General features: G+C 40.0%; 1 protein-coding gene across 4 annotated transcripts; it reads right to left on the bottom strand.

Annotated features, from left to right (window-relative positions):
- Positions 1 to 340: 340 nt before the first annotated feature.
- col16a1 (collagen, type XVI, alpha 1) lies at positions 341 to 111,411 on the bottom strand. Of its 4 annotated transcripts, none has more exons than XM_072675940.1 (71): positions 111,266 to 111,411; positions 104,735 to 104,829; positions 94,548 to 94,616; positions 92,157 to 92,274; positions 80,050 to 80,173; positions 79,390 to 79,671; positions 77,933 to 78,013; positions 74,880 to 74,954; positions 61,300 to 61,332; positions 58,483 to 58,518; positions 56,254 to 56,310; positions 55,803 to 55,838; positions 55,618 to 55,662; positions 55,446 to 55,484; positions 53,711 to 53,773; positions 52,976 to 53,020; positions 52,779 to 52,874; positions 51,264 to 51,302; positions 51,054 to 51,098; positions 50,758 to 50,793; positions 48,998 to 49,120; positions 48,008 to 48,043; positions 45,966 to 46,001; positions 44,433 to 44,552; positions 44,088 to 44,132; positions 43,045 to 43,080; positions 42,903 to 42,956; positions 41,812 to 41,838; positions 40,086 to 40,214; positions 39,675 to 39,710; positions 39,475 to 39,582; positions 36,347 to 36,469; positions 36,086 to 36,139; positions 35,244 to 35,285; positions 34,718 to 34,753; positions 34,491 to 34,544; positions 34,327 to 34,395; positions 34,146 to 34,199; positions 33,165 to 33,191; positions 29,956 to 30,006; positions 29,568 to 29,609; positions 27,362 to 27,433; positions 25,875 to 25,928; positions 23,967 to 24,011; positions 21,910 to 22,023; positions 21,553 to 21,594; positions 21,331 to 21,408; positions 19,489 to 19,533; positions 18,829 to 18,873; positions 16,308 to 16,361; positions 15,213 to 15,266; positions 14,692 to 14,745; positions 13,610 to 13,654; positions 13,414 to 13,467; positions 13,289 to 13,324; positions 13,126 to 13,188; positions 11,888 to 11,959; positions 11,562 to 11,615; positions 11,013 to 11,057; positions 10,814 to 10,858; positions 10,582 to 10,635; positions 9,343 to 9,396; positions 9,206 to 9,256; positions 9,008 to 9,097; positions 8,858 to 8,893; positions 8,691 to 8,735; positions 4,852 to 5,046; positions 4,652 to 4,715; positions 3,596 to 3,772; positions 3,429 to 3,506; positions 341 to 3,142 (listed from the first exon to the last, which is right to left on the bottom strand). In XM_072675940.1, the coding sequence occupies exons 2-71, from the start codon at positions 104,808 to 104,810 to the stop codon at positions 2,946 to 2,948; spliced, it is 4,809 nt and encodes a 1,602-aa protein (XP_072532041.1). In that variant the 5' UTR covers positions 104,811 to 104,829; positions 111,266 to 111,411; the 3' UTR covers positions 341 to 2,945. The 4 variants fall into 4 exon arrangements, with proteins under 4 accessions (XP_072532041.1, XP_072532040.1, XP_072532042.1 ...); XM_072675939.1 differs by having other exon boundaries at positions 104,735 to 104,833; XM_072675941.1 differs by lacking the exon at positions 58,483 to 58,518 and having other exon boundaries at positions 104,735 to 104,833.
- Positions 111,412 to 120,435: the final 9,024 nt, after the last annotated feature.

Raw genomic sequence — 120,435 nt, forward strand, 5'->3', positions numbered from 1 at the left:
CAAATTACAAATGATGCAGTGTCAGTGATGATGTCCCACTGAAAATAATTTAAAATATATTAATTCAATATAGATCCAATCAACTGTTGGAGAGTCAGTGAGCCAGTGTTTTCCTTGCTTTATTATATCCAATTAAAATCAGCCATCTCACCTCCGATACCTTGAGAATAGGAGATTCAGAGCAGAGGAAACACTGTGCGGTTCAGCGGGCCTGCAATCCAAAGCCGTAGTCAGTAGTCAGTAATATGTGCAGTATGATGTCAGAAAAGTAAAGAACGCGAGGGATCGGTGCTTTGTGGATACTGTTCGTTGGTGTTCCATTGAATGAATCCATACCAGCCTGCTTTAAAAACTTTATTGCTTTTCTTATTTTTCATTAAAAAAATGATTTGCACACAAGTGGCTACAACATGAACAACACAATGGATCCATAAGTAATGGTGGCTTCCCCCCCTTTTTTAAGCATGAGGTTTGTTACAGCATTGCAACATGAAGAGACAAACAGCAAGTCATTCTAGATCAGTTTGAGGTTCTGAGTCATTTTTATGTACGTTTGGGTAACCCTTGGTAGCTGAAAGCACTGTAAAGATTTTCTTTAAGGTGCATTATGTAGGATCTTCTAAGCTGAAACTGTACAAATTAGGGGTGGGCAATATGGCAGATATTCTGTATCACAATACTGACATACATTTCCATAATACACTTTGGGTTGGTTTTCCAGACAGGGATTAAGCCAAGTCCGGGACTATAAAGCACTCTAAATGGAAATCCAAATTTCCTTTGAAAGAAAAATACAGTCCTGAACTAGGCTTAATCCCTGTCTGGGAAACCGGCCCAATATGTATCACAATATTCTGACTCTGCATTCAATTTAAAAGGGGAAATTATGCTCTCTGTAAAGAAGCATGGAGTTGGTCAGTCGTCTTTAAGTTCTGACTATATCCATGATATGCTTATACATGTCAGGATAACAAAATGGATCTCAATAATGATACAATATCATCATTTTGCCACAATTCACTACAAATTAGTAGGCAGTACTAATTACTAATTCCATTTTACGGACTAGGGATGCACAGTGAGAACAAAATCATATCAATATAAGCAGATAATTGTTAAAGAAAACATTAATTGGTATCTGAAGGATATTGGATATTGGCATTGGATTTTTAGATTTGACCAAAAATTCATTACCATTCAGGTGTTAGTAGGTAGACATGGCACTGACAGATATGTGTATGAAAAGTGTATTGAATATAGGCATCAGCAAAATATTCCCATCCCTAAAAGAGACTCTTTAAAAAAGTCTGATTAGATTTCTAATATTACCATGCAGGTTAAATTGGTTCAAATGGCTTAAATACGCTGATGGACCTTCATTCCTACATAGTGCACCTTTAAATGACTCCAACTCCTAAAGCCTGAAGAAGGTGAAGAAGCCTGCTCCTCTCCCACAAGCACACATGCTTTAAAATCCCGAAACAGACACAGCCTAGAAGAAGTGGTTTGGCTCTTTTGTTTTAAAAATCAAAGGCATCATACACACACCAGACACACACACACACACACACACACATACACATAGAGTTCTAAACGTCTGACAGAGAGAGGATAAAGTGCTGACTGTAAATGCATCAGGTTGGCATCTGGCTGGCACACAGCAGCGTGGTGAATGGTGTGAAATCAGGACAGCTTTCAGACTATGGGATGAAGACTAGAATACAGCTGATGGGAAAGCTGATGCCCTTTTCAGAATGAATATGAAAACACAGCAAAGAAAATCTGTGTGGAAGCACTTGGTTCACCTGAAAATGGTACAGTATATCAAACAAAGGAGTTCAAGTCTAAAAGGCATGAGAGTGGAGGTTTGAAAGGTTAATGGTACGAGGCCATGGATGGAAGTGACACTAAAAATTGCTCACAATATCTTTCTATATGATTCTATAGCACAAAATTTCCCACTCAGAAAAAAGTCATTAACTTCAACATTTTTACAAAATATTGCCTTGTTTAGTGCTTTCTAAAAATCCCACAACAGATCTGAGATGACACGGGCAAATATAATGACTCTCATGCTGATGCCAATCTATTACAAATGTATAAAAAGCCGTTACATATAAATACAAATATGTACAACATAACCTCCAGGGAAATAGGCATCATTATATCTCGTTTGTACCTTTACAAGAGGATTAGGACAGAACCTTTTATATTAGGGAGCAATATCTGGCCCAAAATGAGATGGAAGGGACTTTCCTTTAGGGCGTCTTGATGAGGTTAATGTAAAAGGGAAAATATTCCAAAACGGACAGTGTGAAATATTTCTCAGCAAAGCAGTAAATCAGCAAAATGCAGCAGCTGCCAGGAAGACCCAAAACTGGAGGACTATTTGCAGCAAAAGCATTCCAGCACTAAAAAACACGGTGCAAATAGGGAGCGTTGGCAGGGAATAAAACCGGTTCATAGTCGAGCTTCTCACTGATGACACCATCGAAGCCAATAAATCAGTGTGTTGAAGGTAGTGAAGTTCTTTTTTTTTTGGTCAGGGCCCTCAATCTGGGAGTCTTCAGTCAAGCTTTAGTAAACAGAAACTCCAAATCAGAAAGTAGAGAACTCTAAATTAAAGAGAGGCATGACGGGTGATAATCCAGGTATTCCAAGAGAGTTTGTAGCTGTAATTGCAGGGAATCGATATCCTTTAGGCACTGGTTCTCCTTTAACAGATAGCTTATAGAACTCCTTTGGTGGTACGCCAGCACCCTGGCGCAGTAGCATTTGCCTTTGTATGGTGACACCAATGGCCATTAATTCCACTAGTTTTTCCAGGGATCTTCTAAGGTGCGTTAGCTGGCAGATTCAATATCATGATGAGAATGCTGATGTTTCAGTCTCATCCTTTTTCTTTCCCTCTCTCTTGTCCCCTCATACTCTCTCATGTTCTCCCTTTAGTACATGGGGCCTTTGATTTGTGGGCCTTTAGGGTTGTACTCCACAGGCCCACTCATACAGTCAGAGGGGTGACAACGGCCATCTTTGCCCTTCTGTCCAGGGGCCCCTGGAGGTCCAGGAATACCGGGGATACCCTGTTGACCAGAGGGGCCTGGTGGTCCCATCTTACCATAGCCAGGTGCTCCAGGAATACCTGAGGGAAAGAAGGGGGGGGGGGGGGGGGTGAGGATATAAATAACTAACAAAAAATGTGGTACTTGACTTAACCTTGGTCGGCTATTATTAGTTAAAGCTGTCTGTAATTCTAAATTATTTGATGTTAGCTATTTAAATTATGTATTGTATGTAAAACTGTAGATATAGGTTATTTGAATGACTGTGACATAACAAAATGTTGCAAAAGAAAGGTCAAACAACTCGAGCATGGACATACTCTCTGTATTCTGACCCATTCCACCACCACTTATCTAAGCTCTCACCTGGAGCGCCTGGGGGTCCGGAATCTCCCATCTCTCCCACACCCTTATCTCCTTTCTCTCCTTTTACACCAGGTGGGCCTGCAGACACATTCCAGTTTTGAGTACAATATTGAGCCCAAGGCATACAGTGTTTATTCTTGTCAAAATCAGGACAGCGCTGCTCTTACCATGTGGGCCCATAGGTCCCTGTCTGCCCTCACGCCCGATCTGTCCAGGACGGCCCGGCAGCCCTGGGGACCCCTGGATTCCTGGGTTTCCATCTTTTCCTGGGGGTCCAGGTCGTCCAGGCGATGCTACCATCTCTACTGGCATCTGAATGCGTGACATGTAGTAGGCCATTCGCTCTGCGGCAAGAAGTAAATATCAAAGATGAATTGAAGATGGAACCTAAGACTTACAAACATGATGATAACTGGATTATTCATAGATTAGTCATAAATATTTTCCAGTGGAGCTTAGTTTGTCTACTTATGTAGGTACAAAAACAAGGTAACCTTTTAAACTCTAGGTTAATTTTCAATCCTAATGCAGAAATAATGTAAATAACTTAGTAATCGTCAGCATACTTTGTGAAGTTCCACAGGGTTCAATTTTAGGGCCTTTGAAACTGACATTAATTATGACAGCAATGTAGTTATGAGGGTGAAGAATATGGGCCAAGAAGTGTGGGCCAATGTGAGTTATTGATCACAAGGTTGAGGGTTCAATACCCCTCTTCACTAAGCTATACCTGTTTAGCCCTTGAGAAAGGCACTTCAACCCTTTCTACTTCAGGGGTGCTGTAGCATGACTGACTCTGGGCTCTGCCCCTTACCTTTCTAAGCTGGGATATGTAAAAAAAAGAAAAAGGTACTAAATTAAAATGTGCTACTGTTAAAGTATATAAGTGTCATTAATGTCATTAATTCCAATTAATTTGAACCACACGAAATAATGCAATCAATCATAATTAAATTTTTTAATCATTTAATAGTCCCAGCTGTTTGTCATATGCACCTTTATAATGAAATTCTCTTGTATTATGCATATGTATTATGATTAGGTACTGTAATGTGAAAGTAATTTATGTGTTCTGCCTCTACTCACAGAGACAAGCTGGCACTGTTTGGGGATGTTTGGGGTTATTTTAGTAACAGTTTCAGCTTTTCCTGGAAGAAATGTGTCTGTACTTTATATTCGAGGACAATTATATGAAAGCCAAGTGACAGCAGAGGTTCTCTCACCATCAAATATCTTTATGACCTGCTGTCTGATAAAAGACCTGATGTCCTCATAGTTGACAACAGCCTGAAAGAAGGGAAAGAATAGCACATTAAAACTGTTGTCCTACTGCCAGACAGTCTATTTTTAAACATGCTACTTTTGCAAAGTTGTTGTTCATGCAGCTGCAGTGTGGTTCAGATAAACTGGTGTTCAGCCTTACATCATTTCCTGGGATTCCTGGTGGTCCAGGGGAGCCAGACTGTCCAGGGGTTCCAGGGCTACCTCTCTCTCCACGTGGCCCTGTTGGTCCCATTAGTCCTCCAGAGTCTTTAGAGGAGAAAGGTCCTCCTCCTGGTGGTCCTGGACGTCCACGCTCTCCTGGTGGACCCCTCAGTCCTGGTGATCCTGCCTCACCCTGAGGAGCGAACATACAAGGCTATAAACTCAGGCAAGTGGTTAAAGGCTAATTTTTACTCCTTTTATGTACAGAAATGAACATGTCCTTTCAAATGACGTAACCGTTACTTCCCACCTTTATGCTGTCATGGACGTTCACTGGACATGGATCATCCACTAGAGGGCAGTTCAGCGTCAAACGTTTTTGACAACAACAAACATGGTGATGGCAGAGAAGGTCGTGATAATGTCTTTACTACATAAAAGAGGCATGAAAGAGGCAGCAGTGCAAACGGCTGTAAACTGTTGCTCTTCATCATGTCCATATGGCAGTGGTCATATCTCACTCGAACTATTGTCTACTGCCCCCACAATTTAAGACAAGACAACCATTTTCACCATTCACCTGTTAAGACACAGATGAAATTGGGCCTCTAGTTGGGCCATTAGTGATCAAATACACACAGTGACAATGGGCCCATGTGTCTGGGCAGTAGGCAGCTGAGCAGGGAGGGTAATGGGTCTTGCTCAAGGGCCCAACAGTGGCAGCTTGGTGAGCTCGGGTATTAAACCCACAACCCTTTCAGAAATAACACAGCGCTCTATCCGCTGAGCCACCACTGCTCCTCAATTTGCAATGGTACTGCTACTTTCTATCCATGTCCGTAAGCTTTCGCAGAATGTCCACAAATGCAGACTAAATAAACGCAGAGTATAGCACTGAGCATAAATAAGCCTTAGGGGTAAATGAGCCTATAGTATCTGAGCAAAACCCGAAAGTAGTGCTCGTTTGCTCAGAAAACCACTACTATTAAACTAATGCAAATAACATCATTATTAAGAAAGTAGTGTAGTGATGCCAGTGTATGCCAATGTGTTCATTTAACCATTTCCAAATATTTCCCCGAGCCCAATTTGAACTGTAGCTATCATCCAATACCTGACTTGGCTAATCAGTGCTTCATTAGGTTAAATCAAGCGTGCTGGTGGTGGAATTAAACAAATAATTGGAGAGGCTGGAGCTGTGATGAGGTGAAAGCTGGAAACAAACATCTACATTCACATTTATGGAACTTCGCTGATGCTTTCTTTTACTGAATTAATGAATGGGGTTTTTAAAAGTTTTGTTCAGGTGGAATATTTTGTTTAAAAATGTTCATAATTAGCTTAGATTAAACGTGATATCTTTGATATTTTATAATACACTACATGGGCAAAAATATCCCCGTAATGAAGCTGTGTTAACCCTCACCCTTTTTAAGCAATTATCTGCTGATCCAGATATGATCTCTAATGTTCAATTGGAATTGCATTTGGCGACGTAAACTCCTATTAACACTTTTTTTTTGCTGCCAGACTTTGTACTGTTTTTTACAGGACTTTTTAATTGTTGGATTTGATTCTCAAAGCTGAAGTTGTTAACACTGTGAATCTCAAAAGATTAGATATGCCTACAGAAGGTGCAGTTTAATCAGTACCTTCAAACTACACTATGATTTTATTAAGTTTTACAGGCCCAGTACAGAGAACATAATCTTCTGCAATATTCACTGTATTTTTTGTTTAACATTAAATAAATATAAAGTATTATAGTAAGTAATATCTGAATAAGTGATAAACTACACATTCACTAAATACACTATTCAAGCAAAGAAGTCCTTGTGGGATGGGTTCCTGATAATATCGCTCTTTAGGCACTGTGATCTCCATGACAAGTCTCTAATCTCCATGGCATAGCAGATGAACAAGAACACCCTCGAAACCAACAGCATCAGTAGCATTAGCGAGTGTAAGTCAGCTGAGTGCCTGTATGATGACAACCTCCTGCTGTGGGTTTGAGAGAAGAAGAAGCTGCTTGTCTACTCAACATCCATGCACAAGCATGTAAAGCCACACAGTTATACTGTATGGCTGAAAGGTGTTGTAGGTGGTTGGCTTTGGAGAGGGCGGAAGTTAACACGGACAGGGTGAGGTGTATGACCTTAACAAAGGAACCGGCTGATAGGTGAACAGGAGTGGGAGGAGAAAAAGGAATCAAGCTGGTTAACATTATTGGAGTCATTGGAGCATGACTACTTCACAACGCCTCAAGAGGGCGCTAAATAAATTGCGATGAGGGCAGAGGGAGCAAAAGTTAGTCAACTTGTTGGGAAGAGAAAACTGCTATCAAAAATGGAAGATAATCAGAAGGTTCTTAAAAGTCTTTGGGTTTTTAAAACATGATGAGGCAAATTTGCCATCTGGAAGAAGGATCTCATCATGTCTGTCAACTTTTTGTTTTTGGTCCATGCAGAGTACTACAATGACACACCCACATTTTGTGGTTCCTAAAGGACAACAATTTATGACTGATTCAACAGATATTATGAAACACTGGGACACTGACCAGAAGGATTACCAGACCTCAAAACCAAGTCTTACTTTGAAACAGCTGGTGAAATGCTGCTTTAATGACGACACTAAAGCACAAGGATGTGCAACCAAGTATAAGAAATTACACTATATGGACAAACGTATTGGGACACCTACTCATTCATTGTTTCTTCTGAAATCAAGGGTATTAATACAAAGCTTTACCTGCTTTGTTTGGAGTAACTGAGTAGACATACTGTGCATGGAAGGCTTTCTACTAGATTTTGGAGCACTGCTGTGCTGATTTGATAGCATTCAGCGACAAGTGTGTTAGTGAGGTCAGGAAGTTGGTTGATCATTGTCCCACCTCCTCCCCAACTCTCCAACTCATCTCAAACATATTGGCGCACCATTATTCTAGAGAACACAGTTCCACTGCTCCACAGCGCAACGCTGTGGAGGGGGGGCTTTATATTCCTCTAGCCCACACCTGTCATTAGGCATTGTGCTGTTGGGTTCATGTTTATCTGCTATTCTATTGACAATACCTCTCTACTGAGAATAGACAATCTGTGACAGAAATGGGTGGCTGAATGCATTCATTAGAAAGGGTGTTCATAAACATTGAACATCCATGAACATATAGTGTAAATGACTGCCTAGCAAGCATATCTTGTAAGCATATCTTATGGGAATCACAGAGTTAACAACTTCAGCTTTGAGCATCAAATCGAACAATTAAAAAACAAAGTCTGGCAGCAAAAGTTGCCAACAAAAATGCTAAATAGGAGTTTACTTCTCCAAATACTGAGAATTAGGGATCATATCTGGATCAGCAGATAATTGCTTAAAAGGGGTGCAGGTTAACATGGCTGCAGCATTTCTGGGATTCAAACTCATGACATCCTGGCAGTGGAGTGAACTCTTAGACAAGTGTGCTCTTCTGAAGCTGTTAATCCTGACAAATTCACATATTAATGTACTGTAATGTAGTTCACTGCATCGCTATGTGATTTATCCATTGAAAGCACAGGAACATGTGAACAAGCAGCCTACAAAATGTGTAGGAGCAATAATAGCATAATAGCTAACATTCTTCTAAAGTCTGTCTTAAACTTATGTTAAATTTGTGCTTAATGGATTTTCTGTCATCTGTAAAATTGATGAATGAAAACAAAAGACTATTTGCAATTTTTACTCGTAATATTTGAGTCTTGTTGGGCTATTTTTTGGACTATGCATGCATGTCTTATATGTATATACAGCATTTTTTAATAAAGCGCCAAAACAACAGAAAAAAAACAGACAAACCTTCTGTCCATGTTGACCAGCCTCTCCTGGCAGGCCAGGTGTTCCCTAAAAAGCAGATTAGGAAAGTCAGCTGAAACAAAGAATCATCAAATTCGACTGAACTATCGAGTGTAGTGACCTCACCGGGTCATGGCTTTAGGGCCTGATCAATCAGAAACGTGACTTACATCTTTACCCACTGTACCATCACTGCCTGGCTCTCCCTGAGTACAGACAAATGTAAAAACTTGATCAACTGTTATTCCAAAGTATTAAGACTGAAACACAAAGGTTACAGCATGAGGCTCACAAATTTGTAATAAACTGCAAGTACAGACCATCTGTCCTGGATGCCCAGGGGCCCCTGGAGGCCCAGGCATTCCTGGCAGCCCTCTCTCTCCTCCTTCGCCCTTGTCACCTTTAATGCCCTACAGATTGACAGAAGGCCAGAGTCAGTTGAATAAGACAGGAAACCAGCCTAGAGTGGGATATCATTAAGCACATTATATAGGCTTGTTTGACTTTTGCTCACTCACCAAGCCAGAAGCTCCAGCTGGTCCTGGTTGACCTGGGGGACCTGCAGCACCCTGTTCAGCGAATTACAAACTATTAATACCACATATTATTAGTATATAGTGGACTATCATAGAAGCACACATTCTTTTAGGCTTACCAGATGTCCTGGTGCTCCTGGTGGTCCTTGTGGTCCTGGTGGTCCAGGATCACCCTAAAATCAATAGTGAAAGTGAGCGAAGTGAAAATTAAGATTTGTTTGGTGTCCAGATTTCGCTTCTTTAGTTTTATATTGGAGCTAAGAGGCTACCATTGCTAGAGAACACTAGATGGTAACCAGTCACCCAAATATTTTTAAATATAAATCTGCATTCATGTGTCTCTCAATCCATTCAAACATCCAGGTTATTAATATTAAAAAATGTTAACACACATTTGTGGATTTCTGGTTGGATACAGTATGACTTACTGTGAACTAGGGGTGGGCAATATGACAATATGATACACAATATGCTTTTATGAATATATTGTTGATATCTGCAGTACTTTCAAAACACAGACTAACTGCACATTTCATTAGAGGGAGTGTAATTAGTCCTGTTTATTTGGATGGAGTAGGAAGGAGTATTTGGGTCTGGATTTGTCTGCATGACACAAAATATTGTTTAATTTGTTTTTTAATTTTATTTGTTTAAATAGTGATTAATATTGTGTATCGTGAAAATGTCTTTAAATATTAAGTTTTTTTTTTTTTACCATATTGCCCAGCCCTACTGTGAGCTATACAAAATTCATGGGGTAGGCTAAAACCTGGCACAGTGTTATAATGTCCCCATAGTCTGATTTCCTGTTTCCTGTGTCCTGCAATGTTTCTTATTTTTATTCATGAACATATTTCTTCAGATTGGAGATTAACAGTTATCAATAACAGCTATAAGTAGAAAAAGAGTCTTGACAGTTGTATGTGGCCTGCATATGCCTGCATGAGGAATTCCCCATAATGCCTGTTGTCTAAAAGGGCTGTCCCAAGCGTTCAGTAACACTGAGGTTTTCTTCGTTTTTGAGCTAAATTTTATCCAATTTAAACTTGGATAAGATGTGAGAGATGTAATGTGAGCCTTGTATTTACAGAAAAGAGATGGGTGAATATTGACTGACAACATTTAGGACACCACAATGCACCAAACCCATCTCTACTATCTGGGTACATTTGGGCAAAGTTTTTTTATTTTATTTTAAAGAATCACTGGGCTCTTGCTTTTAAATGTGTTAGTTCACAGTGCGACTTTCTGAACTTATTTCAGCAGAGAACCAAGGTTTTTGAACTCATTTCAACCGTATACCAAATATTTCCTTTCTAGGGTGCGAAGCCTTAGGGGGCAGATATGATAGTGCTCACCTCAAGCCCTGGTCTTCCTGCTGCCCCAGTTGGGCCCTGTGGTCCAATATCTCCCTGAAGTGCAAAAAAGAGAGAATAAAAATTAAAAAAGCAGAGACAGAGAGAGAGATGAAGCAGCAAAGAAATCAAATACTACAATGAAACCAAAAGGTGCAAAAGATACCGGTTTAATGAGATAACATAAGTAATGAAATAGATACCAAAAACAAGCAAACAAAAAAAATCTCCCTACTTTTAGTCCTGGGAAGCCTGTATGACCCTTTATGCCCTTGAAACCCTGCCATGGAAAATAGCATCATCAGTCATATGCAACACACACACACACAGAGCAAGTCTAGTTTAATTCTGAATGTTTGATAGGGGAATGTCTGAACTGTAATATTTATAAAAAAAATATTAAAAATGTCAAGCTTTGTGTTCATTGTGCATACTGGTATTCCCCTGAGTCCGGCAGGCCCAGCTGGACCTGGATCACCCTGAAAGACGATAGAAAAGATTTAAGAATTACATCATTTAAAAAAGGGATACTCCCCCCCTTCTGATGGCATACACTATATTGACAAAAGTAATTGGACAAAATAAAGTATTCTTCCACAATCAAAGGTATTATAATCTTGTGTTTGTTGAAGTAACTGTCTGTACAGTCCAGGGAAGGCTTTGATCTCCAACTACCCAACACATCCTAAAAGTATTGGATTTCAGAGAGAAAAATATTTATTGCTGGGGGCTTTATACCCCTTTAGCCCACACCTGGAATTAGCCAATAGGTTCATGTTTATCTGTATCAGAAAGTCCTATTCTATTGGCAATATATTAAAGCAGTCAAGCTACAAAATATATGTTGAGCTGTATCCTAAAATTGCTGATGGAGGGTTCCTGACAAGTGTGCTAGAAGTATGGATCCATAAACCCGTAAAGTAATATTACTGTGACAGTAATGAAGAAGCTATGAACTTATAATATTTTAAATATCCTCTCACCCGCAGTCCTGGTTTTCCGTCCTTCCCATCGTGACCTTCAATCCCAGGAGGGCCCTACAGACAGACAGACAAGGAAATCACACCTATGTATGTATAAACGATTGTAGAGAAGCAGCAAAACACTGATGGCTGCAGCGGTCTTGCGGGTAGAGACATTGTGCCGTGTACATCGTCACTAAATGCTTTTCTTGGACTCAGTGCCAGGGCAGGGCTATTCTCTTGGGGATGCAGAGCTGGCCTTGCTCCCAGCCTCCCACACAGGCACAGATGCTAAATTAGCTTTAAAGATGCCACAGTTCCATAGCTTCCTGGGTCTGGCCCCTCACCTGTATGCCTGGGCGTCCTGCAGATCCAGGAGGGCCTGGGGGTCCTTGTGGACCTTGGGCTCCAGGGCTGCCCTAGAGAAGAGAAATAGAAAGAATTTAAAGAGCTAGGCTCACCACAAATCCAGTCAAGCATTGTTAGAGATTCAGTTAACAGATTTTTTGGAATTAGATTAATAACAATATGTAGGTGTCATGAGTTGTCCTGAGGCTGCCAATAGGGTCAAAATACTAGTATTCCATGCGTTTGAAATTTTGGTCTGTGAAAATATTCCATAGAAAAAATGATAAAAAAAAAAAAACATTTTTTTTTTCAGTTGAATGACAATGAATTACAAAATTTGAATAACATATTAAATATTAAAGATTGTACAGATCATAACATCTATATAATATTTAAATAGATCATAACTTATTTCATAAAATAGCATAACAACAGCAGCAGAAAGTTACTGTGAGCAGGCCAGTGCCTGTTTTCACTGGTTTTGATGAAAATGTTTCTCAAGAAACAAAGCCAAACATGTAAGTATAACTAAATTAAATTTCATGTAATCCTGTCCATGTTCATTTTTTTTTAAATAAAAATTTAAAGTGGTCATGATTATTTTTAGTTATTCATTATGACTAAAACACTGTGGCCACACAGTACCACTCACTAGTATTTTTGTGTTTGTGTGCTATGACTGTCTTCTACAAATCCACCCAAGAATTTTCTAAGGGGTTCAAGTCAGGCAACCGTGACGATCACTCCAGAATCTTCCAGGACTTTTTCTGAAACCAAACCTTGGTGGACTTATACATACTGGAGGTATGCTTGGGATCATTGTCCTGTTGAAAGGTCCAATGCAGCCAAAACTTCAGCTTCCTGACAGAAGACATGACGTGTTCCCCTAGATTGGTTTATATCACTGATTTGGCCATATAATATGATATACCCATAATATTTGCTTTAGGATGTATGATCTGTATGGCTCCAACTCACAATTTACATACCTTAAAGGACCTGCTATAACATTTTGGTGCTAGATACCACAAAATACATTTAGAGGTCCTGTAGAGTGATCTGTTTTGGCAACAACAGCATACTAAGCAGGTGGTCATTTTGGCTTAAAGGTTTGGCTTAAAGGTATAACACATTGATATTGATAATCATTATAATAACTCTGCATGGTCACAGCATACAGTACAATATCACGTCAACAATCACTTTGAATAGATACATTAACAATATTGTTACTTGCCGGTTCTGCCTTTGGCCCTGGTGGTCCAGTAGGACCAGCTTTTCCTGGAAATCCTGGTGGTCCCTGAAAAGATAGCAGCAGTTAGACCTTCAGTTAGACTGTGCAAGTTACACAGTCAAGCAATACATTGATCGGAAATAATTGATTGTTAATTATGTTCTACCTGCTGTCCTGGGAATCCTGGTGGTCCTGGGAAACCCTACATAAAAAACAACACCAGGAACAATTCTTACTGGGGATTCTGCAACACTACAACTACAACACCTTTCTGTGTAGTTCTTGTCATACCTGATCTCCCTTTGATCCTAAGGGTCCTGCCGCTCCTGCTTCCCCTTTGGGACCCTATAAGCATACAGGCATGTTTACATCCAAGCTAATAAGAATATACTACAGACAGAGCTTAGACCTGTAACTTCACTGTAAGCACATTTGAAATCTTTATACACAAAATGTCTAACTGTAGGAAGGGTGATGGTGTTCTTACAGCTGGGCCTTGTTGTCCTTGAAAACCTGGAGATCCTGGTGGGCCCTGTACAAGCGAACAAAAATGTTTTTTTTTCGTTAGTCTGTTTTCACTCCTTGTTCGATTAACTGAAGCCTGCTCCAGAGGTTTGGGTTTTTGTGGCGCTGCTTCTTGTTTATTTGTTTCGGTCGGTTTCACACTGCAACAGCTAAAGTGCACCACATTTCACATGTGGGTGTTCAGGGACTGTTCAGGCATTTGGCGTGGATACAAGTGCTATGTTACCCATACTTTTACTGATGCCAAAAAAAGACCTTTAACTTCTTCTAGCTTATGAAATTCATATCTGCCCCTCGCATATACTCTTGATACAAATGTATTATCATATCATATCGTACTAAACTGCTCAAAACCACAGCAGCTTCTACATTCATTACAGTCATAACAATAAAACCAAACCTTACATGATCTTTCCTCAGATGATCCAAAGCCAAATGCACTGCTGTTCTAATATTGTATTGCGTTATGTGTACAGTGGAGCGGATGGATGCGCTCCCGTGTCTGCGTTACCTTCTGGCTCTGGAGTCGTTAGCCATACTGTTTATAACGTTGACATTTTCTGTACTCCATTAATCCTCTTTACCTTCATAGAGTTAATGACTTCCCACCTGTCTGGCCTGGAAGACTGACCGTGGAGCTTACCTACTTCCCGCGTCAGACCAGCTGCCCACCCTCCATCCACTGCTATATGCCCCCCTCTATTCCTGACTATGCAGACATTTACATGGACTCGCATGCTACGATTATCATTACCACTATTAATCATCATCGTTTCTTTTATTTTTTTTTAACATTATAACTTTATTATCTTAATTATATTATATTCAATTCTGATTATATCAACACACCGGACCAAACAGTTTTATGAGGAGGATGGGTCCCTCTTGTGAGTCTTGGTTCCTCAAAAGGTTTCTTCTTCCAGCTCACTGGTGCTTTTATGTCACTTTCTTTAAAGAGACACACTTCTGCTCATTTTAATATCAAATTAGCTTTAATATACTGAATTTAACAGATTGGAATATTGCAAAGAAAAGGGTCCTTACTGATTCTCCTTTTTGTCCCACAACTCCTGGGCTGCCTCTCTCTCCTTTTAGCCCCTAAAGTAGCAAACAAACAGTAAGAATGGATCAGAGATTAAGCCACACAATTCACACTAAACCCACTAAACCTGTATGAACAGCAACCAGTATGTACTAGGGTTAATTCATATAGACATCTTTTATTAAGACTTATAATTGCAACACACCCTAAAATATGCTATTTGATTTTTCTGGAATTTCACAAATTTCACATTTCATCATTACCTTGATTCATCCCCAAAAAACAACAGAATCAGTCAGCTAGAGCTGTGATTGGTTGAGATGGTCTCAGTAAAAAAAGTACACAGTAAGCAAACATTTAGTTAGAAGGCTCAATTGCCAATGTATGCAATTTTATGTACTAGAGGTATTGCAAAGACCAATAGCATGATGATGTTTAACAACCGATGTCATATATTTCTAACGTTTGCCAATATTTACAAAAATGGACAGTAGTGAGAACACAAGACATAAATGTGACATACAGGAAGTCCAGGCGGTCCCATAGTTCCTGGGTATCCAGGAATTCCAGGTGGACCCTGTTAAAAATAGAATAGAGAGGAATCACTTATAGAATAATAGAAAAATGCTAATAGATCTATAATAGATGTCAAATATTTGTTACTATATGTCCAAAAGTATTCAGACACTGTTCTTTAAATTCAACTTTTGCACATAGGTGTTCATTGTATATTTTTTACAGATATGCATTGGCAATACAATGGGATGTTCTGAAACAGTCCTCTTGAGCCCAAGGTCACCATGCCCAATGCCAAGCATCAGCTAGAGGTGTATAAAGCCCACCAGCATTGAGCTGTGGAGCAGTGGAACTGTGCTCTCTGGAGTGATGGAGCTCCATCTAATACCTTTCAGATGACTTGAAGTGAGGTTTATGATCCAGAACTGATCATCCAACATCAGCTCTCACTAATGTGCTTGGCTGAATGCAATCAAATGCTCAGATGCCAACATTTGTGGAGTGTAATGTAAAGGGTTCACAGAGAAGCACAGGCCGTTACTGCAGCAATTCCCCAATAATATTCCTGATTTCAGAAGAATCATTGCATGAGCTTGTGTCTATAAAATTATGGACAGTGTCAACTTCAAAATCATAACCATAACAAAAACAACAAATATACACTGACCTGCCATAACATTAACACTGAGTATGTGCCATCACAGCAGATCTGAGCATTTAAAGCATGGACTCTACAAGACCTCGTAAGGCATTCTGTAGTATCTGGCACCAAATCTTTGGCAGCAGATACTTTAAGTCCTGCAATTTGCGAGGTGGGACCTCCATGGATTGCATCAATGAGCCTTAAGTGTCCAAGAGCCTTTCACCAGGAGATTATTCTGACCCAGTCTAGCCATCATAATTTGACCCTTTAAAGTGGATTAGATCCTTAAACTGCTCATTAATCAATGGGTGGGATGTATGCCAATATATCCCATCCCTTGACAGATGAAACTCTAGATAAGGATAACCAATGCTGGTCATGGCTGATCAGTGTGCATTCACTTCAAACTTCTTTGACCTAAAATGTGTCCAAGAAGACAACGCATATAAACAGACGTACCTGTTCCCCTTTGTGTCCAGGAAGCCCATGTGATCCTCTCTCACCTTGCTGACCCTAAGATACAAACGATAGCAAACAGAGGCTACTGAGAGAAAGTATGACAAAATGATGGACTGTTCACGAATATTAACGTGTGCCCATGTCATGAGATGCACTGCCGCAGTAATTTGACCATCAAGCACAGTTTTAAAGTGGCTGTTTACAGCTCTCTCAGATAGCCTATGTTCTGCATCATGATTTGAGGGGATTATAATGGTGCCTGCAGTCTTGCCTTGCAGTTCAAATCTCATTTCTGCGAGCTCGGCGCTAATGTGCTACGCTGGATCCTGACACCATCTCATTATTTACTTCCATAGCGAGGCCTGGTAATGGGGTGAATGAATTATTGATCTCTCCTCTCTTGTCATCTGTATTCCATGTAAACAAACAAATGATGCAGAGATATTACCTTTATTATCGCGGGACAAAATGTGCCCATCGGCTATTGGAGATGCATAATGAAAGATATGTGCACCTGCGCTGAATCACAGATAAGATTATCCATTAAAAGTCACCATGCTTGTATATGTCACTAACATCGCTTAGCGTACTCTCTGTGATCACTTCTGCAAAGAATTCAGCATGAAAATCCTAAGCAGGGCGTAGCAGGTACTGAAATAAGGCAGTATTTGTTTCAAGCCAAGGCGGTTTCCTAAAAACAAGCTCATGAAATGAAAAAGGCTGCATCAAAATGATTTGGCACAGACAGGGCATTTGGGCATCAACAGGTCAGTCTTTGGGTCAGTCTCAATGCTCAGAACAATTCACAATGGAAGCAGGGATGGCAGGGTATGAGGATTTCCTATCATGACATCCTTGAATAAAATGAAACTATATCTTTCAGGATTATTGCTGCATTGTTTAAAGGTGTCCTAGAATGAACATTTCGGCATAACTGGCGAATTATATAGTCTTGGCTTATTTTATTTACGCCCCCAAAATTTACATACACCCAGGCCACTAGCAGAATATGATATTGCTGATAACTATAACACTGGAGAGTAGCACATTACTTCCAAACTCTGCTAGTTATGGGAATATGGGTTACTATGTTGACTAGGCCAGCTGGGGATGCAGACAGGAATCCATGCTAAGTTAAAAGCTCATGCTACCCAAGTGGCTTTTACCGTCTCGTCTCTCCAACATCCGCTCCCTCAGAAACAAACTGGACTACCTTAGCCGACTACCAAACTGGAGCTAACCACAAATCGGAAGTGAAAACAAATGTGCTATGCTATGCTACGCTATGCTATATGGCTTTTGTGGGCAGTCGCAGGTGACATAAACCAGCCAACATAAGCAGAGCTCTTCATTATTATCAGGAGCCACCATAAAAGGACAATCAGCATGTTTGATTCTGAGGCAAAATAACAGGGTTGTAAATAGTCTTGTAAAACCATATCTGGGCATTTTTGACCCCAACTAAATTCACATACTTCCCAATACTTAACAACTTCAAATACTTATTTTTATATGACACCTAAATTAGTGATGCACCAATATGGGAATTCTAGTTTTAATACCATTTAATTCATTTTTAAATGTTGTTATTCCTATACATATCTACTGCGATATCTGTTTTGAAGGATGGCCGATTTCTGTTCTTAATGCGTTAAAACTGCACTGATAATCCACCTCAACAAAACAATGAGGTAAAGACAGCCCTCATTCATCACAGCACACAGACTCAAGCCAAAATCAGCTGAGGAGAAATTAACCTATGAGAACAGAGGGTAGTAGAAGTAGACTTCCACAGTATGCTAATTAAACACACTTAAAACACATTACACATGGTATAATTATCACTAGGATTTATCTCACGATGTATCATTAAAGCGACCCCATCCACAGGAGAAGGCTAAACGAATCAACAGCTCTGTGTTTCTGGCAGCTTCTTTGTGGTCCTAAAAGCTTGCTGACTACACACACCACCTAGGGGTTCGGTAACACATTTAGTCAATCTGCAGATCAATGCTATATAAAATTTCAATTCAGGAAACAAGAATCCACAGCACAGGCTTACTGTTCTGCTTTTCCGCGCTAATAGGAAAAGCACAAACAATGAGAGGAAAGATCAACAATCGTCAGGCCAGCAGTTTTAAAAGATTCGGAAGGAGACTGAGGGAAATTAGAGGATGCGGATAGTGCACACCAGGCATTAAGCTGGGCCACACGGATAATAGAATCCATGCTGAACTCATCACTGAACCCGGATCAAAACAGTGCAGAGGGAAATAGCCTGTCAGCAACGTACCCTTGCTGTTCAGCCTTACAGATTTTCAGTAATAGAACAAGCGTGAAAACAGAAGAGATTCCCTTTGTCTTTTTGACATCACTTTGATTGAGTATACAAGATATGAAACTTCTGATCAGGACCACAGGCCTGGCAGGCAGTAAGGTAGGCAGTAAGATAGGCTTTTTGTATGTTTGTGTAAAATATTTTAATATACTGATGCATTCATTTAAGGTGCAGTGCACTTACAGGTAGACCAGCAGGACCTTGAGGACCAGGGAAACCAATATTACCCTAAAAAAGAGACAGGACAGAGTAATATTTACTAATACTGTGTAGTATTGTGTGGAATTGAGACATAGTAAATTATAAATTAATAAAAAAAAAATACATATAGAATGTGGCATTTGATGAGATGTGGCCTAACTAGCACATCCCATGCCTTATCTTTTATTTAGTCCTTATCTCCATCTGCAAATCATGTTAATCAAATGGCTCATCACTGAGGGCGTTGCAGTGTTAAAGCCCAACACTAGAGGGCTCTGTGACCTCGCTGTAAAAAAAGCCAAGGGCGTTTTCTCTTTTTTGATCTTTCCTAATTGAAAACACTGAACCTGAAACAAAGTAGCCCCTGTAAACAAGCAGGGAGCTCCTGGATGAAATGTTAATGGCCAAATCAGAGCATGAGGAGCGTTTCAGCCTCTGCTCCTCTTCTAAAAACAGGGGCACTTCCCCTCCGTAATGCTCATGTTTGCACCGGAGACCTTCGGTCAGGGGAAACCATGGCGAAGAGAAAAACACAATAAATAATCTTCCTTTCCTACTGAACACCAGAGAATGAGGATAGATCTCCAGTGGTGATAATCAGGCAATGCCGAAAAAAACCACAGAAGCACTGAACAGACTTACCGGGCTTCCAGGAAGGCCAGGAGGACCTCTTTCACCCCTGTCGCCCTAAAAGAAATAAATAAATAGAGAGCATGGTGACAAAGTATTACAGAACACGCAGTAACACTGCATAAAACATACAGTATACAGTGTTTCCCACACTTTGGTCATACTTGGGTACCCTGCCTCACCCCCAAGCATTTCGATAGTCGCTCAAATGTATTTTGACCCTTTTCGCCCACAGAGAAAACATGTTATAATGTAGTAAACAAACAAGGGTATACAGTGTCACTGATGCAAAACACTGCTCTTTTTCCCTGGAGTCATCTCCATGACCTAAACCTTGACTTTCCAAAAAATCCATGAGTTGCATCTTAAAACACGAAAGGCTTAACATTCATTTATGCATTGCCTTATAGGAACACCCCAATAAGTAAACAAATGCTGTGATGAATTTGGATGTCCATATATTTAAATAGCCTCTGCAACCCCTGTGGTGCTGCACTAAGGTTTGTGACCTTTAGGAAATATTCCGGACATGCTGTACAGCAAAGCATGCAATCATTTCAGTATGGCAGGTCTTTAACAAAAAAGCAATCTGTATATTATACAAAGAAGATAACATACTGTAAAGCAACATATGCACACAACATACAGCCATGTAAAAATAGGTAATTTCATGAAAATCTTTGTCTTTTTTTTTACATCTGGACATTTGATCTTGATCTGAACAATACTGAAAGACGGGGCAATATAACTGAACATATACAACTTTTTAAATGCATGTGAGGAAAACAGCAGGACAGCAGGATAATTACATTTTGGGAGATGGACCATGCCTCAACTTCTTCCCCTCAGCCCTATATACACCCTACATCCTCACTTCTCCTTCATGTTGTGTCAATACTAGCAAATTACTACTTAAAATACCTACAATTAGAATCAGGTGCAGCACATCAGCTGTTGATGATTAGAACATGGGTATAGAGGACTTTGGAGGAGTCTGTCTTATTTAAACCGCAGACATTTAGTTTGGTTTGCTCTTGATTGGGAAAGTGAGTGTTATTACCATGGTGAGATCCAATGAGCTCTCTTGAGGAGATGTGTATGAGTCTGGGAGGAATTTAAAGGATCTCAGAACAATTAGAGATCAGCCGTTCCACTGTCTGCTAAATAATTTACAAGTGAAACAACTGCCAACATGGCCAGTTCAGGCCGTCCTAGCAAGTTCAGTCCAACTGCAGACCACACAAAGCATGAAAAAGTCTAAAGTTGAGTTGATCTAAAAGTACGGCATGTACCATTAGGCAAGACTAAATCTGGCAGAGAACATCTAGACAAAACAAACTTTTAAAGCAATGTGCTTTGGCCACCAAGAGTTTCCTCCTTGCACATCTCACATGAAAATCAAACTTGTGCCATCTCTTTCTTTCCTAATAGATATTTCTTCTGTTTTGTGGTTGTATTACCTCCATCTTTCATCTCCATCCAAGATTAAATGATTAGGATATTAAAAAAGACAAAGGTTTTCATGGGGTGTCCTATTTTTTCAAAAGACTGTACAGTACAGCACATTACATGGATATGGGCAACATACTACAGTACACAGTAAGAGTATGTGAATAACATAGAACAGTACACAGTGAGAGTATGTGAATAACATAGAACAGTACACAGTGAGAGTATGTGAATAACATGCTGCATAGCAATACCAAGGTGCAGAAAGACAGCAAGGACCACTGCCCTTGCAGCAAATCACATGCTGAAATCCTAAAATGCACACAGTACAAATATACTGATAATGAATAAGCCTCTGTCGTGACAGGGCAAAATTGGCAAGTCCTGCCGAGCATTCGCTCTCACCGGATCTCCTTTGATGCCCGGTTGCCCTGGGATACCAGGCGTCCCTGGCACACCTGTGCAAGCATTGTTGTTGCTAGCCTAGGAGAGATTAAACAGGCACATGGGCACTACATTACAAACATCCTGGGTTGACTTAAGGACATGCTGAGGCAATGGCTGCCTCGCAGGATGAAAGAACACTGTGGTTAAAGATAGCTTCCGGATAGCTTTGCGTACACTCACAGGCCCTCTAGGTGGTTCCTCTCTCTGCAGCCTCTCGAGACACTGTGGAAACAACCAGAGATTGTATTACAAGCTCATTCATATGCAACTGCAAAACGAGCTGAACCTGCGCAACGGTATATCAAGAGAGAAGTGTGACCAGGAGCTAATTTAAATGTTTATTGGGCGGCCGGCTGCAAAATAACACGCTTTGCATCAGTGCTTGCATCATCTACGTCTGGATAATGCAGGATTTTGCAGCTTTCAAGTATAATATCAAAAAGAAAGTTAAAACAGCCAAGTCAACAGAACCCCAAAACCACCCTCTGATAAAAAAAAAAAAAAAAAAAAAAAACAGGCACTAAAAAGCCCCCTCACCCGCTCACAGCCATCTACGGAAATGACGCCAGGCTTGCCCTGATCTGACTTCTCAACCTTGTCAACCACGCCGGGCACGCCTGGCAGGCCTTGGGAGCAGTCTTCACATACCACCTACAGCAGAGCACATTAAAAGTTACACACATAGGAGCCCCCCTTTAAAATACAATTGCATTAATTAAAATGCATTGAATTGCCTCAAATGTGTATAAACATTCCACATATATAATATATTACATACAGACACAGTCACTGCAGAAAGCAACTAAATTTAAAGACACAAATGTTGAAGTCTTTCAATTTAGTTGAACCAAAAATTGTACACAATTGAATCAAGAAAAATTCAATGTATCCTGTGTTAGAAGTTATTTAGGAAACTGAGCTGTTATAAGAACCCCTGTATATGATAATGATAATAACGAAAGCAACAATAATTAAGATAACTATGCAACTTTCTTGTGACACGCAAAATTGCAAAATATGGCACACGTGGCACCTTGGTCAACATCTGTTACTTTTTAAATAGTTAAAAAAGTAAAAGACAACCTGATTTCCAAATATGTATAAAGACATATTTTCACCAAGATTATCTTTATATTTCCATAATAAAAAAGATGAGGGCCATGTTAAAAACTTCAGCTCGCACCTGCTACCCTGTCGTAGTACATTGTGGATTATGAAGTGTCATATTTGTGCAGGTGCACCAGCTTTCCAGAGTCTACTACATCTTCCTGAAGGTCAGGAGGCTTTCAGAAAGCTTTCTTGGTCTTCGAGACCTCCACTTGACCTCCACCATCCCAGTTTAACTGCCATGTCCTAATTACATTACAAACTAAGGAAAGGGCTACCTGGAAACAGGCAGTTTAGAGGAGCCCATGACTGTTTAGTTATTTAAATTAGTCCTTGATTGAGTCTAAGACTGCTGAATTTTAGGACAAGGTTGGAAGAGTCTAAGAGCTGATATTTCTCGGGGTGCCCAAGCGTGTACATGGTGCTTGTATCCTTTTTTCACTCTAAAATTGGACAAAACAAAAACACACTAGTCTTGACTAGAGGTTCTTAAACCTTTGCACATCACTGTGTCTATGGGACAAGTGTGTACAAGTGCATGTAGAAGGGGGTCAAATAAACCCCAGACCTCATCAACATGACCCATGCTACAGGCCCCAGTGTAGTACATAACACTGTTATGAGAGTTATGAGAATGTGGAATTCCTAACGTCCCCTTGGGTGTTGATGCACCCTACAACAAATCTTTTCCTTTGCTCTATAGGCGTTTTCACACCTACGTTCATTTGCTCTGGACTGAATCAGTTAACAGGTTTGTAAACTTGAAGCGTTTTCACCTTGGTTTGGTTTGTTTTCACACAGGGACAAATTCAAGTGCACCAAAATGCATCACAACCATGTGAGAAAGTTCTCTCTGTCTATTGGCCAGCTCTGTCTGGGGCGGGAGGAAGAAAGTAAATACAGGAAGAATACAGGTCCTGTGTTCTGGACTAGTGCAGATTTCTGTGCAATTTAACATGGAGCAATGGCAGAAATAGCATTTGCTCATGGCTGTAGTAGCTAGTTATCTGGGCAATATACCAGGTTAACACCTGGCTATGGAAGCGGTTTAGCTCAGACTGATTTTCTCACTTCCGAGTTGGGTTGGAAATGTCAGATCACGTTTTTACTTCAAACAAACCGCTCCAGAGTTCGTTTGGGACTGGGCCAAGACCACCTGCTCCCAAGGTTGTTTTTGGTCTGCATCCAGAAGCACCCTAACAGTCAGCTGACCTCTCTAAAATGTTCTTTCGTAAGCTCTAGGTTACTACACAACTGCCGAGTGTCCATTTCTTTGGGCACTCTGAGTTTTATCATGGTGTGAAAATAAACAGACTGTGCAGAAGATTGAAAAGTATGGGCCTTTAACACAACATGCAGAGGGCTGGCACATTCTGCCTGGCAGATGACTGACAGACTGATGCGCTGAACCAAGGTTAACTGGTAGGACATATCCGAGCAAAGGCAATTGTTTACAAACATGTAACGAGTCTTGTGTTGTTACTAACCTTTACGTTGATGGGAGTCTCATCGTTTGGAGAAGGAAAGGGGATCTACAGAACGGAGTCAAGACAGAGAGAGGTAAGTAATGGTGACAATACATGCCTATATGTATTGTTTAAGCTGTATTACTGCTCAGAATTAAAAAAAAGTTCAACATAGCACACACTGTTTACATGGTAAATGTTATTGTGTTGAAACATCAAGTTTGAAATTTTTATGAAGATGAAAATTAAAATAAGAGAATATACATATATTTATATACATATTTCAATATGAAGAATAGGCCTATTTAGTACTGTAGCATGTGTTTTAATTAGCAGCAAAAACAATGCCTCCGGTTTTTATTTTACGAGATAATGAGAAAGCTCTGCTTGTTCTCCGGCAAATGACTATTATTTATCACATGGTTTAGCGGTTCTGTTTTTACCACTACAGTTTGGAAAACAAGTGTTTCACATCACACAGCAGTTCAGGAGGTCATACAACTCACATCCGCCTGCTAACTCTTCCATAAACACCATATTCAAATAACTAAAAACACCACAGGGTAGCCACACATGTCTTCAGCAAGCCCACGCATAGCACACAGGCCCATGTGTGTCAGTACAAGCAGGTGTGCGCAGTCACTGGGCGGATAGGAAGTATTTCTCCTGTCACTTCTGGGTGGTCGGAAGCACATACCTGTATGACTCCACAGTTAAGAGCTGTGGTTTGTGGTTTCACAGTAGGACCTTTTGTCAAGGAGAACATCTGCAAATTACACTCTGCCTGCTGCACTATCTATCTAGTAGCTAGCTTGTTTGGCCTGAACTGCTGTAATCAGCAAGGGTTGTAATTTGTGCTTAGTAATGAAATGATCTGCTGTGCCTTCGATTAAATGTATGTGCAATTACAGAATCTCCTGAAGTGACAAATCTTCGTAACTGCATGTCAAGGTGGAACTAAAAAAGCAATGCTAATCTACCTCTGTTTCTTTGACCTATATTTGAAGGTTCTGCGTCAGCGCATATGCATTTTTATGAGCTACACTACATGTCCAAAAGTATTCAGACTCCAGCTGTGGAAATGTGCAACTGTGTTCTCTGAGGCGATGTGTTCCCAACAAATACTGTACCTTTGGGATGAGCTGGACTGGGGCAACATTAGTACTTGTGACCGAATCATCAAAGACACTGGATATGCAAGTGTCTACATACTTTTGGACATATAGTGTAGCTTAGCGATTAGACTCTGCTGTGACAACTGAATTACTGGTGTATTTCTCTCAGAGGCCGGATGCTACGTTGACAAAACAGATGTAGTTTGGCTGTGAGAAGAACTGGTTGTTGGACTCTGGTGATGTTAGAAGTGGAGCAGTACTTGGGGGTGGGATTCTGAAGCCTGGCCAAATTTCCATGGTGAACTAGAGTCCAGCGTGGGCCTTTGGCCAGCGGAGAAAACGAGCCTGCCAAAGCGCTACTCTCAAATGGAGATCTAATGGCTCTTACTGTACTGCACATCAGGCACCCTTAATAGTCGTCCTTCCTGTAACTCAACACTATGACAGTGTTTACTATTCCAAAAAGCCTAGTAGACAGAGTTAACACTGAGAGGGCAATGAGATCATTGGCGTCCATAAAGTGCATGGAGCAATGGAGACAATTCACAATGTGCTGAGTTAAGATACTTACAAATGTTTACCGGTTCCTTTCAGAACCATAAAAAACAGATGGTATATTGCTATTGTTCTCAAGACGCTGCTATACTGAGCTCAGTCTCTTCACGCCATTAATTCCACTAACAGCTCCCATAAAGCCCAGCCTGCTCCAGTTCCACACCAGATGTCAACCAACCAGGTTCTTCAAGTTTTCCTCCAACCAATTACAAAGCTACAGCACTCCACTAACTCCTCCTCCTCCTATCTGGTTACTCACTGCTTGGCCGGGCAGACCCGGTTGCCCTGGTAAGCCATCATTGCCAGGGAGACCCTGTAAGAAGGAACTGAGGTTGAATTGGTTTAGCCTTCGGCCACACTCCGGTCACCTTCTTCGGCGGGAGGTAAAGGGAAAAGTAGCCAAAGCTCTGGGCCCTCTCCTGGTTTGTGTTCCAGCTTGTAGTTTACATTTACATTTAGCTTGAGTTTAATCTTGATTTTAGTTTAAGTTCTTCTCATTCAGGCTTGGGAAATCAACACAAGACCAGGTTAAAGACCAAGCAGCGCCCACGGTGAAGCTTCAGTGAGGGCCTAGTGTTACTTTATGAGCTTTGGAAAGCCATAACATAACATTATTAACAATATTGCTCTGAGTGGAGATTGAACTTGTGGTTTTAACAAGCTAACAAGCTCACACTTAATGAGTATGGGCTAAGGATATTAGATTCTAGAAATTCTGGCATCTACTCCAATTCTGATTCCAAATAATAGGAACTTATAAAGTTGCCTTCAAGAGTGGATTTCACAGCATTATGTTCCCAAATTCAAAAATCAACTTTGACTTTGTCCAGTCAAACTACTGATGTGTTTAAGTATGTATTTTTTAAACAGTGACAGTGGAATATATTATACTACATGAGTTCAGGGGTATGGAAAAACACAGAATGTCTCTAAGCATAATCAGATCCTAAGATTTTCGATTCACTAAATGTCTGAAATTGGAGAGTCCACTCCTTTGGATCGATTCCCAGGTGTTGTATGGGCAGTAAAAGGGCACCTCACTAAGCAAAAGATCCCATAACTTCACAGTGAGCTCTGCACGGTTTTTAAAAGAGAAAACAGAATATTTCCATCTACATACATTACATTACATTACTTTTACCAAAATTACTTTTAAACTTTACTTTTATTCAAACATTTAATTTATAAAAAAAAACATTAAGTAAATCTGCTGTGATTTACCTCTATATGAGCTGTATATATTTTTAAATCACAGCCAGTTTGACACACCCATGCCCCATTACAAGCGTTAGTGCAACTTAAACAAGCAGCGAGTTTAACAGGACTCCCAACGTCTGGATTGAATCAGCAACATTACCAAAAGCAGCTACATTAAAAGCTACATTACAAAATAAGCTACTTTAAACTGTTTTTGCAAATATTTAAAGTATTTACTTTAAGAACTTTTACATTTCAATTTACTTTATAGCTTATATTTAATTATTGCATATAATAATAGTTTAACGACATGATTTGCAGAAATATTACAGATAATGCCATTTACTTTTTAACTTTAGCAAAAGCCCACAGCTACCCATGCAGCCTCCCACCCTGACAACACAAAAGCCACATACTATGACTGCAATACACATAGAGGCAGTAGCAGAACACAGGGAGGCTCACAAATGCTCACGGTCCACTCCCATGCCTATGTGAACATGGGAGGTCCACGGCCATGTGAGCCAACCAGCCCAACACCGCACTAACCTGTGGGCCTGGGAGGCCTCCGAAACCTTGGGGGCCTGGAGGCCCTGGGGGGCCTGGAGGTCCTGGAGGCCCCTAAAGCACATGAAGCACAAGAGCATCATTATCATTCAACATCATTAAAGGCTTGTTACATGAGGCCAGATCAAAACCAAAAACGTGCTGTAGAACTAGATAGACTAGTGTTGATGTACTACATTCTATTCATGTGGAAATGGCGTGAAGTTCTCCAAATATCACTTTTTAACGTAATATACATCCATTGGAACATACATTGAGGCAAGCTAGACACAACGGAGGACAGGGAGTTTAATATATGTATCAATCATCTCAGAGTGCTGATTTGGGGTCTGTTCTAGCCATTGAAGGAAAAACAGCTCAGTCAAACATATCCTAAACACAGTCAAACAGTCCAAATGTGGTTGGTGTTAATAATCCAAGCCTCTAACAGTGTATGTTAGATTAGAAACAGTCAAACAAAGTCAGAAACCACATTATCAAGCATATCTGAGACTACTTATCAACACAATGCCCCTAAATTCAAGTATGTGCCAATCTAGATGCTAACTGCAAATGCTTCCATTATTTGTTAGCTACAAGAGTTATGTAGCAAACCAGTAGCAACAAAAATGTGGTCAAAAGTGTGGTCAAAGCTAATCTCACATAAGAATTATCTATTATTTATCAAAGGAAACATCTGAGTCAACATTTGAGTCACATCAATTGTAAAAATGATATATATGATTATTAAACAAATTAAGGATGCTTTCAATCCAGAGCCCTCAAAAGGACATGAGGGGGGAAAATGACATGGGGTTTTCTATAATGGGTAAAATAAACACCCTGCTGTGACATCATCTTTTTTTTCATTATCTTAAGATTTGTTTTAATTTTTTTATTTTATCCGATTTTTCACCCATTTTTTTTCACCCATCTGGACTGCCAATTACCCAACCCATATGTACCCCCCCATTGCACACAATGCCCCCGACACTAGCGAGGGCGGACCAACATGCCCCCTGCGTATGCAGCCAAGCCTCTCTTTTTTCAAACTGCCACCGATGTAACATTACCGGGAAACCAACACGACTGGAGGGACGCATCGCATACCCGGCTTTGACGCACCTGCCCGCAGACACCAGTGATGGCCAGCACCGCAGCGAAGCAATGTGGGGAGAGAGCGCTATCTACCCACCATAGAGAGAGCCTCAGCCACTGATGGCTAGCAACATGACTGGGATTTGAACCAGCGATCCCCGGATCATAGTGACAGCACCTTAGTTCGCCGGACCACTCGGGCCCCTTATAGATTTTTTAAAATTAAAATTAATTCTCACATAATAGTTTTTTCCAATCATTTTCTCAGGATAATTATCTCAACATCATTGTTTGGTAACGTCAGTCTCAATCCTGTGATGGACTGGTGTTCCGTCAAAGGAGTTTTCCTGCCTTTTGGCCAGTGATAAGCCAATGAGAGGATAATTAAAACTTTCTGTTTTTTACCAATTATATTTACCTCATGTCTTTTGGATGGCTCTGTATGTGCAAGCAGAGCACGGAATTCTATGTCTTGCTTTTCTTTGTTTGGGTATTAGGAAAGAGTCTGCAGAAAGACAAGGCAATTTCAACCAAATAAAAAAGGGGGCTGTATTTTGGGTTTTTATAATGTATTATAATGTATTCCCCACAGAGATCTGTTAACTTCTTTTATTTAGAGAGCTGTTCTAAGTGTCCTGTGACTGCTCAGTTTGTTGCTGTCCCATGGTGACAATTCCTCAGGTTATACAGTGTACATTTACTGACTATGTTTTTAGTCGTATTAAGCTCTCATGATTCTGAGTGGTTCTGCTGTTTGAGTGTTTCTACTGGAACAAAATATCGACTTCATACGTGTCAGTCTTGGCTGGCAGGCTGTGGGCTCTGCAGTTGTTTTACTGGTTGCTTTCTAAAATTGACTCTTGCCTATATTCAAACTAAGCTGGATCTGACTTCTGCTTTCATCAAGCGCCATGTTGGACTATAAAGTTGAGTTTATCAGCTTACATATATATATATATATATATATATATATATATATATATATATATCAAACTTTGACATCTAAACAACTTTGACTGTTGATATACACTCTGGAGATGTCTGATACATAGGAGCCTATTAAATGCTAATTAGATAAGCTGAAAGCTGAGGAGGGGTCAAACAGTCAGACCTGAGGACCAGCCTGCCACGAGTTCCCAACACCATGGACACCCTGCAAGACAAAAAAAGTCAGATACAGAGCAAAAATCAATCCATGCACAGTTCTTTCACCAACAGTAAAGAAATCACTGCCCTTTAACCCAAATGTAGTCCATCAGCAAAGATATAGGACCATTATCTGGACCATTGACTTCCATTGCTTGTTAGCTGATTAGTGTTGCAGCTCCAGTCTAGCATACTACACACATCTTGGTGTAAATGTGTGCAGGCTAGATTTCCCAGTCAACTATTCAACTATTCAACTATTCCTTTAAGCATCTTCAAGCTAAGACACACTAAAGCAGAATGCTGGGTGTACAGGATCATGATGAAGTGTCTCAGTGTGTGAAAGTACTCACAGGTACTCCGGGTAATGGATTATACAGGCAGTTGCAGTCTCCTGGTTCACCCTACGAAAACAGGGAACACATCATACAGTCTCTGCTCTCCTGCTCAGTGTTTCACTGCAGCTCAGTAACTGTGTGAAGCTCACAGCTCTCGCCAACTTTCATGAGGAAAGGGGGCAACACACTGCAAAAAAGGATATCTTAGCAAGTGAATTATAGTCCAAATACACTATATGTCCAAATGTTTGTGGACATTGCTTCTAATGAATGCATTAAGCTCCTTTAAGAAGCAGCCGTTGCACAAATAAACAGCTTGTCTAGTCCCAGCAAAGGAGTACTGCTAATAGGATCGGACTCTGTGGAGCCTGAACCGATTGGTACTATGCTTAATGCCAGGCATGGGCTGGAGGGGTATAAAGTGGTGGTCCATCCAATACTTGGGATGAGCTAGGGAGTAAGAGATGAGGTGGGGTGGTGATCATCCAACATCCTGAATGCAATCAAGTCCTCACAGCAATGCTCCAAAATCTAGTAGAAAGTCTTCCCTGGAGAGTAGAGAGTAGAGTTACTCCAACAAAAGCATGCTATGTGGACAAAAGTACTGGGACACCTGCTTATTCAAGGGTATAAAAAGGGTGTTTATCCTGGTTTTGCTGGAGTAACTGTCTCTACTGTCCAGGGAAGACTTCCTACTGGATTTTCAAGCATTGCTGTGAGGATTAAAATTATTATTAGTAAGTCATAATTTGAATAATCTTATAATATATATAAAAATGAAAAACATGAGACAATTGAATAAGATTTGTCAGGATGTCACTTGCTAAGACATAATTTTTTGAGTGCAGAAGTGGTCCAAGACCTACCTAGAGTAAAACACTGTTACACTAGGCCGCATTTCCTCCTAAAAGCTTCCATCATGGAAATCCAAGTTTGTTTTGTTTAGTTTTTTAATGACAGTGACAATGTACTCCCCTCCAGACGAGTGCAGTGTTGGGGGTTATCAGCAGAACGACTGAGTATCAACACAACATTCAGACAGAAATACAAAAGACTGTGTGGTAGAACTTCATCTTGGCACTCAGCAGCAGTGACGGAGCACTCGATCACACTTAAAGCGGGAATATGCATCATTAGCTATCAGACACAGCTTTTCTGTCTGTTTAGACCAAGCAGCCTCAGACATAATGGAGGACATTAGAGGATGAAGTATCTTAGCATCGACTTTCTCTCTTCCTCTCTCACGCCTTCTGTCCTATTGTTCCTCTTTCACACCACTCCCACTCTCTCTTTCTAGCTGTGCTCCTCTCTCAATCTTTCCATATCTCTTCTGCTCCTCACTCACTCTAGTCTCTCTTTCTCACTCTCTCTCTCGCTCTGTTTCTGTCTGGCCCCTTACTCCTTCGTTTTTCTTAATCCCTCCGTCCTTCTCACTCCTTTCTCCCCTGCTTTTAGACTCTTGCTCTTTCTCTCTCTTTCTCTCTCTGCAAGTCTCAATCTCTCTCGCTCTCTCACTGTCTTTTTCTCTCCATCTCTCACTCCTTTCCTTCTCACCTGTCTCTTACCTGTCCCAGTCTCTTTTTCTTCTGCTCCCTGGTTGTTTCTCTCCTCTCTCTCTCTGTTTCTGCTCCGTCACTATTATTCATCTCTCACACCTTCTCTCTCACCCCCTCTTTTGTCCTGCTCCCTCAAACTTTCCATTTGTCACTTGTTCCTCTCTTACACTAGTGTCTTTGTCTCACTCTCTCTCACACTATTTCTCCTACCTCTCTCGTTCCTATCTGGCCCCACTCCTTTTTTCCCTGTCTCACCTCAGTCCTATGCCTTTCTCTTTTTGTCCTCCTCTCTCTCTCTTTCTCTCTCTCTCTCATTTTCTCCTTCTATTTCTTTCCCTATCTGACCCAATCTCTCTGTTTTAGCCGCTCCATTTCTTCATTTTCTCTCTCCCTCATAACAGTCTCCCCCCCCCCCATCCTCTCAGTTTCTCTCTCCTGTCTCTTCTTCTTTCTTCTCTTCCTTTGTGTCTCTTTTGTATTGAAAAAAAAAATGTGATTCCATCCACTACAGTCATGCAAAGAAGCCGTAATTAGGACGAGCAGTAAAATAGGCAAAGTCTAGAGATATAACTCAAGTCTTTTGCTTTTAGCAGATTTGTCTTTGCAGCTATTTACAGTCTTTTATAGCTGTGTTTAATAGCTTTTAAAAGCTGTGTTGGCAATTCAGAGATGCTGAATAAGAGCTGGATCTCCGTGCCCCCCGTGCCCCCCCTGTTATTTCTGTAAGCGCAAATCCACCAGTTCTGGGAGAGCTGTGCGAAGCCATTATTCAGACCAGCCTTGGATTCCACATTACAAAATGTGGAAAGCACCCTTTAAAAAAAAAAAAAAACGGTTTCATGATCTGACTATCTGTAGGACCAGTCGTTTCTCCAGTCACCGGCCACCTGCTGCAGGTGTGGGATCTATCTGTTCCAGGGGCTGTGATATTTGTTCATTTTGTCACATGACTGCTTTGATTTACAGCCTGCATGGATAAACACCTCCTCCTAAGAAGACGGCTTCTTGTTTGCCGGTGTTCCTGCATGGGTAAAGTGCTGTTCTTCTGGTGGTATTCACAGAAAATCATAAAAATAAACCTAGGTATGAACCTAGGCTTTACCATTTAGCAAAAATGTGTGCAGAAAAGTGATGTTGTGCAGTACATCCATGGTTCGCATTGGATTTTTTTTTGTGGAGAAATCAAGCCTTCAATAATGAGCCCCTCCCACAAGCCCAGAATCGGCCCAGGGTTCGGACTCATGTATTCAGGACAACTGACGCTTACTTCTTCTTTCACTTTCTTTCTGTTTCTCTCTTCTGTTCTTCTCCTCAACCTTTCTGTCACGTTTTCCCTCCCTCTTCTTCTCTTTCCCACTTTCTTTGTCTCTCTCCATCAGTAGATTGCAGCTGACAGTTAATTAATAGCCTGGTTCTTGCTCTTAAGGGTTCTTAACTTCTTCCAGTTTACTCAAAGTCTTTTGTCATTCTCTCTTTCTAGCTCCATGTGTGTCTCCAGGGTGGACACATCACTGTCCACACAACCAATCCCCTCTAGACAGCTCCTCCATCTCTTTATGCACATTCACACACACGCGTGCACACACACACACATACACACACAAGCTGCTTTTGCTTTAGAGGATCTCCTCTAAATCGCCTCCTCAGCCCACTGAGTCAGAGACTTACCTTGTCACCCTTAGGTCCACTGGCTCCCTGAAAGACAGAAAACACACACACACACACACACACACACACGATGGCTTAGTTTAACTCTGTTATTGTGTATAAAGCTCCTGGGCCTGTGAGATGAGTGCAGATCAGGGAGGAGAGGCGACAGCTGATGAGATGAAAGCAGACAACGTGTTGTTGTTATGGATCCAGGCAGAGTTAGAGTCGACCCTGCCTGTCTCTGCCTCTACTCCTGCATCCCCCCGTGATAAAGCCCCTGGTAATTAACATCTGATGCAGTGAAAACAGACGGCACCGCCTTTGTTTCCTTAATGAGAGGAGCCTCGTCGAAATAATAAATTCCCACTTCCTTTGTCTCCGCTGCGGTCGAAAATGCATCCCATGCGAAGAGTAGGCAGGAAATTCTGAGTAATTGTAGGATTTATGAGTTATGTGATAAGTCTAGGTTCACACACTCTTAAAAATGATGGTGACAAAAAGGGATTCTGTGGAGAGATACCATAAATGAATCCCTTTTTAAAGAACTTCCAAATAATATCAATGTTTACATTTTCTTTGGTCCAACTGTTTGCAAGTCCAAAGACATTGATGAAATCAATCAAACTATGTGGATATGTGAGTTTTTATAACTTATTTTATTAAATCTTAAATATGAAGTCGTTTGGGACTGCTTGAGATTCACATGAGGATTCTGTTTTTGAATAAAAGTATTTATCAGTAACTTTAATAGCTTTATGTGTAATCACAAAATTCTAATATAGACATAAAGTGTAACTAAACATTCAACCAATTGGAACAAGTTCTACATGATGATTCTTCCTCATAATAGCTTCAGCTTCAGTTTCTAAATCCCCCAAAAAACTAGAAAAAATAATTATTCAGGTCTTAAATGGGTTTGAGTGTGTGCAGGAATGCTAGAGAGAGGAGAGAGAGAGAGAGAGAGAGAGAGAGAGAAGAAAGAACTGAAGTTTTACTTACAGGTCTGCCATCCTCCCCAGGGATTCCCATTTGACCCTGAAGACCATTCTTTCCCTGAAACATCAAACATACAAATGAGACAGTGACACACCACCACTCACACTCTCACATTATATAAATAAATAAATAAATATGTAATTTTGGCACAGTACTGCATCTGCAAAATTTTCTGTGCACTTACCGGGGGTCCAACTGCACCGACCCCCATTGGCCCCTGAGGCCCTGGTAGCCCTATGTCACCCTTCAGGCCCTGTGGAGGAGGTCACACAAAGTTAGCCAAGAATACAGACAGCTGTAGGGCCTGGTTGGCTAAAAAAGTGCAGAGTCATCATGCCGGTCACCTACCTTCTGTCCAGCCGGTCCCATCAGCCCGGGGGGTCCCTGAGGCCCTACAGGACCCTGCGGCACACAGTTACACAAGTCTACATTTAGTATACACACAGAATGGAAATGCAGGAGGGCTTGGAGCAAGCAGAGAGGTAATGGTTATAATTAGGTTGCAAACGTATCGCTGTGGGCACAGACACAGTAGCTTAAAAATGCAAGACTTGGACCATTTTTAATGCACTTACAGCAACTCCAGAGAGACCTCTCGGCCCTTGTTCACCCTAAATAGAAAGAGCGAAGGTGTGGATTAGCAAAATAATGTGCATAGAGTGTGTTAAGTAAAGGATAAGATGACATTTGGAAAGAACAGCTTCTGCTGGCGCAGTAACAAATCAGTAGGATGCAGAGCAGGTGCACCTGCAGATTTCGTATTTAGTGCAATAGCTTATAACTGTGATAGCTTCAAAAATCAGTTTAGTGAAACGTGTGTGTTCAAACAGCACAACATGTAGTAAATGAGATTTTCTTTTTATATGACCTTATCGGATTTGTGTGTTCAGGCAAACCGCTAGAATGTGAAATGACTTTTAGCCAAATCGGAGATGAGAATACATCAATGGATGATGTGGAAGAGGTAAATGTGTATCACATTCTATATATATATATATATATATATATATATATATATATATATATATATATATATGTATACACACACGTTTAAGTACTTGACTAAATTGAACACCTTACAGTTCTTCTATTTCAACATACCTGCTGTCCTGGAAGGCCAATTCCTGCAGGTCCAGGATCACCCTAAAGAGGAAAGCATGCAGAGACAAAAGTATTGGGACACCTACTCATTCATTGTTTTTTCTGTCATCTCTTAAAAGATGCTCCTGCTAATGCATTCTATGAAAGGCTTTCTAGAATTCTGAGCATTCTGAGCATTACTGTGAGGATTTGATTGCATTCAGCGATAAGAGCGTTAGTTAGTCAGGATGTTAACTTGGCACTAAGATATTAGCTTGTGCTTAGAGCTTTAGTTTCGGACATTGCAAATGCAATAGAAACATTAGCATATTAACATACAGCACATTCTCAGCCATTCCTGTTTGAGTGACTGATTGCATTGGGACACCACTGTGTCATATTTAAGATAATACTTTATTAGACCCACAGTGGAGAAATTCATAGCAGCAAAGGAATAGCAAGATATTCAGTTGCAAAAAGTAATAAATAGTATAATTAATAATGATATAATAAGAAGAATAAGAATAATAGAAGTCAAAAACTCAATAGTAAAAATAGTAAATAAAAAACAATAGTATTTACAGATTATTTACAGATAGTTGCACATTGACCCTTAATTGCACATATTTAATAGAGTAATACCTTTCATAAATTCTTACAGCTTACTTAATACACATTGAAATCCCTTTACCACAGGTATTACTGTATATGTAAAAAATAATGTAAGAAGCTTTTATAGCAAGTTATTTTGGAGCATTTCTATTGATCTACCGAACATTAATTTTGAGAGAATATAGAGAACAACTGGCAGATTCAAACCATGCCAAAAGGTTTATTTTCACACATGCTGAGCATTACTTTACCTGACTTCCTTTAGGTCCTGCAGGCCCCTGGCTACCAGGCAAACCTGGCATACCCTACAGAGCAAAGACAGACAGTAAAGTCAGCATCCATTCCAAACAACGTCAGGCATTAACATGTTTGTTTTGCTATCAAAGGCTCAAATGTGTGCCGAATTAAGTCTAATCCATCTGCAGAGAGATTGAGAGTGATTTTATCTGTTTACATTTAAAGTGAAAGAAGCTCGCAACCCTGCGGAGCTGAACGCAAACTCAAGCACTCACATTTTTTCCTGCCCTTCCCTCGCCAGGTGGACCTGGCTCTCCCCTCTCTCCCTTGGGTCCAGGTAAGCCCATCACTTCGCCAGTGCCCTCAGGGAGCGATGGACAGCTGTCACACGCGTCGCCCTAGCAACAGAGTAAAAAGACAAGAGGACTCATGGGTTCTGCTCTCAGGGTAAATGACTCAGTCCACATTTCAGAGACTTTGATATGTTCCACTTTGGTAGATCAGCAGAGCTGAAGTCATTTAGTTTCATCACTGCCACACTGTTTGTTTATTTTTTCCCAAGCAAATCTGTCGCAATCACCTCTGTTTACACTTCTGAAAGCATTATCTGTCAGCATTCCCTGTTCAGCACAGACTAGCCTTCAATATTTCATGAGTATTTTTACATTTCATGTCACGCTTAGCATATTCGCAACTCGGCTGCGAGACGAAGCAGCAAACAGACTGCATTGTACATCTTCCCACGTCTGCCCCATGTTTAGGCACCTCTCTTATTTGTCAATATGATGTATATTTGTCCACATGGTTTTAAACACTTATAAGGTTGCTTTATATGCATTTAATACTAAACAGTATATGACGCTGTGGTCAGAAATTTCCATTTACTCATCATGAACATGAAGGATACGGTATTACTAAGCTTTCAATTGTTAATGTAATTGAGCAAAGACAAGAATTTGGTGCATTCATTCCTGGGCTTTGAAAGCAACACAGGATCAACAATTTACTTTAATTTAAGGACATCTAATATTTGGTTAAATGTCTCTTATTAAGTGGCACCTAATCCTATTGCTTTTGGCAGCAACCAGTGAGCTTCTGGAAGAATTCTGGTTGGACATTTCCCCATTTTTCTGGGCTAAACTGGTTGAGTTTCATTAAATTTGTTGGTTTCCAACATGGATCCCTATATTTCCTATAGGACTTGAGGTCAGGACTAGAAAAGGCCAAAAATACTGAAAAGCCCAATTTGGCAACAACACTATTGGACATGATGAATGTATGGCAAATTCTGGGGAAAACGTATGTTTCTATTGAGGCACAGAGCTGTTAATATCTTGTTGCTTTACATAAAGTACATTTTTAGCTTTGGGGTGTTTTAGTAATTACTGTGTTATAATTAAAACAGCACTGAGCAAGTTTTAGACAGATATGAAACATGCCTAACGCTATTAATCTTAGCAGTAAATGTGTTGTGCCTGCCAAAACAAAATACACCTTTAGAATAAATATAAATAAACATGTATTAAACATAATATGTTTTCAATAACATTATTTATATGCTGGCTTTACAGAATGATCACTTCTCAAATAAACTCTGGGTATAAATACTGTGGGTCAGAGATCTGGAATAATTAGCCAATTAATATACTGGTAGGTATCTAAAAAGAAGCCTATTGGTGGGTATGAGTAACATTATGACCATTTTTGTTAAACTCCAACTGTTCTTCATATTGTGTTGATACCAATAGAAATACAAATAAAAAAAGAAAATATAAAATGTAAAAATAAATATAAAATTCATTTTTTTTATTTCATTGCACATGAATTGCTCTATAAAGTACAAAGTTTGCTAGTATTTATGTTTATGCAGTATTTATTACACATTAAGCTCAGTAAAATCTTTTTTGGTTGAATTCCTTATGTATGTTTGGGGTCTGGGTTACAAATAAAAAATAAATAAATAAATAAATAAAAAAAAACCTCTAGACTGTACACTATATTCTACATTTAAAATGGCAGTGAATCTCTTGCATTTCAGCATATCATTTCGGCACAGTACAGACACTACAGAGACTGACGTGTTTGTGTGGTGTCTATACTGATTGCCCTAACATAACAGATGTCAGAGTAGGAGCCAACTGTCTCATTTAAAAGCTTTTGGTGGAATAAGCTCTACTAATAAATGTGAAACGAGCAAGCTGGTACACTTGCTGAAACCAGGAAAAAGTCCTGGCCCATGGTCTGTCCAAGCAGGGGGAGTTTCGAAGGACTGAAGGAGCTTTTCACTCTCAGTTTGCGACCTGACCTTTAAGAGATCAATCTGTTGTCATTTTTTCAGGAGGAGGTCCAAGTGTGATCATTATCTACTAGTTGGGTTTGTCACCTGTTCCTCATTAACCAAGTACATAAGAATATTTTATTGGAGAAAATAGTAACTTTGAGTAGGAAAATATCTGTATTATATGACTGTCTTAAAGTAATTAAGTAAAGAAACTGAACATGAACAATGTAAAGCTTCAAATTGTGCCAAAAAGTAAAAAAAAATAAAGATAAGAGAAAATAAAAGCAAGAATAAGAATCTAAGCCAATTTGACAAGCCAAATTGTGATGGCTAGACGACTGGGTCAGAACATCTCCAAATAGAAGGTCTTGTGGAGTGTTCCCAGTATGCAGTAGTCAGTACCTACCAAATATGAGTAAGAACACACAATAAGTGAACCAGTGAAACAGTCATGGGTGCCCAAGGCTCAATGGCCCCACCTTAGAAAGTAGAGGTGCTAAAGTCTTGGTGCCAAATACCACAGAACACCTTCCAGAGGTCTTGTGGAGTCCATGTCTCGATGGGTAAAAGTCAAGTCAAGTCAAGTTAAATTTATTTGTATAGCGCTTTTTACAACTGTTGTCGTCACAAAGCAGCTTTACATAATTAGTACTTAATAAAGGACAGAGACAGAGAAGAAAGAAGAAATAACATGAAGGATCAAAGACCCCCGTGAGCAAGCCAACGGCGACAGTGGCAAGGAAAAACTCCCTCAGAGCTGGAGGAAGAAACCTTGGGAGGAACCAAGACTCACAAGGGGAACCCATCCTCCTCTGGCCAGACTATTTAAACAGCTGTTTTAGTGACACCAGGGGACTTACACAATTTAGGCAGGTGGTTTTTAATGTTATGGCTGATCTGTGCTTTTGGTGTTGGACTGAGTGTTTTAGTTGTTATCGTAGTTGTGTTTATTGTTTAATATCTGTTCGCCTTTAGTCCAGTCTGCTCATGACTCATGTTTAATAAACCTACGCCTGACTCCAAACCATCTTTGTGGTGAACTTTGTGACATACGAGGTTCTTTAATGACTGCAACTGTATGCAATTCGCATTGCTGGCTCACCTTAAATACTGACAGCTTACCTTCTCTCCTTTCAGTCCGTTAAGGCCATCTCTACCTGACTCTCCGGGCAGTCCTGGGGTTCCTGGTGCCCCAGCAAGTCCTGGGTCACCCTGTAAGCCCTGATTACCCTTTAGATAAGGATGGGTTGCCAGAACGTGTCAGTATATTTATTATATGAATCATGCATTCATGTCAGCCTTGTCTTATAACTAGAACTTACTTTTTCTCCTTGTAGTCCTTGAAGGCCTGGAGGACCCTGTTGAGACAGGTTGAAAAATCTGATTAATGCAAGAGTAGCTTACTTATTGATTAGTCTGGATTACAGCTGCCATGATGTCTACAGTGATGACTGGACAAGACGCAGTTTGATTGTGGAATTTAGATGGAAACCACACAAATAAATTAAAAGCCGTTCAATCTTAGTGCTGGGCAGTAGGGCTGCTCAATTATATTTTTAATGATCGATTATGTTTTATTAATCAGAGAAGCTGATCTCTGATTAATAAAACATAATCGATTGTGATATTAGATATTGTTTTTATCAATAATGAACAAAACTTTCATTTAAGCAATTATGTGTAGCCCTACTGCTTATGATATAAATCATACACATTGAATATTGTAGACTCACCTGCTTGCCCTCTATTGCCTCTCCCGGAGGCCCTGGGGGGCCCTGAATGCCGGGTTCTCCTGGTACTTTAACAATGGTTGGGCCTCCTTTCGCCTCAGAGGTAGTGTGGCATGCACCACACGAGTCTCCCTGAGATACGCAATCCAGTTAGAACATGACACTGAAGCACACTTGTGGAATAGACTTATACATGCTCCGCCCACAAATGTGTTGCATCCTGGGCACCGTTGGCAGGTGGGACAAGCTCACAGAACACTGGGAAAATTTTCATTCAACCTAATAAGAAACTGGGGCATGCTTTGCGTAGGGGGAAGGTCATACAAAATACAAAAAAATCCATGTGTTCTGGATGTTATCTAGATGCACCAGTTTATTAGTTTTGAGTTTTATAGTTCCTTCAGCAGTGATTCTCTTTTTTTTGTGTACAATTAACATTGCCTGCATATGGATGACACAAAATTAAAATGACTATGGGCGTTAATAATAAAATAAAAAAATAAACAGATAAAAGGGATCTCTACATGCCAACAAGCAAAGAAGCAGGCAATATATAAAAGTATTCAGAGAATGCAAAAAAATGATGATTACATATTGATCACATAGTCTTAACATATTTAATAGCGTTGGTTCAAAAGCAAATCTTGCTGCATTAGCAGTTTAGATCCTGGCAGTTGCACACTACAGTCCCGAAAATATTCTTACCACAACTGTGAAACAAAAGATTAGGTTCAAATCAGCCTTTCAGGGTTAATTTCTTGGCTGCAGGTAAAACTGCCATCATAACCTCCTTGATGTTTACTGAGCATCAAATGTGAAGGCAAGGGGACATTGCAGGGGACAGATTTACAGTATAGAGAAAGGTTTGTTCTGGAATAATATTCTAAAATGATTTGGTAACTAACTAACTTTGTATTTTTCTGGTTTCATTGAGTCCATTTTGCTTGGTACAGGACTTCCAGCCTCCATTCCAGCATGCTGTTTATCGACACAGCTTTCTGATTTGGCACAATACGGCTCACAACACTCAGATTAATTGGTTACAAATGACTCAAATCTAATCAGAAAATTTTACAGCACACAAACTCGCATCCTGTAGTTGCCCATAAAGCCCACAGATCATGAATGACAGAATACTGGCATAGAAGATATGACAATTTCAAAGTTCACTACCATTCTGAACCCTGCTTACGCCCATCACTTGTTTTATTGTGCACCAGCAAAGCTCAAAAACCAGAACAAAAAAAGCTAGATATGACGACTTCTCATCACAACGGATGGATGGATTGTAGGTTTATTTATTTAAATCATATGAGGTGCCTAGAGATCTCAAATAAGTACTTACAAGGGCTCAAATGTAAAACACACTCATAAAAATAAAGGTGCCTCACATGGGTCTTTGAGCAATGAGAAGGACATTTCATAGATTTAATGAAAATTGATGTATTACTACAAACATGATTTTTTTATGTTTGTATTAAAGGTGGTTCTTCTGTAGCACTGCTCAAAGAACCACCTAAAGCACTTTAAGAGAATAAGGATTTTAAAATGCTGTGCTATTAAGCTGGATTACATTGTGATAGCTAATCAAAACAAAGGCAAGCAACAATGAATCTGCAGCAATTTCACATTAGGCCAAACAAGAGGTTTCTTTTTGTGAAGCCTATTCAACCTCACAACAAATCATGAGCATGCTCACAAAGATATTTAGACACTGTCTCACACTCACCTTTTCACCTTTGAGACCAAGATCCCCCTGCATAAAACACAATTAGTCTGAATTAGGGTACGGTGGTTATGAATTAATATACTGGCATACACTGCAATGCGAGTGTATTATATAATACAAATTAAAAATAAACTTTAGTAAAACTGTCATAGTATGAAAACACAGCATCATATGCATTAATATATTTAATATCCTTATTAAATAAATAAATAAAAAGATTACTCTTTATCCAATTAAAAAATGGGATCTGAGGACCCCAGTCTGGGTTTAAACGCAATACAAAATGAACCAATCAATCCGGTATTGCAGAACATCATCAGAATGAGATTCAATACAGCATTGCAGAACATCATATCACAATACTTTGATATATCAATATTTTCATACTCCTAATCTGACTATAAACATCGATTTACATTTTTCCCTCTATTTTCTTTGCAGCATTTGTGCACTGACCATTGGAAGCCACTGTTTAGCAACTAATATGAGCTCACACAAGACTAAACTTCAGCATTTGAGCAAAATAACTGTTCTTCTGGTTGTTCCACCTGGAACTCATACGCTCAGTCACACTGCACCCACAAAGACTTCTCTCATACTACACTTGTATTCACTTTTGTAAATAGTAATGTAAACATTTCAGATTATATAAAACCTGTACATTTCAATTGCTTTAAACCAGTGCAATATTGTATATAGAGAGTGTGTATATAGTGGGTAAATATTCAGTATTTCTATTATGTAAATATCTGTGGTCATTTTTACTACCGTGAGGCATAATGCAACTTTTTTTTTACCCACTTTTACACCTGTGTAATGTGACGTGTGAAAAAACGTGATTTGATTTGACAAAGCACAGTCAAGGTAAAGCTACCCTGTGGAACTCTGACTAGCATTACTAGTTAGAGTGGTCCATTACATGTTCATTCAATGACATGGATTTGTTGATCTTCTGCTGAGCTGAAGCTTCGATTCTGTTTTGGAGGAGATTTCTACTCTAAGCCCACCTCTGGAATGCACTTTTAAAAAATCAACAGGAAAGATCCTGTAACACTGAGCATACAATTCTATAATCCAGTAGGATTCATCACCTTTAATCCTTTCTGTCCATCCTTGCCACTGGGACCTCTTGGACCAGGTTTGCCCTGAAAAATATTGTCCCTCAAGTAAGTCAAAAGTGCCTTGGTTGTTCCTCAAAATCCAAAGCACAAAGTGTAATAAGGGCATACTTACTGTTTTTCCTTCACTGCCTTTGCTGCCTGCATTACCCTACAACCACAGCAGGATGTCAGCCATTAAGCAGACAGGGGAATTCAGTCCTCAACAACTAAGCCTGGCAATTCTTTGTGTGCAATATAACATATAACATATAACATATCTGGACAACGCTTCCTTACCCTCTTAGTGTCAGAAGTATTACTGCTGCTAGGGGGGAGCTATGTGGGAACTGGTGAGTTAATTTGCAGTACCAAATTGAGAGAAAAAGGGAAGAATTTGATAAATAAATACTTAAAAAAGATGACGGTTCTAAATCTTTTAGCTTGTCCAGAAAAGCATGTGTAAAGTGTGTCCTTTAATGGTGTCTCAAGGTACAAATTATACTTCCTATACTTCCTAGGAGGAAGAAAGTCCAATTCTTTAAGTGAATACTGTTAAGTGCTGTTAAGTGAAGCACTTTTGTAAGTCGCTCTGGATAAGAGTGTCTGCTAAATGCCTTAAATGTAAATGTAATGTAAATGTAAGTTCATTTATGTTTGTTTGTGTAGTTTTTAACAGCGTGAATAACCTTTAGTTATTGGCTGGGCTCAGGGCTCCTTCGGTAACAGTAGTCTTGACCTGACCTTACAGTGAAGGTATAATGAAGGACATTTTCCTTCTTCCTGAGTGTGTTCTGTGTTCTGTATGTAATCAGTAAGTATAACAAGCATAATAAGTGGGTAACACCGCTGCCCTCCATGGTGCAGACTGGGGTTTGACTTCCTGTCAGGACAAGCACCACACCACACCAATTAGAGTCCTAATAATAGATTTGCCTACTCCTGTAACATGAATACATCGCAAGTTGCTCTGGATAAGAGCGTCTGCCAAACATCATAAATGTAAATGTAATTATGGCATGCTTTGACATTTAAATCTAAGCAATCTGTGGAAAATACACACACACACTTTAAGATGTAGAAATTGGCTAATCAAATCCCACAGATTACATTACCATGAGCATTCTCTGCTAAAACAAATCTATCCACAGTGTTTACTGAACAATGTGTAGGGCCAACCTTTTCCCCTTTAAGTCCAGGCAGACCACTGAGTCCTGGCTCGCCCTGAGAAAGCAAAAGGCCATTAGACAGCAAGAGAGAAAGAGAAAGAAGGTGGGGGAAAAAAAGAAAAATGAGCATGATTAGAAAAGGAAAAGGAGCATATAAGAAATGCTGAGTACAATAACGAATGATGAGAACAACACAGCAACATTTACATGCACAGGTAAATGAAAGCCATTTGTGGCTGATTAGGCCTACTCACCCTATTCATTTTTTAACAGCATGCTGTATTTATGCCAAATTGTTCCTACTCAGCTACTAAAATAAACAATATATCCAACTCCACTCTATAAAGTGACTCACCTGCTCTCCTTTCGGCCCAGCTCCTCTCTCTCCTTTCTCCCCCTTCTGACTCAGAGTCAGTGGGGCTAAGGGAGCTATAGGGATTTCACCAAGAGTAGGGCATACAGCACAGGGCTCACCCTGAGGAGGACATAAACATGCAAAAGTAAGTAATAATCCTCCACTGATATAAAATCATAATAGCCAAGAATAACAGCTATTATACAATGTAACGTTATATACAACATATATGGTCACAAATTAAACTGACCACAATACATTCAACTAAGGTGCTTTACAGACTGATATGAGTGGAAACACACCTGCACACCTGAGCAGGGTGGGCATTATCAGGTAGATGTGTCAGATATTTTGCATGACGTCACAGTATATTTTGCTTACATGCTGCAAAACACAGTTCTGTCAAATTTCTTCAAAACTACTTCAAATACAATAGAATATTCATAGATATTAATTACATAAATATATATTAGGACAGTGTGGTCCACCATTCATACCAGGTTTTAATTCTTTTAATCATCTGTTATGTTCTATTTTTTCACAGTTCTGCCCATAATTCTTTTTTTATGTTTATGTTATCCAGAGAAAGGTTATATTTGGGGGCAATGTTCTTAATAAATCACAGTGTTCAATTTTATTTAGATTTTGTCTTTACTTTTCTCTTAAGATCAAAAGTAGTGAAAAATAGTCTCAAATATTTTCTTAAGCATTTGTTAAAAATGATCAGTTTAAATAGCAATATATTTGTTAGAATTATGTCTAATTTAAGTTTAAGATTAAAAGTGGAGATTGTTCTTGAGGATGGCTTGTGTCTATATGAGGAAAATAACAGCTTTACAATGTATCATTTTTTTCCTGTAGGGTATTTCCTCCAACGTTCCTCCTCTAGCTCTTGTTTACTACAATTTCTTCCATGCTTAGTTTTATTCTGTTTTTTTTTTTTGCTCAATTCTGCACAGATTTACCTTAATGATGGATATTAAAAATGTGTCTTGCATTGCTAAGAATAAACTGTAAAATGCATATAAATACATAAAAGGCTACACAAAGAGTGTCCTAAGAAAATCTTAGGGAAATATTTAAGACTTGAGATATGAGAATAACTGAGAACATCTTTTGGAGGACTGCATTTAAGAACAATGGGTCTTGTTTAGCAATCGTTCCTTCAAAAATCAAAAAGACCTTTTCTCAAGAATAAATTTAAGGACATTTTTAGGAAGATATTGGTAAATTAGGCCCATTCTTCTGAACTGTTTAACATGTGGTGCAGTTGAGGCTCAGCAGTTAGAGTACCGGGCTATTGATGACAGAGTTGTAGGTTCGATACCCAGACTAAGCAAGCTGTCACTGTTGGGCACTTGAGCAAGGCCCTTAACCCTCTCTACTCCCTAAGCACTGCAGTGATGGCTGCCCACCGCTCTGATCATGTTTGCTCACTTGTGCATTTGCTGCACAGATGGGTTAAAGGCAGAGTCTAAAGACTAAACTAAAGATTGATGCTTCAACTCTTCTTCTACAAAAGTCCAAACTCACCTTTTCCCCTTTGGTCCCCTCTGACCCAGGCTCTCCCTACGAAACATTCACAACATCACAAATGAGAGACAAGCCCGAAACATTCAGCTGCCCAACATTTCACAGCTTAAATCAGCAGAAACGAGTGAGGTGTGAAAGACACACTGGACACGGCACTGTCAGCACTGGGGCTGTCACAGCTCAATCTTCCTGAAGACATAGGTGTCAAATTTACTGCAGTCAAATCTTGATAGAGCCTTGGGGATCTGTTTAAGGTATCCAAAGCTTTTAAGCATATATAAGGAGGGCTGCTTTATGATCGTTGGGTAAATATGAATAATTAAAGAAAAAATCACATTATGCCAAACTCCAGTCCCAGAGAGGTGCTGCACTGCAGTTTAGTATTCATTCCTTTAACCTCTGCAGGTCTAGACTCATTGCTATTTATTCGTTTTAGATCACTTGAGTGCTTTTGTGTCATTACATAATTATTTCATTTACAATCTTTAATTCCACATGCAATTCTCTATTGACAAGTCTAAACTTACAACATTTTGTCATGTCAGTCATAATAGCATGTATAAAGGGTTGTTATACAAGCATTTCAGTTATAACCTTACTATCGCCTAAAAATAAAATACATAACTTCACAGAAAATACATCAAGTAACCTAAATAATATCAATATAACACAAAACAAAAACCTGAAAATGTGTATACATATATATTAATTATGTATATGTACAGGCGTATCTATAAGCATATGTAAAAGTTGAAGTTAATGTCCATTTAACTAAAGATGCCCTGTTTTCCTTTGTTTCAATGAGCTAAACATACATGAACATATTTGAACAACTCTTCAACTCTTCAAGACTGTTACTTAGAGGCCATACACAACTTGGATGTGTCTCAAATAGATGTGCTTTTCTACATAAATCACAGTCTACATAAATCTGGCTAGTGGGGAACCCTCTGGGCATTCTTGGCCTTTCAGTAATTGGAATAAAAAAATGACATCTGTAAGTCTGCAAGTATTACAGGACTAATCTTATTGCATTCTAAATATTAAGGAAAATTGTGTAATTACATTTTTACAGGTGGATCCAACTAACCGAGTTCTCGTACTTACTGGTTGAGACTTACTCCTACTGGTATAACCGAAGGCCTAATGCCTTGCGTTAACCACCGACACAATTAGAAGGAATTTGTTAATTTCATTGTAGGTAATAGAGTAATACCTATCTCTATCTGACTGTGAATAGCAGTGGTAGCATAATCAAAACTCAGACAAAATGTTCTAGTGCTTTGCTGTTAGCAGAAAGATAACACATTACTCACAGTACAGCTAACATAAATTCGCATTATCTTACAAGTGGACTTTTCCTCTTTTTGACCAGGCTTTGACATTGTAGCCTGAACTGAAGACATTGGTCCAATAATGTTCTTACAGTCTTGTTTCGTTGTTGACAAGTAGCATAAACACCATGGCAGACTGTCACACCAACGGTTGCAAATGGAAGATGGTATGTAGATGTGTACCTCACATTAGACTTAAACTCAACTAAATATGGGTTAAATTCACTGCAACTTTCCACAACCCTAATCCTTATCCTAATATTAACCTTTGCTTTGCCTAAACCTAACCCTGCTTCTAAATAAAATAGCACAAACACTGATCCCAGGTCTAACACTGTTGATAGTAAACAGAATTTCAAATTCGGTAATAATCTCAACATGTTTTTGGATGTGGGACCAAAGTCTTCAGTCAAATATCTCATTTACAAAAAAAGAAAGCAGTGTTTAAAGATACATCATTTGAAGAGGACTTTAGGGCACCCTCTTCAATGACATCTTAACAAGGACTTTTTATTAAACTTCATTGGGCTTAACCGATGATCAAGGTTCTCTGCCTTCAGGACTCAAGTTTGACTAACCTGCTATTACATGACATTCCTATCACAAAGCTGTTCTGGCCCATTAATGCACATGTGCTAAAGAGGACAAAAATGAATGGCTGTGTTGATGGGTGACAGACAAAACCACAAAACCATGAAAATCACAAACCTTTTCACCCGTCTTGCCATCTGTTCCTGGAGAGCCCTAGAATAGAGAAAAAACATCAAAAGGGGAGATCAGTCTGAGGCCATGACATCAAAGCCCTCCTAGCTTACTGCTACTGTATCACTTTACACATTGCACCTTTTCATTCCCTGACTTTCTCCAAAGGCCCATATCTGGGTGTGTCAGTGACTCTGATGTTATTGGAAATCGCTACGAAGAAATGCACACGAGCGCTTTAAGGTGCACAACATAGTCCTATTCTGCAGACTTTATCCGTCTCGACTGGGTGGAGAGACAGTAGAAGTAAATGGATAAAAAGATGGAAGAGCTAAAAGCACATATTACGATGTAATATTTCATCTACCACTTCGTGAATGCGAATAAAATGAAGAAGCAGGAAAAAAATGCTGCTATTGACGGAGGAAAATGGGCCTTGCTTAGAGGAAACTTAACAGGCCACAGAGATGAGCTATATCAGCAGGCCCGGCAGCTATAATTATAGAAGGCAGAATATGATTCTGTGGCTTGCTTGGTGGGGAGTGGGATAAGGACATCATCACTCATTCAATATAACGCCAGCAGGGTTGAAGAGCGCCGCCTGAATGCTGCCGTGTTCCCGCGGTTCAGGTAAAAGAAATGTACTGCACCTTCTGAGGTGAGTATTGCCTCTCGCAGGGGAACCTCAAACTAAAAAAATGAGGCAGGATTTTCCCCTCACAAAGCAGTGATAGAGGGCTGTGCACACAAAAGACACTATATTGACTCTTCAGGGTCCATATAAAATACTGGTTTGGTCCAGGACTTATAGGGGCAATATTGATCATTGCTGCTCATGAAAACATCCCATGAAATCCAGGACACAGGCAGCAGGGGAGTGATGTGTTATTGGGCTCTGCAGGAAAAGAAACGTTAGGTAGGTCTTACAGTGTTCTGAGGCTTCAGGCTTTATGCTGGGGAGTGTCAACGAAGTATTTATTATTAAAGTGAGCTTACGGTCAGACCCTTCTGTCCTATTCCTGGCTTCCCAGGTTCTCCTTTGGGCCCGGGTTTCCCCTGAAGAGTGACTGTGTTCTCTGAGCCAGTTGGCAGCCCAGGACACACTTCGCATGGATCACCCTGACAGAAAACACAAGAGTGAACTCTTAAAAAATATATAGTTTCATTTCTGAAATCTGAGAGGTTCAGCTACATGTTACTAAAAGACAGGTAATCATTACATCCCAATCTACTATTACACTGCAGGTTTCCAGTGCCAGAGGAAGCAAAGCAGCCCCAGACCATCACCATGCTTCTACAATGCTTTACTGTAGGCAGGGTGCTCTTTTCAGCATATGCTTCATTCTTCCTCCTCCACACATACCCCTGATCTACAGCCCCAAAAAGTTCCAGTTTTGATTCAGTTGTTGCTCATTTTCATTGCGGTATAGAATCTGAAAACGTCTGTAGAGCGAATCAACAAATCTCTTCGGGCTTATGGATTAGCGACATGTCTGGAGGAAGAAGAATGAAGCCTATGCTAAAAAGAACCCCCTGCCTACAGTGAAGCATGGCCGTGTCTTGGTGATGCTCTGGGGCTGCTATGCATTACGTTTGCAGCAGATAAGAACATCATGCTCTACTAAGTACTAAAGACACTTGCCATGAAGGGGTTGAATAATTCTGAGACTGCAGTCGTAGTGGAATTTTGTGTTGAATGTGGAGAAAGCACACTCAATTATTATTATTATTATTATTATCATTATTATTATTATTATTATTATTATTATTATTATTATTAAATAAACATTGCACTTACAAAACACCCTGCTGAAATGTACTTTTGTATCCATATTAAAACTATTCTTACAATATCAACCACAACAACTACTACAATTTAAAATAAGAATAAAATATACATATATAAGATAGACACACGCATATTTAATATTTAACATTTAATCCGTCATACAAGATGAAAGAGCAAACATATACATAATTACAGCCTTCAGATGCGTCAAGTCCTGAAGCTATTGGGTTTTGCATTTATTCAATATTGACAATTGATAGTTTCCTCTGTCCTTGACAAGTTCCATCAAGCATAACACATCCACCTTGCAACACAAAATAAACAGAGAAAACTGCTTTTTTATTCATTGTTTGCAATATTCACACAAACATCAGTTCAACCAGATTTATCCCACTCTATCACACTCTCCTCCATAACTGCTCAGCATTATTTGGCGCAAAAATAAAATGTAGTTACTACTTGATGGAACAGCTAAAAGCACATGGTGTTTTCTTTCTTTTTTTTTTTATAAACATAATATCTGAAATATCTGGAACTGTGTAGGACAAAACTGTTCAATTGCTTGATATTGAAAATGTTGAAAATAGTATATCCATGTAACTCCTGTGGCTTGTGGAGTGGCTCAGATAGATTCTGTCATACTGGATTTGTCACTCTTGCACAATACGCAACTCGAGGCAATGCAATAAAGTGATTTCACCATGGTGTAATCACTTTTAACACCCTTTAACTGTGGTTAAATCACCGTTACACACGCACAGCCTTCTTGCTTAATCAGCAAATACACACTAAAACACAGCTGGACGTCAGCATATCAGTGGTACAGTAGTAGGAGCATTTGCCATATTGAAGCTCTTACTACCTAGGCTGAACAGATAGAAGTAAAACAAAGGACAGTAATGAACCAGAGAAAAGAACAGAAACAGAAGAGAAAGGGGGTTGAGTCTCCACAGCCAGATTGACTAACCTTTTCACCTTTGGAACCTCCTGGTCCTCTTGGACCCTGTAAGCAGAGCAAAAACACTGAAGTGTTTACTGCCTCATCAAGAGCTTACCAGCATTCCCATTCAGCCACTTCATCTACTTGTAACTGGTAATTATGGTGATGATGCTGATGCTGGTAATAGTGGCAGTGATATTAATTACTGTTCACACATTAACTCACATCCACATTCCCAAAATAATGGAAGGCCTGAAAGGACGTTTTCAGGTCATGCCACTGTTTTCCATTTTCACGGCTAATGAAAGGAGAAGTGCACTTACAGGATCGCCTGGACTGCCATCTTTTCCAGGTGTCCCTGCATCCCCCTGGGAAGAGCAGGATACAGATATTACTTTCACTGTTCATAAGATACAGGTCTTTGAAATATACCATAAAACCATTTATAAAAGTACACATAATGGGCTCTACCAAAAAGAAACTATTGTACTTATTAATACTTATTAGAATTAGTCAAATTTCACACCACTCACTTTGTCTCCTTTTGATCCAGGAGGTCCACCTGGGGTCCCCTGGGTAAAAAGAACAAGAAGAAAGAGAACTGTTTTAGCAGCAGGACTTCCATTAACAACGCTGATACACTGCAAGCTATTTCCCAAATCATGTTCAATTTCTTTTTTAAGTCAATTTATGGAACATTTCTTTTTTTATGAGCCATCGTTCATCCCTTCACATTTTAATGTGCTTTAAACTACTGATTTAGTTGCATTTCTTATACTGAAATGTAATGCAACTGTGTTTCATTTCCACATGAATTCAATGACAAACATATGGGGCCAGATTCATTAAAATGCACAGCCAGATTTGCTCTAACATCAGTGTTAGAGCAAATAGTGCTGCAGAAACACATTAGGTCATTCGTAAATGAGAACTACCAGCATGTGTTATATGTGGCACAACCACTGGTTTGATGTAATGACCCAACACTGTCTGAAAGAAAATACTTGCAGAACAATTCCATAAATAAAAATCTAATATATTTATAAATGTATACATTAATTAAATACTGAAATAAACTGGAATACATTTGATTTCGGGAAGCTAAATTACTATTTCTATAACATTTTTCAAAAATGTTTGGTCATACCTCACTCATTATATACTCATATATATATATAATGGCTCATTTGCAATCTGGCATCAGAAATACTGCACCTGCACTGAAGTAAATTGAGAATGAGGTTTTAAGTTTTTTTATGTTTTTGAAATATGTGACTTCATGCAGATTCAGTTCACAATTGTTTTCCACTTTCTTTTACCAATTAGTACTCACGCTTCTCTTTTTTTAGAATCTACAGCTCAGATATTTGATTTTGCCCTAGCCGAAACTTCAGAAAAAAACATTTCAAAATAAACGGGGTAATTGCTGTGAACGTATTTACTTTATTGATTATTACCAAGATTATTTAAGTCATTGAAGTTCTTTCAAAAAATCTATTTTGAGACTTAATAATTAATATCAATAAGGCAGTCCAGAAACATTGCCCCCATAACAACTTATTTGACTCCATAACAACACAGTGATTGGACCCTGATGATTGCTTCTTACAATGTAACTGTAAGATAAATGATCTACTCCCATAACAGTTATGATAGTCACTAGAAGTTATTCTATACCATTTTCTGGTGAAAACTAATATTGGTCTTGGCTGCTAGCAATGATAATTTACACAAACTAGCTTTTTGAGCACTGTTAGAAACCTGTTTTTTTAAAGTATAAAATCTGAATATAAGAAAATGAAAACAAATTTAATGCTCATGAAAAATGACTTTTTTCAGTAAACTGACTGACCAGTAAAGATGAATAACTATATCTATGGGTTGGGCCAATATTGACACAAGCCTGCTGCTGTGTTGTGTTTGGAGGGGATGTGAGATTATCCTGGAGACACATTTGTATATCTGAATTTTCTAGTCCATTGTCTATTGGTTGTAATTGTGCTGATGTAAGATGCTTTATTCATGTGGAAAATAGATTTCAATCTTACTGGTTGTCCTGGTTTGCCAATCCCAGGTAGTCCAGGAAGTCCTGGTGAGCCTGGTTCTCCTGCAAGACCTTCTGGACCAACAGATCCTGGAGTTCCCTGTCAAATCAATTCCAGAGGTTGAGGGATGGCACAGTAAGGTTTAATGTGTAAACTGTAAAATCAGTAAGTGTCAACAGCAAAGGACTGGTCAGTTTTACCTTCTGCCCTTTAGGACCCACTACACAAATAGAACCGGCCCGACCCTGTAAGGAATCAGACCATTATCTTAGAAATCCACAGGATGAGCATGCATTAAAGCTGACACTGACACTGATAGTAATACCACACACAAACACGGAAAACAAACCAGAAATTCAGAGCTACAAGGCCATCACTGAAGGATGGCTTAAACCAGATAAACAGTTAAAAACTAAAATTCTAAACATGCATTGAGAGCTAAGCTGTTTCCCCATCCCGTTAGCATAGTTGTATACTGAAAGAAAAAGATTAGGGTGTTTAAATCTTGGTTAATACGCTCCGACTACCCATTTAAAAGAATCAATGAGGCTGCATTGATTTACCGGCCTTTGTTGGTCTAACGTAATCTATGTGGCATTAAGAAGATTTAACTTCTAAAGGGATATCTCAGGAGGAGAATAGGCGCAAGTGAGTAGCTCAGGGGGAGTCTAATTCTTCATAATGCTTTTAAAAGCTTCTATCGGCAGTGTGCTATGCATGTGTGAAGCCATTTCAAACACCCAAGCAAAGAGTCGCTTGCTTGAGCACGCTTAAGGAGAAACATAAAATATGTGATGCATATTGATGAGACAGTTACTACAGAGGATACTACCTCATTTTTATACAATAACCCCTTAAGAACTGTAAAATATGAAAGGGAGTCTGGAATGGAGATGTGCAGAAATGTACAAACAAGCAGGAGATTCTTTACATACGTCTTTGCCCGGACTTCCAGTTAGGCCCTGGGATCCGACCTCACCCTTCTGTCCTTTATCTCCCTGACAGTGAGAGAAGAGTGTGAATTGATTGTGAGTGACTGGGAGAAAAGAAGAGAGTGAGGGCTGAATTCTTGACTTCTGCATCGGACGAATGAAAATGATTAAACACGTTTGAGCCTTTTAGGGCTTAAATAAGATCTTACGATAAAATGAAAGCTATAGTTCCTGTTATCCCAATCGCAGCCAAGACAAGCACAGTGTGCAAGAGGATTAGTGAGGCCAAGAAGTTAGATGATCACATTCCACCTCATTTCAGATTTATAGAATGGAGCACCATCATTCCAGAGAACACACCTCCACTACTTCACAACTTCACATGCTTCACATGCTTTATACCCCTCAAGCCTCAAGGCAATACTTCCCTACAGGGACTAGAGAAGCTGTGTGTTTGTGCATTTGCACATCTGTATCAGCACAACTTAAAGTAGCTGAACACATTCGTTAGATGGGGTATCTGCAAACATTTAACCATATAGTGTAAGTTGCGTAGCTGAAAACAGTAGTAGCAGAATTTTCTCTGTCCGTTTTTATAGATAACAATAAGTCATACTGTCATTACAGTCCTACTACTGTAAGAGCGCTACATACCACTGGTCTAGAATGTAAAAACAGTACAAACTAGAAGGACCTTTTTCCTGTGGGACAGTAGATTGCATCTACAAGTGGTGATTATGACAGATCATTTTAATGCCTTGTTAATAGAAATATTGGATCTCTACCGATGGATCAATATTTTGATAGCAACTATCTGCAAGAGTTTGGTGTAGAAATATACAGTAAACCCTGCATGGAGATCAGATGATAGAAATGGTTTAAGGGGACTGCAACATGAAAAGAAATACATTTGAAGACATTTAACCCCTTAAAAAGCCTATAGCCCATTGACCAACCAAAACTGTTACAGCAAACTTCTATTATCAAAGAATAGCCCTGTAGTTACAGAGTGATACAGCTTAGTGTGTAAAAAGCCAACACAACAACAAAACCTGTAGTTTTCATATTGGAAAGTAAATGGACAGTACATTAGAACTACAGGAAAACACATCTCTTTGTTGAGGTATTTTCTCCTCAGCTGATGACGTTCTAGCATATTAGTTTGTCAGAGAAATATATTTTTAGTGTTTCTGAATTGGGATAACATTAGCTAGATATAGTATGTTATCCTAGTTAGAAGCTCTACCTTCTTTTCCATCATTAAGTTAACACTGAAGGCTAGGTCATGCATCCTTGGCAACGTATACATACTTTCTCACAAATACAAGCAAAACTGGGACATCTTGCCATCTTTAACCTCTCAAACCCCAATTTAATTATTCTTTTATTAATAAGAATGCAGAAACTACTACAAATTATGGTGTAACAGTTAAGTATATTTTGTGGAATCCCACAAGGGTCTATTTTAGGGTCTATGAGACTCTAAATAAATTGCAGTTTTAAGGGTAAAGCACTGAAGTGTGGGCCTTTGTACAGGGTTTACAGAGTTAATGCAGCATTTTACTATAAGCCTGTATAGCTTCTCTCTTCTCTCTTCCCGTGATGGACTGTAACAAATACTCAAACAGGGATTTCAGTATTTGAACACTGGCATCTCAAATGGTTCACCGAGTACCAGAGCATCTGTACACATCCCCAATCAGCTTCGATCCAGACCGTTATTATTATTTTTTATTACCTTAAGACTAAGAGCTCCTCCCCAATTTCCAGACAGGGCCTGAAATATAGGCAAATAAGAAAAAGTTGAATCAATGGGCAGAAACAGGAACAAGATATCCCCTGGGCTTCAGCAGAGCCTGTTAAACAATCCATTGATCGCAGCCCTCACAAGCACTGTAGCACACACTCACCAGCTCTCCCTTCTCTCCTTTCTCGCCCTTAGCTCCTTCCGAGCACTGCAACACACACATACACACAAGCAAGAGAGAGTGAGCACACAGAATCAACTGTCTGTGTGTTTTCCTACAGTTATACAACAATCAAGGTTCCAGCAAAAAAGGTTCTAAAAGAGTTTTACTGAAAAAGAAGAACTTACTCGACCAGGAACGCCAGACCCAGTGCAGTCCAGACCCTGCAGACACATTCAAATCATTACTGCACACTGGACAGAGGACTGTCCTCTATAAAAACACGCACACACAAGCAAGCAAACAGTTCATACCTAGAGGACTGCCCATCAACTTTAATGTCCTCTGATGATCACCATTAGGGAGATATTTTGGTGGGTTTCATTAGTGTTAATAATGTTTCAGTAGACAGTGCCAAAAAAGAATGAAAGCTTAGACAAGTCAGCCAATCAAAAGGAAGCTTTGGCAATGGGGCCGGGCTCTAATGAGGCACTGGCAAATGTTGCCAAAACAAATGCAGCTTCCCGTGACCCTTCCGACTCAATCCTTTAATCTTAGCAGGTCTGAGATGAGAATGTGCTTCCTTTGTGTTAAGATGAACGCTTTGGAGCGCTAGTGAGGAAACTGTCTGGTTCTTACCGGGTCTCCTTTCTCTCCTTTAAGGCCAGGCTGACCTGTCTGTCCTTCCTGGACAAGCTGCAACACAACCAAGAAGGAGTTATAAAGAAGGGAGGGAGCGAGTTCATAAATACTACATAAAACATACACAAAGTCACAGCAGTGTGTATACGGAGCGTGCTCACGCAAGCCAATGTGTTGACATCATGCATGCTTTTGTCCATAATGTGTAGTTTCATGTTTCCATTTTCTGTATTCAACATTAAAAGTACAATATTTGAAACCAAATCTATGCTATTTAGTGTCCCAGCATAAGCTGTATTCCATTTCACAGGCCCTTCTATTCCCTATACATTGAGCTCTGGTGTGGGTGAGTGGGTGAAGGGAACCACAGTTGATTAACTACTCTGCAACATCATCATTAAACATGAAGCAACACAAGCTCTTCAACAGACATGCAGTGACTGATGGGTAAACTTTCCTGAAGCCTCCTGTGATGTTATTAACTGTTGTTTTCTACCCCTGCCACAGAACTGCATGCTTTCACTCCCTATGGTTTGAAACCACACTTTAAATGGCAGAATACCCTGTGAACTACTGCAGGGAACTACTAGGGCAATCGGAATGCACTTTAAAGTGCTAACTATATACTAATTTATAGACTAGCCCATAGCTAACACACCTGTTACATGGTAGGTATGATGCTATGACACAATATGATAAATTCAGTTCATTATTATGCTGCTGATACACTACATACTAGTCATTTTGTACCTGTGGTGAGATACTATATGGTTAATAAAAGGAGGCTAACTTTTGACACCAAATGTATCATGGCTTACTGACTATATTTGTGGTTAAAAAACCTCCACTACTTTGATTGATTTCTATTCTTTGATTATTCATTACTCCATTCAGTCTTTTCCTGACAGCACATAAGAAACATCCCAAAAAGCGTAACACTGGCAAAAAAAAGATTTGGCAAAACATTTAACTAAAAATAATAATCTTCCCGTTACCTCTAATGTAATCGATTATTCAGGATATGTTTGATGTCTGAAGTTTACTTCGTTAGTTTGGCAGTGGATCTACAAGGCTAATTAAGCTAACAAGTAATTAGAGCCATTTTAATCAGTATCATGCAAACTGTATCATTATACACTCTTAAAAACAACTACAGAACATTGCATTCCTAATTAGTCTCAGATTAGACTTCCTTGATATACTGACATTCTGTACAAATTGACAAAAGTGCACTCTATGGAACAATTTGTGAGTATTCAATAAGTATTGGGACACCTGCTCATTTATTGGGACTTTTTCAATATTTATTTAAATATTTTACAATTTATTTTTTCTTGTGAAATCCTACTTTTTCAGAGTAACTGTCTCTACTGTCCATGGAAGACTATCTAATAGATATCAAAGCACTTCTGTATATATATATTTTTTATTTTTTACTGCATTTAGTAACAAGATGTTAGTGCGATTAGGATGTTGGATGATTACCACCCCAGCTCATCCCCAACTCCCCAGCCCACCCCAAAAGAACTGGATGGAGCTCATTCAGCTCAATGCTGGGGGTTTATACCCCTCTGGCCCATGTCTGTCATAAGGCCTGTGAATAGGTTCATGTTTCTTTGCTCCAGAGAACACTGTTCTATTGGCAATATAATTCTCTACAGGGACTAGGCAAGCTGTGTATGTGCATTTGCACATATGTGTCAGCATTTGGGTGCAATTTAAAGTAGCTGAATGCATTCATTAGAAGGGGTGTCCACAAAAAATGTTGACATATAGTGTCCAAAATGAGCAAAATTCAGGCTTGAAAGATGATTTTGGCTCTTTGAGTGATACCACTGATGAACCACTGTGCCAAACCTTTAAAAAAGTACATTAAAAAGTACATTCTTGAAGGTTCTTTAAACCTTAAAATGGTTTTCACCATAATCTCACAATAATCTCTTACAAACATGGTTCTTCATGGAACTACTTAAAGTGGTCCTTCTAGGACATCACTCCAAAAACTCTTCGTAGCACCTTTATTTTTAGGAGTGCACTTGCACGGTCACACTAAAAGCAGTAGCAGAAGCCATCTTCAAGCCTGAATTGCATCTGTACTGCTCCCAGGGGAAGCAAATGGTTGGCTGCAGCCTTAAGGTGTGATGCTCTCACATGCATATTCATGCATATGCTGAATAACACCCTACACAGCCATGACACATGCTCCAACAGTATGGGAATACCCACATTCTGTTCCTCACTGACCAATACACAGCCAGCACACTAGGAGAGAAAGCACATCAAAACACATCATTGGGTGATATAGGTTAGAATTGTGCCGTTTGCTTCATGTGTAAAGAACTTTTTTTCATTAACTAAAACTGATGAATAAAGAAGATGATGACTGTTACTATTGATTATTACTATAATTACTATAATTATTATTTTCATGATAAGACCAAATTGTGGTGGTTCTGCCTGAGAAGAGTAGAGAACTTCAAGGGTCGGTCTATGGGTGGCAGTAATACACTACATAAGCAGCTGAGCGGAGGAATGCAGACTGAAGGAGGCGGTGGATCGGGGGGTTGGGAGGGCTGCACTGGTGCGTCTCTTTAGCGCACCCCATCTCTCTCAGGGGAGACAAAGATCAATAGGAACAGAAGGATCCCTACGCCAACGCCGGCCCGCGCCAGCTGCACAGCTACACGGGAGGGGCGCATGCGATCTAAAACAACTCATAAATAGCTGGAGCTTTTAGTGGAAGGGCGTAATTAAAACAAAATCTACCACCCGTCGTGCCGCTAAAGTCCCGCTCAGACATCACGCTGACGACGTATACTGATGTGGTGAGCTCACGGAAAGGAGAGAGAGAGAGAGAGAGAGAGAGAGAGAGCTAGAGGAGGAAAAAAAAAAGAAGGCCGCTCTGCTGCTTTGCTGTGGGAACGACTGCAGTGAACACTGCACTTACTCATGCTTTCCAATAGAGTAGAGGAGGAGGGGGGAATGTGGCTTCTACACATTTATTGTACACGTCAATTCTTACTCACGGCTCAGCTTTACTCTTTCTTCTCTTTCAGCACATTTATGCACCCCTCCGTGACAGTAAAACGGTCATCCTTTCTAGGCGGTTCAAATATTTCATTCTTTCCAGCATGGAGGGGGGTAAAATGTGGCCTTCACGATTGCACACGTCAACTCTCATTCAATGCCAAGCTTTAATATTTCTGCCAGTGATTAGTCTTCTTTCACTCTCAGTGAATTGCTCCCAGTGGAGGAGAGAGGGGGAGTAAAGGGGTGGCCTATATGACTGTGACACCTCAGTAAACCTTACTCTTTTCCGACTCTGAGTACAGTTTGAGCTCCTCTATGATGGTTCGAAGTGGCCTAAACATTTCACTCTTTTCTTTTCATAAGCTACTTTTAACTATTTTGTCACACAGTGTAGGTTTCTATATACAGCAAATCAAGTAAAATGGCCCAAAAAGAAAGAAACGGTCAAGAATATAATGTAAGTATCTGTTTAGAAACAACACTGCCTCTAGATTTAATCACCACTTTTAACACATAACAAATTTAAAATACATTTTTCTGATACCAATTCTCCATGCTACTTTGCCATCAGCGGCCGGAGTCTGAGAGAGCACAATTTCACCTCAGCACTCTTAAAAGCAATGTTGGCCGGTACAGTCCTGTGGATCTGGGGACCTGGAGCTTTCCTCCGACTGTTTCAGCTACCCGGAGTTTGAAATGAGGCGATTGCTGACTTGGCATGTATTGTAGGAGAAATGTACTAAGTCCCTATCCTCCTAGTGTTGGGAGCATTGCTAGTGCCAAGTAGTACTAAACTGATACTAATTTTGTAGTCACCTGCAGCCATGTTCAGCATTCTGAATGCATCAAATCTGATCGATTTATTAATTACTACGTAGCATAAGAATAGTATATTACAATCATTTTGTACATTTATCTGCAACTTAACCTCTTAACACAGCAAAGCTTATTACACACTAAGGTGTATTATTCAGCAACTACACTGACTGCATTTACATGCACCTAATATTCTGATAACTGCAGAGAATCAGACTATGTCAGTGGTCTGATCAATGTGTTTACATGCACTTGGATAATCAGATAATGGGAAAACTTTAGGCAGTTATCTGATTCCTACTTTGCAACCAGCCAGTAATCTGATGGATGTGAACATGGTCCAACTTTACCAGTAAATATGGATCTTTTCGAAGAAAACAAAAAACATTTTATCTGAGAGCTTTTAAAAAATGTATCCATTCCAATGTTTCCCACCATCCTGGACATGAAGAATGTTCACATTCCTAATTTCCTCGAGCGTGTACTGCATTTTAGAGTCTCCTCTGCATTTAATTCTGCTAGCCGCTTCCGGGACAGCTATCTGGTTATGTTTGTGTGCATGCGCAGACTGAGAAAACCGAAAGCTCATTGCTCACTGATTTTGAGCTTTTAACCAAAATGTACATTACCATGTGCCTACTAGTCCACTCTGTTATGCATTAAAGTGTACATCCAAATGAGATTTTCATGAAAAAATTTTCATTTTAATAAAGTGCATTAAAGCAAACAAATTCATTACCAGCACGTGCACCTATTGAAAGGTTTCATTCTGAAAACAGGTAAAAACACTCCAGTGTGCCACACGAGATTCTGGGTACTACACAGAGGAATGGGATGAGAGACTGATAGGAGTTGTTTTGCATGCTAATCTGGAGCACTATTCAGTTATTATACAAGTGTGACAAAATTAGCAGGCAATACACAAGTCCCTAAAGATCTGTGCCGTATAATAACATACAAATCGCTCTCCTGTCAGAATATTAGCCCAGCTTTCTATCTTCTGTTTCCACTGAAGCTCCATATTCAGCCATTTGCTTAACATTTCAACTGAATTACGCATTTAAACTTAATCCTGATAAAAGTTTTTTTTTTCTCTAAGTGAGCTCTAGCTAATGTAGCACATGTGGCAGATTCTTTTCCTCTCTTGTGCAGACAGGATCAACTAATGTTTCTACTGGTTCAGTTCATGAGACTTACTTTTTCAGCCAATTCTTTTGATCCGAGGATTGCCTGAAAAAAAAAGGAACAGTACACAAAAATGGTCAGATAGCTGATATTTCCCATGATACAGTAAATCCTTTATACTGTAGGGATGCACCAATTTGAATTTGTGGGCTGACATCTGATGCTGATGCTAAAGCAAATATATGAACACAAATATGTGGAAAGTGGGATTTGATCTACCTGGATAAACATTACAACAGAAATAAAATGTGTCACTATAATAATGCATATATATTATAGACTTCTATGTCACTGCAGTTATGACAGCAAATTTCAGTTTGATACACTATATGTCTAAATGTTTGTTTTAGAAGACAGCCCTTCTAAAAATGTATTCAACTACTTACTTAAAGTTGCACCTACTGACAAAGATGTGCAAATACACACACACACACACACACACACACACACACACATTTTGTCTAGTCCCTGTGGAGAAGCACTGCCAATAGAATAAGACTGATAAGCTGATGAAAATAAACCAATTGACACCATGCGTAATGTCAGGATTTTACTAGAGGGTATAAAGCCCCCCAGTATTGAGCAGTGGAGCAGTGGAACTGTGTTGTCTGAAATGGTGGCGCTCCATCCACTTTTTGGGGGGGGATCAGTTGAGGAACTGGGTATGTAGTGGGGCGGTGATCATCTAACATCCTGACCTTACCAATGCTCCTGTCACTGAATGCAAATCCTCAAATCCTCACAGAAATGCTCCAAAACCTAGTAGAAAGACTTTCCTGGACAGTAGAAACTGTTTTTAAAAATCCTTGATTTCAGAAGAAACAATGAATGAGCAGATGTCCCAATATTTTTGTCCATATGGTGTATATGTGTGTCAAATCTAAACATCTGTCCAGTGCCAATAATCTGCTAATAGTGATTTTATTATGATTTCGACATTATCATGTACTACTACAGGGCTCTTAATCATTGCATATCTCTGCTGCATATTCAAAAAATTATACATTTTAAAACCGACCACAACCTGAGCACCAGTCAGAGCCCAGTTTCCCCAAGTCAGTTAATGGTGGGATTATCTTCACTGGTACAAAGAGTATTCAGTTTAATGCTCTCTTGGACATTTAAAAATGATTTTTTTGTTCGAAAACCCAGTCTAGTGCAACTGGCCAATAAATGCTTCGCCTACAAATGGCGAAATTTGTAGAGGCTGATGCAAAACTTGATAAGCTTTCACAGAATGCAGGCAAAAATCCCAAAAATCCCATTCAACCTAATGAGAAACTGTAGTGCATAACTCTATACACGGGTTAGTGTAAAAATCTAGAACCTTATAGGCTGTTATTCATTTCCAATGATATTTATTGTGTATATATACAAAAGAACACACTGTCAGGGATTGAGCATAGCCTTCAGGTCTTATAATCAAGCTAACATTGGAGGCCAATTTGTTGTCAGTTCTCAAAAGCTTGCATTAGCATTTACGGGTTTAGAAGGGATAGGCCAATTTCATTTGAATCTGAGCTGGACTGATCTCTCTTTCTAATAAGTATTTCTGTCATCCTTATCACACTGGCTTTTCTCAAGCAGTGCCGTTTGTTATTTACCCCACATGTACACCCATGTTACATGGACAGACTTATTGCCATGGGTTGCATCACTATGATAAACAGCCGAAACACAAGGAGTGCTCTTCAAGCCTAAAAACTGGGGGAAGAAATAAAAGGAGAGGAAGAGAATAGGAGCAGTAAACTAGACCAGAAGACACAGAGGAAGGATGTGATAAAGAGAGCGAAAATAAAAGTGTGTGCTGCTGAAAGATGAAGTGATGTAATGCTTGGTTGACAGGAGTTCTTGATTAACCTTAGGTTTATTAATCAGTCATTAATTCTTATGCAGGAACTATTATAAAAATTATGTGGAAATGGTTTGTTTTAACATAACTGTTGTGGAGTTCCACAAGGTTCTATTTTAGGGCCTTAGGGATTTTATGTTTATAATGATAATGCAGTTATAAGAGTCAAGTGTGGGCCTACACACATCGTCTCAGGCAGGAGTGGTAATGAGGGACAGAGTCCAGTACAGTTAGCTGATTTCCCTGCTCTTAAAGAACCTTCTAAACCTGGCCATTAAGTAGTGGGTTGGATCAGGTGTACTTGGGCAGGAAAAGCCCAAAATGTGCAGGAATCCGGCCCTCCAAGACTAGAATTGCCCATGTCTTGTCTAAGGACTTAATTGTTGATTAAACTTGATTTCCTCTTCTTCTCATTAAAACAGCAATGGTTACATGGTTATTTGCATGATGTTAATGCAGATTCATTTGCTGGTCTCTCTTCCAGAGAGAAAGAGAGAAGGTCTCCTGAAAGCTGTCTTTTTATTACATTTATTATTGTATGGCTAAGACTAATCTACTGTTTGACCATTTAGTACATCTCTGATGGCTTGATCAAATTAGCAAAATAATCAACAGATAACTCTTAGTATCTGATTGCAACTATAATTCATAGTAACAGGTTGTAAATGCAAAGTAGACAAAATACACCAAAGTATAAATCCAGACATCTTACAGGTAGGTACCCATTGCTGAAACAGATATTTAATTGCCATGCATACATCTTGTATAATCTCTATAGAAAGGCTTTGCCAATAGAATGGGATGCTCTGGAGCAGCCAAACATGAGCCTAAGGTCATGCCAAGGCAACTGGCTAGAGGGGTATTAAGCCCCTGGGCACTGGGCTGTAGAGCAATAGAACTGCATTCTCTAGGGGTTGGAGCTCCATACAATACTTCTGAGATTAGCTGGAGTGGTGTTGGTGATCCAGAACTAATCATCCAGCATCAGTACTTGACTCTACTAGTGTTCTTGTAGCTGAATGCAATGAACCCCTCTCAGCAATGCTCCAACATCTTTTCCTGAGAAGAGTAGAGTTTGTTACTGCAGCATAGAGGGGACAAACCTGGTAGTAGTACCATTTATTTTAGAAGAAACATTGCAGGCGGCCAGCAGGAAATCACAAACTTTAGCACATAAGCACATAGCACATAAAAAACAGTCATAGTTTATACGTCCTATGATGTATAAAGTAGTGTTTTACTGATCGAAACACAGATTTTCTGTGAAGAAATAAAGTATCATCAGTGTTTCATATTGTTTATATTCATTCTGTTCATTTTGTTCATCTGTAAATAAATAAAATGCTTTTCTGCTAAGGTAGAGGTCAAGCCGACTGCCTATTAGTCCTCTCACACAATGATAAGATGCATTTAGTGGTCCTAAAAAGGATCTGTCAATCTGCCAATAAGGATCTTTATACTTAAACACTTAGGCCCAGGCTTGATATGCAAGAAAGCAACCAGGTAAGACACACTCTGCACTACTGCACCAAAAAAAGCTCAATCCCTAATCTCCAGTCATGCCTGCAGGACCAAGTACCACATTAATGGGCCAAGTAAAGCAACACACCCACACACACACACACACACAGACAAACTCTGCAGCAGACAGAGACAAAGCACACAGCAGGCAAGTTGTCCACACAGCTCCAGGCATGCACAAGACGGAAGAAAATTACAGTGACCTGTTCCAAATGCAGCAGCGTGGAATGCAGGCATTAATAATGCAGCCGGCTTTGTTTAGGCTTTGTTTAGGCCGGTTGTGCTGCTCACTGATGATGTCAGTCCTGCCGCCGTGGCAATGTGAAGCTCCACTGTATGAGTCGAGGAGGTTAATGCAGCAGCACCCGGTTTATATCAGCCAAAACACACTCCTGGAACTCATTAACCACCCCCCCCACATACACACACACACCATGTGCCATACAACAGTGAGTGCTATCCTACAATATAGCCAATACAGGGTCAAAGAAAGTGAACATGTGCGTGTTCTCCAAGTCAAACCACAGACATACGGCACAGATGCGGCTGCAGAGTGTTTTTACTTCTGAATTACCAGCACGTAACCTTCCCTTAACCCCCAATCCTTTACAGTAGTAGCTAGAACTTGCTAAGACTACAGCATTAACAGAAGCAGAAGCTCTCCTATTCTTTACAACTAGAAAAGTGCATTTCTTTAGGGAGCAGGATGGTGGCACAGCTACAGTGGTTCCTATGTGTGGGAAGTTTCTAGGCTGTTGCTATGTAGTCCCTGGGGTAAAAATGTTTTTGCAAAGTGGTTGCTATGACATTTCAAATGGTGTTGCCGGGTGGTTACTGTGGCGTTGCTATGTTAAATGCTATGCTAAAGTGTTGCTAGGCCATTGCTATGGTATTCCAGACAGTGTCTATGGGTTGCTAGGTTGTTGCTAAGCAGTTGCTGGATGGCTACTGTGGTATCATAGGTGTTGCAACATGGTCACTAGGTTGAATCTGTTCTTGCTAAGTATGCTATGATTTCCTGGGTGGTTACTATCGTATTGCTAAGTGGCTGCTAAAGTGTTGCTAGGCAGTTGTTATGGTTGCTCAGTGGTTGCAATGGTGTTGCCAGGCAGTTGCTTTGGTATCCTAGACAGTTTCTATCGTATTGCTAAGTGGCTGCTAGATGGGTGTTATGGTGTTGCTAAGTGCTTTGCTATGATATTTCAACTGGGTTACAGTGATGCTGTTTAGTGACGTCTAGGCAGTGGCTATGGTGTGTCATGTGGTGGCTCAGGTGCTTCCAAGTGGTTGCTGTGGGACCCCATGAGGTTGGTTGGGTGTTACAAGTGTATCTATATCATGCTGACAAAGGGAGCATCACGGTGGATCAGGCGAGGCGGTGCTGGTGTTGCTGGACAGTTGTTGGACATTTTACTGCCTAATTAGCACACCACAGAATGTCAGCCAATTCGACACTCAGTGGAACATAATGAATGGAAAAATCAAGGTAAGTGCAAGGTAAAAACAAGGTAACTTTTTGGTGCTTTTTCATGTTCTACTGCACTCGTACTGAACCATGTGGTGGTCCAAACTGTGGCGAGAACCGACTGTACCATTACACCCCTTGCAAATCTTTATTTATTCTGGCTTTATATAGCAGACAGTTTCCCAAACAAGCACAAACACGCACATCCAAAGCTATGAATATGCATGAGCACATCCTCACACACCTCCTTACTCTGCTCTTTGGGACTTTCTAACTAAACTATGCTCTCCAATTGATTGCTCTCTGCTGTAGGCCAGCATCAAGAGGCAGTTTCTCCCAAAAGAAACACAGAGAAAAAAAACATAATTAATGTAGATGCGGGAATAGATTGAACGCATATAAATCCTGAAAGGAAGGCCGGGGGAATATACATTTTGGTGGTAATGGAAGTGTTTTTATTGCGGGCGGGTCTTGTTGCAATCTGAGGATGGCGTATAAATTTGCAGAATTGCTGGGTTCAGTTGGTGGGGTCAAACATTAATCACCATGCTGTTGACGTTTTATCAGCGGGACGGTAAAATTAGCAATTATCTGAACAAGGAGAGCCATGAAAGCACATGCTGAAGCGTGCCCTCGCCATGCTTGAGCGCGCCCACCACCTCTCCTCACAGCGCATTACAGATTAAGAGAAGAAACAGTAGCCATGTATACACACACAGACACACACACTAGAAGAAGTAAAAGCTTTGGAGCAGCACACAAGCACTACGCGTCTGAACTACTACTGCCAGCCTGACTCACAAAGAGTACAGAGTAAGACCTCTCGCAGTGATTAGGCTCTGAGTGCTTCTGTGTGTGTGTGTGTATGTGTGTGTGTGTGTGTGTTTGTGTGTGTGTGTGTGAGAGAGAGAGAGAGAGAGAGAGAGAGAGAGAGAGATCTGAACGGCCTGCTGTGTAATGGATACTGCATGAGCTACAGCTGAGAGAGAGAGCGAGAGAGAGAGAGAGAGAGAGAGAGAGAGAGAGAGAGAGAGAGAGGCTGAGAGATAGACAGAAAAGGAGAGACTGGTAAAGTAAAATGACGAGAGAGACTGAAAGAGACAGAAAACAAAAAGAGAGAGAGGCTGAGGCGGCTGAGGAGAAAGAGAGAGAGAGAGAGAGAGAGAGAGAGAGAGAGAGAGAGAGAGAGAGAGAGAGAGAGAGTGGGCAAAAGAGAGAGGCTGAGAAGAGGGTAGGAGAAAGAGAGACAGAGACAGGAAGACAGGAAGAGAGACTGAAGACAGTGAAAGTATAAAAAAGAGATATGGTAAAAAAAAGACTGAGGAGACTGAAAGAAAGAGAGAAAGAGAGAGAGAGAGCCTGACGAGAGAGAGAGAGGACCACTGAGGAAAAAAGGAGAGAGAGAGAGAGAGAGAGAGACTGGAAAGACAGAGAGGGAGAAAGAGCGCAACTGTGGAGGCTGAAATTAGATTTGTGCATCATGTGTGAGCACAATAGAAACGCTACACACGTAGCGTGTGTGTGTGTGTGTGGGGGGGGTGTCAATGTGTGTGTGTGTTGTGTGTGTGTATTTGGCTCATGTCTGAAGCCCTCTGGAAATGATTAAGGTGCATGTGTGAATGTGTTTCTGTAAGAGGCCAAACAAACAGCGGACGTGGGACTGCAGCTAAAGACAGGCCATGCTGAAGAGAGCTCTCTGAGAAGCACACAGCTTTATTAACCCACTAATGATCCCCCCACCACACACACACACTCTCTCTGCCACATATGCAGGAAAACACAAGCCTGCAGTGTGACTAACCCCAGGTAATAATCCCATTACTGTTGCCTCATCCACTTCACTCTGTTCTGGGAGAATTTTAAGAGGGGCAGCTGTGTCACAAAAGCAAGAATGGAAATGAGATACACACAAACAAAACATAAAAAATCATCTACAACAAAGCAGCAGCTAAAACAGACGCAGCTGAGACAGTGGTGTGTAGTCCTGAGCAGTGGGTATACTGGGACTATATGATATCAAATCTAATCTTGAATGTTGTCCCTTGTGCACAGAGGTCACTAATGCGCTGACTGTGGCTCGGGTCTGGACCTAGACGTCCTCTCTGGACCTGGACCTGGAACCATAACCCGGAACACTATTGAGAACTATGTCATCACATTTTGACAGTGTGTTTATTTGAACCAGTGTAAATTCCCTAGCCTTTACGCCACAAGTTTAGCTGTCCAGAAAACTCACAGACCCATCACATGGGACACTACTCAGCCAATCAGATCTGTGCATTGTTGATGAGCACTGCAACTCAAGAAGAAGGTGAGTCAGAGGACTACAGCACTGCCACTATGATCTGAGGATCACTGGTTCGAATCCCGGGTCATGATGCTTGCCATCAGCTGGTGGAGTCCAAGAGAGCTGAACTGGCCTTGCCTCTCTCAGAGGGGTTTGATTGCACTTTCTTCACTTCCTGTGTCTGTTAGCTGTCAGATGGGGTCTGGCACTTTCCTTTGAGAGCGCTAGCTACCTAGCAATGTATAAGTTGTACATATACAAGAGACTATTCACATAACTGAACTAGAGACCTATTTAAAACTAAGATAACTAAAACGAACTATAGACATATAAAGAGGTAGGAAACACAGTAAGCTTAGTACTGTTAACCTTGCTGTAGGTATTGTGGTTTGCCACAGCCCTTACAATCCCCAACCTAAATATGATAAAAATTTTTTGGATAGATGTAAAATACACAGTGCATGCAAGACAGCCCAGGAAACTCAAAGAACTACAATTTTCTTTGCTAGGAGGAATCAGCAACAATTCACCAAACAATAACTGAAGTACTTTTAGCTGCTACAAAAAACAAATAGTTACAAGCTGTGATCCTTGCTAAAGGGAGTGTTTTTGTACTTTTGTACTGCTTTTTACTTTATGCCTTATTGTAAATCTGATCAGAGATTTTTTATATAAAAAAATAAGAATCCAAAAGGCCTTTTTTACTTTCAGCCTTTTTCGAAATTTGGGATGTCCAACTTCAAGTTTGGTCAAAAAGTATCACATTTTTTTTAAAGTTCTGCATCTCAGTTTGGTCAACAACACATAATACGCTCAGCCTCAAAAACATTAGTAAATGAGCTGCAGCTGAAACTGATTCAAAATGCTGTATAATTTTGCTGTGTTCCTTCCCCTCAGTTAGTTTACTGTTTATTCCCATCTGCAAGTTACATTTACATTTACATTTACGGCATTTAGCAGACGCTCTTATCCAGAGCGACTTACAAAGTGCTTTGCTATTTACCCAAGAAAAACCTCAGCTAGTTAGAATAGACCAATAATTCAAAGGATACCTCTAAGCTTTAGACACTACTAAACACAAGACAATAAGGTGACCATAGTACTCTAATCGTCCAAGTACTCTCGGAAGAGGTGGGTCTTCAGTCTGCATTTGAAGACAGCGAGCGACTCTGCCGTTCGGACACCCAAGGGAAGCTCGTTCCACCACTTTGGTGCCAGGACAGAAAAAAGCCTGGATGCTTGTCTTCCGCGGATTTTGAGGGATGGCGGGTCGAGCCGAGCCGTACTTGAACCTCGAAGGGCTCTAGGTTGGAACCTCCCATCTAACATGGCGGGGAAAAGCCATCCTGATCTCAGACTCCTTACCACGGAGGGCTGTGGCATCAACAGGATTCAAACTTACACCTCAAACTTATACATAGACCTCCTGTCTTTTTACAAGCAGGCAGTTAGACAGTTGCCCCACTCTAGAGCTGTGAAACCATTTTGTCATACCTGTGTCTAAGAAGAAGCAAAAAGGAAAACTTCCTTAGAACTGTATTTCTATGTAGTTTCATTTCACAGGTCTTGAGTGGCCCTATGGTCTAACTGCCTGCTCATCAAATGTGAAGAGATCATATGTTCAATTTGCACCAAAGGGCTGAGCCTGCCAGTGGGAGTACGAACCTACCGACAGGAATAATAAGTAAACAAAATGAGGGGGAGAAAAACAGACTAAACATTTTCAGGTAATTTCAGCTGTAGCTCATTTCCTAATGTCTTTAAATTGCTCAGCTTCAAATGTGTTGTTGATCAAACTGAGAAGCAGAACTAGAAATGCAAGATTGAAGAACTTTGACTAAACTAAGTTGAGTTTACTTTAAAAAAACACTCTGTGATCAGTTACTTTATCATTTTAAGTTGGCCTGACTTTCAATCCACTTCCCCCCCATACAAACACGCAAACAAATTCATCGAAATTATACCCCTCCTCAGAGACGAGCACAGCACAAAACACCATTCCGCACGACCACTTTCTGCAAAACAGCACTTCTGATCATTTAAGAATCCAAACTACCGTAATTGTTGGTCTTAGAGCACTTACTACACCTGGTTTCCACATTGCCGTTGCTGTGAGCGACTGATGAATGGGTTTTGGCAGAAAACAACAAGCATACAAAGTAACAAAGTTGGCCTGGCTGCAACGGCTTGTGCGCAACACTGAGAAACAGAGGGAGGGAAGAAAGTTTGGTAAGGTCACAGGAACTGCTGAGATGAAGCCTCGCTCAGATTTGTGGAAGGCATGCAAGTTAGGGCGCAGCTTTGTTTGCAGTGTATGCTGGCCCACTGGAGGACAAACAAACTGCAGTGGGGAACAGGGCACACACTCAAGTCATTAACAGACGGAGGGAGATGAGCTAGGACCAACAATCCACTATGAATGCAAAATAGACAAAACCAGCAAGCAACAGAGGGAGAACGAGAAGGCCGGAGAAATGAAAAAGCTGAACTCCATGTGAGTGGGAGCAGACGAGGACAGGCAAAAGCAGAGCTGGAGGGGAGGGTGGAAGGGTGGTGGATTGATTTAGCAATTCAGCACTTCCAAATGTGCTCCGATACAAAAGCTCTGCTCATCTCAATCTATAAATTTTTAAGCATCTCTACTCAAGCAATCGGCCTGTAAGCATAAAGCTAAATGTAGGCTTATGCTGTGAATGGCTGTGGCATTACTGGGGTAGAACTTGGTCCAACATATAGATGGTTGTGCCATACCGAGGCCAATTCATCTGTTACATATGACTTTTGTGTATCCCTGCCCAGTCACTGCAGAGTTTCGTGTTCATTCTTTCGAATGTACACAGTATATCATGTCTCTTTGGAACAACAGTCAAATTGCATCCTTTGCACATGACAATTGTGTTGAACTCTGCTACAACTGACTGGTGTGCTCGCTACTATTTAACTGTTTACTATTTACAGCAAACTCAAATCACATGGTATCTGTGATGTCCTGGGCTGAGTTCATACCAAACCAGGGGTGGTTATATTATGCTTATATGGCTATGACAGTGAGTAAATCTTGAAAACTACTACTTTATGGAATGTTCTAGAGTCGCTGTAGTGAAAGTCTATAGAGAATGGACAGTGAGTGTCTCCCAACAGCACAACAGTGGTGCTCCACAGGCCACTGATGCCAGAGGGGAACGACTACAATGTGTGGTACAGCGCTATCGTCATGCCGCTGTGGACCAGTTAATCTCAATATTGAGAAAAAAAAACTAGGCTCTCCCACAAAGCCTGGTTTCTCACTTAGCCAGCTAACTTTATGGTTTGTTTGATCTAACCCTAGATTTTCTGTCTCGCAACAGTGGATCACTTTTAACCATGGCACCTTAAGGCAGATTAGGTTCAGGATTTCGATCATAAACAGCTCTTGGGCTTCAAGACAGAGTTTCCTTTATAGATCCTTTTTGTTGTAAGGTTAGCTATGCCAATAGTGTGACAAGAATAGCACTTTTGAGGTGAAAAAGTGAAAGATAAAGAAAATAAGACAAATTGTGAACAATCTCAGTGTGGGCAGTGTTATTCTTTACAGCTCCAAACGTCTGGCCATTTGTATAAAAACATATAAAATAAACATTATATATAAAAAACATAACATAAATATAATAAATAAAAAATACAAAAGTAGTATAAAATCTTGTTACTTCTTTAAAATAAAACCCCTCAACTCCTATTTATGTTTTACATGGATTGCTGTTTGCCATAAATGTCACCTTTAATGTTCATCTGCACAAAATTGAACAATTTTGTGCTGGTGAACATTAAAGGTGATATTTACTGTAAAAAAAAAATGCAAAGTCGGGCCAATTTAAAATGACAAAGATTTTTAAAGACAGATCTAGAGTGGCACATCTGTCTAACTGCCAGCTTATCAAGAGACATGAGATCATAAGTTCAATCAGGAGTCTGAGAATAGGAAGCCCCCCCCCCCTTGTGATATCAGGAGTCCTAATCTGCAGATAATATAGTAAACAAATTAAGGGAGAAGAAAACAAACAAATAAATCAAACAAGAAAATGTGAGTTGGGGTTCTAGCCTTCATAATAAAATCACCCACCTGAACTTGCATCCTGATACTATGTCTCCCTCACCTCCCTTATCAGCTGTGGTTAGAATCCTACAGTTAATTTTGGAAAACATGCTGAATACGGAAAGATCTTTGACACAGCTGTAGAGCTGACAATAAAAATGGTTTTGGGATTTTTACAAAACAATGAGTGCAAACTGATTACTATAATGATTCATTCATTTATCAAATTAATTACAACATTCCTGAAACTATGCAGTTAAAATTGATGCCTTTTGATTGGTGCAGTGTGATGCTTCCATTTCTTTTTCCATCCTTCTCAAATATATAAAGAGGAATAACATGGAGCTTCACAGAGGATCTACTCTAGCTGCTCTACATTAGCATCAGACCAGGACCGCAGATGGGCCTTGTTTTGGAGACAAGCATCTGCACTCCCAAAGCTTTTCATCCGAACACAGGCTAATGCAGCCTAATGCAGGTCTTTGTTCTCTTCCTCTGGGAGGAAGTGGGCTGGAATCCTTAAAACATAGGCTTTATCAAAACCTTCTGGCAGAAGAAGAACCCACGTGTAAAACATTCAGACCTTTGCTTAATTAGCAGCCTTTCATTACCATTGCTTTTCAGCACTCAAAATGGTTTGTAGGCAATTATAAGCAACCAGGGGAATGTTTAAGGTCACCTGTTATTGATGCAGGTTAATGATTTTATAATTACAACTTGACACACAATACCTAACACACTAATAATATAGGGAGTGTGGTACCCTAAACATATAGAGGTTTGTAGACACCTGCTTTTCCAGAGGTTTTTCTGAAATCGATTATATTAAACGGGAGTTTCTCCCCTTTGCTGCAGTAACGGTCTATACTCTTCTGGGAGGGTTTTACACTAAAAAAAGAAATGGAAAAACGAAACACTGGAACACTGCTGTGAGGATCTGATTGGATTCAGCATCAAAAGCATGAGTGAGGTCAGGTGCTGAAGTTGGATCATTAGTTCTGGAATATAAACTCTAACTCAGCCCAAATCGAATGGATAGAGCTGAGCTCTATCCCCAGAGAAAACACGGTTCCACTGGCCTGAAGCCCAAATGTTAAAGGGTTTTATACATCTCCAGCTGACGCTTGGCGGCTGAGCAGCTGCTTCAGAGCATCCCATTCTATTGCCAATGCTTTATTATGGAGATTTTTCAAGTTGTGTGTGCACAACTAAATACCTGTGTCAGCAAGGCCTGCAACAAGTAATGTTGAATTTACTAATCCCAGGAGGCGCCTGGATATGTTCGGACATGTGTGTATTAGAAAGGTGGGGCTTTGAGGCAGCAAACGCTAGGTCAAATCAGTTGTTCAGAGTTCAATCACAGTTTGCCTATCATGCACATTTGGGTGTATTTTCTCAGCTCTTAAACTCATTCTAACGCAGAATGCGTGTTAACTAGATGACAAGTTAGATCAGGTGTGTTAAAGCAAAGAAAACACTAAGACACATGAGATGAAGGTAGTCCTACAGACTACACTCTTAAATACACAGGTGTCAAAATGGGTTTCTTCTGCAATGCCAGAGAGGAACCACTTTTGGGTTTCCTATAAGAACGTTTTAAAGGATGTATTTGATATCTTTAAATTCTGTAAATGGTTTGCAATTGTGAAGAAACATTTTTCCTCCACACAATGTAAATATTTTATACACTCTATACCATTTTTTGGTTCCACAAAAAACTATATTTGTAGAGATATATGTGAACCTTTAAAAACCTTTTACAAAATGGTTCCACAAATAATGGCATCATTCAAAGAACCCTTTGTAGCATCTTCTTTTTCAAATGTACCAAGAGTTTGCTTACACTTGTATGCCATCTCCATAGGAAACTATTAACTCTTTCATCACATGTTCTAATACATTTAAGAAGCAATATAAAACACAGCTATAAATATGTATATATAAATGCATTACTCATGTATGTATTACACATGTATTCATGTGTAATAATCATTATTAAAAGGTGAAAAAATAATATATTCACAACCTAACACTTGCACAGTGAACTATGACCAACAAACCTGCCTTTAAATACATGCTAAGCCATGTTGTGATTCAATGCCACCTTTACTTTACTTGTGAATATGGTTGTCCTGTATGTATATAGTGTATAGCCATGTATCCAATGCTTTAGAAATTAATTATGTGTTATGAAAGTGTTCATAATTTCTAATAGTCATGCTAGATGTTAACTGGTTAATTGGTTCAGAACCTTTACATTCTTCATCTTTGTGTTAAGTGTGTTAGAAACATGGGACTGGGTTACCAAGACTTTTCCTAGAATCATGTGATTTTTGACATTGGATGATTGTTGCAAGACATTTCAACCTTAACTTTTAACAGGAAGCTCACCAACCTGGCTGAAGGGACTTGGCACAAACTCCACCTGATTCTCAGCCGCTCTGCGACTCTTGGGGGCATCTGGAGGGCACTGAGAAGAACACAGCAAAAAGAGAAGATGACCACACTCTTCTGTATCCATGGCTAAGCATCTGAAAGGAGGCACAAAGCTGATATACCTAGCTACTAGCCACCAACTGTCTCGGATGAAGATCCAAAACACATATGGCCTTTCAAAACCTCCCTAGCTCTCTTCACCACTATCTTCAGCACACCTGAGACACCTCCTCCTTACTTTTGTGAGGCTCAGTAAAGCAACCTGTTTGGTGTCCCTGCAGCGGCGTTGGTGCGTTTGTTCAGAGGCAAGTATTCCCCTCGTTTCCATTTCGAACTACGCTCACGGGAAGCCCTGAGCCGTCGCCCCAACACAGCCCCGCACGGAAAAGACATGCCAGCTTCTTCCTCATTAAAAGGGCTCATTAAAATCTTTGACTGAGAGGAGTCTTGTGTAAAAAGCCCCGCAAACTTCTAACGGCTTTGGTGACATGATTTGCAATACTCGAGCATTCCCTCCCAAATAAAACCACCGCCAATCGTTGCTGTTAAATGTTCAGAAACACAAACCTGGCACATCCCTATCCTTACTACCATTCTTGGCCTTGTAACAGCTCTAAAATATTTCCCGATCCAACAGCGCACCCCAGTTCCAAATGCCAAGAGTGGAACTGGCAGTGTGTTTCCTCCTGTGGCCTTGCTTTCTCTGATACGGCTTTCTCCTGAGCTCCCCTGGGCACTTTTTTTTTACTATTCTAGTCTTTATTTTGGTGGCTGGATGCATTTCAGATAGTCTGAAGCTGTGTCAGAGCGGAACATTTCGCTAAGCTCAACCTTGCCAGAGCTCTGATCAATTCCGAAAAAGAGAGAAAGAGAAAGACACGCCACATTCCAATGCCTTAAAAAGACAGGAAAAAGGTATCTCTTCAATATCAACGATCCAAGCCCAGTTCCAGCACCTGGGACGTCCTGATGAAAGCCAGGCCCATGTTGGATCACTGCTTGAATCATCATCTCAAACTATAAAACTGATGTTTTGACATTTCGACACTTTTCTTTTCTGCATCCACGTCTTTCGATAAAAAAACAAAAACAAAACAAAAAAAAAAACACTAGGTGTGCATCCCCATGACTCCATGCTGGAGTCTTAATGTGTGCGCTACTGTTTCCCCAGCTGTGCTGAACGCCAGCTTTATCACCTAGCAACACTGGAAAAATGAGGACCCCTGGAGATCCCCTCCCAAATCAAAATATATATCAGCCTACATTCCTTCCCACATGCTGCTAGGCCACAAATTCTCATCTTACTGCATAATTCAGCAGCAACGCTGTGCATGTCCGATTGATAATGAGACTCATTCCTCTACTGAAGGTGGTCTCGCTTTCTCTCTTATCCTCAGAGTGAGAATTTTGGCTGCTGTGTGCTCAAGCGAAACTGTCGAAATATTGGGGGCAAATTGTCTGCATTGTCGCACTAAGCTTCTAAAATGGAGTTTAAATGACGCATTAGCTGCATTTTCATCCACTCGTCAAAAGGATTTTACGCCAACATTTTAAAGCTGCATAAAAAAGGTCAATATGAATATACTGTAGCTGTGAAAATGTATTTCCATGAAAGAGACTGATAACACAACAAACACCTGGCATAATAGCACCACAGTGCTATTATGCCAGGTGAAAACACAGTATGCTCCATTCCAAGACACAAGCAAGCTAAAGTACCTCCAGGTACACCTATAATAGAGCCTAGCATAGTTTCATTTATCAGTCAGGGCATTATAGTGTTGCTTTGGTTGCTATGGTAACTTTATAGTATGCACATAGCAAGAATATTAGGGGTTGCCCCATGAAATTCGTCAAGACAACTCATTTGTCAAGTCAGCTTAGATTCTTCAAATCGAGTAGTGATTTTTTCTGGTCAGTCGTGTGCATTACAATAACATGATAAGACAGAAGATAGAAGCTTACTAAAATGTATAAGGATTACATTTTAATAAGGAATTATAAATATGGGAAATAATACATTTATTTTTATATTCTAGCAGAGCTGCAATAAACATGATGACAAGGGTTGTGATTAAAGCAACATTATGCAGCTACTTTAAAATAACTTTAAAATCATCTGATGCTCCATTGCCTTATAGTAGGGAGAATGGCATCTCTGTCATTGCCACTCTGGGCAGGAAAACTGCTAACTGTACTATGGTGGAGCTATACAAGATCGGTATTGGAAATCAACCGCAACAGCTGTTTTACCTGGTAAAAGAAGCTAAACCTGAGCTGGAGTGGTTGGTAAACTAGGTTAGCTATAACTATGCCTTGGAAGAAGTATACAGTATGGCAGCATTTCAGACTTTTGAAGGACAACCCTCACAAAGTTAAAGCAGCATTATGCGTAAATAGGTATTTGTTGCTCCTAGGCTCCCCCTACAGTCAGGAAGTATAATTTGTGCTTTGAGCCACCCCTAAAGGACACACTTACATGCTGAAAAGTTACATGCTAACAGTGTGCCAAGCCTGGAGTAGCAATGATGGCTATTCTCTCTATTACAAGGAGATTCTGAAACTGCTACTGTAGGGTAAAAATTCTGCATAATGTTGCTTTAAAAGACAAACCATTTGAAACTGCTAATTTGCATATTTAGGTGGCCATTCTAAAATAATCTGGGCAGATTTACTAAATATATCATGCAGGTAATAGGCTTACAGTGCTATAAAAAAGGTTACAAGTGCTTGACTTCAGCAATACATGTGTTCAGCAATACATGTGTGCTGCCTGTGTCATCACTCATTACCGTTCATTTGAATATGTTCATATGTGGTCAAAATTATCACTGAAACTGAAGAACCTTCATAATTTTCCCAGTAAATGTTCACTCTAACATTCAGAAAGAAATCACCTCCCAAACATGGGTGAAACTTGCAGAAATGGAAAACCTTTTGAAATCCCTTAGAATATCCCTGGCTGTGGTATTTTATCTTGTGTTAGGCTCAGCTGGTTTTGAAGCCTCTTACCCGAGCACCAGGGATTTCACAGCAAGCCTCCTGGATGGCCAGAGCGGGGTCACAATACACCATCATCTGCTGAATGTCCATCTGACAGAGAAAACAACAAACAGTATTTCACACACCGCCCTCTCTCTCTAAAAATCTCTCTATTTTCATAGCACAGGTGTAACTGTAGTACCCTGGAAACATAATGCACTGAATGTCCTTGAATCCAACATGCATAATCTACATAATTTACACCTGAATAGAGTAATCTCATCATTCATCATTTTTTTCTTTAACACTAGGTTACTCACCCTGCTTTCCTGAGCAATAGCCTCACACCTGCCATGCAAGCATTTCTACAATTTTAGATCATTTTTTCAATTAACTGGATGTTCATTTCAGCTGGAGTTCTTGTTCACCAATTTCAGCATGTCATTTCCTGTTGCAGATTGAGAACTGGGATTGGGGTCTGATAATCTAGCTGGTCAGTGAAAGTGTCCCAGTGTCACATACAGATTTGGACCAATGTACTACCTAGCTGTCATTCTGGAATGTGGGAGCGACAATGCTGTGTTCTTTATGAATGCAAAGGACAAAGTTCATGAAAAAGTATGCCGGAAAGGACAGGAACCACTGGAATCTAAAGAGACTTGTATAATTCCTACAGGACTGATGGACTCCTGTCAATGATGGAATGCAAGAGCCTGTTTAAACCTGGCATTGACAAGAAGTTTGCTTCTTTAGTTTTGCACTGGCGCTACAGAGCCAGCATAGCTAACAAGTAAAGAAAGTATATGTCACTCAAAATATTGACAGTGTCCAAGTCTATTGCTTTGTATTGTTTGTGTCGTATTCTATTACTAACAAGGCAAACGGTTTAAATGCGTTAAACAAGCCTTGGCTGACTGACTAGATCCGGGCTAAGAGGAAAATTGTGTAAATTAGATTTTTTTATTTTTTATTTTCTTGTCGAAGCATTCCTTTAAGTGCTTGAGTGAGAGAGCTTTGAAGGCAGCTTGGTGCTGTTTTACATATGACCACTTCACTCATCACTCAACTAAGTGCTTGGGTTGAAGAATTGATGAATAAGTAATGGCTCCAGCTCGTTATGGCAGCCTCTTAGGCACAGGGTCTCATTTCATCATGCTCTTAGAGAGCTGCTAACATTTGCCCTGTGGACTAGTGCCTGTGGTCATCCTCCTGCAGGTTTTTTCCTCAGACAACACGCACACACACATATGCACACATCCCTTACAGACAGAAAGCCCTGGGCTCAGCCTGCAGGTAGCCAGCGCACAGGAATCAACCACTCTGAGTACAGTATTTGCAATGTTCTACACAATTAGAAGCGGAAAGAAAGGATGCTGCTGTAGACTCTTCAGTTGTTTAGCTGACACAAACACACACACACATACACACACACAAAGTTCATCCCATTAATATTCTCAGTTCCAGGCCTTTGTGCATCTGGCACTAACCTCCACGGGTGCGGCATCGCTGGCCCTCATGACCAGCAGCGTGTGTCCAGCGGAAGTGATATGACCCCAAGGCTCCAGGGGCTTGGTCTCAATGGAGCTGCAGTCCACATGCAGGGAGGCTGCTCTCTTCTGCACACTCAGGGCCACTTTATGCCAGCGCAGGTCCAGCAAAGATTCCACACCTTCCCCGTTAAACACACACCCCGCGGACGAGGAATCTGCATCCTTGGAACCTATGCGCAAGGCCAGCGTACCCTCTGGGCCATTCAGGTCCAGTGACAGCTGCAGCAGGGAGAGAGGGAGAAAGAAAAAGAAGGAGCTTCATTCCTTCGGCTTTATTTCCACCTTCGGAATGAGATGGACTGAACTACAGCAAAGGAAATCAGTGCCAGCTCATTAGTTCCAGAGAGGTAGTCTTTAACTTCTTATTATCGGCGAGGCAATAAATGAACACTAGTTACGTCTCAGTTCAAACGATGAAGTTTAATGAAAGACTCCTTTTACGAATCTGTAGTGAACGCTGGGAGAAACAATGGCCCATGTAACCCGTAACCTGTTTCTGTGCCATTAGGGAAAGAAATGGGTCTCAAATAACGTGTGAAGCAGAAAGAAAAGAGCTGCTTGAGAAGAGAGAAAAGACTTCATGATCCAAGGCTGTACCTGAGGATACCCTTGCTCATCAGATATCTGGAAAAGATAGATGTTATCCCTCAGACTCTTCTTCTTCAACAGCATGGTGAAGACCAGGGTGAACTCCTCTGGCAGACCATGTGGAAACACTTCGCTATGGAAAGAATTGAAGAAGTTTGATTAGTCTGCAGTGACACAGTTACACACACTGACACCTTGCCTTCTTGTTTTTGTATACATTTTAAGCCAGACTTCTGCCTATCATCAGAGATTTTGGTGCTTGTGTGAACTGAGCGCAACAGGCCGGGAAAAAATAAAAGGAAATAAAATAAGCAAAAATACTACATCCAACTAACTGCGTGAGATCCAACTGAGTCGACTGTGTGAGTCCCACAGTGAGTCAGTATGTGTGATATTTGGCTGCCCTGGTGTTAGCTTGGGGCTAGCAAACTAGCCATTTGCCATTCACTTGCCATTCCCTTTTAAGGGCCAGGTGCATTCTGACTTTGTCGGATTGCTATTTCAATGGCGCATCGCACACTGTCTGGGAAGGCTTGCTGTGGGGTGCCTCACCTCTACAATAGTGTTATTTTATTTTGGATTATGTTTATTGTTGATGTAAATGCGCTATGGGTTTGTGCACTGCTGCATGTCTGTGTGCATAACATGCAGGGTGTACGCATGTTGGGCACACGCCTGTGTTGACAATTCACTGCCAAGATAGCAATGAACGTCTGCCTAGGTTGTTTTCAGTCCGTGGCACACCTGTGTTTTCCATTGCCAAGTTAGCAATATGCAAGAAATTAACCTGAACACACCTCATTTCGAGACCACCACACCCATCAACATAGATACATTCGCAAGCAGCATTGATATTTAAACAACGCAGGCAGAAGGTGTTAAAAAAATAGACTGTTGGCAGGGTGTAAGATAGCAATGTCAGAACAACCTTCAGCAATATTAGCAAACTGGCAGGCTGTTCTGATCAGTGCAGTGGATATAAACTGTGTGGGCTTTGGCTAAAGATGGTTAGTCTTTAAAGTTGCACAATAAATTCAATTCATATTTTAGCAATGGAATCAGCACATGTGTATTACGTGCCTGAAAAAAACCTGTTCATTGACAGTGTTTACACTGATCTCCTGTCAGTCTGAAGGATGCACTTTTCAGCACTCCACTACTCCACCTCCATCTCCTCACACCCCATTACTCCATTTGTACAAGAAGAAACGCTAAAAACAAGAGTTAACACTGGGTGACAGACTTTACATAACATAACATCCGAATCAAGTATTTAAATCTCGATCCCCTAGAGATCTGAGGACACTAAAGCTTTGGGTCAACCTCCTCCAGAGAAATATATGTAATGCTGGTCAGCTTCAGCTAACGAGGCTAACTAACTAACACAGGCAGTGACTGATAAATCCATGGGAGCTCTTTACAACAAACTATGGAACAGTGATTACACTCAATTACTCTGACAACAGCAGCTAATCGTTACCAGACGAATTCTGAGTGTTTACAGGTTCATAATTTTACTATAAAGATGCTAAATGCTGTAGTGGGTGGCACCACATCTCAGGGTACAATTCTACCACTATCACACCCCTCAGACAAGGAAGTTTGATGAATGCTCTGGGCAAACAGCACTGCTATACCAAGAAAAATGTGTAGAGTACGTGGGTAGCATTAAACGATAGATGATAAGTCTCTATGAATAAAATATTTTAGAGATGTGCTTTGTATGTGTTCATGGTCAGAAATAACATTTAGAAAAAAACATTAAACTCCAGTACTGGTGCGCTCACTGCCTCTTAACCACCGGAGGCCGTGTTTCTTGAATGTTGACTAATGCCCCTTTAACATGTGAAGTTGCAGGAAATGGAAGAAAACCATTCTGAAATGCCTGGCTTTTTCCAAACTTTTGACGGGTGGTGCACATGTACACACACAGGCACAGCAACAACATCAACACATACACACACACAGGTGGTGAGGTGAGAGTAATGGGGTGGGTGGTGAGCAGCAGGGGTTCCTCTCTGTTTGGAGAGAAGAGGATAACCCCTGACACTGATTTTCATAAGAAATGCAGTTCAGCCGACCTCATCTCTATTCCCATCCCAAGCCCTCTCTGGATCCAGCGTTTGGCTGCTTCTCAATGGGTCAAGGGCAGGCAAACTGTGAGAATGTGTTTACCATTGCAAACATGCTCTTTCTGTCTCTCTTGTACTGCACTCTAATGCTCTATATGGGTCATGGGGTGAGAGAAAGCATAGACACAAACACACACACACACACACACTTATGCACACTCATGCACACACAGAGAGTAATAAAGCAGCTGGTTCATCTCTTTACAACAGACAAGTATGACAGTGATTTACAACAGACGGAGAGAATCCGAGGAAATAACAGAGCAGCTGCCAACCTAGGGGCCCTCGTCTAAACACATGTAGAGAGAGCGCGACAGCGGCAGAGAGAATCCGAGACAGAGAGACAGGGAGAAGAGAGAGGTTTATTATAAAGTGTAGAGTTAAATGTTAATCACTCAAACGATTACCTTTTCATGCACTCTCGCGCTCTTTCACATATACCTTCACACACACTTCAACACATGGCGTAGTAGAGCCGGAGACAAAAGACAGCGCGTAGGTGTTTCTATCACAGACCTTAGTCTGAGTTCACGAATGACTCACTCTATAGGCCAGAAGACATACAAAAAAAAGGGGGAGGGAAAGAAACAAAGAGAGAGAGAGAGACATGTAGAAGGCTGAACAGAGAGGGAAAAGCAATGGAGAGGAAAAAGCAGAGCATAAGAAAAGGTGTATTAATGCAGGTTGCATCTTGCAAAGAGAGACAGAGAGAGAGAGAGAGAGAGAGAGAGAGAGAGAGAGAGACACCCAGAGGAAAAGACAAAGACCTGTGGAGAGAGAGGGAGAGAGAAAGGATGGGGGAGAAGAAGAAAAAGGAGAAGTGTATTAAGGCAGGCAGGCTGCATCCTGTGTAAAATAAACAGGTATGTCATTGTGAATTCTGAGTATAGACTCTCCCAGGCCTCTGGAAGGAAGACAAGCAGGAAGAGAGCGCGAGAGAGAGCAAGACAGTGCCAGAGAGAGCGCTCTGGTTTCAAATAGGAAAACCACCTGGGGCACTGGAAAACTCATAATGACTGAGGGGCATCCTGATAGTTTTATGTGTGTGCATGTGTGTATTGTATGTGTACTGTGTACTACTATACTTATGGGGACCACATGTCCTCACAAGTGTAGGAATAACTGACATTTTGCCTGTCCACACAAGTTTCAATTTCTTATTTATCAAGACTGGAACTTTAATTAAAAAAAAAAAACTAAAAGAGTGAAAACCTTATATCTCAATTTTTGCTATTTTTCACATACATATAATTTCAAAGATTCCCTTATATTTTCCAGAAAAATCATTTCATATTAAGAATTGTAAAATGAATGTTATGTGACAAGAGTTCGTTCCTAGACCCAGCAGGATGCTGTGGCATTGGTCGGGCAAATGGTCTATGTAACTGGAATTCATACAGCGGTTCTTCTCACCTTTATTTACAGACATAAAACAAACCGAAGACGAAACAAAACAGTCTCTACAACTAAAAAATCAACCAATGACTGCAAAGTCATACAGGTTGTTCACTCAGTCACCTCCACTCTTCTACCATGCTGCAAGAAGGGACCTCCCGTACCCTCCAGTAACGCTGCTTATATTTGTGGTGCTCCTCCCCTAGAATATACCATTACTGGCTTGGGTTAAAAACAAGTAAAAGTAACAGTAAATATTAATGTTCCTTCTTACTAGATCATTTTTACATTCTTGACATCATTTAAACATATTTCTAACAGAGTGTACATTTCTTAGCCCATGTTCTGTCCTTCCCTCCTCCACTACAGAGGGTGGACTCACCCAGGTAAGTAAATCACAGGTGAAACCAATCAGTTCTGTTTGTTCCCCAAAGCAAGGATACATCAGTCTCAGGTAAGTGTTCACAACCAGTCTCTGTATTGTGATGTGTAAAGGGAAACTTCACACACTTCAACATCATCACACATTTTCACACATTTCACACATCCTCCAAATCTCCATTTTTGCAGTTGTTAAATTCAGTTTTTGACAGAATGTAAATGTCAGGCAGTTCTATTCTATTGTATTTGTAGATTGTAAAGGTGCACATATTTGTCACTGTAATATGTACAGCGAAATGTGTCCCCCCTAAGCTCCCCCCTACAGTCGGGAAGTGGAATTTTCACTTTGAGCCAAGCAATGCTTTACACAGGCGTTCCTGGACAAGCTAAGAGATCTGTAGTGAAAGAAGCATATGGACTGAGGGGTGGAGTAATACAACAGAATTCTACACAAATACGACTCGTGAAAGTTACCCATAGTGTGGCTTTAACAAGATACTACAATAGATTTTGTAGAAAATGTACAGTTTTACAGTTTGCAGTTTAACAGTTGCTCTACAGTTAGAGCACAGCGCTGCCAGCGCTAGCGTCTCTTTATTATGCATCTTTACTATGAAAAGTGGCATATAGAATTTTGGAGCATAGTTATGAGACATGTGGATCACTTGTGTAAAAAGCAACCGTCTTCTAAAACGACTAACATATTAGCAGAAGATTCAGCAATTGCAAACTGCTAGCATTTCCAGCTTTTCATACTGTTGTGGAGGTGTTTGAGCCCACTTGTCTTGGCAGAACTGCTCTCATACAGATATACTGCTAAGCTTCTTAGAATGAACTTTTTGTTTGAGGTCCTGCCAAAGAATCTTTCCTGGGTTCAAGTCAGGACTTTGTCTGGGCCACTCCCAAACATTAATTTATAGTCATTCAGATGTAGATTTGCTTTCCTGTTTTGGATCATTGTATCTGCTGGAAAAACTGATTACATTTTCCCCTCAGCTCATGAACAGAATCTTTGAAATCATGGTTCTTTCAATAACAGCAAACTGTTACTCCCGAAGCAGCAACACATTCCCCCAGCATCCCACTACCATCATCATGTTTAAATGTTGATATGACGTTGTGAAATAAACTAGTATCTTTACACTTTGACTTATCTGTCAACAAACCATTAGTTTTCTTTCTAATTAGGTTAATGTAAATGTACAAAGTATGTCTTATGAACAGCTTTCTAAAGTCTAATCAATGTGTGCTGCATTTCACCAGTACTGATCTCTTCCCAATGTAGAAGAGAAGGTCCTAAACGTGGGTCAGGTTTATGCCAGGATGCTTGTGACCAATCACAAACTTAACAGGCTCTGCCTAAGCAACCTAGAGAGAGCTTAACTAACTAAACTAAGCTAGTTAAGCTAAGCTAAACTAGGTGAGGTAAAGCTGCCCCCATTGTCCCGTGCCAGTTGCATCCCCGCTTAACAGCAGAAGTTAACGCATTGGTGCCAAGTCCCAATGCAGCACGGTAGCCAGGGAGATCCGCTGCACACCACCCAGCCGTTCTACGCCCTACTGGCAGAGCGCTTAGGAGCCCACCTAATCAGAGAAGCGGAGAGGCAACAGGTGCCAGACAGAAAGGACAACGGGAAACTCGGTTACACATAACAAAGCTTTAGTAAACCAGTAAAATCTGTAACATTTTGTGTGCGGCAGTAATAGAACACTGACAGTCACAAACAATTATTACAATATTAACACCATGTCCAGAGTGAGAGGTCGGAGAAGTGGTGATGAGTGAATTTTGGAGTTTTGTCATATTTTTGCTTTATATTTCTATTTAAACTTTGCTGAAAGCTTTATGTAATATGTAGTTTATTTATATTATATTTTTTAAAAATCAATATATCAAAATATGTTCCCAGGGGCTTTAAGGATTGCCTAGGTGCAAAAATTGACATTTCTCTTGGTAAACAAAAATTTCTGGCTAGCTGCTTTCTCATGCATGGCCAGTCACTTTATTACTGTGGAGTAATGAAAACTCACTTTCGGAGAGGCTAGAAAGAACCTGCATTCATGGATGCTCTTCTAGAAGCACTGGTGACTTGCCAGATAAGCTGCTGCTGCGCCCTTGGGAACATTTTGTCAGGACAGTCAGTCCTGGGAGGATTCACTAGTGTCTCAAAAGTTTTCAAACTGTAGAAAATGTTCTTAAATGGTAGATAATGGTATTTAAACCATTTGTACTGATTTATTTTAACAGCTAGTCTCTCATCTTTACTAGATTCTCTTTTGATCATGGTGCAACATGCTTGTACTACTTCACTCTGACAGTAAACTTCAACATCTGTGTATATATATTTGTATTTTTATTTTTTTTTTTGCTTATATTTCTATATTTCTATATTTTCATATTTTTATATTTTATTTTTTAACTTAAATGTAACTTATTCTATTTTTTTTATTTTTTTTATTTTGCACTTTTGCACTTTACTTCATTAAGTTAAGGTTTAGTTAAGTTTAAATGTAGATCTTTATTGTATAGCTTTGATGTGGGCAGACTGTCATAAAAGCATTTCACTGCAAGTTATACTGTGTATGACTATGTATGTGACAAATAAAATTGGATTTGATTTTATTTGATTTTGATTTGAACATGAATGATGTCTACACTTAGCAGGGCTGTGTGTATTCAAGCCTGGCTCTTATCAAATCAACAGGATCTCAGCAGCTATTTAATTTGGTTAGGATTGTCAGTTTGGTTGCGTGAGCAACTGTTTGTTCTACACAGGTGATTTGCATGCTGGACACTTTTGCTCCTTAAATGAAATAGGGATGTGAGATAATGTATATTTATCAATGTATGATGTTATTATGTTCTGCAATACTGTATTAATTCGTAATAAATAGTCCACATGCAAAGATTTGTGGCAGACAGTGGTTCATTTGGTGTTGTGTTTAAACCCCAACCACTAGATGGCAGCGTTGTACTCTTCAGTCTTCAGATGTGTTGTTTACAGTACTGCAGTTTATCATAATATCTTGAATTAATCACCTGTAACATGATTGACGGTTCTGGCCAATGCATAGCCCTAAAATTTTTACTTACTTTTAACAGTTTTACAAATGTGTGTTATGTTTTATACGTTGTTATTATTTCTCTTAGTCGAATAATACATTTTATTTGAAGATCTAAAATGTCAGTGTGACATTTAGCAGATAATATAAAAAGCAAAGGAGCAAATATTTTTTCACACCATTTTTTTTCTAATACATATAGTATTTATTTATTTATTTTACCATGACCAGAAGTGAAGAGCATTTTCCCATGACAGCAAATCCACTAACAGTGAGCCACAGGTAAACAGGCTTTGTCTGATCCGGCTAGTATCAGCAGTATTGGGTCAACATAATACAAAGCAGCCTTAAAGCAGCCATATCAGAGTCTGACATGCTAGCCTTCCATATCTAAATATACAGACCTGCAAATACAGTTACTGCAGTGTGTGTCCTGCACGATGTCACGGCTGGTGAATGAACCCTCCGTCACTCTCATACGTAAGCATTTTACAGCCGTGCATGCACATGCCCTGAGGCCTGTTATAGAAGATTCTATTACCACTCTCCGTCCGGCTCGTCTAAAAAAGCTGCATCAACATCCAACGTAATACAACAAAAACCAAAGCAATAAGCATTTGCTTCGGCTCTCTTCGGCTGCTTATTTATTTACAGCTGTTTAAAAGCTTTGTCCAAAGAGTCAGCCAGAGGACAGCCTTCATCTCAGAACGAAAAGAGGAGAGGGGGCAGTTTAGAGCTTAGCCACACACTCAAATGCATACAGGAAAACAAGCAATGGATGAAACCCTGATTTTTTCTCCTGCTGTTCTCGCTGGGAGATGCTCAGTCCATCTTGAATCTTCCATTCTCAGTCATCTAAGGACACAGCTGTCCTGCAGTCCAAATGGTATGATATATGTACAGCAGATTTGGGGAGGATGATGCTTTTAACCATTAGAGGGTGCAGTTATGACTCATTTAAACTGCTTTAAAAAAAAATATTACAGCAATCATTCTTTGGAAACAGAGCTGCACTCTGAACAAGTACTTGTTCAATACGGCAATGTGTCAAACAGTTCAACACTCCAATGTTCAAAAATTTAAATATACATTTCATGTATAATATATATATATATATAACAAATTCCAAAACAATTAATGCCAATTAATGGTTTGTTATTTAAAACCAATTAATGGTTTGTTATTAATGAGATGTGTGAAGAGCCTCAACATATTGTAAAGGTTCTATATCAAAACATTACATCCAAGCCAAGAACCACTTGTGGTGTCTTCATTTCTCTTGTAAGTCTACAGGGAAATCAAATTGTGCCTGCTGAATAAGCAGAAATGTGCTAATTAGCATATCTAACAATAATTTTATTTCATTAATTTGAGTCAAGTAAGCTTTAAAAACCCAAATATTTTACTATTTAATCTGATAAATTTAAAATAAAGTCCTACTTTTTGCCACTATCATTTGACAAAAAAGATAATAATAGTATACTTGATATCATTATCTAAATAATAATTCTGGTATTGTGACATCCATAATTAGAAATCTGCATGATAATGAAAATGCATATTTTAACAACTGGTCATTCTCTATTAGTAAACAGATTCATTTACAGCAGGTTTGTCACTGTCATGCAAAAAACCTTTTTCAGTGAAAGTCAAAGTAAACAAAGGGCAGATCAAATTGTCTAAAAGTGTTCCGTAAAGTGTTTAATATTCATTTAGTTAAGTTATTTGAATGGTTTCATTGTTTCTCATTTTGGGACATATTTAGGAAAGTCTGAAATAGTATGCATGGTTAGTATCTCATAAGTGTTTGTTTGTTGCTTTGCTTTTATTAATAATTGATAACTATTCCTCAAAAGAACTTAGATTACATTACTAATACTTTACAGTAAAAGTATTTTACTGTATTTTGGCTTTTCTGAACAACAACAACAAAAAGGTATAGACTCAAAGTGGTTTAAAAGATAAATGCCAAAGGTAGTTCATTACAAAACTCACTACAGAATGAAATGCAATTACAGAAAACAGCAAAACAACAGCATCAAATTCCAAGTCTAGGGATTAAATGAGCACAACAAGGGTAAACGCCGGCCTCATCAGACTGTGCTACTTATCTGACCCACTTGGCAAAAGTTCCACCTTTCCTGTTATGTCTGAGAACAAAAAAATACAATACCAATCTCCAGAAAAGAAACCCCGCCTCAAGAACACTGACGGGGATTCAAAATATCGCTAGAAAATGGAGAAAAAATGCAGGGTCACATAAAAGTGTGGTCATTAAAGGGATTGGTTTATGCAGTGGTTTATGGTCACACACACAATGACCATGGGTACTTAGAGTTATTGTTAATAAAAGTTTTACCACCCTAGCTGCATGGAAGCAGAAAATGTGTGGGTGCTAGTCAGATATTCGGATGCAGACTAATGGACAGAGTGTAGCTAATGAGTCAAACTCCAGCTGGAAGTGGCATTTTAATTTTTTTTCCATGCTTGAGGCATAATGCCTTAATCTGCATTCAGTTGTAGTGGGTAGGCATTTCAGTAGAGGTTTTTAAGAAGAGCTGGGGCTTGTACTGGCCTGTTGCTAATACTTTGGCTATGATGTACAGTAGTTCCAGGTAGTTTTGTACAGCTACAGTAATGTGTGCACTACATGAAGGAATTGCAGGTGAATATACTGGCAAACATCAATAGTGCCTGATACAGTTTTCATAGATAATGAGCAATATAGTATAGCATAGATTATTTTCTATTACAAAATTCTCTTTTATTCTACTCTTTTAGTGTCATTGGCTTGGTACTGTTTAGAAAGAACAGTTCAAAATACATAAACAATAAATACATTTACACAAAACAATATATATATTTTATAGTTTTGTGTAAATGTATTTATTGTTTATGTATTTATGCATTTTGAACTGTTCTTTCTAAAACGATATATAGGTGTTTTGGTGCTCAATGTCATTAAATGATTAACTGGTTATCCATTTCTACTTTATTAAGCAATAATTGAGGTATTAAACATAATAATTGAGGTAATAAACATCATGACCTTATATACAAGTCTTACCTAAGCAGACCTCACATGAACTATGTATATTTTCAGTAAACTGGTAAGACAGTGCATCACTAGTTCAGTTCTATGGTTTATATGTTATGGCAGGCTTTGCCTTTGTAACTTTAACTCTTAAAGACAGTATCTTTGAGTGAATGACAACAGAAAGAAATCCCAGATAATACACTATAACATTCACCACTGGTGTTTTTTCGAGGTACACTATATTTCCAAAAGTATTCGCTCGTCTGCCTTTGCACGCATATGAACTTGCGTGCCATTCTGTTTTTAATCCTTTGGGTTTAATATGATGTTGGGTCACCCTTTGAAGCTATAACAGCTTCAACTCTTCTGGAAAGGCTTTCCACAAGGTGGAAGGAGTTTAGTGTTTATGGGAATTTATGACCATTCTCCTAGAAGCGCATTTGTGAGGTCAGACACTAATGTTGGACAAGAAGGCATGGCTCACAGTCTCTGCTCTAATTCATCCCAAAGGTGTTCTATTGGGTTGAGGTCAGGCCCATCAAGTTCTTCTACACCAAACTCGCTCATTCATGTCTTTATGGACCTTGCTTTGTGCACTGATGCGCAGTCATGTTGGAACAGGAAATGGTCATCCCCAAATTGTTCCTGCAAAGTTGGGAGCATGAAATTGACCAAAATCTCTCTGTATGCTGAAGCATTACAAGTTCCTTTCACTGGAACTAAAGGGCAGAACCAAACTCCTAAAAAAAAACAACCCCACACCATAATCCCCCCTCCACCAAACTTTACACTTGGCACAATGCAGTCAGACAAGTACCGTTCTCTTGACAACCGCCAAATCCAGACCCAGAAAGATTTCTTTCACATTATTTCACAAATGTTTGTAGAAGCAGTCTGCATGCCTAAGTGCTTGGTTTTATACACCTGTGGCCATGGAATTAGAACACCAAAAATTCAATTATATGGATGGGTGAGGGAATACTTTTGGCAGTATAGTGTACCTGTGAAAACATTGCTGATTTTGCTCTGGTATACTGATTTTTCTTTTTTAATTCTTCTGTGAGTTATAAAAATCCATCGACTGTATATGTTCTAGCAGGAAGTGATGTAAGGGGGGGGCACCTAGAATTTTTTTTTTTTTAAAACAAGCTGATATCAAACTTCCAAACAAGTACTTATTTGACATTCCTAATTCCAGTTTCCTGGGTATAATCCATCAAACATAAAAAGTATTTCAGAAATATAATATTAATATTTTATTAAATATGTCCCTCAATGCATAACGGACCTTCACGCAAACTTTTAGTTAATTAAGCTTTAAAACTTGAATAGTTTCCCCTAATAAAACCTTCTCCAGTGGAAGTCAAAGTAAAAATAATTAATTCTAAGCATTTGTGGAGCAATTCTATTGGTCCATTCATCACGAAATTAGATTACCATAAGCACTAGCTTTGTGTTTACTTAGAAAGTTGTTCAGATGTTGCATGAGCTATGCTTAGGAGAATTGCTCCTAGGTTGTTTTAGCAAAACATTAGTTGAATATTAATCATATGAATTAGTTTTGTGCGTAAATGTGCATAATACACAAATAAAGGTGCTCTGGGTAATGCCTAATTTACCTTAATTATTGTATAATAAAGTAGTGTGGAGGAACTGCAAACAAGTTTGTAGAAAAAATGTGAGTATGGAGAACCTTTTAATTTGGTAGAGAACCTTTACATCAAGTAAATGTGCTTCTTCAACCTCACACATTTCTCATACAAACATAGTTCTTCATGGAACCAAAATCTGTTCCTTTATGGCTTCACCCAAAGAGTGTAGGCAGATAAGTATTCATTACCAGCTACTAGCAAGATCTTAATAAAGGCATTGCACATGCATTCTGATTGTACCCTAAACTACAATATCTAACAAGGTAGACACTGCATTTCACCCATACCACACAAGCCTATTCTCTTAACTAGAGTAAGTGACTGGACAGAGAACAGAATCTGAGGGAAAGTTTCCTTTCCTGTGTTTGTGAATGGTAACTTTAAGTAGAGAGATGATTGATGAAAGATTTTAGAAAGATGGGGAGAGGGAAAAAGAGAGGGAGGATAAAGGCTTACTCAGTGGGCTGGATGAGGCGGACTTTTCCAAGGCGGAGGATGACGGGGCCTCGTGGGTTACGAACCTTCTTTACTTCACTGTTCTTCAGCAAGGAGAAGCGCCGCACCAGATTGAAACCTGTGAATCAATCGATCAATTCATTAAGCATCCAGCAGGCTAATCAATCAGCCATCTACCAGGTGCCACACACACCACACAGTGTGTCACAGCAGAAGCTCAGCTGCAGCAGTAAGGACTTTAACTCAAAAAAAGATCAGAGTACGATCTCATAAGACAGAACCTTATAATACTGAGTGTTTCTGCAGCATTTCCCTCCAGGGAACAGGGCTTATATTTTAAGAGCTTCATGTACAGCTATAGTCTTTTCATGACAAATCTACAGAGAATCAAACACCTACAGACAATACATTCTTCTAAAGAAAATATAAAACCAAAGTAAACAAACAAAAACAGATCAAATTTATGATTTGGTTATTATTGAAAATCACAATATCTGGGTAAAATTATTCAAATTAGGTTAACTAGAAACATTGACAAACTTCTGGAAACAGTGAAGTCACTTTTACATATGTGCATACAGCCTGAAATCAGTGATTACAATAATATAATGTAACACATTTAAGAGCTATGTACAAAATGTACATTACAGGCTTCAAATAATTGGCAGGAAACTTCAAAAACGATGAACATTTTAGAATGTAGGTCATTCTAAAATGACGGAGAAAGCTGAAGAACATCAACAATTACGTTATAATTGAAATTAATATTCATCCATATATACAGATGCAGATAATTTTTTACTATTACAGCATAAAATCATTGATCATTAACATTTTGATATTTCCAAAAACATGAACTATTAAATGAACCACCTTAAAATGTATTCTGGTGTGTAGCAGATTGAAACATACAAACAAAGAAAAACAGCTAAGATTACTACGTAAAGAAGTTTAACTATAAATATTCTGTTAGCTTATTTTTTATGATGAAGATTATAAAATGCAGAAATCTTTTTACAGCATTTTTTAAATAAAAGACTATAACTTTAAATAACATCCAGAGAGGAATCCTGCAGGACCTACATAATAACAGCGGTTCCACACCTCACATTTTCCGGGAAATTCTTCAAGGATATTTTAGATGTTAGTTCAATTACTTTTTTTGTCCCTAGTGGGGGGGCTTAGATTAAAAACATTAAAAGCATGTACTTCTGTAAGAACAACATTAGAAGGCCTTAGATTAGACCACAGCGCAACATCAATTACACCAGGTAATGTAGTAGATCACAAAACTAGGGTAGTTGTAGGTCTCTGCAGGGATATACATATGATAATTCAATAAATCTTTAAAAACATTAGCTAAGGATGCAGTTACAGCTTACAGGTCTAGAACAAGCCTGGAGCCGGAGTTTAAACAACATGCATGCCAACAGCCAAAGATCCAACTGCCAACTATAACCATTAATCATTTCCTACATTATGGAAAATTACTTTGTGTAAATAATTACTGTTATTGTCTTTATACTCTATTGCATTTTTCTATTGCACTTGTTGTTTTTATATTTGTGATCCAATGAATGTTAAATTAACTCACATGGAGGCTAAATGCTAATATTATTATCTTAAATACTGATTTACGTTAAAGTATATTTCAGTGAGGATGCTCTTCACTTAGGGTGCTGGTATTATCCTATGCTTCATCAACTCTCTCACTTGGAGGTATAACAGCTGCAGTTCATCTAATGAAAAGCCTCATGTGATCTGCATCACTCAAAGTGCCAGAAATGAGGTTAAGCTATATTGGTTATACTAGGTTTAACCTGTTGGTTCTAGACTTGAATTTGGAACTCCTATGAATCAAGAATAACTAATAAAGAATAACTAGAATTACTTTGCATTGTTATCCATGTTATTACTGAATAATTGTAAGAAAAGTAAAATGGCTGGATTCCCAGACATAGATAACCCTGTACAACCTAGGGTAATTATTCACATTATTATTGTCATATACTATTTTTTATGAATTATTTGGTAATTATCTAGTTTCGTATATTTTAAGTCCCCCAAGGTTCTATTTTAGACCCTATGAAACTGATTTGTCACATTAGTGTACTTGTATTAAGAGTAAGGAACTGAATAAAATGTGGACCAACTTTACCATAAAGGGTCTTAAGATTTAAGCCTAGTTTTGGACTTCCTTCCCCTTGAAATCCATTCAGTCTAAGATTACCATTGATCTTGGTCTGGGAAATCAACTAAGTTTAGGTGATTGACACCTTACAGGCGGTTTTTATGTAAAGCCTTTTAAATTTCAAGGAACTTACTTTAACTTTCCTTGCCTTACTCAGCCCTAGAGGCTTTTATACAATAATAATAATAAGATCACTGTACCAGAAATGTTGTGTCTGGCCGTCTGAGGAAACTTCCACTCTTCAACCTGTAGGGACGGGCAGGCTGTACCTATCAGAAGAAACAGACAGACAGATTTGTAATTTGGAGCACACCCACGCCTTAGAACTTCTACAGTAAAAGTTTTTACCAAAGAACAAGTTGAGTATCTAGCCAAGGACAGCTCTGTCAAATGTTGCACCTGAGCAAAAGGGCAAAAGTGTAGAGGTGATCAAAGCTCATCTGGTGGAGACAGGCGCCACCTCAGATAAGGAGTTAAAAAAAAAAACAGTCTGTCTGTGAGAATCACTCCATAACCCAGAGACAAGGCCTCTGACAGCTGGCCTGACGTTTCATTGACTGGTGGACGTCATATGATGGAGCTACTCATGCTGCCACTCACGACTGTGGTGCAAAGTGCTGTCTGTCATCAGGCTAGGCAAGGTATCACCTCAGAGAAGGTTGAACATCGCTACAAATTCTATGAATATGGATGTCACATTAGCATTAAGGAATGGAACAACCAGAGGTTACACACTGCAGGTCAGTAGAAGTCTAGAATTTGCATTTCAAGAGAATGGCTTGTTTGTAAACCACTTGATTCCTCCATCTCTTCAACAGTACGTCTGCCCAATGTGTCTGAGACCAGAGGGCTTTTTAATCAGCGCTGTTTGATCTGCTCAAAGCCCTGTCCATCAGTCAGCAAGCACTAGCGAGTAAGCACCAAAATGCTCTGAGTGCTGCTGTCACTTAGATGTTTCAAAGATCAGATGAACGTGAAAGGCTGAAGCAGTACCAGCGAGAGGCAAGCAGTTTGGCGAGGCTTTTCCAATGGGAAAGAGAGAGTGAAGGAATAATGAAAGGGAGAAAGAGAGACGGGGGGGCAGATAAGAGATGCCTTCCAACCCCCTCCAACCTACGCAGGTTCCTGTCAAGTCCTATAAATCTCCTTCTAGACTTGAGACGCTCGAATCTCTCCTCAGCCGACTCAGCAACCTCAGATGAGGGGGAAATCTCTCTTGAACTAAAAAAAAACTTATCTGACAGACAAAGAATTCATCACACATTTTTCTCACATTTTAAGTTTTTTGAAGTCAAACAATACCCGACTAAATCCTGTCTCTTCACATTTCTACAAAGCTCTGCTTTCCAAAAAAAAAAAAAATGCGGAAGGCGAAATTAAGATGCGCCGCTGTCAGGGAGGAAGCGGGGAGCCTGCAGGCTGAGGGGTTCCTGAGGGAACCATGGAAAGTTAAACGAAGAGGAAGAAGAAGGAAGAGGAGGTTACATTAGCTCCAGCAAAAGGGATGAGGGCCATATCTTACACCCTGTGCAAGGCGTGTCGTGATGCTCATTGCTATCTTACACCCCGGCAACAGTCTATTTTCACGCCTTCCGCCTGCATTGTTTAAATAGCAGCGCTGCTTACGGATATATCTACGCCGATGGGCGTGGTGGTCTCAAAATGATGTGTGTTCAGGTACATTTCTGGAGTACTGGCGTATTTCTCCACTGACTGAAAACAACTTAGGCAGACTCCAACAGTCAGACATTCATTGCTATCTTGGCAGTGAATTGTCAACACAGACGCGTGCCCAATGCAGCAGTGCACAGTGCCATTTGGCAGCTATGCAAACTTTTACATCAACATTAAACAGACTACAGATCCAACAGTGAGTTCAGGTCAGTTTCCTCTGCTGAGAAGCATTGGACACCTCCAGGTAGCTGCCCTATTAAAATAGCAGTCCACCAAAGTCTGACCGCACCTGGCTCTTAAAGGGAATGGCAAGTGACACGCTGACTGGTTTATGGCACTTTACACCTAAAACACACCCATGAATAATTAAGAGACTTAGTACATGGCTTTTGTGTGCTTGGAGCCACTCAAGGTGTACTTTTCCCGTCGTTATGTAACGATAGCAAAGACACACTGACACGCCTCAAATCAAGCTATGCGGTGCGCGGTTGACTGCTCATCTAAGACCGCTAAAATAGGGCCCTACGGCCTGCAGATAGATGGTACTGACCACTGTGTGAAACAGTGATGATAACAGGCTAATGTATAATATTTCCAGGTTTAATTTAAATGTGATGGAAAATCTTAATGATCCATGCTAAAACCGTACTGACGTACCAGCCACGTCAGTAGAATATGGTGTTGTTGATACTTTCAGACGGTTTTCTGAGACAAGCAAGCACCAGACTCTTTTCTTGTGCCAGTGCCTATGGAACGGTAGCTAGTGAAAAAATTAGGAAGCAAAAGTCAGGGAAGTGAGCAGGTGACAGGCTTTTACCATCTCTTCTCCCCAACATTCACTCCCTTGAAAATAAACTTGATTACCACAGAAAAGGGTCATGGGATAACTGGTCATGCCAGATCTGGAGAAGTGAGCAGGTACTAAAAGCTTAGCTGACCAGCTACAGTCTCTTTGGCTAACTATATAGTGTGTAGAATTACAATGCATTACAGAGCTAAAAATGGTACAATATGGTAGATGATGCTATGCAATGTTGCACGGCCCCTAAACCAGCTGATGAAAACAGAGCTCTTCATAAAAGCCCTTCATAAAAGTAAATAGGTGAAATAACTGGGTTGTAAATAGGCTCGTTAAACCACATCTGAGAATTTTTCACCCTAACCAAAGTCACATATGCACTAGTTATACATCAATCAATTTAAAATGGCCAATAAATGCATTCCGTGGGAAAATACACACATACCTTCCATGAGTTGAAAATCTAAACAAAGAAAAATGACGACTGTGTCCAAGTAGTTGCATATTCTAATAATGATACTGAAGCTAGTGTGGAACATGACATGACCATGCTGGAATGAGCTATTAATTGAACACAAAAGTTTGCAAACAGCCAGCAACTTCTCCAGTGAACTACTGGAGAAGAAATACAAATAAAAGGTATGAATGTCTACAGAAAGATGGCAATGACAATGGCAATGACTTTAAAGAACTTATCTGAGCACGGTCTACCCTAATCCAAACTCGGAAAACCCCCACTAATAAGGCTGTGAATTGCCAGTTTCAGCTTCCAAAGAATCAAAATTTAGAAAAGAAAAAGTTAGAAAAAAGAGGTCAATTAGGAACAGAACAGCTCTGATGATTTCTAGCCTTGGCCAGCTGATGAGGGTGTACCATGACCTTCATCTGACTCAGGCAAAGAACTTCACAGGACAAATGCATCCAAAACAGAGTCTCAATCGAGTTCAGTCTGAACTTTGCTCAACCTTGTTCTATACCACACTCCTGGGGGTTGTGAATTGAGTGTCTCGGCTTTATTTGTCCCAGGCTACATGCTGTTTACTTCCATAGCTGGCTGGAAAGAATCATTACAGTGAAGGTCAATGGGTGCTCAGCACAGCATGGGGAGGCGAAAAGGGCCTTCAGAAATGTCCGATCAGCTGTATTGGCACAACTTTGCAGGATAATTTGACAGGGTTTCTGAGGCAAACAAGGGCTTGTTTGTGCTATTAATGGAATCAAAACTGGACATTCTATATTCTTGACAAAAGGGCTCTTCAAGAGTTCTTTAATAAAGGCAGTGGTTTAGTACAGATCGATTTGGATGCTTAGATGTTTTTACCTATTTTGCTTTGGTAGAGAAGAGCCCTGTGGCCTGCTGTAGTGAGGAACATGTCTAAAAGCTAACAGAACATAACAGTGGAACTTTTATACAGTGGAACATGAAAACTTAACATCTCTGGATTTTCCTCCAGACATTTGTCTATTTTCTGCCAATTTTTGGCCCATTTTTGGCCCATGCGGCCAAAAGCATGCGGAAAAAATGCACCCCATCCACATGTTCACTCTTGAATTCTAGATGGTTAGAAATTAGACTATTGTGGAAACACTCTGTATTACTGGTGGAAGTACCACACACCTTTTTTTGCTTTAAACCAGCACTCAACAGCACAGTCAAAATCACAATTTTTTTTCTCTCATTACTTTTACCATCACTACTATGATTATATTAAGTCATACTACACCCTGATTATAATGAACATATTAAGATTATGCTGCACACCTGAGCAGTACAACAGTCTTGGTTGTTTGGTGACTTTTATCAATAATTTATAAATAGTTCAGACCAGAGGAAGATGGGTCCCCCTTGTGAGTCTTGGTTCCTCCTGAGGTTTCTTCCTCCAGCTCTGATAGAGTTTCTCCCTTACCATTGTCACATTTGGTTTGCTTACTGGAGGGTTTTAGGTTTCCATGTGTTCGTATGTTGTTGATTTCTTGTTTTTTTACTGATTATTGATTCTGTAGCTGCTTTCTGACAACACCAGTTGCACTATACAAATACATTTGGGGAAATTGGGATAAAAATAGGGAAATAGAGTCTATATAGTTGCTACTTTGATTTTAGCATGCTGCAAATTGCACTGTGTAACTTTTTGTTGCAAGAACTGTGTAACACTGCATAACCAAAGTCATATTTGAGTAAAATCCTTAATATCACTTTACCACCGTAGTCCACATGATTTCGCTTTTAGTGACAGTTCTGTCTCTCAGCTTGTCCAGAAATGCATATCCTGCACTTCCTGAATGTAGGGGGATCCCAGGAGCATGAAATGCCAATTCCTGCATAATACTGCTTTCAGTCAGGCAAATTTACAGATTTCAGGACTTGAGATACACAAAACTCAAAAGTATTGGGTCACTTGCTCATTTATCTTTTTGTCTTCTAATAAAAGAGTTTTTCCAGCTTTTGTTGGAGTAACTGTCTAAGGCTTTCTACTAGATTTTGGAGTACTGCTGTGAGGATTTGATTGCATTCAGAGACAAGAGCGTTAGTCAAGGTCAGGATGCTTTCCCAACTCATCCTAAAAGTATTGGATGGAGCCAGAACAGCCTTGTTACTCCTATTTCATTTCGGTTTGTCTTAATTCTAACTAATGTCTTAATTCCAATAAAGGTTATTGATAACATGCCTCTGAAGACTTTTTGCAGCATTACAATATTCATAGGCAACTACTCATCATATCACCACTCCATGAAACACAGGTTTAACCAGGTTTAATGCCCCTTTAATATATCTGATATTACTAAAATGGCATGATGGTACTTTTGAAACCTTTGGATGGAGCAGCATCATTCCAGAGAACACAGTGCCACTGCTCCACAGCTCAATGCTGGGGGTTTTATACCCCTCTAGCTCACGCCTGGAATTAGGCATGGTGTCAACAGGTTTATGATTATCTGCTCCAGAGAGTCTTGTTTTTTTGGCAGGACTTCACAACGGGGTCTAGACAAGCTGTGCCTGTGCATTTTCACATCTGTGTAAGCAAGAAGTTTCTGACTGCATTCCTTAGAAGGGGTGTCCACAAACATAATGACCTATATGTATGTGTATCCTTAAATTTACCTTTACCTTTGCCTAGGTAAATGCTTCATTGCATTGGTGAACATACTATATAGAATCTTTTTAAATTCCCCCATAAGGAGAAGGTTGCATGTTCACTTGATGTTCACCTATGATCCTAAAGGATTCGTTGAACAGCAAAACACTACTTCAGACCACACCCTGCTGCAAATGGTGCATTCAGTTCAGTTCAGAATTTTTGAGTGAATCCAGACAGAACTGAACAAGACAGAAAATGCCTTCAACATACATACACAACAAGCTCCACTCTCCATCCTGTAGCTCCAGAGTAATCTCAGCAATAGTCTACCTGTTGACGTGTTAAAGGGAGAAAGGCCAAATTCAAAAAGGCAGGTGTGTTGTTATTATATCTAGAATACACAAACGCATGGATGTGTCGACAGATGCCTTGAGGCATGTTTCTTTTGCTTCTGTTTCCCTGCCCAGAGGAGACGTGGCCAGTTTGAGCCAAGCCTGATGAAAGACAAATCATGAGTCCAACCTGGGGGTGTGAGAAGTTGACTGACAGCCTCCTACAAAGGCTAGAGTGGAGATCAGGTTCCTCAGCAAGCATCTTCCATACTCTTGTCTGTTTTATCTCCTTCTTGGCTCTTGGGAGACTGACCACCATGAACTTTGAGCAGAGAAAGTGATTATTAGTTCTTAACTGCTTGAGGAACCGACTTTACCATTAAAGTCTCATCCCTGCTGTTATTGACTTTTATGTGATGCTCTCTGTTGTTTAGGTTCTTCCTTTTTTGGAAAAATTGCCAATTAGACTGTTTTTTACTTTTTGACTTGTTTGTGGCTTGCCAATTCCATGTAAACAGGTCAGTATCAGGGCTTTTGGAGATATTAACATTGCTTTTATACTGCCCATCAAAAGTTTGGGCACAGTTAGCTTTCCAAAATCTTCAAAAACTAAATGTTATTCTTTATTAGACTGAAGTAACAGCATAGAAAGCTTGTCAGATGTTGTTGATTGATCTTTGTAGAAACTGCTAAATTAAAGCAACAACTGACAAATGTATTCGCTCAGAAAAAAAGGCCAACAGCCACAAATTTCTCTCATTGTTATGTCAACACTTATCAGCACTCAGATCTTTCACTTGTTGAAGTCAGGTCTGGGCCACAAGACGTTCAGCATGGGCTCCTAAAGCAAGACACTACAAGTGAAGACTATTTTAAAACAATACATTTTGCACTGGATCATTGCCAGTTGATGATCTACATTCTTACAAGTAGTTTTTCAGTATGTTTTTCAGTAGTTTTTAAAATAATGTTTACATTTAGATATGTAAATGAGGCACGATCTGATCATGTATGCTTCAATGACCATGTTTTTTTATATTGGAAGGGCTATGGTCACATTACAAGCCTCATAAATCAATTCCGATTTACTCTTTTGACGGTTCATATTTATAAATGTAAGTGACCTGTATCCGTTTGCAATGTGAACAAATCTGTTCTGGAAAGAGCATGCATTCACACACCGTTAAGTTTATGTATGTTGCCTTGATAACCAATTTCTTAATTTCTAGAGGTTTCTTCCACTTCTTTCACTGTTCACACTCATGTTGCATGCCCACAGAACGGATATATAGTCAATGTAGGACCACATAAGAAAGTGACTCCCTGAAAAAAAACAGATCTGTGTTACATTAAGGAAAGAAATAATCAGATCTGAGCCAAAGAAAGGATTTCAGGAAAGGGTTCTTTGACGTTGCCATAGAAGAACCACATTTGGTTTCATAAACAATCCATGCAATTGTAAATGATGTCTGTGAAAGTAAAGAACATGTAAGCTGGTAAAGAACCTTTAAATCCAGTTCTTAAACCTTTAAAATGTTCTGGGCACCCTCACCTATCTCTAACAGGGTTTCTTTCTCTTCTATGACATCGCTTAAAGAACTCTTTGCAGCACAAAGTGTAAAACAAAGTGTTGAATTTTATTTTATTTTTTTTTTTACAACTGCACATTTAATTACAGAAAGTGTGATTAGTACTGTTTTTATTTGGATGACATGCAGCAGATAAGGCACTGTAGCATGTCAAAATACTGCAATAAATATTGTCTTGTGAAATTGTCTTTAAATATTGTGGTATAATATTTTTACCATGTTGCCCAGCCCTAGTCCTGAATGTAGAAAAAAAATAATTTTGAGAAAGTTGACCTCAGAACTGTATTTCACAAGACATGCAGCATTTGGAAACAGACACATTTGGATTTCTAGATTCTAAATATGTATGTTATATTTTATGAATATTTTCAACAGTAAACAGTAAAGTTTTTCAGTGATATATGTCATCTCACATCTGTGCAATATGTAGAGGAGTTGGGTCTTCATTTGGAACTACTGGGAAATATGATTAGGCACAAGTGGATGTGAACTGACAAAACTTTTTTATTCACAGTTTAAGACAGAAGCTGTAGAGATGCAATTTATTCAGAAATTGTGCCTCGCTTTAAAAAAATATTTGGAAAAGTAAACTGACAAGTATGTCAGTATTTTGGCAAAGCCTGCTTTTTATACTGTTATAATAATATTGTATGCTATTATGCTAATTGTATGCTATTGTGCTTTTAAAGTGTTATTGCTTTATGAACTGAATGAAAACATAAACAGACATTGAAAATTAAACATGCATGTGAATTCAAATATCTAAAGAAGGCAAAATGACTTTTGACAGACAACAGCATATCAGTCACAGCTAATCCATTATGTCTGGAGCCCAACTCCACAGACATAATCACATCCTCCATACTTTCACTTCCCACAAACCTTCCCCTCCATATTTTTCCAATTTGTTATTTATACTCTTGGAAAACTTCAGGAAACTGCAGCAAACTAAACTATCCCAACCCCCCACTATTTGTCTATTCTTCATTCTTCCTCATAATAACTCTTTTTATTATTTATTTCAATTTATGTTAATTGTACTAAATTATGAAAATAAACTATTTTACCCAGCTTGGGAAAGATCCTCTAAAAACAAGGAACAAGGAGGTCCATGGAAAAACAAGCAGGTTAGCTAAACCTCAAACCATTTTCCACAAGCCTTCCCCCACTCTGGATGCCTTTTTCTATTCTATTAGTAGTCTTTGCAAAGGCATAGTGTGGGAAGGGGAATTTTCGGAGAGATGATGATCACTGTGACAATGTCTGTTGGCTCTAGTTTAGTCAAAATCTGCCCTTATTCTCCAGAGAGGCTCTCCTGCGGCATCACAGACAGGTTTATTCCATAGAGGATATGGCTAACAGAAGGATTTCCTACAAGAGGAATTCCCCCATGGACTGCTGTGAAGATTCAACCCCCCCCATGCACAAGTAACTAAAACCATAGCGTTTTGTGTTGTAGACTCAGACAGATGTTTTAAATGCAGTGAGCAGTTACTCTGCTAAACAACGCCTGAGCTACATCCAGATAGACCTACACATTCTGTTTAAGAAACATCATACTATATATACGCAAGCTCTAACAATTCAACTAAGCGAGCCGTTGTGCACCACAGTGTTTTCTCACAGCTAAGGGGTATCGCTTAGTGCTCAGAATGATTTGGAAACACATACCATAAATAATAATAAAATATAATGTTAAGTACATTTTAAATAATCAAATTCCTAATACTAGCAGTAATTAACAAAACAAGACAGTTAACTGTAGGCTATGCCTGCCATGAAACATAACACGTAAATTTTATTCCATGAACAGCAAAGCCATTCTTAAAAGGGAATTACACCAAAAAGTGGGAGGCATTGCAGCCACAACCACTGAGAGGCAAAAAGACTGACTGATTGACAGTGTTAGCTGTGTGAATGCCACGAAAACACAAAATCCTAAAAAAATGGGAAAGAACTGTTTTGAGATTGACAGTACAAACAGATTCAGCAGGACTTCATAGCTATCCTTTTACAGACTGCCAAAAGCTCAAGAAAAAAGAAGCTAATGGATTGCTGCATTCTGCAAAAACAACTGGAATCCAGGCACCGAAACATGTGGGAGCTTACAGATTGGTGAAGTCATGCTTTGAAAATACATGGAGAAAAAACAAGCCCACTATAGTTGCCACGTTCGATTAAAAAAAGCAAGCACACCTGGATAAACAGGTCTATTAAATCCAAATCCAAAACACTCCTAAGGCTATTTGTCTTATGTTTATTATAAAAGAAAAATACCTAGATCCACAGTTAGATATCTACTATTTAAATATACAGCATGTATGCATGAGTTGTTGATATTACAAATAAATTCTGAGACATTAACAATATTCTTTGTTAAGGTGTTCATCATATCGTATCATATATCACCCCTTTCTCTTTCTTTCGTACGTATTTAGCCCCAATGTATGGTGACGCTAGGTTCCTGTCAAAACACAGCCCAATTCAATACATTCACAGCTGAGTGACACATGCAATGTGCATATGTGTCTATATAGGCAACATAGTCCCCAAGTCCCCAGTTATTTTTATGTACGCTTCTTTATCTTTTACAGTATTTTACCATTGTCAGCATTACCTATAACTCAGAGGACGCATGTTCACTGGTGGTTTCGAATAGCAAACAGAATAGCTATGAAGATATTAGAGTCGGTGAGTTTATTTATAATGAATGGTTTCACATTAAACCACTGTCAATGGCTTTAATAGCTTGCCTCATTAGCACACAGAACGTGGTCGATGTGCGCAGTCATATGGGCATATATCAAGATCAATGGCTTCAAATACAGTTCAGACAATCAGCTTTTAGAACCAGTACTATCCATTTTACAAGGATGTACTTGAGGGCACATCACTTGAGTTACAACCTCTCACCTTCAGCGGATGCCAATCGACCCCCATAACCTGACCAGATGGACAGCAGCACAAGGGAGGACAAGATGACCCTCATAGCTCCCCCCTTTCACCTTCTACCTAAGAGAGAAAAGAAAAAAGAGCACAGGTAAATACCACAAAGTGAAGCATGGGGGACAGGAGGCGGCATGAGGAGAGCGAAACCCCCTGAATCAGTCAAAAACCTTAATTGTAGCAGTCAGTCAAGAAATGGAGCATGGTCAAAGCTGATGACATGCTGGGCTACGATGAAATAACCGCCTGCAATCAAGAACATAACCGCTAATGCCATGTGCTTCATGCAGCGGTTCCCACTAAGGGGAAGATCTGAGGGTAAAATAATGATGGTGGGTTTAAGCTGAAATGGGCCTTTAGCAATGTGTAAATTGGCCTAATGGCCCATAGTGTTTCCAATAAAGCTTTGTAACCCATGTGGTTTGACGATCATCATTACAATGTCCATCTGCACCCACCTCTCTGCGCTATCTCAGCTAGGCCTGACACGTGTACACACAGGTTTACACACACACACACACACACACACACACACACCTGGGGAAGGTTTGAATGGAATGGTTATTTAATACACTGTATGACACTTAAGCAACTGATAATAAACAGCCTACGAAAAAAAAGGCACTTTGTCAAGACTCGCACACACATATACACATTTAAAACATCTGCCCCTATACCCACCAGAACATCATTTCAACCTGTTTCTGTAAAACACACACATATGGACACAAAACACATGTCTCACATTAATCAAAAGCTTCACAGGGTTGGACAATTTATCATTTCTTATCGTGATGTTGGCCTTTGCAGTACTGATATCACAGAAGGCTGCAATTTGTACAATTCAGCACAGAAATGTTTGTCTGAACCAATCAGTCAGGTTCGAATGTCAATTCCTAAATAGGCGACAAGCTCAAAATTAAGCTTTTCCCTGCTGTAGCTTTTATACCTACCTGATTTCCTATTTTGCAGTTTTTAATCTGGCGTGCTGAGGTTATATATATATATATATACACTAAAATATACACTAATAACACATCACATATAAACACTAATAACACATCAGGTTTTGTTCATGGGTCACTTTCTGGCAGAATTGAATTGAGTTTGGGTTAGTTTCTGGACTCAATACCTAATGACAGGGTTAGGATTAGGTTTGCTGTGTCCTATGGTAAATTTCATCCATCTTCCTATCCACTTTGTTGTCCTGGACAGGGTGTCGCGGTGGGTCCAGAGCCTACCTGGAATCAGTGGCACAAGGCAGGGTGCCAGTTGATCGCAGGGTACCACATACACACATTGACTCACACCATACTGTGTGTATGTTTGGGAGGTGTGAGGTGAACATCAATTTTCGAAAGTTCAGCAAAATTCAAATGCTTCAAACGTAAAAGGTCATTCAGAGTGATTTGGTGTGAAATGCGATGTTCACGGTGGTGGTGAAGGGAGACGTCTGAGAATCTTAATGTCTCTAAAAGTTTTGATTTACCTCTATTTTTCTGCCATCATATTTATCTGCCACATTACATATAATGGACACAATGGTTCTCTGATGGTTTTGAATGCAAAATATAAGGCCTACATTTGCATTGTAGACACTCAGACCCCGGTTCCTATCATCACCACTGAACCACTTTACTTCAAACCATTCTGAATGACTCTCATCCACTGAATTCTAAAAAAAAATGAAAAAAACATATTGTGGGATTCTCCCTTCAGGCTCAATTAAAGATCTCTTGATTGACTGCCCATCACATTAAAGATTTACCAACACAATTTCAATCTACTGCAAGGTATATTGCAATCGTATCGTACCAGTATCACCACATTAGCACGTCGTAACTGTATCGTGCGGCCCTATCTGACTGGAAAGCTGATTCTCCTCCTAAAGCCTACACGTTTTGCTATTTACATTTTCCAGAGCTTTGGCAGTCAAAGTGACCCCTACTAATGCTCCTGCATGTCTCAACACACACCTGTCAGAATGACGGACTGCCACGAAACCCTGAGGCAGGATAGCTTGAGAGGCTTTATGGCTTTCTTGTATATTTCAGTCGGCCTGGCACGGCTCAGACTGGCTGCGAGGGACACGTAACCTGCATCCCTTTAACTGAAGTCATCAAGCCTGAGGGAGATGGCACACAACCATCTACTTAATGTGATAGCAGCAAATCAGAGCGCTCTGGCCTTTCCAATCCTGACGCGACGTGCTGATTTTAAGTAACGTAGCCTCACTTTGTGACCTGTTGTCAGCTCCCCTGGCTTTTCTAGTCCATATACAGAATGTTGTTCAGATTCAATTATTCATAGGACTGCTCCTCGCGCCTCACCTCTAAGTCAACAGCAGCCCGTACAAACAAGACAGCATCCACTATAGCAGTGAAAGCAGAGCAGCCCCAGCCTATCACCTGCGTTCCGAGCCGCCAAGCCATTTCTTCATTACCTTTCGCTTCCATGAGCTGAAATAAAAGCCCACAGGCACTTTGTTCTCCTTCACTTTGCTCACCATGTTAGAGGCAAAGGAGCACACGGCTGGACCGCACAGATAAAGTGGAGGAGTGTCTCTCACACACAGCTCTGGCTCGCCGCCCGACACGCTGGCGTCTAGTCAGCAGCCGGAATCACGCTCCAAACACAAACTGGCCACAATGCAGGACTGTTCAGAACCAACCCCACAGTTAAAAACGATCACGTCCATGCAGAGACCACTTCAAAAACAATGATTCAGCACCCTCAAAGAGGCCGACCAAAGAACCCAACAATGAGCTCAATCAATAAACGAGCAGTAGAACGTAATGAGCTGCTGTCTGCTGCTTTCTCTTTTTTCGTGCAGGGGTTTTGTTTTCTAGGGAGTTTGCCACCGTACACACCTGCTGCGCGCGTCGCTTGCGTGCTGGAGCTTGAGCATCACTCATTGAGCTTGCATTGACTTGTTGCCAAGTGACAAATGCGAGCAAAAACATAAAAAGGGGACCTCGGTTTTGTTCTAGACGCCAACTGTTTATTCTGAATGGCCTGTAATTTTTAGGGGTTTTGGTATAAAAGAATATGCAGAGCAGAAGCAAATAAACTAGAGAGTAGCCACGGAAAGCGCTGTTTATCCATAGGCATAAGCTTCACTGTTCACACACTAATGTCTTCTGAGTCATTCCTAAAATATCTATCAATCTTAACAAAAAAAAAGGTCTAGTGCTCACGCAGATGTTGTGACATGAACAGAGAGAAAATGGAAAGCGTACTGGGAAGAGATGCATGAACTGACCCAGATAAGGCCCCAGTCAAAAAAAATAAAGGATCTAATCCACATGTGGGTCACTATCAAAACAGATTTAGCGTGCAAGTGAATGCGAAGAGAGAGCAAGCAGCACTTTTTTCATATCCAGGGACACGTCAATTCAGCTCTGTGGCCCTCATAGCCCTTCATTTTGTATAGAGACTACAATATTTCTCCATTTATCTTCAATTCCACATTCATCTGACAGCATCTGGCTGCAGACGTTCCCATATTCCACAATTACATCTATTTTTAGAATCCATATCATCTGCTCATGTGGGCTTCATGTGTTCTTCAAAAATAAATACAGCAGTTTAACTGGGAGTTCACAACACTAAAGAAAGGCTTTTTTTCTTGTTGAGGCTAAAGGCAGTGACGCACTCCACAACAGCCAAAGGGAGCCCCTTTTTGGTTTGCTTCAAAACGCTACGCTTTAAAATGCAGTATTTCGTCTGCCGTAGACACTTTCCACATTTAGAGAGCATGCCTGCCAAACCTGGAGACAGTAAGGACTACAAAAAAGCCCTTAACTGTGGGTGACATGTAAATATAACCCTGCTGAAATAACAGCCTGGACAGCTCAAGATGGTCCACCTGGTTAAGCTGGTAGACGAGCTTAGCTCTTGGCCAAGCTATTTAATCAGTATAACCTGCATGACTAGCCTGGTCCACCATTATGACCAGCTTGACTAAATTAATCAACTGCTCAAAGTACCTCAAACTCAAATGAAAACATACCCTATACTGGTCAAGAGCTAAACTGATTAACCGTCTTGCTTAACTGGCAGGATGACCAGCTCTTCAACCACCTTGTCCATCAAAGACTAGCTCAGACCGTCTGAAACCATCTACCCGCTGCTGGCCTTGAGCTGGATTTTAAGGAGAGACGTCAGGCATCATTAAGCACTTCTTGACAGGATGACAAATGAACAGGGAAAAATATATATATGCCGTTTTCATTAGAGATGAATGCCATGCTAGCACTACTTAAGCACTCGAATACCCCACAGGAAGAAACACACAGGTAGCATCACATCACACAGGCTAGATTTTATACAGGACTGGATCAGATTAATTCATTATATTTTACCAATGATATCACTCATACCCAATAATACTGACATGCCATCTCCACTTTCAAGGAAACACAACTACAGCATATCTCTAGGCCTCTCTGTGGTCCCACACATTGTTTAGAGCCTGTTTCAGTTAGATTACCTGTGCAGTGCATATGACTTTATTTAGAATAGGCTTACGAGATGTCCTGCTGTCTTGGTCAGCATTTTAACAATCCATGACCTGCACCAAAAGCTGGAACTCAGGGCCTTTAATGACACCACCATCCCCCTTTCAGAACCTCGTTTGGGTGACTGCAATGCAAGACTAAAGAAACAATCACTGGACGCCAAATACTGCATCAGTATCAGCAAAAAAAAGCACCAATGCCATTAGGCTTACTGACACCCTACTTTTGTTGCATACTTTGGTATGAAACCAAATGTTTAATCAACTATTAAAGTTATACATAGTTATTACTATTAAACAGACATTTAACGGAACGTTGAGCACTTTTTGTTTCCATGTGTTGTTTTTGGGTCCTAAAACTAAAATTTGACTTTAAGCAGCTTGTTTAAAATCCACACACTTAAGTTTCTTATCTTTTTGCATAATGTCATGAAATTATAGCATTAGCACATTTCTAAACTGGCATTTTTTTTCACTGCACTGAAATATGAATTTTAAACACTGATTAAAAAGCTGTTTGGTCGAGCTTTGCAAGGTTATGCTTCCATACTGGCACATGTTTCTGCATTGTGGCAATTCAATTTTTTTCATAGCTCTGAAACTTTTCAAACTAGTGTGCACTGCTTGGTTAGATAACGTTTTTGGAGAAGTGTAGTGCACTATGAAGGGAGTTAGGGAACCGATTTAGATCCAGCCTTGATAGCAGCAGTCTTTTTTTAATGCTAGTCTTCATGGATCTTTGTGTAGGTGTATAATAGGGTTGCACCAATATATGTATTCTGGGCCAGTGCAAATATTTGATATTTTCACAAATGCACATATCTGTGGATGTCTCCAGTATTTTGACACATTTGTTAAATAAAGACGCTCAGCATCTCCTAAACCCTCGGCTCCTCCAGATGTACAATAAATGTATATGATATGGATTATGTAAACTGGTTTCTTAACTGGAATTTTTTTCACTGCACTAAAATATGAATTTTAAACACTGATTAAAAAGCTGTTTGGTCGAGTTTTGCAAGATTATGCTTCCATACTGGCACATGTTTCTGCACTGTGGCAATTTAATTTTTTTCATAGCTCTGAAATTTGTGCAGTTCTTCAACCAGCAACCTAGTAAAAGTCTAACACTATAAATATAAGGATTTATAGCCATCTATCGAGTATTTAAGTCAGAGTATCGGTACTTGGTATCGGCAGAGTTAAAATCTTGTATTGTATCGGAAAGGAAAAAGTGGTATCGGTGCATCCCGAGTGAATAACTGTGAACAATCCCTTTAAGTCACGTAGGAACTTTTTCTCCCAACCTTTTCTAGTGGGTGGTGGAGTCATTAGGGGGAGTATGTTTCCTCCATTACCTCAGTGACCCCCATACCCCCATAAAGACCTAAGTCAGAAATGAGCCCTTGACCTGTTTTCCATTAAGGCTTTTAGTATGTGCTGAAATACAGCGAGAACAGAGCCCAGGTTGTCTTTTAAAGAACACAGCCAGAGGAAAACAACAACCAAACATATCCAGATTCTTCTTTGTTATTTATATATTTAATTATTCATTTATTTCATTCTTGTGAAATCCACCGGCCTGTCTCAGTGCAGTACCGCACTCCGCCCCTAGAGGGTCTACACAACTGTGAGCAACAAGTCCAGAGTTATCAGCAACCTCAATCAGAGCACAGCGACTGATGGCACGGGACCAATACAGAGAGCCCTAAATACGTGGCCAAGCCGATTTCACTGAGCGAGCGCAGCGCCTGCAGAAGCTCCACCAACGCGCACACTACACTATTATGCTCATATTATGCACTTTTCCACAAATCCACAAGGAAAATGAGGTAAAAACTGACAGAAATTCCTCCCAGAAGCAGACAAAAGACAAATACACCAGTAAAGACTTTTCTGCCCCCCTCACTGAGATAGATGAAAGCGCGCAGTTAAGGAGGACTTCCAGCGGTGCAGTGATGCAAACAGCGCGTCCATACCTACAAACAATCGATAGCTCCACTCAATCACGACCACATGAATCCAGAGCGAAATCCCACCCGTCCAGCACTTGTGTTGAGTTTCTTGTGTAATCCACAATTTGCTCTTCCCAAAACTTTCCCCGACTCGTCTTCAAGGGGGAAGGGGAAAGTTATAGCTCTGCACTTCTCCTACCCAACTTTTCTCTCCCCTCCCCTTACACAGCTGCCCACCCCTCCCTCTCTCTCTCTCCCTACCTCCCTCTTTCCGCCTCTAGTGTGTGCGGTATATCAGGGTTACAAAGGCATGCACTGCACACGTGTAGATATCTAATAATACGTCTTAATCAAGATGCAGAACTGACACGTGCATATATATATATATATACACACACACACACATACACACATGTATATATATATATATATATATATATATATATATATGTGTGTGTGTGTGTGTGTGTGTGTGTGTGTGTGTATTTTAAACAAGATGATTCATTTTTGCATTCTTCTTTTACTGTTTCAAAAAGGGAACTGTTGCAAAAGTTTGGGCACCCTGCATTATCAGTACTTAAATTTTTGTTTGGGGGACTTTCACTCATTCACTCTCGTAAAAGTCTTTTTTTTTTGTGGAGAGGACACAGGAAATGTTTTTCCTTTCTTTGATTCTTCCATCAAGGTCATATTTGTGCAGGTGTGGCTGCACAGTAGAACAGTGCACCACAACGGCAGGATCTGTGAAATTGTTATGGAGGTTTGATTGTTCGAGCGATCCTGTAAGCAGGGCAGTCTGAAAGTTTTGACCTTTACTCTTCCGTTCAGCTACAATTTCTGAATTACATTAGAAACTGATGAAACTGCTACCTGAAAATGCAGTGCTATTCGCCATCTTTGTGGACATTAGTTACATTAGGAGCTAATGAGTGCCAATGGTTTTAGACAAGAGCCCTATGTGCCCTCTTTACTCTATGTATTTGCACATCTAGTGCACTAATTTGTGGTTCTGCCATTTTGTAGTGGTGTTTGAAAACCAGTGAAGAATTTTCAGTCCCACAAAGCAGTTTAGTGTACAGACGATCTATCCTAGCTGACATAAAATACCCATAATTCATCCCCTTGTTTAGTTTGAAGATTCGCACACAGCTTCTCTGAGGATGTTCAGACTGTTTATGTGATGCAATCTGCTGTCGCACAAAAATCACCGCTCACTGTTCCCTATTATAGTGCTCTATATAGTGATCTGTATTTGTGCACATAGGGGATAGGGCACGGTTTCGGACACAGTTAAGGAGTGTGAGTGAGAGTAAAACTTTGAATTCTCATCACCTGCCCCCCTACAGGCCACAGCTCTTTCAACCTAATTAAGGTCTGAAACCTGGGTAAAAGCACATTTGCATGGTGGTCCTTTCCTCTTTTCCCACTCTAATTTGCCGGCAGCTGGTTTTGGATGGTCTAAGCTGGTCTTTGATGCTCAAGATGCAGGTCATCCAGGTCAAAACACACCCTATGCTTGCAAGCGAGCTCTCTAACCAGCTCTTGACCGTGATAGCGTGTGCTGCATTACATTTTGGTCCTGCTTGTCATACTGGTCGACCAGCATGGTCTTGTTGGTCATGCCGGTCGACCAGCTTGGTCATGCTGGTCAGGTTGATTATGCAAGGCCAAAAAGTTTTATTGAAATTCTTATATTTCCCATAAATGAAAGCACTTTACAACATTAAACATTTAAAGAATGTTATTAGCTATGCATTTTTCTTCTCACTATTGCAGTGACTTTGGAACAATCAACATTTCAACACTTTGGTTTGAAACACTACAAAAAGACTGCAAAAATGCAAAAAAATGCAGATTGAAGAACATTGCCAGTGGTGGGAAGGCTCTGGAGGAAGTATTTAGCAGCTGATAAACAAAATGAGCTTCACAGTATATGCAATTAACAGACCTCTTAAACAAATGTGTACTTATGGTTTACACTAAATAAAGAAGGTTTAATATGTATTTAATTGTATTAATGGAACGTGACTCAATGTGGTAACAAGCCAGTGAACCACTGTTTCCTTCAAAGTATCCATTTGAGTTGAATTGAGTTAAATAGGATGAGTTGAATTTATTATTTTTCTGTTTACTTTTTCTGCGATATCCCAAAGCATAACTGTCTACCTGCCAGATCATCAGGAGGTCAGCAAATTTCAGCCCTCCATAGGCAACTGCTGAAAGAAAGAAGCACTCACATCTTAAGCCTGGGGACCTACTTTGGTGGATGAGTCCTAACCTGCAGGTGGGGATTAGCGATTAACAAAATGAGAGGGAGGGCAAAGCTAAATTTAAACTTAGCAACATCCACTGTTTAAAGCAACACTACGGAAAATTGGCTTTTCTTCCTCCTGGGCTCCCCCTTACAGTCGGGAAGTGTCATTTGCCACTAAAGGACACACAATTCTGGACCAGCTGAGAGATACAGAAGAGTCTCTGAAGGTAAAAGAAGTTGTGGACATTACTGTGGTCGGACACAGTTTAGCAATATCACATGATTTACAGAAATATGTTACGCAGCATCACACAGTTCTGGTGAGGATTGCCCTGCCTGCTTCTAACCAAAGTTACACAGTGCAGTTAGCAGCATGGCAGGTGTGGAGTAGGAAAGACAGCAACACTATTCTCCCTATTATAACTTAGTGGAGCATCACAATGATTCTAAGGTAGAAATGCTACACAATGCTGCTCGTAAATAGATTCTGTAAGCTTGAACGTATGTGGATACATTACCATTGTTCCGCTGCAATAGTTCACAACCAGAATTCTTGACAATTATTGCCATTATCTCAATGCTGGCATGGTCCTTTAGCCTACCAATAGCCCGAAGGACAGATTAGAAAGGAAAAAGGATTTTCCCAGTTAAATGGTTCCACAATCATTGATACTCTTCCAGGTTTCTACTGATGAAAGTTTTCCACAATCATTCTGCCAAAGTCCTGGCATCATCTCCAGGCACCAGGCCATTAACAGAAAGCCGGAGCAGGGTAGGCGGGATATGCCATCTTCACAGCGTGGAGGCTTTCCACAGAGATCATCAATAAAGCATACTGAAATGAATTTCAGTGTCCTTCAAAATTACCCGCAAGTCAATAAAACTGCATCCCTAATCGTTTACACTGTCCCCAAGGTTGTTGTGACTCAGAAATTTAATTAGATGGTTAAAAGCTTCAATCATACGAAATATTCCAGGGACTGATTTATGAGTATGCCAATAATCTACATACTTCTAGATGTTGGTTCACAGTTTTGGCAGTGGGGATGTAATTAAATGAGAATGAATAAAATGAAATTAGAGAATAAGAAAAGAGGGGGGAGATGGGAGGACAGCCTGTAAGATCACTATAGGCCAGTTGTCTTAACAATATTTTTTACATCAGGTTCCTCCTTAACCTCATTCTCATATCTTATCATAACTGAGCTCTTCATTAGCTAATATTTTGTTACTTTTATTTAGTAACACATTTATTTAGTATGTTTGTATTAGGCCCCACTCCATTGTAGAAGACGCAAAGGGGAAAATACCTTTTTAGCTTTGCTTCACAATTTTGTCCTCCAAATGATTTTCTAATTGAACAAGCACCTTAACCTTTCCATTGATATTGGCTAATATGAGCCTTTAAGATATAGCTGCATGCTACCTTTCTCAGTTTGGTTAATTTTTTATTGATGTAAGAAAGGCTTTTCATTTCAGTTTGATTTTGAAATAGACCTAGAGTCGGGCAAAGTAACTTTGCACTAAATACATTTCGATTTTACCAATTTTCATATTACAACAATTGTTTTGCACAGTAACCCCCACACGGCACCATAATGGTTGGGACACAGCAATGATTGGTGCATTAAAGAGGCCTAATACTTGAATTGAATATCTCAGAGCAGTAATGGCTGCTGGTGATGCTCTGTCAAGGCTCTAATGTAGCCACCTTAGGCTTGTTTTGGGACCTTGTTCCCTTAAGTTTTCTCTTCAGCTTATAGAACACATGCTCAATCATTATCTTGCTGTAGGATGAAGAGCCACCCGATGAGTTTGGCATTTACTGGGACCTGAGCAGATAAAATGTGCCTTCAGCAGTTACATGAGCAATGACGATATGTGCAGCCATACATGCCCAAACCACCCCAATTTGCATCTTGCAGTGTAGCTTTTGTATTTATATTCATAAAATCTTCTGCGGATAGTAGTCTATGACAAATACACGCCCGTCTCCTGAAGGCTATTTCTGATCTGATCTGGAATTTCGGAAGATTAGCGAGGATTTCTTCTGCCATCAGCAGTGAATGTCTAATGGCTCTATTCTTGTTTTTCAGTCTCATAATACTGTAGCTTTTTTTGACTTTCATTGGCACTGTCCTCATGTTGAACAATGGCAACTACAGACTTTAAAGGTGTTTGAAAGCTTAGAAGCCAGGCTGGATATCTTATGCTTGCACTAATTAGCCCCTTAATGCAGAAAGGCTTATTACACACAGGCATATTATGGCATATTATTCATGAACTACAGGGACTTCTGTATAAACTGGTGGGGCTATTCTTTGGTAATAGAAGTTTGTATGAACACTTTTGGCCCAGGGGTTAAGCAATGGAACACACACTTGTAATCACAAACACTTGAAAAGACAAATATCCCAAACATTATTGTGCCTTGAAATGAGGGGAGCTGCGTGGCCACTATTAACCTTATGATGAATAGCAGGTCTTATTATTATTATTATTATTATTATTATTATTATTATATTTTTTTGACAAGTATACATGTTTAATGATGTAGACTAGAGGGAAGTCCAGCACGTTACTCAAGCATGTTACTCTAATATTGCCAGTGTTTCCAGATGTGATGTTCATTGCATGAAGTTAGTTGTGCTGAGGTTGTCTTCCTTCTTCATTACTTCATCCACTTGTACACTTTGTGCAATGTGGCAGCTTCACCGGCATCAAAACAGCCCCAGGGCATGATGTGTTGGGTGAAATGCATCCTTTACTATTGTAGAACATACCTCTTGTGGCCAAATAACTCAGTTCCTTTCTCTTCTGACCATAAAACCTTCCTTCAGAAGGCTTTTTCTTTGTCCATGTGGTCAGCTGCAAAAAACAGTGACACTGGTGTTCCAGCAGCTACAATTTAGTTCTGTGCAGTCCTGTGCTTTGATTCTTGGGTTGTCCTTGACCATCTGAACCATTTTTGGCTCCCACTGTAGTCAATCATGATCACTGACTAGAGGTTAAAAGGCCTTGGAAAGTTAAAAGACCAGTGTTTGTATCAACAGCCCATGGCCCACCATTCAGCCAAACGTATTATTACAAACTTCTATTACCAAAGCATAGCCCCAACGGTTTGAATAGAAGTCCCTGCACTTACTGAATTATACACCTTAGTGTGTAATAAGCCTTTCTGCAATAAGGGGTTAATATTAGTACCAATATTAGACACATTTTATGGAATTCAACCTCCACATTTAACCTGACTGTGAATGAGAATACACACACTTGTTTTAGTGAATAGAGGCAGTGAGCACACACGCCCAGAGCAGTGGACAGCCACCTCGGCACCCAAGCAGCAATTGGAGGTTAAGCGTCATGCTCAAGGGCACACGAGTCATGAATTTTGAGGGATTGAGAAAGTAGTGTTTCTTCACCCTCCTACCCCCCCACCCCTCAAACCAGTCCAAGGGAAGCTTAACAGTGACTGTCCAGGCCCACAGCTGCCCCACAAGGAAGAACGTACTGTCATGACATCCATGTCCATGATGAGTGTATGTAAACTTGTGACCTCCTGTACCTTTTAGAGGCATTCACCTCTTCAGACATCTTGTTTATATCATATATAAACAGCACTCCCTCATCATATACTGTAACAATGCCGGAAATAAAAAAAATAAGGAATTACCTTGTTTGTTTGGTCTTTTGACCAAATTCTATATGAAGGCAGTCTTCAGCAAGAATACAAAGCGAGCACCCTGTATTATATCATCTCTTTCTCCCTTGTCTTATTTCCAGTTGAGAGAATAGAGCCTGACAGTCTCTTTATTGGCCCTTTATTTTCATTCCATAGAGTTTTAGACTCTTAAGAGGATGAGGGATGGGGTACATGAGGATGACTGAGGGCATTAGTAGATGGAAAAAGCCAGAGGGGGTGGAGAGTGTTCTTTAGAGAGTCTCTGCAGGATTTCAAAATAGGATTGGCATAGCAGTCAAAGATCATAGAACTAAGCAACCCGTGCAGGTGCTCGATCGGATTTCATTTCGAGAGTGAGCATACGGCATGAGATATGAATTGTACGATCAATACACATGGACACAGACACGAGTGCGCAAGAGTGTCACAAAGAAAGAGAAGCAAACGAAGAGAAGGTGTGCGATACAAATGGAGAAAGTGCATGAGGCTTGCTGTATAAACCCTGGGATCAATATTGCGGCCATGGCTCGGTGAGTTTGTGTAACTAAAACAGGCCAGTTGCCGGTAAAGGAGAAGAGATCATGCTGCAGCTCAGTGGACTGAGTTATTGTACCAACAGACAGCGCGGTTAACACGGTGGCTCCCCGCCAAAGCACAAAATCAGCAGCACCAAAGCGTCACTGAGCCAGCAGCCTCAGATCCAGCTCATAAGATGCAGTGTGGTCCCTGCCGCATTAAGTAAATGAGGGGAAAAAGGCAGGGGGTGGTGCGAAAGATAGAGAGGGGGAGAGAAACAGATCAAGCATGGAGATGAAAGAAAGTGGGAGCAAGAGAAAAAAGAGAGAGAAAGGGGATAAGATACAGAAAGAAAGAGACCAAGAAGAGAGAGAGAGAGAACAAAAGATAGAAAGCAAAGGGAAGTGAGAGCACAAGTGGGAGAGAGGAGAGAGGAGAGAGGGAGAACGAGAGAGAAAGAGAGGAAGGGAGAGAAGAAAAGAGAATGAACGAGAGAGAGAATGAGGAGCTTGAGTGCAAGTGAGAGAGATAGACAAGGAAAGAGGGAAAGAGAGGTAGAGAGAGAGCTCAGGCCATAGATAGAAAAAGGGAAAGAGACAAAGGGGAGTGAGAGAGCACAAGGAGGAGAGACACAAAGAAAGAGAGAGAGAGAGAGAGTGGAATTGGGGAGTGAGAGACACCACAAGAAAAACTAAAGAAAGCAAGGAGACAGAGCAGAGGGGGAGAGAGAGAGAGAGAGAGAGAGAGAGTGAGAGAGAGAGAGAGAGAGAGAGAGAGAGAGAGAGAGAAAGAAAGAAAGAGAAAAGGGAATGGGAGTGGGAATGAGATTCTCCTTCAAAGCTGCATGATCCACATCCAGAGCAGAAGAACTTGAGACTCTGGTGGCAAGCTGACAACCATTAGAGCAGCTTTTTTTTTTCTCTCCCTCTCTCTCTCTCTCTCTCTCTCTCCCTCTCTCTTTTCCACCCATCCATCCAAGAAGAGAAAGAGTAGAAAGAGAGGGCTGTGGAATATGCTGAGTTAGGAGGAAAGCAGAACTGGATGTACAGTAGGAGCCAGCAGTAAAGTGTGCTAGAGTTGCGTCAGTTACAGGACCACTGTGTTACAAGGCCAGTGACTCAACCATAGTTATACAACAGTTCATTCAGTCCAGCTACATTTATAGAATTTGGCTGACGCTCTTAATCAGAGTGGCTTGGACTGATCATGTCACAGAAGTAGAAGATGGGAGTGTTAGGAGACTTGCCCAAGGACTCTTATTGGTATAGTGAGGTGTAATTGCTTGCACTGACTCGATCTGACTGGTTCAAAAGTATTTTGCACTTCTATAAATAAAGCTACTTCAAATAGTCATTAGAGTGATGTCAGAGAAGAACCACTTTTGGTTCCACAAATATCCAGGTTTTTAACTCTTTAAACCCTGGACATTCGGCAATACTCTCATAATTAACATTAGTTTCATAGACCCTAAAATAGAACCCTATGGGACTCCTGAATAAATGCCAAATAGTTATATAATAAATTGTAGTTTTTGCATTATGATTAATACGAGAATAATAAATCTAGGGCATAAAAGATTAAAGGCCACTTGATGTAAAGATCGTTTACCAACTCAAAGACTCTCTGGTCACATAATCATGGTTCTTCATGGAAACAAAAGTGGTTCTACTATGGTATTGCTGAAAGAACCCTTTGAAGAACCTTTAGTTTAAGAGTGTACCTGCATTGGTATAGGTGATAATTTTTAGGCTGTTTCTACTTCCGGCTACTGGTTGCTAAGCTACAATAATATTCACTTGCTTACTGTTTAGCCTGGAACTACTTTTTTTGGTGGACGGAATTGCATATATTAAAAAATAGATCGTAATACATTTTAAAAAGGGTTCTTTCCTTTATTCCTTTCTTTACTTTTCCAAACTGTAACAAGAAACAGCAGTTTCTTTCCACAACAATTTCGTTCCACCCCATGTACCACATGTGATGCGAATGACAATAAAGTCTCCTTGAATCCTTGAATCCTTGAATCCAGTTTGTGTGCTACTGCGAGTGACGCCACCCCTATGATGACGTGACCTATGCTGCCGCAGCACAACCTCGAGTACTCTGTTGTTTAACTACAACTGAGGCATTCCCTGATTACAGATTACTCGTCATGCGATATGCCTGGAACTTCTAGTGGTTTTACACAGACGAGAGATTGATGAGATTGCTGACAGTCCATAAACTTAGCAGTGCATGAGGCATTCTGCTTAAAAAAATCAGTGTGGGTGAGAAAATATCGAACGTCAGTATATATACTGTATATGAATGTTGTGCTGGGTCTGGTTGTGCATATAAAAGTGATTGTTTTAGTCCATGCAATATGTGTCACATGTGTGTGTTGCTAGGCGCCAGAGAAGTTGGAGGGTCTGGGGGGAGGGGGATGTAGCGTTTAGTCTGGAGGAAATAAATCACATGACTGCCAGACATCCCCTCACAGCCACTCTGGGAATTGGTTACTCACTCACAGTTTCTCCACTTTCCACAGTGCTCTCCAAACATGCACCGCAAAGCCGAGCTCAACATGAAGCCCCGCTCCTCCACACTCAATGCTTTTTCCAGACAACATGTAGAACAGGCCGCATTCCTTACAAGTTCTCTCGCTCCCTGTCTTATCTAACACATACTCCACTGCCATGCAAAATCCTTGTATCTCCACATTGGCAACTGTACAGGACAAGGGAAAAAAACCTTACTAACTAA

Source organism: Salminus brasiliensis, chromosome 3 (assembly GCF_030463535.1).
Source record: "Salminus brasiliensis chromosome 3, fSalBra1.hap2, whole genome shotgun sequence".
In the NCBI taxonomy this organism is placed as follows: Eukaryota; Metazoa; Chordata; class Actinopteri; order Characiformes; family Bryconidae; genus Salminus; species Salminus brasiliensis.

What these genes read in the sequence shown, in the direction of transcription:
- col16a1 (XM_072675940.1), bottom strand. Translation starts at nt 104,810, where the DNA reads ATGAGGGTCATCTTGTCCTCCCTTGTGCTGCTGTCCATCTGGTCAGGT. An exon ending in CAGGATTCCCAGGACAGCAG is followed by an intron (nt 13,189 to 13,288) that starts GTAGAACATAAT and finishes CTATCTTTTCAG; the next exon opens with GGACCACCAGGATTTCCAGG. An exon ending in CTGGGCATCCAGGACAGATG is followed by an intron (nt 8,894 to 9,007) that starts GTCTGTACTTGC and finishes GTCTGTACTCAG; the next exon opens with GGAGAGCCAGGCAGTGATGG.